This window comes from Drosophila subpulchrella, unplaced genomic scaffold, assembly GCF_014743375.2.
Source record: "Drosophila subpulchrella strain 33 F10 #4 breed RU33 unplaced genomic scaffold, RU_Dsub_v1.1 Primary Assembly Seq31, whole genome shotgun sequence".
NCBI classification, from domain to species: Eukaryota; Metazoa; Arthropoda; class Insecta; order Diptera; family Drosophilidae; genus Drosophila; species Drosophila subpulchrella.
The window spans coordinates 71,619-215,797 of NW_023665567.1; positions in this window are offsets into that span (position 1 = coordinate 71,619).

Genomic DNA, 144,179 nt, shown 5'->3' on the forward strand with positions numbered 1-144,179 from the left:
CTTAGAGCACGCAGCCGTTTCCAGGAAATGGACCCCAAGACACGGCGCCAAGCCATTATTCAAGTAGGAGCATTCACAAATTGTTTATCTACAGCTCATAAGGTTGAAAACTGTGGATCACCAGCCACTTGTCGAGTCTGCCAGCAACGGCATCATTCACTGTTACACCAAGGACCGACTAGCAATCCAGTGGCCGGTGCAGTAACCATTGCAGGCTACGACAACCCTAGAGGATATACGCTACTCGCGACCGCCAAGGTATCATTACAAGGGCCAACGGGTCACCTACAAACATGTCGCGCTGTAATAGATGGTGGATCACTGGTGAATCTTATCTCAAAGAGAATGGCAGATCTGCTATCTCTTAAGGAAATGTCACCGAAATATCTGGAATCGGAGGAAAAATATCAACCGCAATAAGATCAAAACTAAAGCTCTCATCATGTACATCAGGGTTTGAAACACTATTAGAGGTATTTATTATGCCCACAGGCATTACAGACCAACCGTCAGTACCGATTGCAACCGATCTTAATATTCCCGAGGGACTGCCGTTAGCAGATCCTGACTTTCGGCAACCTGGACCTATTGACCTAACCTTAGGGGTTTAAGTATTTGCTCGTGTAATAACCGGTGAAATTCTTGAACTAGGACCTAATAGACCGTTGGCCCAAGGCACAAGGCTTGGGTATGTAATCACAGGTTTTCTCGATAAAGAAACTTCATCTGATACGGAAGTCAACCCTATTCTGGTAGAAGACAGAGGAGATTTTGCAGAACCGAACGCTGCTTATGAGCCAACGAAAGATAAAAATCCGATGAATAATAATCAATTTGATGTAGAAGAAGGCAAACGGCAAAATGAGATTTCACTCGATGAAGAAGGGATTCATTTAACGAACGTATCAATGATGGATCATACAATAAAAGATACTGAAGATAGATGTCTCCAATCAAGAACTAGCGACACAGACTCGTCCGATCGAAAATCAACCGATACATATAATGGTTCATTGCAGTTGACTGAACTTTATACTGCAAGAGAAAAACCAATTAATATAGAACCGACTTCTCAGCAATTTAGAACCTACAAGAAGTCGGACTTTTGTTCATCATTTCTAAACTTAACCAAGAAATATCTTAGATTTGTTGCAGAAGGTCCACAAACCATAGACGTGCCAAATGGTCAAGTTTTACGAGGGCACAATTTCAGTCCCCACGGTAATGGCAATTGTATCGCAAAGGGGAGTGTTAAGCAGCATCAAGAAGATGTGAAGGACCTGAATCACAATCAGGAACCGCTGCAGTTGAAGGAAAGATCCTCCTTGGTCAATGATTTGTTAGGTGCTTTTTATACAATTCGGCCAAGGGCTGACCGACATCACTCCTTTAATTGAGGGTACCCCTCAATGGGGGGGAGAATGTTCATACTCAAAGGTACTCAACATGACCACACCCAACAAATCAAGCAGTAGCCAAGTTGGGAACAGTACCAGGCGCTCAGTAGCACTCACTGCAGATGAGAATTGCTGATCAGCATATTATATGTCTCACTAACTTACCGTCTCAGCGGTACTCTGACCAGCCAATGCAGTCAGCACATTTTGTAGTGTCAGCCGAGCCAACTACGCAAACTGCGATCATAATCGACCATACCTACCTTCTTTAGAATATAGCTTATTTCACTAATCATTACACTAAGCTGCCGTGTTCCAAGTAGTATATGAGCATGTAGCAAATGAAGAATAAATCAGTTATTAACACACCTCATAACTCCGCGGTTCTACTTCCTACCTCTAGGAATAGGGCTCGTAATACACTATCTCAACCAGCAGCTAACCACGTTAGCTCAACCTCAGCGAGGTTCAGCATCGCCTGTGGTCCGGCATCGCAGTAACCATCGTTAACATTGCCGCGACGCGATCGTCCTGCCAGCAAAGCGTCCCCGTGCCAGCGACAGGTGCTCATTACCCCCTTGTCCCGCGGTGTGACCCAGAAGTGTCTACTTCGGTTAAGCACAAACATTTATTTTATTTATTTATTTATGGTATTTATTCTCTGTATGGCCATACGTAAAAATTGCATAAAAATTGTTATTAAATAAAAATTTTTAACCTATCTTTTTGAACTTTTTGTTCTCTGTTTTTAATATTTGAAATTCTTATATTATCATTATCTCCTATACCAATTACTGTATATGGTCCCGTACATTTGTATTCTAATTTGTGACCTGTTTCATTCTTTAATAAAACTTGATCTCCAATTTTTAGTTCAAAATCTAAACAGTTTTTATCATAATGACATTTTTGTATTATTTTATTTGATTCTAATATTAATCTGGCTCTTTTGAAAGTTTGTACTAATCTTAACTTTGTTTCTTTTGCGTAATCATCTTTATTATAAATAGGTTCTTCTCTCTCTACGCTATTAAAATGTTTTGGTAAATTCGAAGTCCTACCAAGTACTAACTCATATGGACAATAATCATGTGCCATAGAGGGTGTCGTGTTGAAACAATAAACAAAATATTTTAGCCATATATCCCAATCCGTCTTATCAGTTGAGATGTATGTACATATAAATTCATTAAAGGTTCTGTGGCTTCGTTCCACAGTTCCGACAGTCTGATGATGGTGTGCTTGATATTTAAGTTCTTGCATAGGTGTTCGATTAAAGAATTTTTGTGTTCTGTCCCCATGTCCGTAATGAACGTCTTCATTGGACCGTACTTTAGAACAAATTCTTCAAATATAGCCTTTGCTACTGTTTTTGCATTTTTATTAGGTACTGGTGTGGCAACAAGGTATTTTGACAGATCACATATTAAGGTGACTGCATATTCATTTCCTTGAACTGATTTCGGCAGTGGACCGACCGTATCCACAATTGCCTTATCGAATACCATTTCGGGTGTTTCTGTCAGTGTTAAAGGAGTTTTAGTATGTCTTGTCGTTTTTGATATTTGGCATTTTGGACATTTACGTATGTACTGGGTTATGTCTTTACTCATTCCTTTCCAATAGTGGTGTCTTTTGACCTTGGCCAAGGTTTTTGTTATACCTGAATGTCCTCCTTGAATAGGATCGTCATGTAATGTAGACAATATTGCTTCTTTTTCATTATTAGTTGTTATTAGGGTCACCGGGTTGAGTAGCGTTACTCTTAATGATTTTAATATTTTGTTGCCCATTTTTTAAAATTTATCTATTGAAATATTTTCAAACATATTTGCCACTTTGAGTTGAGTAATTTTTTGTTTACCAGCCTGCAGTTCAAGCCTTTGGAAAAACTGACCTAAGTCAAGACTTCCATTACCGTAATTTTCTTTCCATGTTTGAAAAAACATAGATTATTATTCACATGCAAGGTCACTACTTTACGTACTTCGTCGTTGTTAATGACTTCATATACGTTGGGCTTAGAAGCTTTTTCTTGAGATTGCCTAGGCAATTCTACTATATCTTTTCCTGCGCAGGAATTTTGTCTACTTTTTTGTCTTGTAGTGACTTGTCATATATTTGCCGTAATATTTTGAAGATCTTTAATTGTTATTCTAGAAAGGGCGTCTGCCACAAAGTTATCTTTTCCCTTTAGATACTCGACTGTGAAGCCGCATGCGTGTGAATTTTGAACTAGGATTGGCCATTGAAAATAAGTATGTTAGTGGTCTGTTATCGGTTTTAACTGTAAAATGTTTGCCATAAATATGAATGAATTGCCAATGAATTGCTGCTAGTTCCTGTTCTGTAGTGCTTTTATTGCTTTCAGCTTTTGTAAATGAACGTGATGCATATGCTATCGGGAGTTGGAGTCCGTTATGGTTTTGAGTTAATACCGCTCCACATGCTTGTTTACTTGCATCCGTTAATATACAAAATTCTTTAAAGAAATCAGGATATTGTAATAAAGTTGGTTCTATAAGTTTATCTTTTAAATATTTGAATGATTTTTGGCATTCAGAAGACCATTCAAATGGAACATTCTTTTTACATAATCTAGTTATGTCCCGTGATTAGTCGGCGAAGTTTTTAATGATACGTCTATAATAATTGCAAAATGCTATAAATCGTCTAGCGCTATCTGCATCATGTGGGACTGTATAGTTTCTTATGACATTATATTTCTTGTCGTCTGGTAAGATTCCTTTGTCTGTGCATTTATGACCAAGGAAGGTCATTTCATGCATAAAAAATGAACATTTTTGTGGGTGTAATTTTAAGTTGTATTTTCTGCATATTTCAAAGATGTCTTTTAGGTTTTTAAGCATATGTCTTTCGGAACATCCAATGACTATTAAATCATCCATATAGAGGAATGCTTGAGAAGCTTCAAGTCCAGAAAATGCAACAGTCATCATTCTCTGAAATGAATTTGGGGCTATTTTTAAACCGAAAGGTAAGCGCGTAAAACGATATGGGCCATTGCTCGTTGAAAACGACGTTATGTTTCTTGAATTTTCTTCTAGTTCAATTTGATGGAAACCTGACATTAAATCAAGACATGAGAAATACTTTGCTCTACCTAGTTGGTCCAAGATGTCATCAATTCTTGGGAGTGAAAATTTATCAGACAGAAGTTTTTGTTGATTTGACGATAGTCAACTACTATATAATCGGAAATTGGTTCACATTTTAAATTTGTTATACTAATCAATTGATCAGTACTGGTTGTATTGAGTAATCGGATAAATGTATTATGTTTTGATGTGATAGTATTGGCAACGTAAATGCCAGGTTGAATCTCCTGATTTGGTATTAATATAGTATCAGTATCGAACATTATTTTAATTTTTCGTACTACTTGAGATCTGGGTGGTAGGAGAATTTTATTATTACCAGAAATTTATGTTATTGGAATATAAATATGAATGTCTATATTATTTGGTCTTATTATAAACCAATCCTCTGTACGGTTAAGATCTATTTGGCAGTTTAATTCTTTTATAAAATCTATTCCTATTATTCCATCACATGGAATGGCAAAATCTTGATTTACTATATGAAAATTATATGGATTTATATATTTGTCTGTTTGGAGTTCTACTGGTGCAAGTCCTTTGGATTTTATGATTCCCTCGCCTATTCCTTGAATATTTATTGTATTTTTTATTTGTATTTTGCTAAAGGTATCTGCATCTGTTTCTGAATTAATAAATGGTACGAAGATATTGAGATTAAGGTTAATAGTATATACCGTTGGCATTTTTTATTTATCAGTGAGTTTCCCAAAACAGGCTGGGTAAAGCGGACATTATTGTTGTGTTGGGAGCTGCCGTAATTGCTGGTATTTTGGTTATTGTTGTTTTGCCTATAATCTCCACGACCTCTATTATATTTATTGGTCTGGTTATTATAGTTTCGATTAAAACCATTATTTTGGTAGTTACCACTAACATTTCCTCTACCTCTACCACGGTAGTTACTTCTGAAGTTGTTACCTCTATAGGCCTGTCCTTTTCTGGCAAATAGTATTGCGTTGGCATTACCCGTCATTTCAGTACTACACTGTATATACTTGGTGACAGCCTCATTCATTGATGAGAAGTTGCCTTCCTCAAGGATTGTTTTGAGTCGGCCATGCTCACAATTTTTGACCATTGTGCTTATAGCCTCCTTGGTGCTGAATTTGTCTGCATGTTCAGCGGGTAATCCTTCATCATAATATGAAGCTTCTTATAGCTTACGTAAGTTGTCAACTTCAGTTGTGAATTTATCAGCTGTTTTTCCTTTTTGAGTAGTTTTAACCATTTTTGCTTTGACTACATCGGATGTTTCGCCGATAATTGTGTCTTGTAATTTTTTTATAATTCCGTTTATAGTGGATTCGTTTTGAACTTTGTACAAGGTTGAGCCCACTATTTTTGATTTTATGAATTCAACTGCTATTTCTTTAAATGTGCCTTTGGTTAGGTTTACTAATTTCAAGGCTGTTATGAATCTTTGAAGGTTGATTTTTTGTCCGTTGAATTCAGGGATAGCATTTGCTATATCCTTAATATATGCCCGTTGGGCAACAGTTTCGTCCGTCATTGTTGTTATTTGGTGTTGTTTGATTTCGCAATCGGAATCAGTTGTTTCCTGATCTGATAATTCAGATTGAAAAAGTACATCTGGAATTGTGAGATTATTTAAATCTTTCTCTTCTACTTCTGGGCTGTCAAATTCAGCTTCTTGTACTGAGTCGACTTCTGGTGGATCTGATGATTCCAATTTGTCCCCAGTTTCTACTTTCAAAGGGGTGTTCAGAATGGTCGGTATTGAAATATTTAAGTTATACCTTCCTTTTATAGGTATTAGGTTTGATCGAAGTCTGGTCAGAAATTTTGATACTTCAGACCAACGATTTTTATCTAGTCGATCTCTTTGCTCATGTATTAGTATACGCGCATTGTTGAAGCGAGTTACTAATATTTCTGCATGTTTATTTATAGTGGCTTGTTCTATTGATCTATTTTAATTTATTTTGATCCTTTTATAATTCACTCCATTCCATTATAATATGGATATGAATTATTCTTGTACACCACTGAAATTCTAGTACTACGTTTAAAATTGTTCTCACATGGACACCCGGGATGGTGCTCAATACCATCGCTTTTTGTTAATTAGAGCAATGTATTAATGGTGAGCTTTATAGATTATATGTCGACATATATAAATTTTCTAACTCATAGATAGTAATTGGGGTCGTTGAGACCAGTGTGATTATTCTTTCACTAAAATTTTGATCCCTTATATAGGTATTGAAAACTGCCTCTGCATTCATTCTGTTTGTTTTGTTTATCTACCTATAATTGTGGCCATAATAGAAGAAATTGTAATTTTTTTTTTTTTAAAGTAAGTTAGACTAACCATGCTAGCACAATCGTGGAATCGGTCCAACAATGGAGTTTTGAGGTCAGCCTCGGCGTATTAGAAAGGATGGATTCGGCCATCTCAGACAAAAGGAGAGCCCCACATAACTCCAGCCTAGGAAGGGACACCGTTTTGACTGGCGCCACACGCGTCTTGGCCGTGAGCAAGTGCACCATTGTCTTATGGCCCATATCTACGCGCACATAGATCGCAGCTCCGTATACCTCTTGCGAAGCGTCACAGAATCCGTGATGCTCTACGCTCTGGCCTGGTATTCTGACCTGGTCTAGGACCGAATAGCTCTGGAGAAAGCTGTTACATCTTTGGCACAGCTCAGTTGGAAGTTTATCGCCCCAACCTAGATCCTGAAGCCAAATCTCTTTCATAAAGGTTTTGGCACACACAAAAAATGGAACGAGCCAGCCTGCTGGATCAAACTACTTGGCAATTTGGGAAAGGACTTGGCGTTTCGTGGAGGAGATTTCCGGTGCTAAATCTGGTGGGACGAAGACGGACGTCGCCTTCCATCGTACGCCGAGAGTTTTGGCTGTGCTCTCAGAGTCGATCTCGAGGAAGTCTGTTGTCATATTTCTATGTGGTTGGAGGTCAATTTTCTCAATGGAAAGCCCGCGGAATCTAGAGAACTTTTTAGCTCGCGAACAATGAGCTTAGCGACCTCGGCGGAGTCAGCTCCCGAAAGGATATCGTCTACATACATATGATTTCGAATGACGTGCCTCGCTCTTGGATGGTTGAGCTGCACGTCAGTTGCCAGCTGTTGCAATTGACTCCGAAAGTTACCGTCTGTAATTCGAAATCTCGAATGTGCCCCTCGCTGTTGCGGAATAAGATGCGCTGGAACGGGGAATGCTTCGGATCTACCCACATCTGTCGATACATTTTCTCGATATCGGCACTGTAGACGTATCGGAAATATCGCCACTTCAGGATCTGGATAGTTAGATCGGACTGTAAGACTGGGCCAGCATGAAGGATATTATTTAAACTGACCGCATTCTCTGAAAAGCTGGAGGCATTCAAACTACACGCAGCTTGGTGGTTGTACTTTCTGGCTTGAGCACGGCATGATGCGGAAGGTAATAACGGCAGAATTATGGGTAGGACGGACTTCTCTAATGTGATGGAGGGCGAGATACTCTTGAATCACGGAGTCATATTTGGTTTTCAGCTGACTGTCCCTCTTACGGCGTTGCTCGGTTCTAAGGAACTGCGACATCGCGGAGGATCTGGAACTTGATCAATTAATTGGCTACGTTCAAGATAAAGACGAAGTCTGTGAAATATCAGACGACGAAACTAAGTCATCAGATTGTCAAATCCAAGAGGATGAGAAGAGTGAAAAGTCAGTCGGGAAAGATGATCAACCCCATTTTAAAATTGGAAATGATGATATGGATCTTGGCAGCCCGAAGACCCCTGACAATGAAGAGCGACCTCACAAGTGCCCCGTCTGTGCGAAAACCTTTGCACGCTATTGTAGTTTTCAAAATCATCTCAGGGGACATGCGGAGGACGCTGACTCTGCATCAAATCATAGTACTGACACTCCAAGTGACAACAGTAGACGACCACGTAAGACGCATCAGCCGCAGGGATTTATTAAAAATTACACTTCTTCCAAGTCGGATGACCTATCTTACCGTCCAAACCAATCAGGTCTAGAGGCATACAGGCGGGTTCGGACGGATGAGCGCCCATATAAGTGTAATCTTTACCAGAAGTCTTTTGTGCGTTGAGCTGGTGTTATCGTCTCTCGTAGAAGAAGAAGATTTTGTCACTTTTACTGGCAGATCCTCCACCTCCCAAAATTTGGTGACAAGCTTATCCAGGGACGTGGGAGATTCGCGTGGATAAAGCGGAAATCTGATTTTCTCTTGGAGCAGGAACGGGTCCTGTTAGGATCCACCCGAAAATGGTTTCTTGACCGAGGAGAGAGCCACAAATGTTCGGCCGGGTGCAGCTTAGAAGAATGGTTGGCAGTACGTCGGCCCCGACCATTATATCTATCTGCGCGCTCTCGTAAAACTTTGGATCCGGTAATAGCAGTTCGGGCCTGGTCGGAGAACGGATGGTAAACTGGCAGAGCTTTTTGGATTCAGCGGATACTACTGTCTGGTTTAAGCCTCATACTTGGGCTCGGATTACTTGGTGAGGCAACTTAATTGAGCAACAGGCGCTTAGAAATTAAGGTTGCCTCTGATCCTGAATCTATCAAGGTACGAGCTTTAAAATTCGTCCCCAGGTGACATATGTTATGTCAATTATGGCGGTGCCCAGCAAGACGGATCTATACCCCGTCGCGAAGTAATTTTGGACTGCAGAGTCAGTGGACCCGGTAGCGGTGGTAACTGGTGTATTTGTTCTTGATCTGGGTCTCGGGAAGGAATTCGGAGGCGATGGGGAGGATTTGCCTCTGTGTAGTAAGGTGGGATGGCGGCCGCGGCACGTAAAGCAACTATGACGGCTTTCACAATCACGCAGCTGATGCCCTCGTGCGAAGCAGTTTAGACACAGCTGCTCTCTCTTTATGTATGCCGACCGCTCGTCGACCGTCATCTGGAGAAATCGTGCACATGTGCGGACAGGATGGTTTTCTTTCTTACAAAGGTCACATCCTTTGGGCTTGGGTGCTACCCTTGTCTCGTAAGAATTTATTCTTCGGGCGCTGCACTGGGGGCGGATGTTTTTGGCAGAGATTGACTCGACCCTGACGGCCGTACGTCGTCTATGGCTTCTAAGGTCCGGTGACGCTCCGTTAGGAATGCGTTCAGCTCCTGCCACGTCGGAATCTCGGCCTTGTTGTGCAGGGACTGTTCCAACAAGGAAAGCTTGAGCTTAGGAAGCTTGGAGGAGCACATGTACACTAAGAGGCAATTCCAATTTTCGGTTTGAATTCCGGACATTTCCAAAGCCGTGAGGCAACCCTGGATGGTGCGTTAAAGTTCACAGATAGCTGACCCAGATTCCTGATTAACGGACTCCACATTGAAAAGTAAAATTGGCTTTTTACTAACAGTCGCTTGTTTTCGAAACGCTCAGTTAGGTTAGCCCAAGCTGAGCGAAAGCCATCGTTAGTAAGAGGGGAGCTCGAAAGTATAGTATATGCATCGTCACTTGTTTTTGCGTTCAGGTGAAATAGTTTTTCGACTGGCGTCAGCCTTGGATTGTTTTTATAAATGGCCGTAAACAGATCCCTAAAGGTCGGCCACCGCAGATAATCTCCGGTGAAAACCTCGGTATCGCACGGGGCAGCCGTCAGCCAGAGGAAATGTAGGTCTGGGTAGGAACAGCTTGCACTTGGGAAGGTTGGGATATCATATCCGCGATGTGAGCCCTCGTAAACGAAATAGCAGAAGCCGTATTTAGCTTTGAGAATTGGCAAACTATCAGCTGCACTGTCTGCGGCTTCTGCTATGCACCCGGTGCATTCGTCGTACTATGCCTTGATGCGATCCCATAACGCGCGTATTTCTTCGCGGCGAATGTTAAGCATGGAAAGAGTGGAAGGGACCGGCGAAGGAGTCCTGGCGGCGGCAACGTCCTGGGCCTGTAGACGGACCCCGGAAAGCGGTGATTGCTTTCGACATTGCTGGACAAATCAATGGACATACGCGAGGACCCGCAATGCTCTATTTAATTTGGAAAAGCGATCCAGGAAATCTTCTGTCGGCATAGACGCCTTATGGGCTTTGAAGGCACGCTTTTCGATCTCGGTCACCGGCAGGTCGATTTCCTGGCTAGGCCAAAGATCGCGTGGCCGTTGCAACCAAGTGGGTCCATGACACCAAAGCGGGTTATCCACAAGCTCTTGAAGGGGAACTAATCGACTAGCCAAATCAGCTGGATTGTGTTCTGATAGAACGTGGGAGCAATTGGCTGTCTATGTGGACTCGGTGATTTTCGTCACCCTGTTGGCAACAAACGTTGTCCAATGACACGCTGGTTTGACTAACCATGCTAGCACAATCGTGGAATCGGTCCAACAATGGAGTCTTGAGGTCAGCCTCGGCGTATTAGAAGGATGGCTTCGGCCATCTCAGACAAAAGGAGAGCCCCACATAACTCCAGCCTTGGAACGCCGTTTTGACTGGCGCCACACGCGTCTTGGCCGTGAGCAAGTGCACCATCGTCTTATGGCCCATATCTACGCGCACATAGATCGCAGCTCCGTATACCTTTTGCGAAGCGTCACAGAATCCGTGATGCTCTACGCTGGCCTGGTATTCTGCCCTAGTCTAAGACCGAATAGCTCTGGAGAAAGCTGTTCCATATTTGGCACAGCTCAGTTGGAAGTTTATCGTCCCAACCGAGACCCTGAAGCCAAATCTCTTGCATTAAGATTTTGGCACACACAAAAAATGGAACGAGCCAGCCTGCTGGATCAAACAGCTTGGCAATTTGGGAAAGAACTTGGCGTTTCGTGGGGGAGATTTCCGTTGCTAAATCTGGTGGGACGAAGAAGATTTCATCGGACGTCGCCTTCCATCGTACGCCGAGAGTTTTGGCTGTGCTCTCAGTGTCGATCTCGGGGAAGTCTGTTGTCTGTTTTGTTTTAACCTATTTAGTTTTTATAAAATAAAGTTAAATGTAAGAAATATTGTTTTGGTTTTTTGTTTTTTTTAATAAGAAAAGAAAAAACATAAACAATTAAATAGTTACCAATAAGCTAACTACTTAATTTTCTATGTTTTTTTTAGGAATAATTATTTTTCCTTAATATTAGTTATTATTTGTGTTTTTTTTGTAAGACATACAGACAGACAGCCAGCCAGCCAGACAGACAGACCGACCGACAGACGTTCAGACAGACAGACATTCAGACAGACAGACAGACAGACATTCAGACAGACAGACAGACAGTCAGACAGACAGACAGATAGACATTCAGACATTCTGACAAACATACATTCATACAGACAGACATTCAGACAGACAGACATTGAGACAGACAGACAGACAGACAGACAGTCAGACAGACAGACAGACATTCAGACAGACAGACAGACAGACATTCAGACAGACAGTCAGACATTCAGACAGACAGACAGACATTCAGACAGACAGACAGATATTCAGACAGACAGACAGACAGACAGACAGACATTCAGACAGACAGACAGACAGACAGACAGACAGCAGACATTCAGACAGACAGACAGACATTCAGACAGACAGACATTCAGACAGACAGACATTCAGACATTCAGACAGACAGACAGACAGACAGACAGACAGACAGACAGACAGACAGACAGACAGACAGACAGACAGACAGACAGACAGACAGACATACAGACATACAGACATACAGACATACAGACATACAGACATACAGACATACAGACATACAGACATACAGACATACAGACATACAGACATACAGACATACAGACATACAGACATACAGACATACAGACATACAGACATACAGACATACAGACATACAGACATACAGACATACAGACATACAGACATACAGACATACAGACATACAGACATACAGACATACAGACATACAGACATACAGACATACAGACATACAGACATACAGACATACAGACATACAGACATACAGACATACAGACATACAGACATACAGACATACAGACATACAGACATACAGACATACAGACATACAGACATACAGACATACAGACATACAGACATACAGACATACAGACATACAGACATACAGACATACAGACATACAGACATACAGACATACAGACATACAGACATACAGACATACAGACATACAGACATACAGACATACAGACATACAGACATACAGACATACAGACATACAGACATACAGACATACAGACATACAGACATACAGACATACAGACATACAGACATACAGACATACAGACATACAGACATACAGACATACAGACATACAGACATACAGACATACAGACATACAGACATACAGACATACAGACATACAGACATACAGACATACAGACATACAGACATACAGACATACAGACATACAGACATATAGACATACAGACATACAGACATACAGACATACAGACATACAGACATACAGACATACAGACATACAGACATACAGACATACAGACATACAGACATACAGACATACAGACATACAGACATACAGACATACAGACATACAGACATACAGACATACAGACATACAGACATACAGACATACAGACATACAGACATACAGACAGACATTCATACAGACATTCAGACAGACAGACATTCAGACAGACAGACATTCAGACAGACAGACATTCAGACAGCCAGACATTCAGACAGACAGTCACAGACATTCAGACAGACAGACAGACAGACAGACACACAGACAGCCACACACAATTTTTTTTTTAAATTTTTTTTTTGTTAATAAATAATTAATTAAATTTTAATTACTAAATTTTTTTTTGTTTGTTTTTGTTTTTTTTTTAAATATATATTATTAATATTATATTTAAGTATATACATATGTACACTACCTACTCTGCCTCCCTTATGCTAACTAATATACCACTGTGGTAGCTATACGTGGTCTCAAATGTGCGCGCAGTGGCCCTATTATCGAAAATATTTGAAAACGCCCAATCAATATGCGTATTGCAATTGGTTGTGGACGAATCCAAATCTAGTAATCAGCTAAAACCTTTTGCATCTGCTAAAAAATCGAAAATTCTCCTACAGCAGCCAGAGATGGAGTGAAGGCACAAATTAAAATCTCCTAACACTAAACAATTACTATTTAAAAACGTGTGCCGCTGAAAAAAATCCTTAAATTCTGTTTCAAACTTTATCAACGGATACGTCGGACTTTTATATATAACAATAATCCCTAAAGAACGGTACTTAAAGGTGGCAAACTCGAACACTGGAGAGGCTAAATTTGAAGAATTAGCAAAAAAGCGACCACTTGAACAAAGACTAACATTCTCCAAAAGTTCGTTTCGAATGAATACGAGAATGCCTCTTTTTGGCCGAGCTCCGCTAGCTACTGACTGGCAATATAGTCGCACTGCTGGGGTAAAGCCAGGAATATCATATGCTTCATTTGAGTATGTGGAAGCCTCAACGAAGCACAAAAGTGAAGACTAAAGCATTAGCTGATCGGAACATACATCGCTAATGTGGCAGTGCAAGCTTTCCGTATTATGGAAAAAGACATGAAGGTTCGGACTGTTGAGTAAGCAATCGAAATGGGTATTCAGCTCTTCTTCTGAAGCTGAGTCCTGAGCGGATCTTGGAGGGACGAAAGGTCCAATAATATAAAGACCTGCTGCACTTGTGGCTCTGCTACAGGCTACATACAGTGCAGCTCTCTGCATTCCTGGACTAGTGTGAACCACCACTTTGCTGTATGTAGCGCCTTGACTTTTGTGAATAGTAATGGCTTCTGCAGGTACCACTGGAAACTGCTTTCGGTCAATGGTAGTGGCCTGACTAGAATTAATCTGAAAGCTCTTGATAATCTTAACAACTGGGGTCCATGAAGGCTCTTGACGGTGACTGCACTTTGATCGTGCACTAACTCCTATGCTTTCATCTAAAAATTGTATCCAAAGAATATTCGGAGTGTTGGACGTACTGAAGCCTATCTCCCTAAGAACACCTGTGGCTCCATTAACGAGACCATCTGATGTATCTACATTGACCGTCATCATATATTTAGCAGTGGTTTTTAAAATCAGTGAGGTACACAAACCTTGTGTTTCAGATGTTTTTAATACCCTAGCTTGTTCCAGACATCTGTTCCTCTGCTCTGAGCTAAGTTGTGCAGACTTAACTGAGTCTATAGCTTCCGAGTTAAACTGATCAGTGGGAATCGAGCTGAGCTTCTCCCTATTGTACCGATCTGTGTCCTGATTGCTTGAGAAAAGGTGAATTGCGTCATTTGGTACTTGACTTAAACTTAAACTTATATCATCAGACGACATTTGGCCGGACGCCATGTTATTGAGTGCAATTGCAAACGGCTGGTCATCTCGCTGTCGCATTATCTCTGTGAGTTCGAAAAACTTAAAAGGGCTCCACAGGTAAGATCCAAATATAGCACTGTATGGATCATGCGACGGCGGCTGAAAAATCCAACGATCACATACTGGCCACAATTGTTTAAGATCGCCGAACACGATGACCAAAATTCCTCCAAATGGGAAAACATTGTTGCGCCGACCATAGAAATTTCGTCTATTATAAGTACTTTGAGATCAATAAATCTAGAACGCAGGGTATTTAACAAATCAGGGCTTAAGCTCCTAAATGCAGACCCAGCCTGATTTACAGGGAGAGAGAACATGGAATGAAGAGTGGAGCCTCCGATTCCAAAAGCAGCTTTGCCTGTGGGAGCGCACAATAATATTTTAACCGAAGTTGGGTCGCATTCTGCTCTACCATTATACTCCTTGGAAAGGGACTGAAACAGCGTAGAAATAATTCTACTCTTTCCGACACCTGCTCCGCCTCCTACAAACTCATAAAAACTAGCATTTCTTCTTGCATTATGCAAAACATGCGTTAAAAAGGTTTTTTGCTTCAAATTGAGGGATCTAACTAAAGTTGCTAAGTTTTCAGCGGAAATAATTGGCGGGAGCTTTATTATCCGGATATTGCTATCCGGATCAATTTCTTGAACATTATTGTTTAAGTTTAAAACATTTATTTGAGAAGATATTTCCGGAAAAGCTAGGGCCCTAAACTCCTCATTAACTGCGGCCTCCTCATCTATATTTTCCTCATTATTCTCCTCTACTTCCATGGCCCTTCTAAGCGCGTCTTCCAAACTTTCAATAGAATTAAATCTATCAAAATTGGCTTTAATAGCCTCTTCATTCCTTTTTCTCCACGGAGAAAAAAGCATCACTAATGCTCTAAAATAATTCTGTCTATCTATATTAATATTGAAGGGGCTATACCTAATAATACTCGGCCTATTCCTTTCTCTAATAAAACCACTACCGTCGCGAAGCGTGAAATAAACTTCTTCTAAAATATCATTTTCTTCTTCAGCTTCGTTGTCACTATTTCTCCCTTGACGAGTTCTTCCCCGACTTTTTAAACACTCATAGTTTGCAGCAAAATCGGCTAAACAAAGGCCTTCATGAGAATCTGGTCTTTGTTCGTATCTGTCCAACAATATAAGGCCTCCTGAGCAGAGATATCAGTGCCCGAAACAAATTTGTGACCAAGATACTGTAGCTTTTGCCGAATGCTTGAATTGCCTCTTCGAATGTCATTAGCTGCTTCTCGCATTAACTTCGAAATACCCCTTTGGGATTTGTTAATATAATTAATTATGTAGCTACAGCAAGCAAAAGCGTCCAAAATTAACTGGATATCCATATTTGCCCTTTGCATAGAAAGAATGTGTTTATTATAAGCATTAACTTGAATTTCTGCAAATGTTCTCTTCAGAAAAATCTGTGGTTTTTTCAAACTAGAACTAATAGCACATATGTAGTCCTCGTAACTGAGGCTCACCTGATCATGAGAAAGAAAATTTTCAAATGTGCTTAGATGGCTAATCAAATCATCTGATTGATCGCGAAGCAAAAAGCTACGAATTTTTTTAAAGTTTTCGTGGTGAAGAGAAAAGTTTTGAGTTTCTTCAGGAAGTGGCTTCAATATTTCCGTTTGGGGCATTGGAGGATATGGAATACCGAATCGACAAACAGATTGTCCGCGCACCTTTTTAAGACACGAATGCCCGTGCTTATGCTTTTGGTATTCAACATACGGAGCCAAATCTGTGTTTGTAACATCCACAGTTACAAACTGATCAATGAAGGCTATTACATATATTTCATTGTTGAAATCCACTTCCGGGGCATCTTTCAGCCAAAACATACCGTGAATAGGAGGTGAACCTCTCTGTTGAAACTCAACTCGCCAATAATAGGTAGTAACAAAATTACTTCCAAAGATACCACCAGGTTTCTTTATTAACTTAAGAACTTCCCTATATCTAAAATCAAAATATCTAGCACACGTCACTGGGTCAGTCCTAATCAGGCGGGCCTTTTCCCTAAATTGTAAATTTAAAGCTTCTTCTTCATTTATTTCAACCCTATCTACATTGCGCTTGAGCAGTACTATCAGCTCTGGCCACCTAGTTTCAGCGGCCGACAGAGTTATAAAGAAAGTTGGCAAACCAAACTGCCGAATCATAGCCATGACTTTCTTCTTTTCTTCTTCCCAGTGAGCAGGAGACGTGCGAATATCTTTAAGAATTCGATATCCATCATCATGGCTAATTAAGTTGCCCATAAAATCTTCATCAAGTACGTTAGCAGCTGTTACAGCGCTGGAGGCGCTGCGCTTACGTAAGCAAGTTGAAATATTGTTTCGAATTTTAATTAATTCCAACTTCATATAATTGAAGAATAATTTGTCAGTTCTACAACCTCTTCTATCTACGTTCCTAAGCTCAGACCTAACTACGGTTGTATAACTCTCTGAAGATGGTCTCTTGACGCCAGCATATATGCTTGGGAACGCTAATTCTTCAGAGTCAGCATCGAGAATCACGTCGAGAGGTCTTTGGCCCTCACCTGGAGCCATTGTAATTCTCGGAATTCCTACGTTGTGTGTCTGATTATTCCCAAGCATCGTTTCTTGTCCTCCAGGATTTAGCTCTTCGGCTTCCGCATTCTCATCGGAATTAGTCGCCTCCGAATTTACATCCTCCTGCTGGATGGCTAATTGCTCCTCTACTAATGCTAAGTCAGCTTGAGATGCTATGAAGGGAAAAGTTTCGGATGTAAAATCAGAGATCCACTGCTCGTTTACTGACACATTATGCTTTCTGTAAAGCTCGGTATTCACTAAGTATCTAATAGCGTCAGCAATTTTAGAAGGCCTAATGGTCTCTGCCATGAAATCATGTCCATATTCCATTCTTCGCTTGAGGTGGAGCTGTATAACCTCAGCTTCATTAAAAGCTCGTGGGAGGGACGTCACAATATTGCTTACTGGAATTGGAACATTTACAACAACTCCTTTTATAGCACTCTGACGCTCATGACCTATCGACTTAATAATCATAAATGGAAGGCGAGGTGAAATCAGTCGTTCCTCCAAGGGAGTAAGCCCCCTTAAGCAATGAGGAATTTCTGGGAAATCTAGGCCCTTGGAAATGGCACCTTTGGGCTTTCTGCCGGCTTTTATATTGCTGTGACAGGTTGCACAGAACTTAAAAGATTCACCAGTGAAAGCAAGCTGGCTTGCATTTTGGTAAATCTCTTCCCTGAACTCGCAATGTTCTTCTAAATAGGCTCTAAAAAGCTTATTTATTTGCTTTGGGAACCACAATCCTTTACAACAAAGGCAAATCAGATCGGGACCAAGCTTCACTTTTCTTTTAAAAGTGGTTATAATAACTTCCAATTCAGTAGGTCTTCTACTGGGCCTATGCTCCTGAGATATAATAAGCCGTATCTCCTGTCTTCGGATTGAGTTCCGAAGGTTTTCTGCTTCCCTGTTTCCACTAGGGCTTCTATACTGACTAACTCTTTGACTTATACTTTGAATTGCATCGATGGCTGCTTGTCGAGCAGCTATACGTGCACTTCGTCGAGCCAGTGTATTCCTCGCCTGCTCGACGACCCTGCGCTCCCTAACACTTCTAGCTGTAGCTCTCCTAGCCCTATCCTGCGCTCTTTCCAACAAGCGATCCTCTGTTGATCTAACCTGTGCTCGTTGCAGGGTATTTGCTTCTTGCTCACCCGCACGATACGTAGGATCCAAGCGCCTAATTGAACGATGCCGAGTATCGGCTGCTTGCTCATCTGCACGGAAAGCAGGATTCGAGCGCCTTTCCGAGTGGTCAGCAGTATTTTGAACCTGCTCTGTAGCTCGGACTTGGCTATTTCGCCGCCTTTCCCTACGGTTCGCTGTGTCTTGATCCTGCTCTATATATCTAAGCTCGCTAATCTGTCGCCTTTCTGAACGACGCTGAGTATCGGCAGCTTGTTCGACTGCACGAGCGGTAAGATTAGGGCGTCTTGACCTACGAGACGCTGTATTAACGCCCTGCTCTGCATCCCTGACTAAAATATTTTCCCTTCGCCTACGATGAGCTCCTACATTTTCTATCCTCTCCGTCTCTGCATACTCAATGTTTTCCCTATTTGCCCTATTTCTTAATAATTGATTCCTAGCCCGTTGAGATGGAGTATGTCTATTTAAACGAGGCATTTTTATACAATTTTTTAAATTTCCCCAATGGAAAATATATCTTTAAAATATAAATAATAAATATAATTTTTTAAAAAGGATTATTTAAGCAAAATTAATAGAACTATTTTATGAGTATATAGAAATATTGAAAATATAAAATAATAGTAATCAAAGAAAAAGTCTTTAAAAAGACCTAGTCTTCAAATATTATTATAATGTCTACTTTAACTACCTAACAAATATTATTAAAATATTAAAACACTTAATTAAGTGATTAAATAAATACCTTAATTATACCCGTTACTCGTAGAGTAAAAGGGTATACTAGATTCGTCGGAAAGTATGTAACAGGCAGAAGGAAGCGTTTCCGACCCCATAATATATATATATTCTTGATCAGGATCACTAGCCGAGTCGATCTAGCCATGTCCGTCTGTCCGTCTGTCCGTCTGTCTGTCCGGATGAACGCTGAGATCTCGGAAACTATGAGAGCTAGGCTATTGAGATTTGGCGTGCAGAATCCTGAGCTTCTTACGCAGCGCAAGTTTGTTTCAGTAGAGTGCCACGCCCACTCAAACGCCCACAAACCGCCCAAAACTGTGGCTCCTACAGTTTTGATGCTAGAATAAAAATTTTAACTGAAATGTATTGTTCTCATCAATACCTATCGATTGATTAAAAATATTTGCCACGCCCACTTTTACGCACACAAACCGCCCACAAACTTCAAGAAATCGTAAATATGAACGTGGATATCTCGGAAACTATCAAGGATAGAGAATTGGGATCTCAGATTAAGATTTCGTAGCCTTGTGCGCAGCGCAAGTTTGTTACGCAAATATGCCATGCAAACTCTAACGCCCACAAACCGCCCAAGCCTGTGGCGCCCACAACTTTCATGCTAGATACAAAATTTTAACTGAACTGTATTGGTCTCGTCAATACCTATCGATTGACCCAAAAAAAAATTTGCCACGCCCACTCTAACGCCCATAACGCTTAAATCTGTCTACCGCCGATAGGTGGCGCATTTCAATCTCGCTTTGCTGCTTGCATTTCCCTTTGGTCCCTTTAGCTGAGTAACGGGTATCTATTAGTCGAAATACTCGACTATAGCGTTCTTCCTTGTTTATAAATAGAATTATAAGTGTTAGTCTTTAAAAAGACTGAAACTTATAGGACTATTAGATAATTAATACGTAAATTTATAAAAATATAAAAAGAGACTTTAAAAAGGCAATTTTTTTATATTTCTATAAGTAAGAAAAAAGTGCGAAGCGATTAGAAAAATTAATTTAATTTAATCGGAAAAAATTTTAAATGTGGAAATATAAATATTTATAATTGTCAATGAAACTACTTTAAATGAAAAATGAACAAATGAATAAAATTTAAAATTGGAAATTTACCAGAAAAAAATTTACAATATGAAAATAGAAATGTTTGTTATTGTTAATAAGATTACTTTAAAAAGGGTACTTAGCAAAGTGCGCAGCAACCAGTCATCAGCAAATCGCGGCAGCGACGTCGGCAAAAGCAGCAACAACTCGCGTGCGCGCAAAAACACAAATTTACGTTAACTTTTTAACAAAGTAAAAACACAAATTTACCTTAACTTCTTAGCAAAGGAAAATTAATTTATTGAGTTTACGTTAAATTGCTTGCAAAGGTTAATTTACGTTAGGAATATCGCTTTTAAATTGGAAGACACTTGAAAAATTCGCAAAAATCGCATTCGGTTAGTCGTAGACTAAAGAGATAACAGAAGATTTACAGCGCTGTAAAGTTTTTGCCCGCCAATTTTACATGCACGGATTTTCGGTCCTTTTCCCCGAAATATACTTCTCTTTTGGCGCATAAAAATGCACAAAGAGAGAAAATGCGCTTAAACATTTTAATTTGTCTATTTCATCATCAGTTTTCCTACTATCTGGAAGGACTCTTTTATCATTCCACTTCACAAAAAGGGTGCGAAGGCCGATGCCCAGAATTATAGAGGTATTTCCAAGTTGTCGGCAATTCCTAAAGCATTTGAACGTATTATTACTTCTCATTTGCAACATTTATGTTCCTCGCTAATATCACAGTGTCAGCATGGTTTTGTTAAGCGAAGATCGACCACCACCAACCTTCTTGAATTGTCATCTATTGTAATAAATGGATTTAAGAAAAAAATGCAGACTGACGTTATATATACAGATTTTAGTAAGACCTTTGACTCTGTCAACCACTCTCTTCTATTATTCAAATTAAATCAGTTTGGGTTTCCATGTAAGCTATTAACTTGGATTTCAAGTTATTTGAATGGTAGGACTCAGAGGGTTATATTCAAGAACGCTGTTTCAAAATTGATCTACGTGACATCTTGAGTGCCTCAGGGTAGTCATTTGGGTCCTTTGCTGTTTACTTTGTTTATTAACGATCTTCCCTCTACCATAAAACATTCTCGTGTACTAATGTATGCTGATGATGTTAAGCTTTGTTTATCATATAACGATATAGCGTCGGGTTTCAACTTACAGTCAGATATTGATTGTTTTCAGGGATGGTGTGAGTATAACCTTTTAAATTTGAACTGCCTTAAATGCAACGTTATGACTTTTTATAGGGGTACTCCTACTTTTGTTATTTACTCTCTTCAAAATACGTCACTCGACCGTATATATTCCGTTAATGACTTAGGCGTTCTTCTGGACCCAAAACTTAAATTTGACTGTCACATAATGTCCACTGTCAACAAGGCCATGAGTGTTCTTGGGTTTATAAAGCGTTGGTGAAAAGAATTTGATGACCCTTATACAACCAAATTATAATTTACATCCCTTGTCCGTCCTATTTTGGAATATTGTTCTTCGGTTTGGAGTCCACAATATCAAGTGCACATTGACCGTATTGAGTCGGTACAAAAAAAATTTCTTCTTTTTGCCCTTCGTAGTTTGAACTGGGATCAAAACGTTAGGCTACCTTCCTATCAGAGTAGATTACTATTGCTTAATTTACCTACACTTGTAAATCGTAGAACAATGCTTGGTACTATTTTTATGCAAAATCTTATTAGAGGTGATATTGATTCTGTAGAACTTGTAAACCGCCTAACTTTCAATGTCCCTGCTAGACTAACACGAAACTATTATCCCCTAAATTTGCCACGATGTACATCAAATTTTTGTCTGCACGAGCCCTTTCGCGTTCTATGTAATAATTATAACAATCTTTACCATTTAATTTGCACATCAACTTCTATCCCGGTATTAAAAACTAATATTTTAACTCATTTGCTTCATTCTTAGTTGCTTCTTTTATTTTCATTTGTGTCCCTTCTCTATTTGTTTTTTGTATCTTCCTCGCGAACTCGCATTTTTGCCCAAATTGATAGAAGGTCCCCGCGCGTAACAAGCACGTGCTTGGTTTCGTTGGGTCACTTGTTTGTACTGCTCGTAGTGCATCAACGACCATCATATACTCTTGAATCACGAAGTCATATTTGGCTTTCAGCTGACTGTCCCTCTTACGGCGTTGCTCGGTTCTAAGGAACTGCGACAATGCGGAGGATCTGGAGTGACCAAGGGCGGTTTTTACGTTTTCAGGATCACGAAACGGTAGACTTACGACATACCTTCCGTTATTGTTTCTCGTAGTCGTCCGGAAAAAATTTTCCTCACAAGCGAAATCAGAAGATTTTATCTCTTTTACTGGCAGATTTTCCACCTCCCAAAATTTGGTGAGAAGCTTATCCAGGGACGTGTTAACCGTGTGGGAGATTCGCGTGGAAAAAGCGGAAATCTGATTTTCCCATGGAGCAGGAACGGGTCCTGTTAGGATCCACCCGAAAATGGTTTCTTGACCGAGGAGAGAGCCACAAATGTTCGGCCGGGTGCCGCTTAGAAGAATGGATGGCAGTACGTCGGCCCCGACCATTATATCTATCTGCGCGCTCTCGTAAAACTTTGGATCCGGTAATAGCAGTTCGGGCCTGGTCGGAGAACGGATGGTAAACTGGCAGAGCTTTTTGGATTCAGCGGATACTACTGTCTGGTTTAAGCCTCATACTTGGGCTCGGATTACTTGGTGAGGCAACTTAATTGAGCAACAGGCGCTCAGAAATTAAGGTTGCCTCTGATCCTGAATCTATCAAGGTACGAGCTTTAAAATTCGTTCCCAGGTGACATATGTTATGTCAATTATGGCGGTGCCCAGCAAGACGGATCTATACCCCGTCGCGAAGTAATTTTGGACTGCAGAGTCCATGGTCCCGGTAGCGGTGGTAACTGGTGTATTTGTTCTTGATCTGGGTCTCGGGAAGGAATTCGGAGGCGATGAGGAGGAGTTGCCTCTGTATAGTAAGGTGTGATGGCGGCCGCGGCACGTAAAGCAACTATGAGTGCTTTCACAATCACGATGCCCTCGAGCGAAGCAGTTTAGAAACAGCTGCTCTCTCTTTATGTATGCCGACCGCTCGTCGACCGTCATCTGGAGAAATCGTGCACATGTGCGGACAGGATGGTTTTCTTTCTTACAAAGGTCACATCCTTTGGGCTTGGGTGCTACCCTTGTCTCCTAAGAATTTATTCTTCGAGGCGCTGCACTGGGGGCGGATGTTTTTGGCAGAGATTGACTCGACCCTGACGGCCGTACGTCGTCTATGGCTTCTAAGGTCCAGTGACGCTCCGTAAGGAATGCGTTCAGCTCCTGCCACGTCGGAATCTCGGCCTTGTTGTGCAGGGACTGTTCCAACAAGGATAGCGTGAGCTTATGAAGTTTGGAGGATCACATGTACACTAAGAGGCAATCCCAATTTTCGGTTTGAATTCCGGCGTTTCTAAAGCCGTGAGGCAACCCTAGATGGTGCGTTGAAGTTCACAGATAGCTGACCCAGATTCCTTATTAACGGACTGCACATTGAAAAGTATTTTTAATTGGCTATTTACTAACAGTCGCTTGTTTTCGAAACGCTCAATTAGGTTAGCCAAAGCTGAGCGAAAGCCATCGTTAGTAAGGGGGGAGTTCAAAACTATAGTGTGTGCATCGCCACTTGTTTTTGCGTTCAGGTGAAATAGTTTTTCGACTGGCGTCAGCCTTGGATTGTTTATATAAATGGCCGTAAACAGATCCCTAAAGGTCGGCCACCGCAGATAATCTCCGGTGAAAACCTCGGTATCGCACGGGGGCAGCCGTCAGCCAGAGAAAATGTAGGTCTGGGTAGGAACAGCTTGAACTTGGGGAGGTGGGGCTATCATATCCGCAATGTGAACCCCACAACTCTCGTAAACGAAATAGCATAGCCGTATTCAGCTTTGAGAATTGGCAAACTATCGGCTGCACTGTCTCCGGCTTCTGCTATGCACCCGGTGCATTCGTCGTACTCTGCCTTGATGCGATTCCATAACGCGCGTATTTCTTCGCGGCGAATGTTAAGCATGGTATTTTTTTTCTGGTATTATTTTTGCCTTCGAAATAATTTGAGGGAAAAAAATACCAAATATGTGTTGTGAGGAGTTGAATAACTCCCCACAAATCTAAGCAGCAGCAGCAGCAGATGGCCGGCCGCTTACCAGGTACGCGGCGATTTCGCGTAGTAACGGCGCGGCGAGGAGAGGATGGAGGACAAGAGAGTTTGGAGACCAAGGATGGAGAACCAGAGAGTTTGTAGACCAAGGATGGAGAACGAGAGAGTTTGGACACCAAGGATGGAGATCCAGAGAGCTTGGAGACCAAGGAGCGGATAAGGAGAGAGTGGAGACTTGCCGGGCAGAGCAAGAGTGGGGATAACGGGACTCCACCGTACTTCGGACTCTCCCGTGAGCTTTGGACCGTGAGAAGAAGTGCCACATCTCGGCAGTGGAGCGACACACTGGCGTGCCACAAGCAACTCGGGAATCAGCGGGACGGCAGCAGTGGGCAGAACATCGGTTGGAAGCGGTACGTGAAGGACAAGTGGGTCAATCAGGAGTCACGCCGTGGGAGCCTACGAGGAGCAAGATTGCTACGTCGAGACGTTCGGGGTTGGGATATAAGGAATCTCCGAATTGAGACGCAGGTAGCTGGTCGGTAGCGGTCGGTTTAACCCTATCAACAAAGTCCTGGCGTTACGCTTGGAGAATAACGAGTATAACAAGCCAGAAGGGAGCGCGGTCGATCGGTACAGTCTCGAGTGGAGTTGTCCAGAAGAGCCCTACAGTTCCGACCCGTGTAGTCCCGGATCGGCGTACGTTCGAACCCCGAGTACCAAAAGCCACGCTACGTCTAGCCGCGCAGCTAGCACCGCCAGGAGCAGTGCGCAAGATAGCGTCAGCAGCAAGCCAGCCACCACATCACGACAGCCACGCAACACAGAGCGAGTCACGCGGAAACGTTCCGGACAATAAGCAGAAGGGTGAGGCTCGGGTGGTACGTTCGTTTACACTAGGCGTAGAAGCGAAGTAAAGCGCGAGGCAGCTCCATGGCGTTCCGCCTTGACTGTCTGCGCGGGCTGAGCAGAAACCCCAGTGGGACCATCCGGGACAGAGCAAGGGACAGACGGCGGTGTGTCGAAAGGAGTGATCCTGGAGAGCGCAGCTTCTGTTCACTCTAGTCTGAGAACGGTGACGCTTCCCTAAGCCCGTACGGCTGATCTCCCTCGCGAGTCCGAGTCGTCACGAGCCGTCACCGAGTCGACTCGTCAGGGACGAGCAGCGAGCGAGTATCTTCAGGGAGACGCAAGTATCTTCAGGGAGCTATAGGACGGGAGCACCGAGTCAACAAGGCGAGAGGTCGGCGAGACAACCAGGACCGTCGGAAGTACCGAAGGCCACAACGGACGAGTTAAGGCCAACTAAGCTACCAAGACAGTTGTAATAATATACCCGCAATAAACCCACTACGAACCCGTGAATTCTGTGCTTTCACACTGAGCTACTGGGCGGTCACGTTTATATAAATTTGGTGGGAAGAACACACAATGTACTGAGCTAGCCGCACGAATCTCGTAGCGAGCAGACCACAAAAATCAGTCCGTTACATCTGGCGCCCAACGTGATTGACTAGCGAAGGAATAGGCACGGATCCGGAAAAGGTAGCAGCCATCGCCGAACTAGAACCACCATCGACAGTATCATGGTTCCGCCGGTTTGTACCTGACTTCGCAAAAATAGTCAAACCTCTCAACGATCTGCTACGCAAGGGCAATAAGTGGGTGTGGACACAGGAACATCAGACGTCGTTGAGGTGAGGTGAAGGCAAGACTTGTCGCAGACCCCGTACTGGCGTGCCCGGATTTCGACAAACCATTCATCTTGCAAACTGACGCGAGCGACTACGGCATCAGGGCAATCTTGACCCAGGAAACTGAACGAGGCGAAAAGGTAATCTCTTACTCAAGCCGAACGCTCAACGGCGCTGAGGAGAATTACTCAACAACCGAGAAGGAGTGCTTGGCAATCGTCTGGGCAATCCGAAAGCTCAAGCCGTATCTGGAAGGTTACCACTTTAAAGTAGTAACCGACCACATGGCACTGAAGTGGCTCAACAGCATAGAGAGCCCTTCAGGGAGGATCGCCAGATGGGCCCTGGAGTTGCAGCAGTACGACTTCGAAATAGCGTACAGGAAAGGGCAACTCAACGTGGTGGCAGACGCTTTGTCAAGGCAGCCACTGCCGGAAACGCTTCGAGGGATCAAGGAGACGTCGGCGGCGGAAGCTTCTGCAGAATGCAGCTGGATTCTGGAAATGCGCGAAAAGATAAGGACCCAGCCGCAAAAGTATCCAGACTACGTGATGGAGGGTAACACCCTGTACAGGAATATACCTCATAGAGCGGGCAGCGAAGATGTTGCAACATGGAAAATGTGCGTCCCGAAAGCTCTACGGGAAACGGTGCTGAAGGAGAACCACGACTCACCGGCGGCTGTCCATGTAGGAAGCCGAAACACAATAGCACGTCTGGCAGCCCGGTATTACTGGACAGGAATGCACAGAAACGCCTGAGCCCACGTGCGAGGATGCGAGACATGCATGAGATTCAAGCCGAATCAGATGCAAGTGACTGGGAAAATGCTGACGCAGGTGCCAGAAGAACCATGGGCTACGGACTTCGTCGGACCCCTGCCGCGTTCGAAGCACGGCAACCAAATGCTGCTGGTATTGATAGACCGGTGGACTGAGTCCACTTGGTGCCGCTGCGAAGCGCGACGGCCGAATCCCTAAAGAAGGCTTTTAGAGAACGCATAATCGCGAGGTATGGGGTCCCGAAAATAGTCATAACGGACAACGGAGTATAGTTTGCCAGCAAAATTTTCAAGAGTTTCCAGGCCGAAATGGGATCCAAGCAACAGTTCACAGCTCCATACACCCCACAGGAGAAACCGACTGAGAGAGCAAATAAGACGGTGATGACAATGATAGCGCAGTGCGCAGGGCAGAACCAAAGAAACTGGGACAAAAAATGGCCGAATATCATGCTGGCAGTAAACACGAGCGTTTCAGAATCCACAGGTTACACACCGTCGTTCATTACCCAAGGCAGAGAACCAAGACCACCGAGCGCCCTATACGACAGAGAGACCGTAGTAAGGCGGAATGTGGAGAAAGCATCCCAGGATCAGGCTAGGCATTATAACCTAAGGAGGAGGCTATGGACGCCAACGGTGGGTGAGGGGTTCGCAGCAAAATTGGCCCCCAGATACAACGGACCTTACCAAGTCATGGGTTTTGCGTCACTAGTAATCTGCAAAATACGACACATAAACACAAAGAAAGAACGGACCATCCAACGGACGCAAAACAACAAGGATAACTTCAAGGATTCTCAAAGGACACTACGAGAAGAGTCCATGGATAACTCCAAGGATTCGCAAAGGATACTACGAAAAGAGTCCAAGGATATCTCCAAGGATTCTCAAAGGATACTACGAAAAGAGTCCAAGGATATCTCCAAGGATTCTCAAAGGATACTACAAAAAAAAGTCCAAGGATATCTCCAAGGATTGTAAGAGGATACTACGAAAAGATTTCAGGGATATCTCCAAGGATTCTCAGAGGATACTACGAAAAGAGTCCAGGGATATCTCCAAGGATTCTCAAAGGATGCAACGGAAAGAGCCCGCTGGACCCCAGGACCCGCGGCAGACCGGAGCCATGGACACCACCGACACCGAGCACTGGACCGACGACACCGGCATCAGCAGCAACAGACGGCCCGACGGCAGCACCGGAGCCATGGACACCACCGACACCGAGCGCCGGACCGACGACAGCGGCATTAGCAGCAATAGACGGCCCGACGGCAGCACCGGAACAGGATGAGCCGCTGGAAAGGGGGCCCTGGGTATGGCCCGAGCCCGCGTCCGAAATCACCGAGGTGGTGGCCAGGCCAAAGTTGGTGAGGATGATGTCGGCGCCGGAGAGTCAGCGATGGCGAGAGATCGCGGAGCACGAGTAGCCCGAAGGGATCGCGGAGGCACCGGCGGTGAACGAGATCCGCATCCTGGGCGGCAGGCGCAGCGTGCGCGTATGAAGAGAGGGGCACGCTTTCCGAGTCCGGTTGGGGCTCGCGGGCACGAGAGTGTTTAAGGAGCAGCAAAATAAAGTTTACATGTAAAAGTTTGAAACCGGGATAGGGCGGGGAACACGGCTGAAACAGGGGCCAGAAGAAAGAGGCATACATGACAGGTCCGGCAGCCTGAAATTCAAATTGGGTAAATGCAGGAAGCAGCCAAACAAATACCAAAATACTCACCTGCTGCGAAGCAAATGCGAAGTCTTCTCCGCACCCACTCTCGAGTGTTGCAAGCGTGGAGCCAGGCTCGGCCGGCTGAGGACGACTGAAGGGCGAGAGAGGACGAATGGAGAGAGAAAGGATGAAATAGAAAGGAGTGAAGAAATGCGAAAACTTACCTAGAAAGTTGCAAAATCACCTTTTGCCAGAGAAGGGGGCGCCTCGATAGGCGATGATTGGCACTGGACAATAGTGCCCATCGATTGCAACGCAAACTGAAAATATCGGCAAAAGGTGGAAATATCGCAACGAGCAGGTGGCAACGCCGCACCGTCGGTATCGATAGTCGAAGAAACATCGATCACGCACGGCGGAGGAACTATGGAAAGGAGTAGGACGCAGCAATGAGCAGCGAGCTGGGGATCGATAGCCCGTGAGTATCGATGTCCCAGTGGAAACATGGGAAATATCGGCGCGGGAGATTTCAAGTTGCTACAAGGAGGATGACCAGCGCTGTAGAGACATAATGGAGTTAAGAGCGTCGAGGAAGCGTCGGGGGAGCAACGAGGAAGCGCCGCGGGAATCGGAGGGAGCATCAGAAGGACTCGAAGGCTAAGATGTGCAAGGAAACGACGGAGAGTAGGAACGAGTTTTAAATGTTTCCCGAAGAAAGGGGGGAATGTGAGGAGTTGATAACTCCCCACAAATCTAAGCAGCAGCAGCAACAGATGGCCGTCCCCTTACCAGATACGCGGCGAATTCGCGTAGTAACGGCGCGGCTAGGACCAGTTGGAGAAGAAGAGAGTTTGGAGACCAAGCATGGAGAACAAGAAATTTGGAGATCAAGGATGGAGAGCAAAAGAGTTTGGAGACCAAGGATGGAGATCAAGACAGTTTAGAGACCAAGGATGGAGAACGAGAGAGCTTGGAGACCAAGGAGCGGATAAGGAGAGAGTGGAGAATCAAGCTACAGCTAAGCTTGTGGGGCAGTGTGGACTGACGACCGACGAACTTTATGAAGTAATATTATTTTCCAGGCACTTTTAATAATTATTCTCGTTATGTTGGAGAGGAGAGAGGCTTACCAAGATCCCGCGACCCGAATACGACGTAGCTTACGCCGGCAAATGGTGCCAGAATATCGGACGCCTCTCCCTCGGCCCAAGTCCTTGTCAGGACTCGGGCACTAATATGCCCACGTAACAGAATCAACCAGGAGTCACGGACTTTGGACCCGGAGTGAAGAGATCCAGCGGGCCGTGCGCAAAAGGGAAATAACGGTTCCCGGAGGCCCTATATAAGGCCGCAGAGCGCTCTCAGCTGGATCAGTCGATCACGAGGAGTCAAACCGTCAAGATCAATCAGATACCAAAGTGAACAGTCAATCAACCAGATAATCTACGAGGGAGCAACAGCAAGTCGAGTCGTCGGAAAAGCAGCACCGTGGGTGCCTACGAGGAGCAAGATTTCTACGTCGAGACGTTCGGGATTGGGATACCAGGAATCTCCGCATTGAGGCGCAGGTATCAGAGGTCCAGAGGGCATCATACGGCTAGGTCAAGGCGGTCGGTTTAACCCTATCAACAAAGTCCTGGCGTTACGCTTGGAGAATAACGAGTATAACAAGCCAGAAGGGAGAGCGGTCGATCGGTACGGTCTCGAGTGGAGTTGTCCAGAAGAGCCCTACGGTTCCGACCCGTGTAGTCCCGGATCGGCGTACGTTCGAACCCCGAGTACCAAAAGCCACGCTACGTCTAGCCGCGAAGCTAGCACCGCCAGGAGCAGTGCGCAAGATAGCGTCAGCAGCAAGCCAGCCACCACATCACGACAGCCACGCAACACAGAGCGAGCCACGCGGAAACGTTCCGGACAATAAGCAGAAGGGTGAGGCTCGGGTGGTACGTTTGTTTACACTAGGCGTAGAAGCGAACTAAAGCGCGAGGCAGCTTCATGGCGTTCCGCCTTGACTGTCCGCGCGGGCTTAGCAGAAACCCCAGTGGGACCATCCGGGACAGAGCAAGGTACAGACGGCGGTGTGTCGAAAGGAGTGATCCTGGAGAGCGCAGCTTCTGTTCACCCTAGTCTGAGAACGGTGACGCTTCCCTAAGCCCGTACGGCTGATCTCCCTCGCGAGTCCGAGTCGTCACGAGCCGTCACCGAGTCGACTCGTCAGGGACGAGCAGCGAGCGAGTATCTTCAGGGAGACGCAAGGATCTTCAGGGAGCTACAGGACGGGAGCACCGAGTCAACAAGGCGAGAGGTCGGCGAGACAACCAGGATCGTCGGAAGTACCGAAGGCCACAAGTGACAAGTCAAGGCCAACCAAGCTACCAAGACAGTTGTAATAATATACCCGCAATAAACCCACTACGAACCCGTAAATTCTGTGCTTTCTCACTGAGCTACTGGGCGGTCACGTTTATTTAAATTTGGTGGGACGAACACACAATCTACTGAGCAGACCACAAAAATCAGTTCGTTACAGTGTTAATATGTATTATAGTCCCCGGTGGAGTAATAGTATTATTTCACCTTTATTTAAACTTCTGATGGAATAAAAAAATACCATAATATGCCAATAAGTTGTTGGCCGGAGGATGCTATTTGTTGATTATTTAGTACTAGTGTATTCTTTTATTTTTATTTAATATTCCGAGGGAAAAATACTAAAATATATCAACAAAATTGGTGGTCGGAGAATGCTACCATGCGGTATTATTTTCCATGGATAAAATAATTTTTACGGAGTAAGTACCAAATACCTAAAAAGTACTAAATAGTTTGGTGGTTGTTAAATAAAACTTTAATTAGTGGGAACGGGATGGTGGGAATTAAAATTATATGTGAATGGATGTAGGTAGGTGTGTATGTAGATATGGATATACATGTAGATATGGATATGTATGTAGTTATGGATATGTTAGTTATCCAGCTCATGATCCCAGCCTCCTTACCTGATTTATAAACAAACTCTTTATATACAATTCTTAGCTGAGAACGCCTTCCAGCTCAAGTGCCCAGCCGCCTTACCCAAGTCGTAAACAATTTCCTGTAAACAATTCTTAGCTGGGAACCCATTACTCTGTTTTCCCACAGAATCCCAATTAGCTCCCCCACTTCAGTTGAAGTTCATTATTAAGATTCATTTGCGCCGCGGTCCTTCTAACATAAACTAAGCTGGGTCCAGATAATGTAAACATAAGCATCCGGTCAACACCCTGCGAGCCTAAAAACTGCAGCGTAATCCGTTTAGTAATCGAGCAAAGAATTTGATCATCCAATTTCCCGACTCTCTTGTGTCGAACTCTTGTCCAACTCTTAATGAGTTCCCCAATTCTCTTATCAGATCATCGACCCTTGGCCAGACAGTTTTTGCATCCGAGAAGATCGGTTCAATCAAATAATAATTGTGAACAGTAATATAAAAGTCGATATTAAGGGAAAGTTGTAACTTAGTGAATAAAAAATAAAAATATATTTGTTTAAATTATTCACCAGTGAAATAATTAATTTGTATTTAGATGTATATATATGTATGTATGTATATGTAATGTTTGCTGGGCTTATATTAATTATTTAATTAATACCGGCGGGTATGTGTTGTGGTGGACGTCTTCGAATTCTTTGTATGTGGACTGTATTTGAAAAAACAAAAAATATGTGCAAGTATTTTAGCGGCTGCGGATATACAGTTAGAAAATCTTGGAAAGGTTTGGTGGCCTGAATTGGAAGAGCACTGGTAATTAAATAATTCTCACTGTATGCTTGGCATATATTTGCACATTTTTTTTTTTTTTAGCTTGGAATTTCTTTTTCTCTATTTTATATAAGTGTATGTATGTATGGATGTACGGCCAAATGCAATTAAAAAAGGAGTCGGAAAAATGGGCAATATGGCCGAACGTAGCAAAAGGAAAATCGAAGAAAAAATGGCGAAGTAATTTATTAATTGCCGTTGTCGGATACGACCGCGGCTTATTCTTGAACTGACAGAATCGAACTACTTAAGCCTAAGCAGAGATCCGCGCTCCAATGCGCTGGGGTGACTCCAAGGAGGGGAGCTGGTAACAGAGCGAGAGACCGGTGCACTAGGAGAGCGGTGCAATTAGATAGCGGTGCCGGACTCGTCCTTTTTAAATCAATCAAATTGATATTTATATTTGTCAACAAACTAGCAGCTTGACAAAAGACCATGCCACATGCATTGCGGGTAAACTCTAAATACTACGGCCACTCTACAAAGAAAACTATGTTTCGGCTAGTGAAACTGTTACCGATCGGAGTATTTGGATTAAGTACGTGCGCTGAAAAAGCAAGACTTGCTACAACTCCGCTTCAGCGGAATATTAATAAGTCAATTTTTTCAAGTCAATATTTTTTTGAGGAATTTAGGTGATATTTGTAATTAACGTTGTGAAATTTTTTTTTGGAAAGCAGATCATTTTTCTTCAGCTATGGTAAGGAAGTACAGTGGTCGGCATAAGTATTTTGACAAAACAAAAGTTAAATATACTCATAATTTGAACTTACTTCGTGTAAACTATAGGCATCAATGGAAAGGTAATTTCAATGCCGTTTGAATGATACAATACATTTCTTTACCCATTCAGTATTTATTGAAAAGGACGAATTTGTGTAAATCAACTTTTAAATTTTTTTTAAAAACTTTTTTCCTCGACTTGAAAACTTAAATTTTTTGATGCAAAAAGTTTCTTCAAACAAAAATAATAGTAACTGCAAAAAGAATTTTTCAAAAATCATTTTTCTTATATTTTTTATAAATTTTTGAAAATGCTTAAAAACAGGCATTTGAGCCATATTTTTCTCTTTTTCATACAAATTTTTTCCGACATTGTCACCTTCAAAAAATCATAAAAAATATAAGGAAAATGATTTTTGAAAAATTCTTTTTGCAGTTACTATTATTTTTGTTTGAAGAAACTTTTTGCATCAAAAAGTTTAAGTTTTCAAGTCGAGGAAAAAAGTTTTTAAAAAAAATTTAAAAGTTGATTTACACAAATTCGTCCTTTTCAATAAATACTGAATGGGTAAAGAAATGTATTGTATCATTCAAACGGCATTGAAATTACCTTTCCATTGATGCCTATAGTTTACACGAAGTAAGTTCAAATTATGAGTATATTTAACTTTTGTTTTGTCAAAATACATATGCCGACCAGTGTATGTTGAATTTGAATAACAAATGCGAATTCGATTCGACAAAAAAAATGCACACGAGGTGGAGAGAATTCTCGATGGCAAAAATGTGTCTTAGACCGTACACGTTAAAAACAGTCTTTTCGAACTCTGGGGCTATATTTTTTTCTAAGAGAATGGTGAATCTTGCCAGTACTCTTAGGGACACCGACGGCTTAATTTTGTTGGCTTTTAAAACCAACATCCCCAAAGCCAATCCATTAAACAGATTAGTGATAATGTGTTTATTTTGTATATGAAATTGAATTTTTACTCTTAGTATCAAAATATCTTATTATTTGAAATATTTATTGACTAGATTTCGCTCTCCAAACTAATTTTAAGGATACATTTGATAGAAAGATTTGCAATCAAACCAACAACAGCTATAAATCATTTTGGAATCTCCAGTCAACTGGTTCGAAAAATATCTATATTGCATTTTTTAAAACAGGCGACAGCATTTTCTTAAGTATAAAGAGAACTGAAATATAGTAATTCATAACATTTTTTATAGGCAAGAACAAATTATACGTAATTTAATGCACGACTTGTACAAAATACAATGCGATTTGATTTCATGTTGTAAAAGAAATAATTAAATGACCATAAGCACCCTGGTAGTCCAAAGGGTCACAACTCAACTAATTTGATCTTAAACTCCCGTTAATGCCGATAAATTTGAATGAATTCAATAAATAACCCACTGTAATGCTGGCTCTTTGCTAAATTCATGAGACTTTGAAAAATTTTAGAATCGACAAACACATGTATATAGTATTCATTTTTTACCTTAGCTTCAGAAAATTCGTAGTCTGGCTGAAACGAAGCAATCAAAGATGCAATTAAATAAAACAATGTCTGTCTGGAAATTGAACCACAAATAGTAATGCCTTAATCTCCAGACTTTCTGTTTCGCCGAAAGTTAGGCGAAAAGTCTAAGCTGGTGAAAACGACCATGAGTATCTTTTGTAAATCGATCATACAGTACTTTTCATCTGCAACTATTGTGCTTAAATATGAATTAGTTTTAAATAAATGTTAATTACACCAGTTTACAAAAAAAAATTGATGAAATACGCACTTTAGGAAACTTTTGTTTTCCGGTAAGATACATCTCCCTGATTAAGAAAAGGGCATTTAAAATTTTTTCTATGGTACCAATTTTTTTTAAAGTGTAAAAAACGTTTTTCGCACTTTTTTATTTTCTAACTCCAGTTGTGATAAACCGAATCTTACGTTCCTCAACACTGAAAATTTAAAATAATGTTTAACGGCCGCTGCTTTCGAACACTGAACTTGGGTATATACGTTTAAAAATCTGTAAAAAATCGATTTACCAACGGATTGTCGTGATCAATGGCTTATATTCTCCGTTAAAGTTCAGCTTTAAGAAAACAACATAAAACTAATTTCGGTTTTTAGGCGTGTATTTTTAAAGAAGCAATTTATGCCAGCGTTTTTGCATTTTTTTCATCTTTTTCAACTTTGACGAAGTGTAGCTTCTAAACTAATGAATGGAACTCAATGATGTGTATAAGAAAGTTAAAGGGCATTCCATTACCTGTAAAATGAGTCTTTAATGACCGAATTCGGTTTATCACAACTGGAGTTAGAAAATAAAAAATTGCGAAAAACGTTTTTTACACTTTAAAAAAAATTGGTACCATAGAAAAAATTTTAAATGCCCTTTTCTTAATCAGGGAAATGTATCTTACCGGAAAACAAAGGTTTCCTAAAGTGCGTATTTCATCAATTTTTTTTTGTAAACTGGTGTTATTTGTAGAGACCACACCATGAATAACTTTCTACGTGATCAAAGATCGTGATACCACTTGTTTGTATAGAAAGCGCATAGCTTAGGCGTAATAACGTGAACTCTCCCGTAACTTTATGATTTTATAGTCAAATTTTAGTAACAGGAATATACTCTGGTTGAACGACAGCAATTAGTTCATTTGAAATTTCCAACCAGTTAATATTTACGTAAATGTGCCTTATTACATTCGGTTGAGCGTCAATGAATTGAATTATTTTCATTTCAAATATATAACAATAATGGTTGGGTTTTGAAAAGTACAAATGTCACGAATTTCAATTTTCAGGCGAGATGTTAGACTGAAAAGGGTGCCGCACGCAATTAATAACAAAAGTTATTATTATTATTATTAGCATCCTGGAAAAAGAATCCCTAATTTTAACAATAGCCCCATACGACCAGAGGTCTCAAAGGGTCATGTTAGCCGGGTCATAAATTGGGGTTTCTAGAAAATTATAAAAGTTTATTTAACATCTAAATTTAATAAGATTTAAGCCCTGAAATAACCATTAAAAACATATTAAATAAAAATATAAATATATAAAAGAATAATATATGAATTAATACAAACTAAAGAAACTCGGGCAATGCATATAAAACAAGGGAGAACGCTATAGTCGAGTAGCTCGACTATCAGATACCCGTTACTCAGCTTAAGGTACCAACGGGAAATGGAGATATGCAAGCAGCAAAGCGAGATTTAAATGATCCACCTACCGGAGGTAGACATATTTAAGCGTTATTGGCGTTAGAGTGGGCGTGTCAAATTTTTTTTTTGATCAATCGATAGGTATTGACCAGATTAATACATTTCAGTTAAAATTTTGTATCTAGCATAAAAATTGTGGGCGCCACAGATTTGTGCGGTTTGTGGGCGTTATAGTGGGCGTGGCATATTCGCGTAACAAAATTGCGCTGCGTACAAAGCTACGGAATCTAAATCTGAGATCCCGATTCTCTATCTTTGATAGTTTCCGAGATATCCACGTTCATACTTACGATTTTTTGAACTTTGCGGGCAGTTTGTGGGCGTTAAAGTGGGCGTGGCAAACTTTTTTCAATCGATAGGTATTGATAAGAACAATGCATTTCAGTTAAAATTTTTATTCTAGCATCAAAACTGTAGAAGCCACAGTTTTGGGCGGTTTGTGGGCGTTAGAGTGGGCGTGGCACTCTGCTGAAACAAACTTGCGCTGCGAAGGAATCTCAGGAGTCTGCATGCCTCATCCCAGTATTGTAGCTCTTATAGTTTCCGAGATCTCAGCGTTCATACGGGCAGACGGACAGACGGACATGGCTAGATCGACTCGGCTGGTGATCCTGATCAAGAATATATATACTTTATGGGGTCGGAAACGCTTCCTTCTGCCTGTTACATACTATCCGACGAATCTAGTATACCCTTTTACTCTACGAGTAAGGGGTATAAACATAAAATTTAACTCCAGTACTTTAAAATTTCAAAATATAATTTTCACAGGCAACAATGCAAACGAAACCACTTGTATTTATATTTAATTGAATTGCAATTGCAAACGAACAAGCCAACGAGTCTTTTGCATATGAGAGGTTTCTTTTTTTTTCTTGATTTATATTCACCATTTAAACTTTAATTTAGGCATCGGATATTCTTAAAGCATTTATTCTCGATTTTCTTTCCTTTTTATATTTTTCTTTATTTTATGCAATACAGACCAAATTATAGTTTCATCGTTAATTGTGAATTTTTCACTCACCAACATTATCGCAGATTGATCGTTGAAAGCGCTTTCTCGGACGAATCGTAGCTGAAATTTGAATTTTAAAAAGGGCAAAGAAAATCACTAATCTTTTGTAGATTAAAACCTTAACCTTTTTTCTCTCTTTCCTTTTGTTTCTTAAAGAGGTGGTTAGGGTTATGGGACAACATACAAACAGCATTCTTGCCATTTGCTTATTCCATTTTTATACCCGTTACTCGTAGAGTAAAAGGGTATACTAGATTCGTCGGAAAGTATGTAACAGGCAGAAGGAAGCGTTTCCGACCCCATAAAGTATATATATTCTTGATCAGGATCACTAGCCGAGTCGATCTAGCCATGTCCGTCTGTCCGTCTGTCCGTCTGTCCGTCTGTCCGTCTGTCCGTCTGTCCATCTGTCCGTCTGTCCGTCTGTCTGTCCGGATGAACGCTGAGATCTTGGAAACTATGAGAGCTAGGCTATTGAGATTTGGCGTGCAGATTCCTGAGCTTCTTACGCAGCGCAAGTTTGTTTCAGTAGAGTGCCACGCCCACTTTTACGCCCACAAACCGCCCAAAACTGTTGCTCCTACAGTTTTGATGCTAGAATAAAAATTTTAACTGAAATGTATTGTTCTCATCAATACCTATCGATTGACTTAAAAAAAAGTTTGCCACGCCCACTTTATCGCCCACAAACCGCCCCCAAACTTCAAAAAATCGTAAATATGAACGTGGATATCTCGGAAACTATCAAAGATATAGAATCAGGATTTCAGATTTAGATTCCGAACCTTTGTACGCAGCGCAATTTTGATACGCGAGTATGCCACGCCCACTCTAACGCCCACAAACCGCCCAAGCCTGTGGCGCCCACAATTTTCATGCTAGATACAAAATTTTAACTGAACTGTATCGGTCTCGTCAATACCTATCGATTGACTAAAAAAAAATTTTCCACGCCCACCCTAACGCCCATAACGCTTAAATCTGTCTACCGCCGGTAGGTGGCGCATTTCAGTCTTGCTTTGCTGCTTGCTTATTTCCATTTCCCTTTGGTCCCTTTAGCTGAGTAACGGGTATCTGATAGTCGAGGCACTCGACTATAGCGTTCTTTCTTGTTTTTTCTCTTTTTGGCATTGGCTTTGGCCCACAAAACTAACAAAATCACTTATTCACTAATAAAAAATATCTATCTAATCTAAAATTAAACTCTCCTTTCACCGAACCGCATTTCTCTAAGCGACTAGTCGCCTTTTCTTCTTCACATTCGCTTCACGGCTGCAGTTCCACTGGGCCTTTAATTTTTACGAATTTTCCCGGGAAATCACTCGATCAGCGCATGACCGTCGCCGATCCCACTCCACAAACTCGATCCACGCCTTGGACACTTTTCCGGCGGAAAACTCGCATTTTCTCTTAACTTGTCGGTAGCAAATCGATAGGGAACAAAAACTAGGTGCTCAAGCCCAAATATTCGACGGTTGCCCCTTAAGTGGAACCCAAGCCCACCTATTGAGCTTCCACTTGTATGTTTGTTCTATGCCAATGAAAATCTCAAAAAATATATTTTCGCTGCTACAGCTGGTCTGCGCCTTAGGCATCAGATTCCACCATATCCGTTCTCCACAATTATAGGCCGAATAATTTCGCTTTCCGTGATGGTAATGCAGGTATAAGCGCCAAGCCTAGCAAAAACAAGAAAGGGAGTTAACTTCGTCAAGCCGAAGCTTGTATACCCTTGCAGCTATAATTATTAAATTTAAAAACACAAAAAATGATATTCCCAATAGTATAAGATAATATGTCAAAAAACACCGAAGCTATAATATGTTTCATATTATTTTCCTACCAATATTCCGATCGTTCCTATGGCAGCTATATGTCTGATTTTGATAAAATTAAATTCGAAATTCAGAACTAATTAAAAAATGTTTTGCACTTTCTGACTGAAATCATTATACCCTCTGCAAAGGTAAAAAAAATGATATTTTGGCCAGACTTTCTCCCAAGAACCTCTGCACTTCCTTACCTCTATGGAATTAGCGCTGGCGAAAGATAATTCGCTTCTTTGTTCTTTCCTTTGAACTTCTGTTCGTGGTCACGAATCTGAACTTCACTTATTGCACCCAAGCGTGGTGTAACTAAGAGTTATAAGTCTTAAGTCGCGCACAACCGATCCTCAGGATATGTAAAAATGGAAGGAACGCTATGGACGCTTGACTCTTGGCGCTAACCCCTGTGGAGACCAAGGAGAGGAGAGACAATGCCCCATAATGAGGTTGACATTTCACCCTGTTACTCTCCTCCAACTCTTTCTGTGCCCCTTCCTAGTTCTAACATTGACTCTTAGATGGCGCACCTTTACCAAATATCTTTTTCCTGCAGATACAAGCGTTACAAAGCCCCCTCAAAGAATATGGCTTGGGGTTTGACACCCTAAGACAGATCACACCAAGAGCTTGTGGCTGCTTCGCTTACTATCTCATGTCTTTCGCATGGAACCTTCCCAGGACATGGCCCTGCGAGTCCTCTAACTCATAGCATGAGTTTCTAACTCTTTTGCGAACTCTAGCTTCCACGTACGCTGGACCTAATTTTGCACAGTATACTGCCGAAAAATTACTAAGTTTGAAATTCCTGACCTTCTTTATAGGATACTTCTCTCGATCGCAAATTATACTGCCCCTCGTTTTTCTCATTCTGTTTCTTTAACATCTCACGAGCCTGACTCGGACTATCTCAAAGGAGTCCTCTTTTCAAAACACCAATGACCTATCCTCTAGAATTCCTAAAGCTCTTAACAGTTTGTACAAGGATCCTGAGGAGATGAAGTTTTGGCCAAATACCATATAGTACGGACTAGTACCAAGCGCGGAATGGACTGCTGTACGGAGAGCGCAGCAAATACTGCTGAGCTGTTCGTCCCAATTTTTCTGATCAGGTCTGACATAAGTCCTAATCGCCGCAATGACCGATCGGTTAGCCCTCTCCGATGCGTTTGACTGGGGCGAATAGGCAGCGGTCAAAGTGTGGGTAATGGAATATTCCCTCAGCAATTTCTGAAAAATCTCAGCACTGAACTGCGATCCGTTGTCGGACACAATCGTTTCTGGTACGCCAAAAGTATGAAACAGATATTGCTGCAGATACTTAATTACCACCTCTGCCGTGAACTTCTTAACCGCCTTTAAAAACCCAAGCTTGTAGTAATGGTCCAGCACTATGAATATTCCAATATTACCGCTTCGAGACCGAGGATATGGACCGAGAAAGTCTATATAAAGACGCTGGAAAAATCGCTGAGATACAAGCGCTTCGCCCATTGGTGATCGTTGTGTTCTATTTGGAGCTTTGGTGGACTTGCAAATCTCACAAGATTGCGTATACGACTTTACGTCGTTAACCAACCCCGGCCAATAATAATATCGGCGAACCCTTTCCAAACTCTCATGAATGCCACCGTGAGAAGCAAGAGGGTCATCATGATTATTTTTCAGAACCTCGGCAACTAGCTCATCTGAAATCCACAACTTCCAACTGAAAATATCATGCAGCTGATCTCCTGTTGCATGATCGGATCTCCGATAAACGAGTCCATCTACAAGTTTTAAGTCCGGAAACTGATCCTGCGTAGTCTTGAATTTTTCTACCAGTTCTAGATACTTGGCCGACTTGAACTCTGGTGCTTGAAGGTCTACTAGTAGTCCATGTCTCGCCTCTACTGCAGCTACTTCTGCTTCATTGACTCTAGACAAAGCGTCTGGTACAACATTCATTTTCCCACTTCGATGTTCAATTTTGAAATGAAACCCTTGCAATTTTAAGGCCCATCGAGCTAAGCGAGAGTGGAGATCCGTCTGACTCATGAGCCGTTTGAGTGAAGCGTGGTCAGTAATCACCGTAAATGCATACCCATCTACGTAAGGCCGAGAACGCTTAATGCAAACAATGGCCACGAGACACTCCTGTTCAGTAACCGAATAATTTCTTTGGTCTTTGTTAAATTTTTGATAAAAACGCAATAGGATACTCGTCACCCTGCTCTGTTTTTTGCACCAATACCCCACCAACTCCAGATTTACTTGCATCGCATTGCACGTTGTAACGAACTGATTTTGTATGTCTGCTCGCTACGAGATTCGTGCGGCTAGCTCAGAAGATTGTGTGTTCGTCCCACCAAATTTATATGACGTGACTGCCCCGTAGATCAGTGAGAAAACAATGGGTTCAAATGGCAACAATGGGATTTATTCTCGTGGTATTGGTACAGCGGGTGTGTAGCTATGCTGGCTTCTGTATCTCCTCGTTCTGGTTCCGCCGGCTGCTGGTGCTCCTCCTTCTGGCTTGTCGACGCGTTGACTCGGCTTCCGCTTGGCTCCTGGGTCTCGGGACGCTCGTAGTGGCCGCCTCTGCTCACTCGCCGACGCGCTGCCTCGGGGTCGCTTGTTGCGCCTTAGACTCGCAGAGACCTCGGCCTTGTGGGCTTAGGGAAGCGTCACCGTTCTCAGACTAGGGTGAACAAGCCTTGCTCTCCAGGCCGACGCCTTTCGAGGCAATACCTGTCCCTTGCTCTGTCCCGGACGGTCCCGCTAGGTTCTTGCTCAGATCGCGCTGACAGTCCAGGCTGTCGCCAGGAGGCTGCCTAGCAGTTCACTTCGCTTTACGCCTAGCGCAGACGAACGTTCCACCCGGCTTCACCCTAATGCTTATCGTCCGTGACGCGCCTGCGCTCCCCAATGAGCTCCGCGCGGCGGTGGTAACGTGGCTGCCGGAAATGTCTGCTGGCGTCGCTGCCGATGTCTTCTGCGTTGTCTCCTGACCAGTAGCTTGTCGTTCTGGCACTCGGGGAGTTGCGTGGTTGCTGTTCAGGAACTTCGCCGGTAATCGCAGGGCTCTCTAGGCGCTCGCCTCTTGAAACCGCAAATCGATCTACCGCTCGTCCGTCACGCCAGGTCCTGCTTGGTCGGGCAAGGTACGCTGGGTCTCAGACAACTTTCCTCCCCAAACTGACGGTTCCTCGTCGTAGGACTCTTCCGCTTGTCTCTGACAGACCCGCCGGGCGACTCGCCAGGGTGTGGTCGTGACAAAGTTGGAAAACGAACGCCTTGACTTAGCCGTGTGATGCCTTCCGGAACTCAGCCACTTGTGTCTCAATTCGGAGATTCCTGATGTCCCAATCCCGAACGTCTCGACGTGGCGATCTCGCTCCCTGTGTGCTTCCCACGGCGCTGCTTCCGACGACTCGCTTGGTTGTAGCTCCCTCGTAGATTACTTGCTTGACTGGTTGGTCACTTGGTACTTTTGGCTGATCTTGAAGGTTTGACTCCTCGTGATCGACTGATCCAGCTGCCAGCGCTCTGCGGCCTTATATAGGGCTTCCGGGAACCGTTATTCCCCTTTTGCGCACGGCACGCTGGATCTCTCCACTCCGGGTCCGAAGTTCGAGCTTCCTGGTTGACCCACTTGTCGTTCACGTACCGCTTCCAATCGATGCTCTGCCCACAGCTGCCGTCCCGCTGATTCTCGTGATGCTTGTGGCACGCCTGTGTGCCACTCCACTGCCGAGATGTGGCACTTCTTCTTCCGGTCCAAAGTTCACGGGAGAGTCCAAAGTCCGGTGCAGTTCCGGTATCCGCTTTTGCACACGGCACTCTTGCTCTGCCCGCCAAGTCTCCATTCTCTCATTCTCCACTCCTTGGTCTCCAATCTCTCACGTTCTCTATCCAAGTCTCCAAACTCTCCTGTTCTCCATCCAAGTCTCCAAACTCTCTTGTTCTCCAAACTCTCTTCGCCGCGCCGTTACTACGCGAATTCGCCGCGTATCTGGTAAGCGGCCGGCCCTCTGCTATTGCTTCTATTTGTGGGGAGTTATTCAACTCCTCACAACGTAAAAAGGTTTACGCGCTGCGTAACACTGGAGCGGGACATAGAATATCTTTTAGCAGGACAAGCGCTTTTTAGCCCTCAGGAGTCATTTCGAATTTTTTTCTTGGCTTCAACAAATCTGTAAGTGGTGAAGATATTGACGCAAAATTACTAATGATCTTGCGATACCACCCCACCATACCGAGAAAACTGCGAAGAGATCTTAAATTTTTAGGAAGTGGAAAGTCTGTCATGGCCGAAATTTTGTTTGGAATAGTACGAGTAACCTCTTCACCTACGATATGCCCAAGATATTTTACCGATCGAATGCAGAATTTACTTTTCTCCACATTAAGAGTGAGCCCAGCTATTTTTATTTGTTTGGCCTCCGCACTCAGAACTTTCATGTGGGTATCAAATGTATCTGAGACGACCAAAAGATCGTCTAGATAGACAAAAACTTCATTCCTAAGATCAGGCGGGATAACTTTATCCATCAACCGAGTCATCGTTTGTGACGCGTTGGTCAATCCGAATGGCATCACCCTATATTGGTACAATGACTCTCCCTGAATCGTAAAAGCTGTTTTATACCGAGAACTTGACTCCAAAGGGATCTGCCAATATGCATCTTTCAGATCGAGACTGGAAATATACATTGCCTTTGGAAGGCGGGATAAAATCCCATCGATTTGGGGCAAAGATTAAGCATCCATTTTAATAACCGCGTTAACTTTACGGCTGTCCAAACATAGACGTACTTTTCCGGGCTTTTGTACCAGGGCAACTGAGACTCCTCAATCACCCCCATTTCCAACATTCGGTCGATTTCTTTATGAAGAAGTTTTTCGACCGCAGGTGACACCGGAAAATGACGTTGCTTGATCGGCTTAGCATCGCCAACGTCGATTTCGTGAGAAATAAGAGTGGATTTTCCCAACCCCGAAAAGGCAAACGAAGGAAATGTCCCAATAACTTTACTGAGACTGCGTTGCTGACCTTCAGTCTGGTTATGTGAACCCGAAGATGGCAGCAAATTAAAGACTGCCCAAAACGTAATACCTAAATATAGATCCTGATTCAATGGTGGTATAATGTGGATCTCGAGATCCTTGGTCACTTCCGACAACTTCTTGCTTTCGGCCATCTTCCGTGGTACCAATTGTTGCATCTCTTTTAAAGGGAACCTTACTTCGAATCAGTCGTTCTGCCAACTTACCAATATTCACGTTAATGGCAGCACCCGTGTCTAACAGTCCAACCACTACCCTATCTAGGAGCATGACTTCGGCATACGGACGATTATCATTATTTTTGAATCTAATAGTATTTAAAGTTTTCGCATTATTCCAATAAGACCTTATCCTATTAGTGCTTCTAGATGCCACTTTTCTTTCAAGTTTGGCCTTAGATCTACGACTTGTTGAGCCACCAGATTTGGCCAACATTCCTTGATCGGATCAGATGGAGATGATCTAGCTGGTTCTTCGAATGTTTGAATAGGACAAAAAGCTTTCCCTGCGTCGACATATTTCCCTCCATCGTTCTACCGTTCAAACTGGGATGTTCAGAATTTCGTGTCTTATCTCCGACCTTAAATTCCTTCTACCACTTCCGTTTCGGCTAGGGGCATATCCAGGTTGTCCATTAATTTCTCTATTGCATCATAGAATGTATCAAGCCCTTCTCTTTCCCGCTGCTTCCTATCCCGAATAGCTTCTCGAATATCTAAGTCCGTCCGAGCCTCTCTGAATTGCCTTCTAAGTGCAGTACAAAGATAATCCCATCGCATGGTCATGGGTATTCTTGTGGTACCTCCAGTAGAACTCTCTCACTTTTTCTTTAAACAGAAGGCTAGTATTGATGGTCCATCCATTTTGACCATTGGAATTCGACCTAGAGAATCTCTTCCAAGCACTAATGAAAATTGGCTTCAATCAACCTAGTCATTCTTTCTGATAATTCTGTCCACAAATCATTCTGCATGGACTTTACCGCGTCTAAAATTGTACTCTGGATCAACTCTTTCTGAGCCATTCCTAAAGCTGCTGCCCCTGAGGAGCCACTGGGCGTAGCATCTATAACCTGCCCTTTAAGTGACCTAGTTTTTCAAAGCACACTGTGTTACAAGTAGGACACGTTGTTTTATTTTTAGAATTGCCTGCAATACATGCCTGATGGAATATATGCCCACATCTAGTTTTGAAAATTTTTCCTGCGTCTAAGGTGGATTCACACAAAGGGCACTTTTTTGCTGCGTTTCCGACTGCATCTGCCATGGCGCTTGCTCAAAAGATTTATTGTAAATGCGAAATTAAAGAAAACAAAATTCAAATCTACCACAACAAAACCTAAATAAACTTTAACTAAAATGCTAACGATTATATCTAACAATCAAACAAAAATAATCTTACTATTAAATCTTAGAGATATTAGTAAGTTTCCAATCGGATATATTATGCAACTCAATTGAACGGAAAGGTCAATGAACTCACTGTTGGATCAGATGTTCCACCAAATCGAACCAGCTGATTTGTTCGACTGATCTAAAATTAGATCCAAAATATAAAGGGAATAAATATTTCAGTACGAAGAGTATCCAGCAAAACAAAAAGATCGGAAACGACAAATATATCATAAAATAATTGACCCTGAGCATAACTAATCCCACCCGAGACAAAACCTGAATGCAAAGAAGAAAAGATAATAGAAGAGAGAGCAGAGATAACAATGCACGTGAGTGGCGCCTGACAACTAACTAATGATTGTGCAAACACAACAACAACAACTGCGGCTTGCCGACAGCGGTTAAGCGATTGCGGCTAACCACTTTAGCCTATCATCCAAGCTGCGAGCACTGCAATGAAAACATTTAAATTTCCCTTTTATTTTCGTGGTCAGCAAAGATTTCAACATAAAAATAATTGGTGTAATTTCAAAGCGATATATTTTTAAGAAAAATAATGTTCATTTTTTTATGTTTAAGTTTAATTAATAGTCTGCGGTTTAGAATCATCCGTGGTCAGGCAATACATTAAAAATAAACATTATTGCCTGCAGTTCCTATGCACTTGATACAAAAAAACTTATGGACTCCGTGTGGATAGAGGGTAATAGTATTTTTCTTCCCCGCAAAGGTTTAGATCAAACCGTGGTCTGACGACCATACTTCCCAATATTTTAGTCTCTCCGATTCCTATTCGACTGATCAAACTTCGAACGAGGTTTGAAGGTGGCTTGAGATCCAAAACGAGATCAACCAAAAAATTGATTGATTTTTCCCAAAGTAAGATCTGTATTGCTAATTCTGGCTAAAATGAGTAATTGTGATAGTGAGCTACGTTACCTAACGTGGCCTTGAAGTTGGGCGCCATTTTATACCAATAATGGTTGGGTTTTGAAAAGCGTAAATGTCACGAATTTCAATTTTCAGGCGAGATGTTAGATTAAGAAGGGTGCCGCACTTACGTGGCATGTTTTTGCCACGCCCCCCAAGGTGCCTATACCCATCATATTCATAATCTTCGTGCAAGCGACAAGCTGAATTCGGTGTGAGGATCACCGCTCATCCTAGCCATATAGAAATGGAAAGGAATTAGAAAGGGATAGGAAGAAAGTTCCTTTGCTTCGGATCATGCCGCCGAACGTCCACGACCTCAGATTTTTCGAGGCTTGATTTGCCCTCCCAACCTATGGCTATTAGCATCCTGGAAAAAGAATCCCCAATTTTAACAATAGCCCCATACGACCAGAGGTCTCAAGGGGTCATGTTAGCCCGGGTCAAAAATTGGGGTTTCTAGAACATTATAAAAGTTTATTTAACATCTAAATTTAATAAGATTTAAGCCCTGACATAACCATTAAAAACATATTAAATAAAAATATAAATATATAAAACAATAATATAGGAATACAATTAAATAAATTAATATAAATTAAACAAATACGGGCAATGCATATACAAACATAAAATTTAACTCCAGTACTTTACAATTTCAAAATTTAACTTTCAGAGGCAACAATGCAAACAAAACCACTTGTATTTATATTTTAGTGAATTGCAATTGCAAACGAACAAGCAAACGAGTCTTTTACATATGAGTGGTTTCTTTTTTTTCTTGATTTATATTCACCATTTAAACTTTAATTTAGGCATCGGATATTCTTAAAGCATTTTTTCTCGATTTTCTTTCCTTTTTATATTTTACTTTATTTTATGCAATACAGACATCACCAAATTATAGTTTCATCGTTAATTGTGGATTTTTCACTCACCAACATTATCGCAGATCCATCGTTGAAAGCGCTTTCTCGGACGAATCGTAGCTAAATTTTACTTTTAAAAGGGGACAAAGAAAATCACAAATCTTTTGTAGATTAAAACCTTAACCTTTTTTTCTCTCTTTCCTTTTGTTTCTTAAAGAGGTGGTTAGGTGTATGGGACAACACACAAACAGCCTTCTTGCCATTTGCTTATTCCATTTTTTTTCTCTTTTTGGAATTGGCTTTGGCCCACAAAACCAAAAAAATCACTTATTCACTAATAAGAACAAGGAAAAACGCTATAGTCGAGTACATCGACTATCAGATACCCGTTACTCAGCTAAAGGGACCAAAATGAAATGGAGATATGCAAGCAGCAAAGCGAGATTTAAATACGCCACCTACCGGAGGTAGACATATTTAAGCGTTATTGGCGTTAGTGTGGACGTGTCAAATTTTTTTTTTGATCAATCGATAGGTATTGACGAGACCAATACATTTCAGTTAAAATTTTTTATCTAGCATACCAATTGTGGGCGCCACAGGTTTGTGCGATTTGTGGGCGTTAGAGTGGGCGTGGCATATTCGCGTAACAAACTTGCGCTGCGTACAAGGCTTCGAAATCTAAATCTGAGATTCTAATTCTCTATCTTTGATATTTTCCGAGATATCCACGTTCTTACTTACGATCTTTTGAAGTTTGTGGGCGGTTTGTGGGCTTTAAAGTGGGCGTGGCAAACTTTTTTTGAGTCAATCGATAGATATTGATGAAAACAATACATTTCAGTTAAAATTTTTATTCTAGCATCAAAAGTTTAGGAGCCATAGCTTTGGGCGGTTTGTGGGCGTTAGAGTAGGTGTGGCTCTCTGCTGAATCAAACTTGCGCTGCGCAGGAATCTCAGGAATCTGCATGCCTAATCCCAGTATTGTAGCTCTTATAGTTTCCGAGATCTCAGCGTTCATACGGACAGACGGATAGACGGACAGACGGACATGGCTAGATCGATTCGGCTAGTGATCCTGATCAAGAATATATATTTACTTTATGGGGTCGGAAACGCTTCCTTCTGCCTGTTACATACTTTCCGACGAATCTAGTATACCCTTTTACTCTACGAGTAACGGGTATAAAAAGTTGTTCTAATTAAAACATGGACTCCATGACATCCTGTAGCTATATAAAATGTTGATCCATAATATATTCGTATATTTATATTCATATTAGCGTAACAAGTTGCGCTGCGTACAAGGCTACGGAATCTAGATCTGAGATCCCAATTCTCTATCTTTGATAGTTTCCGAGATATCCAAGTTCATATTTACGATTTTTTGAAGTTTGTGGGCGGTTTGTGGGAGTTAAAGTGGGCGTGGCAAACTTTTATTTTGGGTCAATCGATAGGTATTGATTAGAACAATACATTTCAATTAAAATTTGTATTCTATCATCAAAACTGTAGGAGCCACAGTTTTGGGCGGTTTGTGGGCGTTAGAAAGGGCGTGGCACTCTGTTGAAACAAACTTACGCTGCGCAGGAATCTCAGGAATCTGCATACCTAATCCCAGTATTGTAGCTCTTATAGTTTCCGAGATCTTAGCGTTCATACGGACAGACGGTCAGACGGGCAGACGGACAGACGGACAGACGGACATGGCTAGATCGACTCGGCTAGTGATCCTGATCAAGAATATATATACTTTATTGGGTCGGAAACTCTTCCTTCTGCCTGTTACATACTTTTCGACGAATATAGTACACCCCTTTAACGGGTATAAAAATCTATCTTATTTAAAATTAAACTCTCCTTTCACCGAACCGGATTTCTCTAAGCGACTAGTCGCCTTTTCTTCTTCACATTCGCATCACGGCTGCAGTTCCACGGGGCCTTTAAGTTTGTCGAATTTTCCCGGGAAATCACTCGATCAGCGCATGACCGTCGCCGATCCAACTCCACAAATTTGATCCACTTTTCCGGCGGAAAACTCGCTTTTCTCTTAACTTTTCGGTAGAAAATCGTTAGGCAACAAAAAGATTGGACGGCTTTAGAGCGCAGTCGCGAGACAACTAGGCGCTCAAATGCAAAAGTTTGACGGTTGAGCTTTGCCTTGTATGTTTGTTCTATGCCAATGAAAATCTCAAAAAATATATTTTCCGATCGCTGTTCCTGCCCGTCTGCGCCGTAGGCATCAGACTCCACCAAGTCCGTTCTCCACAATTATACGCCGAATGATTTCGCTTCCGGTGATGGTAATGCAGGTATAAGCGCCAAGCCTAGCAAAAAAATGATATTTTGGCCAGAGTTTCTCCCTAGAACCTCTGCACTTCCATACCTCTACGGACTTAGCGCTGGCGAAAGATAATTCGCTTCTTCGTTCTTTCCTTTGAACTGCTGTTCGTGGTCACGAATCTGAACTTCACTTATTTCACCCAAGCGTAACTAAGTGTACCAAGTGTAACTAAGAATTATAAGTCATAAGTGGCTGCTTCGCTTACTGTCTCATGTCTTTCGCATGGAACCTTCCCAGGTCATGGTCCTGAAGGTCCTCTAACTCATAGCATGAGTTTCCAACTCTTTTGCGAACTCTTGTTTTGCACAGTATAAAACGAAAAATTACTTTGCTTGAAACTCTTATAAAACACTTCCTGCCCTTCTTTATAGGCTACTCCTTTCGATCGCAAATTATACTGCCGCTCGTTTTTCTCATTCTGTTTCTTTAACACCTCACGAGCCTTATTCCGGACTATCTCAAAGGAGTCCTATTTTGAAAACACCAATGACCTGTCCTCTAGAATTCCTAAAGCTCTTAACAGTTTGTACGAGGATCCTGAGGAGACGAAGTTTTGGCCAAATGCCATGTAATACGGACTAGTACCAAGCGCGGAATGGACTGCTGTACGGAGAGCGCAGCAAATACTGCTGAGCTGTTCGTCCCGATTTTTCTGATCGGGTCTGATATAAGCCCTAATCGCCGCAATGACCGATCGGTTAACCCTCTCCGATGCGTTTGACTGGGGCGAATAAGCAGCGGTCAAAATGTAGGAAATGGAATATTCCCTCAGCAATTTCTGAAAAATCTCAGCACTGAACTGCGATCCGTTGTCTGTCACAATCGTTTCTGGTAAGCCGAAAGTATGAAACAGATCTTTCTGCAGATACTTAATTACCACCTCTGCCGTGAACTTCTTAATCGCCTTTAAAAATACAAGCTTGGAGTAATGGTCCAGCACTATGAATATTTCAATATTACCGCTTCGAGATCGAGGATATGGACCGAAAACGTCTATATAAAGACGTTGAAAAAATCGCTGAGATACAAACGTCTCGCCCATTGGTGGTCGTTCTGATCCTTTTGGCGCTTTGGCGGATCTTCAAATCTCACAAGATTGCGTACAAGATTACGTCGTTAACCATCATGATTATTTTTCAAAGCCTCGGCAACTAGCTCAACTGAAATCCATAACTTCCAACAGAAAATATCCAAAAAATAGCCCATCTCCTGTTGCATGATCGGATCGCCGATAAATGAGTCCATCTACAAATTTTAAGTCCGGCAACTGATCCTGCGTAGTCTTGAATTTTTCTACCAGTTCTAGATACTTGGCCGACTTGAACTCTGGTGCTTGAAGGTCTACTAATAGTCCATGTCTCGCCTCTACTGCAGCTACTTCTGCCTCATTGACTCTAGACAAAGCGTCTGGTACAAAGTTCATTTTCCCACTTCGATGTTCAATTTTGAAATGGAACCCTTGCAATTTTAAGGCCCATCGAGCTAAGCGAGAGTGGAGATCCGTCTGACTCATGAGCCATTTAAGGGAAGCGTGGTCAGTAATCACCGTAAATGCATGCCCTTCTACGTAAGGCCGAGAACGCTTAATGCAAACAATGGCCACGAGACACTCCTGTTCAGTAACCGAATAATTTCTTTGGGCTTTGTTTAATTTTTTTGATACAAACGCAATAGGATACTCGTCACCCTGCTCTGTTTCTTGCACCAATACCCCACCAACTCCAGAGTTACTTGCTTCGCATTGCACGTAAAAAGGTTTAGTTAAATCCGCGCTGCGTAACACTGGAGCGGGACATAGAATATCTTTTAGCAGGACAAGCGCTTTTTAGCTCTCAGGAGTCATTTCGAATTTTTTTCTTGGCTTCAACAAATCTGTAAGTGGTGAAGATATTGACGCAAAATTACTAATGATCTTGCGATACCACCCCACCATACCGAGAAAACTGCGAAGAGATCTTAATTTTTTAGGAAGTGGAAAGTCTGTCATGGCCGAAATTTTGTTTGGAATAGTACGAGTAACCTCTTCACCTACGATATGCCCAAGATATTTTACCGATCGAATGCAGAATTTACTTTTCTCCACATTAAGAGTGAGCCCAGCTATTTTTATTTGTTTGGCCTCCGCACTCAGAACTTTCATGTGGGTATCAAATGTATCTGAGACGACCAAAAGATCGTCTAGATAGACAAAAACTTCATTCCTAAGATCAGGCGGGATAACTTTATCCATCAACCGAGTCATCGTTTGTGACGCGTTGGTCAATCCGAATGGCATCACCCTATATTGGTACAATGACTCTCCCTGAATCGTAAAAGCTGTTTTATACCGAGAACTTGACTCCAAAGGGATCTGCCAATATGCATCTTTCAGATCGAGACTGGAAATATACATTGCCTTTGGAAGGCGGGATAAAATCCCATCGATTTGGGGCAAAGATTAAGCATCCATTTTAATAACCGCGTTAACTTTACGGCTGTCCAAACATAGACGTACTTTTCCGGGCTTTTGTACCAGGGCAACTGAGACTCCTCTTTATCAAGAAGTTTTTCGACCGCAGGTGACACCGAAAAATGACGTTGCTTGATCGGCTTAGCATCGCCAACGTCGATTTCGTAAGAAATAAGAGTGGATTTTCCCAACCCCGAAAAGGCAAACGAAAGAAATGTCCCAATAACTTTACGGAGACTGCGTTGCTGACCTTCAGTCAGGTTATGTGAACCCGAAGATGGCAGCAAATTAAAGACTGCCCAAAACGTAATACCTAAATATAGATCCTGATTCAATGGTGGTATAATATGAAACTCGAGATCCTTGGTCACTTCCGACAACTTCTTGCTTTCGGCCATCTGCCGTGGAGCAATTGTTGCAACTCTTTTAAAGGGAACCTTACTTCGAATCAGTTGTTCTGCCAACTTACCACTATTCACGTTAATGGCAGCAACCGTGTCTAACAGAGCAACCACTACCCTATCTAGGAGCATGACTTCGGCATAAGGACTATTATCATTATTTTTGAATCTAATAGTATTTATAGTTTATAAAGGCATAAGGACTATTATCATTATTTTTGAATCTAATAGTATTTATAGTTTCCGCATTATTCCAATAAGACCTTATCCTATTAGTGCTTCTAGATGCCACTTTTCTTTCAAGTTTGGCCTTAGACCTACGACTTGTTGAGCCACCAGATTTGGCCAACATTCCTTGATCGGATCAGATGGAGATGATCTAGCTGGTTCTTCGAATGTTTGAATAGGACGTGCTAGTTCAGCTCCCCGTTTGTCGACTTGTCCTTCTGAACACCTGACTGCTGTCGACCGCTGAAAGTGTTTGCTTTCCCGATTTTTTGACACTGAGGACAAGTAGGTTAGTAATTATTCGGAGAGCCACATCGAAAACAATAGACCTTTCGCTTCATCCGACATTGCTTGTGTCGATGGCCTTCCTTGCGACAATTCAAGCATATGAGTGCCACTGCACTCACTTCGCCATTTATTTCAGCCTCGGAAAACTCCTCCGCATCCATCATATCCTCAACCAACTCGGAGACTTGCTTGTGGAATGGCAATACCTTCAGATATTCCTGGGATTTTCGGACGTCTTCTAAAAAGCATTCCCTGCGTCGACATATTTCCCTCAATCGTTCTACCGTTCAAACTGGGATGTTCAGAATTTCGTGTCTTATCTCCGACCTTAAATTCCTTTTTAAAATTTCTACCACTTCCGATTCGGTTAGGGGCATATCCAGGTTGTCCACTAATTCCTCTTTTGCATCATAGAATGTATTGTAGTATGCATGTATCATTGTAGCGAGTACCCACTGTACCCACACCAACATTGTGTTACAGTGTACCTAACCAAATACAAAAGTGCCGGCCGCTAAACTCTTGCGGCCAGCCAAAATATGATTGCGCCTCAGAGCCAAACTTATGGGAAGTGCTAGTGTCAGCATATTCCCATGGCCTGAGTGCAGACACATACAAGGCATGCATATACAACTTCTCTCGCGCTCTTGGTGCTACCAGCACAAATACAATTGTGAGCATATACTTCGACATATACATGACGGCCGCTGCCAATGCTTGCAGGCAGCGCAGCCGCAAATAGCTAGCTGTAAGCCATTCTCGATTTGACAATTCCTGAATAAAGGTCTGCCCATGGCAATTATAACAAATGGCAATTTTTAATGAAAAGTAATGGCAATTATAACAGTATCAAGCCCTTCTCTTTCCCGCTGCTTCCTATCCCGAATAGCTTCTCGAATATCTAAGTGCCGCCTAAACCCATAGGCCAAGGACGACTAAAGAGGATAAAAAAGTGTGGGAGGCATGGCAATTCCTCCTACACCTACGATGGAAAAGTAATAATGCTCCTGTCGAGCAAAGGGATGCACCGAGTCTAAAAGAAGCTCTAGAGGTATATTCAAACGATGGACCACGCCCCCTCACAATAGCTGAGTACAGGGCACGCCAGGAAAAGAAGAACAAACCCAAAAAGATGAGGAGCGGCAAGAGAAATAAACTCTTGCGCCAACGGAGGTTGGCTAAGGATTTAATAAAGACGGCAGCGACACCTGAAGAAGCAAAATTACACAAGTCCGAGCTAACTAAGATTGAAAACAAACTTCGTACTGGTGCGAAGTAACGTAACAAGGCTGCATTAATTGGCAATGCCTAAGTTACCTTTAATATTAAAATCTTAAACTCAAGCCGATGCGTGAAAACGCTGCTTGAAAACTACTAACCCCTTGCTAGGCTTTATACTAAAATCATATGTCAGATATTTTAATAATATAGAGCGACAAATTGTAAGTCTGCCATGTGAAAGAAAATTACTATCCAAAATATTTTCTTTACTTTCCAAATCTTTCTTTATGAACAATAGTATATGTAAATCAAAAGATTCTCCATATATACTTGGCATAAAATACAGAATTTTGGAAAACATTCCCAAAATGGGTTTTGTAGACACAAAAGTTGTCGATTCAACCGCGAACGTCGTTATTAAGGTAGAATCTAAAAATATGTATTTAGAAACGATAATAATACTATTAATAATAATTGTAACTATAATGTCAGCAAGTGTTTTTCTAAAAATCTATAAATTACACAATGGGTGTTTGAAAAAGAGATACCAGAGTCGAGCAAGCGAACTGGATAAAATTTAAAAAAAGAGATACAAAAAAAAACTTGCGGTTTATATTTCCAAGAATTATTGAAAGTAAAAGAAAAAAACAAAAAATTACTTTAAAAAAAAAAAAAAAATTACAATTTCTTCTATTATGGCCATAATTATAGGTAGATAAACAAAACAAACAGAATGATTGCAGAGGCAGTTTTCAATACCTATATAAGGGATCAACATTTTAGTGAAAGAATAATCACACTGGTCTCAACGACCCCAACTACTATCTATGAGTTAGAAAATTTATATATGTCAACATATAATCTAGAAAGCTCACCATTAATACATTGCTCTAATTAACAAAAAGCGATGGTATTGAGCACCATCCCGGGAGTCCATGTGAGAACAATTTTAAGCGTAGTACTATAATTTCAGTGGTGTACAAGAATAATTCATATCCATATTATAATGGAATGGAGTGAATTATAAAAGGATCAAAATAAATTAAAATAGATCAATAGAACAAGCCACTATAAATAAACATGCAGAAATATTAGTAACTCGCTTCAACAATGCGCGTATACAAATACATGAGCAAAGAGATCGACTAGATAAAAATCGTTGGTCTGAAGTATCAAAATTTCTGACCAGACTTCGATCAAACCTAATAACTAGAAAAGAAAGGTATAACTTAAATATTTCAATGCCGACCATCCTGAACACCCCTTTGAAAGTAGAAACCGGGGACAGATTGGAATCATCAGATCCACCAGAAGTCGACTCAGTACAGGTAGAAGAAGCTGAATTTGACAGCCCAGAAGTAGAAGAGAAAGATTTAAATAATCTCACAATTCCAGCTGTACTTTTTATACCCGTTACTCGTAGAGTAAAAGGGTATACTAGATTCGTCGGAAAGTATGTAACAGGCAGAAGGAAGCGTTTCCGACCCCATAAAGTATATATATTCTTGATCAGGATCACTAGCCGAGTCGATCTAGCCATGTCCGTCTGTCCGTCTGTCCGTCTGTCCGTCTGTCCGGATGAACGCTGAGATCTTGGAAACTATGAGAGCTAGGCTATTGAGATTTGGCGAGCAGATTCCTGAGCTTCTTACGCAGCGCAAGTTTGTTTCAGTAGAGTGCCACGCCCTCTCTAACGCCCACAAACCGCCCAAAACTGTGGCTTCTACAGTTTTGATGCTAGAGTAAAAATTTAAACTGAAATAAATTGTTCTCATCAATACCTATCGATTGACCCAAAAAAAAGTTTGCCACGCCCACTTTAACGCCCACAAACCGCCTACAAACTTCAAAAAATCGTAAATATGAACGCGGATATCTCGGAAACTATCAAAGATAGAGTATTGGGATTTCAGATTTAGATTCCGTAGCCTTGTACGCAGCGCAAGTTTGTTATGCGAATATGCCACGCCCACTCTAACGCCCACAAACCGCCCAAGCCTGTGGCGCCCACAATTTTTATGCTAGATTAAAAATTTTAACTGAAATGTATTGGTCTCGTCAATGCCTATCGATTGATCCAAAAAAAAAATTTGCCACGCCTACCCTAACGCCCACAATGCTTAAATCTGTCTTCCGCCGGTAGGTGGCGCATTTAAATCTCGCTTTGCTGCTTGCATATCTCCATTTCCCTTTGGTCCCTTTAGCTGAGTAACGGGTATCTGATAGTCGAGGTACTCGACTATAGCGTTCTTCCTTGTTCAATCTGAATTATCAGATCAGGAAACAACTGATTCCGATTGCGAAATCAAACAACACCAAATAACAACAATGACGGACGAAACTGTTGCCCAACGGGCATATATTAAGGATATAGCAAATGCTATCCCTGAATTCAACGGAAAAAAAATCAACCTTCAAAGATTCATAACAGCCTTGAAATTAGTAAACCTAACCAAAGGCACATTTAAAGAAATAGCAGTTGAAGTCATAAAATCAAAAATAGTGGGCTCAACCTTGTACAAAGTTCAAAACGAATCCACTATAAACGGTGTTCACGCTTGCCTCTTTATTTTAGTTGAAATTGTATGCTAAAAGATTACCCTCTATTGTAAAGCATTATGATCCACAATGATAACGGTAAATCATAAGCTTTATTGTTATGCACAGCCCAACCAAATGTATAACCAAAAGCAGAATACAGTCTCACACAGTACTTCGTAAAGTAAATATCATTGACTCCGTCGTTTTAATTTTTGGATCAAGCTCCGCCATCTGCAGAGGCGGTGCAATAATAACAACCACTGGCGTTTGCACGAGGGCAAATTTCACCTTTGGCTGCCTCCCATTAGGCAGCGGATTAAACATTGGCGACCGTGACAGGACAGCTGTCCTAAACCTTAACAACTCGGCTGTGAGGGATCACAAGGGATTCAGTAGCAGCTACAATTCAAGCGGATCAGTTGGAAAGTTATCTCAACTTGGACTTTACGGCATCACACCATTACGTCACCAGTACACCTGAGACACTGACTGTAGCACGTAAGCTTTTAAATCGGCAGATTTAACCCAGTTTACTTGTGAATTGATCATTCGGACGCAAGTAATACAAATAAAAGAAAAGGAAAGTCTGGGTTTATCTATATATATAGGTGTAATTTATTTAACCTATGTCGTAAAAGCTTCTCAGAACACGCAGGCTTGCTGTATCCCAGTTTTACATCATAAGGTTTCGCAGTTACTCTAAAACTGTTGTAGGGTTTCAAAACTTGTCAAAGCTTCTCAAACGCATTTTCTTTACAGTTTGGCTGATCGTTCATCTCTTTGCAAACATGACCAAACCATCTGTAGAAGAACAGCTAGCTGCACTTAGGCGCAAAAGAACTCTGCTGCAACGAAACATGCAACGAACTTCGAATCTGCATCGAATGCTGCATCGGCAGAGTGTCACTTGGCCCTTTTGGAATCGCACTTTAAGCAATTGTGTCAAGTTCAACAGCAAATTGAAGAAATAGACTTCGAAGAAGATTCTCGCAATCAGTTTGAGGCAGATTTTATAGCAACAATATCTACGCTTTTAAAACGTGCAAATGTTAGTAAGCACAATAACATTGAGGACTCCGTCTTGATAAATTCCACATGCTTAGGGGCCAGTTCCCATAATCGATTACCTTCTCTAAAACTACCAAAATTTGATGGAAAATATGGGGAGTACAACCGTTTTATTGCAGCCTTCAATCATATGTTTCATGATGATTTCTTACTTTCTGATATTGACAAGTTTACGTATCTACTCGGATGTCTTTCTGGTCCTGCATTGAGTGTAGTGGCTGCATTTCAAGTATCAGAAGAAAATTACAAAAAGGCATTGGAGCGCCTTAAGGAACGGTACGATAAAAAAGTGTTGATCTTACTCGAACATGTATCTAGCCATTTTGCCATTTCTCAAATGAGAAAATCTGATTCTTCATCCCTTCGAGAAATATTAGACACAGTGGCAGCTTTGCGTGGTTCACTACTCTCTCTTGGCACCGAACAAAATGCATTTGAAGCCATTTTAATTCAGCTCGTTTTGCAAAAGGTTGATTCAGATTCAAAACATGCTTATGATCGAGGTCAGTTTCTAGAATGCAGCGCAAAGCCAGGCCAGGAGTTCAAGCAGTATGATAAGCGTTCAGAAAAACTAAATCACCCCCACAAAAAGGCATTCCTAACGGCTAGAGGGAGTTGTATAAAATGCGATTCTACAGATCACAATCTAGGATCGTGCCCTTCGTTCGTTGCACTTCCACATGAGAATCGACATGCTTGGGTCAAACAGGCAGCGCTATGTTTAAACTGTCTTCATAAGGGCCACATCGCAGCTGACTGTCCTTCAAAATTTCGCTGTCGGACTTGTCGCGGGTTGCACCATTCTTCGTTACATCGCAGGAGTGAGACACAAGAAACTTCTCAATTAAATGTAGAACAGACAAACGAGCAACCTCGTTGCTCCACACAGGTAGTCGCATGTCTTTCTCGTAAATCAAATCGAGCTCTTATCCCAACCGCTATAGTTCTTATCCAGGATAAGTACGGAATGTTCCACCCGGCAAGGGCCTTGCTTGATACTTTGGCCACCAAATTACAACTTCAGCGAAAGCGTCAACATTTTGAAGTTTCTGGTATAGGAGATGTTAGAGCAAAACTTCAGTTCTCAGTCCCGACGACCATACGCTCACGTTTGTCTGCTGACGAATGGTCATTGCAATTTGCTGTTACCAAGACAATAGCATTGACTCAACCCGCCACTCGAATAGAATCATCAAAGTGGTCAATCCCTGACGGAATAGATTTGGCTGACCCATTGCTTTTTAAACCACAAAAAATTGACATTTTACTAAGCACCCAGGAATTCTTCGAATTGCTCACTGGCGGAAAATTATCAATGGGGCCTGGGCTGCCATGCCTACTTAACACTACACTCGGATGGATTATTGGTGGACAAGTTGTTGACAATCCGCAATCTTTTCTCGAGAATGGGCGAGTTCAAGTTCGGCTTCCCTTTTCGAAATCTACCCAACAATTGGGAAGTTCAGTGGATATTGCCAAGCAACGATTTTGGCAAATAGAGCGTCGTTTACAACGTTTACCCGATCAAAAAAAATGTATTCTGATTTTATGCAAGAATATATTGATCTGGGGCACATGCAACCTGTAGATAGTTTTGACCCAAACCAACCTCACTATGTAATCCCGCATCACGCTGTACTGCATCCAGACAGCTCAACAACAAAGTTGCGTGTAGTTTTTGACGCATCTGCGAAGTCGTCGACAGGAGTATCATTAAATAACATTTTAATGGTTGGACCGACAGTTCAGCAAGACCTTATCTTAACCCTGCTTTCATTTAGGTTGTATAGGCATGCTGTAACAGCTGATATAACAAAAATGTATCGGCAATTCATTGTAGATCCCCATGACCGCAAGTTTCAGTTGATTTGGTGGAGGCACAAAATTTCTGACCCGTTGAAATTATATCAGTTGAATACTGTCACGTATGGGCTTGCTTGTGCACCGTTTCTCGCCATCAGAAGTTTGAATTTCATAGCAGAGAAATATAGGAAAGAATTTTCGATAGGATCTGAAATTATATCTAAAGAGATGTATGTCGATGACCTCCTTACAGGAGCTGACTGCATTGAGGATTTAAAATTGAAGATTGATCAAGTTACTGGAATCTTATCTTGTACCGGATCAGAGTTAGCCAAATGGAATTTTAACAAGTTGGATGATAATATAAAAAAACATCCATTCAAGTTAGACAGCAAAGATATCACAAAAACCTTAGGAATGTCGTGGAGGCCCCAGGTGGACGAATTTTGCTTTCGGCTCGATTTGCCAAAAACTAACGCTATGACGAAAAGGAACAGTCTCTCAATTATTGCAAGCGTATATGACATACTTGGCTTGTTAGGAACAGTGGTTATAAGATGCAAAATTTTTGTGCAGGAGCTGTGGATGAGTCATTTGGATTGGGACGAAATACTGCCTCAACAATTAATAGATCGTTGGCAATCTATTTATCCTGACTTGCACAATTTAAACCAAATCGCCATACCCCGATATGTAGGACTTTCCCCGAAACATGACTGCGAATACAGGGATTCGCAGATGCTTCACAGCGTATATATCTGCGCTCAATTCAAAATGGATCAGTAGAATCGCATTTACTCATAGCAAAGTCAAAGGTTGCCCCAATTAAAGTTCTTTCTCTTCCTCGATTAGAACTCTGTGCTGCATCAATTCTTTGTGATACGTGGAACAAAATAAAATATAAGTTCAGCAACATACAAAAGGTTGTTTTCTGGACAGACTCCAAAATCGTATTACATTGGCTCACTATGCACTCTTCCCAATTAAATTGCTTTGTAGCCAATCGGATCTCAGGAATTCAAACTCAATCATCGAACATTTCTTGGCGTCATGTGCCAGGAAAAGAAAACCCGGCTGACATCATATCTCGTGGATGCAAGGTCAGCGAACTTCAAAATACAAGTTGGTTTACGGGGCCAACCTTTCTTAAGTTGGAAGAACATCTTTGGCCGCAGTCGTTGGACAAAATCGAAACCATAGATGCGGATTTGGAAATAAGAAAAATGTCATTATTCAAATGCACCGAATCTAAAGAAAACATCCTTGATCAAATTCTCAATCGAATCTCTTCGTATCATCGTGTTCTTCGAGTCACAGCTTACGTTTTGCGGGCGTTTAACAAGATCCCTGCAAGCAAAAACCTCTGCGTGCCGCAAGCGGTTGAAATGCCAGCAACTGAGTTACAGCACTCGTTCCTGTTTATTGTAGGACTTATTCAGCATCAAACGTATTGGAAGGAAATAGATTGTTTACAGAAGGGTAAAGTCGTCAGCGCAGATCTTCAAAGGCTGACACCATTTCTGTCGGAATCAGCTATAGGAACTCGCACGGTGACACTGATTCGTGTTGGCGGGCGTCTAGAAAATGCGCAAGTCTCGGTTGAAGCCAAGTACCCACTTTTACTGCCAAAAGATCACAAATTCACATATAAACTCGTCGAATTTCTTCACCAAACTAACATGCACGCCCAAGGCCCAAGGCTCTAATCGGAATCCTGCGTCTCCAAGTATGGATCGTTAATTCTCGTCGACTAGTTAGCAAAGTGGTGCGCAACTGTGTCCACTGCTATCATTACAAGCCTCATTTGCTGGACCAGACCATGGGGTCACTTCCTGCGGACCGGTTGTCACTCACAAATCCCTTTGCTGTATCTGGAGTCGACCTGTGTGGTCCATTTCTGACGTCCTATCGCATTCGCGGAAGGGCTCTATACAAAACATATATGGCCGTCTTCGTTTGCTTTGCCACCAAAGCAGTACATGTAGAACTTGTATCTGATCTGTCAACTAATACCTTTATTCTCTGTTTAAAGCGCTTCATCGGGCGGAGGAGTTGCCAAATCGGATATTCTGCGACAACGCAACTAACTTCGTTGGAACCCGCACTCAATTAGAGGAATTTAAAATGCAACTCTTCAGCCAGCAAGCGTTGAAGGACCTACAAATGTTCACCTCATCCAATGGCGTAGAATTTAGCTTCATTCCACCCCGCGCACCACATTTTGGCGGCTTGTGGGAGGCGGCGGTAAAGTCCATGAAGCTTTTATTGGTAAAAAACACTGGTCACTCACATCTGACGTACGAGGAACTCCAAACTGTCGCAGTTGATGCTGAAGCGGTTGTCAACTCACGACCCCTCGCGCCTCTTTCAGAAGATCCAAACGATGGAGAAGCCCTCACTCCATCGCATTTTTTGGTCGGAACGTCTTTAAAGGCACTTCCAGAGCCAAGTTTAGAGGAATGCAACCTATCGCACTTGACACGTTGGCAACGGGTCACCCACATCAAGCAACAATTCTGGGAGCTTTGGCGACGAGATTACCTGCACACCTTGCAGGCCCGCAGCAAGTGGCTTTCTCCAAAGGCGAACATAGTCCCGGGGCAGCTGGTCATGATCCATGAAGACAACGCTTCACCTCAGCAATGGCCCTTGGGACGTATTACCAATACTTGCTCTGGAGCGGACGGAAGAGTCCGAGTCGTCAATATTAAGACAGCAAAAGGAGTCATTCGTCGTCCAATTCGTAAAGTTGCGCCCCTGCCTATCTCACCTGTATCTTGAAAGAACGACCGTCCTTCCAACGGGCGGAGTATGTTCACGCTTGCCTCTTTATTTTAGTTGAAATTGTATGCTAAAAGATTACCCTCTATTGTAAAACATTATGATCCACAATGAAAACGGTAAATCATAAGCTTTCTTGTTATGCACAGCCCAACCAAATGTATAACCAAAAGCAGAATACAGTATCACACAGTACTTCGTGAAGTAAATATCATTGACTCCGTCGTTTTAATTTTTGGATCAAGCTCCGCCATCTGCAAAGGGGCAGAGGCGGTGCAATAACAACAACCACTGGCGTTTGCACGAGGGAAAATTTCACCTTTGGCTGCCTCCCATTAGGCAGCGGATTAAACAAACGGAATTATAAAAAAACAAGGAAGAACGCTATAGTCGAGTACCTCGACTATCAGATACCCGTTACTTAGCTAAAGGGACCAAAGGAAAATGGAGATATGCAAGCAGCAAATGCGCCACCTACCGGCGGTAGACATATTTAAGCGTTGTGGGCGTTAGAGTGGGCGTGGCAAAGTTTTTTTAAATCAATCGATAGGTATTGACGAGACCAATACATTTCAGTTAAAATTTTGTATCTAGCATGAAAATTGTGGGCGCCACAGATTTGGGCAGATTGTGGGCGTTAGAGTGGGCGTGGCATATTCGCGTAACAAACTTGCGCTGCGCTCAAGCCTACGGAATCTAAATCTGAAATCCCGTTTCTCTATCTTAGATATTTTCCGAGATATCCGCGTTCATATTTACGATTTTTTGAAGTTTGTGGGCGGTTTGTGGGCGTTAAAGTGGGCATGGCAAACATTTTTTAGGTCATTCGGTAGGTATTGATGAGAACAATACATTTCAGTTAAAATTTTTGTTCTAGCATCAAAACTGTAGGCGCCACAGTTTTGGGCGGTTTGTGGGCGTTAGAATGGGCGTGGCACTCTTCTGAGACAAACTTGCGCTGCGCAGGAATCTCAGGGATCTGCATGCCTAATCCCAGTACTGTAGCTCTTATAGTTTCCGAGATCTCAGCGTTCATACGGACAGACGGACAGACGGACAGACGGACAGATGGACATGGCTAGATCGACTCGCCTAGTGATCCTGATCAAGAATATATATACTTTATGGGGTCGGAAACGGTTCCTTCTGCCTGTTACATACTTTCCGACGAATCTAGTATACCCTTTTACTCTACGAGTAACGGGTATAATTACAATTATCGGCGAAACATCCGATGTAGTCAAAGAAAAAAATACTCAAAAAGGAAAAACAGCTGAAAAATTCACAACTGAAGTTGACTTACGAAAGCTATTAGAAGCTTCGTATATTGATGAAGGATTACCCGCTGAACATGCAGACAAATTCAGCACCAAGGAGGCTATAAGCACAATGGTCAAAAATTGTGAGCATGGCCGACTCAAAACAATCCTTGAGGAAGGCAACTTCTCATCAATGAATGAGGCTGTCACCAAGTATATACAGTGTAGTACTGAAATGACGGGTAATGCCAACGCAATACTATTTGCCAGAAAGGACAGGCCTATAGAGGTAACAACTTTAGAAGTAACTACCGTGGTAGAGGTAGAGGAAATGTTCGTGGTAACTACCAAAATAATGGGTATTACCAATATAACGGCTACAACAGAAATGGTGGTTACATCCAAAATAATGGTTGAATTCGAAACTATAATAACCAGACCAATAACTATAATAGAGGTCGTGAAAATTATAGACAAAACAACAATAACCAAAATACCAGCAATTACGGCAACTCACAACACAACAATAATGTCCGCTTTACCCAGCCAGTTTCAGGAAACTCCCAGACCCCTTTAGATACTATAAATTAAAAATACCAACGGTATATACCATTAACCTTAATCTCAATATCTTCGTACCATTTATTAATTCAGAAACAGATGCAGATTCCTTTAGCAATATACAAATAAAAAATACAATAAATATTCAAGGAATAGGCGAGGGAATCATAAAATCCAAAGGACTTGCACCAGTAGAACTCCAAACAGACAAATATATAATTCCATATAATTTTCATATAGTAAATCAAGATTTTGCGATTCCATGTGAAGGAATAATAGGAATAGATTTTATAAAAGAATTAAACTGGCAAATAGATCTTAACCCTACAGAGGATTCGTTTATAATCAAACAAAAACACCTCTTAACGAGGTAAAAAGTAGTGGCGAACGCGCCTTTAACAAAAATTTCTGATATTAACAATTGTGACGAAAAATGATATTACATTTGATAAAATAAATAAAGTATATTAAATTTATGATTTCGGCCCGCAACAGTAGCGTGCCGAATACATAAATTTAGTAACGTTTATTTATTTTATCAAATGTAATATCATATTTCGTCACAATTGTTGATATCAGATTTTTGTTAAAGGGGACATCGGACAACAAATGAGGTGTCGTTCGACGCGTATTCTCAGTAAGAATAAAACTAGCTAAACAGCCGGGGGTTTTTATCCCCACCGTATCCAGCAGCTCCAATTTTCTAAATTTGTACTTTTACACTTTCACCGCTTTTCCTCCCAAACAAATCTATATTTCGAAAGTCTTGGTATGCCCTTAGTTTTTGCGATACCTTTCGATTGGTGTATCACTCGTTACGATCGGACCATAATGGCAGATTTTCAATTCTGCGGCTATATATAGTAGTTGTCTTCGCACGCTGTCTTGCGCGCTTCGCCACTACGTGTACTGCCGTCCACAGTGATAAGACCAAATAATATAGACATTCATATTTATATTCCAATAACATATACTTCTGGTAATAATACAATTCTGCTACCAGCCAGATCTCAAGTATTACGAAAAATCAAAATAATGTTCGATACTAATACTATATTAATACCAAATCAGGAGATTCAACCTGGTACTTACGTTGCCAATACTATCACTTCAAAACATAATACATTTATCCGGTTACTCAATACAACCAGTACTGACTAGTACTGATTAGTATAACAAACTAAAAATGTGAACCAATTTCCGATTATAATGTAATTCAAAACACTTCAAGTAATAGAGAGCAAAACATCATAGAAGAACAGAAGAAAAATTTTCCAATTCAATTTAAACAACAACTAACAACAAACAACAACTCTTGAAACCGAATCAATAACAACAAACAATTTTTACAAGCAGAAATTGAGATTAAAGGACGATGAACCGATCTATATAAAAAATTATCGAAGCCCGCACAGTCAAGTTGAGGAAATTCAAAAACAAGTAGGAAAATTAATTAAGGACAATATAGTCGAGCCATCTGTATCAGAATACAACAGCCATAACAGTCATAAATGCACAGACAAAGGAATCTTACCAGACGACAAGAAATATAATGTCATAAGAAACTATACAGTCCCACATGATGCAGATAGCGCTAGACGATTTATAGCATTTTGCAATTATTATAGACGTATCATTAAAAACTTCGCCGACTAATCACGGGACATAACTAGATTATGTAAAAAGAATGTTCCATTTGAATGGTCTTCTGAATGCCAAAAATCATTCAAATATTTAAAAGATAAACTTATAGAACCAACTTTATTACAATATCCTGATTTCTTTAAAGAATTTTGTATATTAACGGATGCAAGTAAACAAGCATGTGGAGCGGTATTAACTCAAAACCATAACGGACTCCAACTCCCGATAGCATATGCATCACGTTCATTTACAAAAGCTGAAAGCAATAAAGCACTACAGAACAGGAACTAGCAGCAATTCATTGGCAATTCATTCATATTTATGGCAAACATTTTACAGTTAAAACCGATAACAGACCACTAACATACTTATTTTCAATGGCCAATCCTAGTTCAAAATTCACACGCATGCGGCTTCACAGTCGAGTATCTAAAGGGAAAAGATATCTTTGTGGCAGACGCCCTTTCTAGAATAACAATTAAAGATCTTCAAAATATTACGGCAAATATATTACAAGTCACTACAAGACAAAAAAGTAGACAAAATTCCTGCGCAGGAAAAGATATAGTAGAATTGCCTAGGCAATCTCAAGAAAAAGCTTCTAAGCCCAACGTATATGAAGTCATTAACAATGACGAAGAACGTAAAGTAGTGACCTTGCATGTGAATAATAATCTATGTTTTTTCAAACATGGAAAGAAAATTACGGTAATGGAAGTCTTGACTTAGGTCAGTTTTTCCAAAGGCTTGAACTGCAGGCTGGTAAACAAAAAATTACTCAACTCAAAGTGGCAAATATGTTTGAAAATATTTCAATAGATAAATTTTAAAAAATGGGCAACAAAATATTAAAATCATTAAGAGTAACGCTACTCAACCCGGTGACCCTAATAACAACTTATAATGAAAAAGAAGCAATATTGTCTACATTACATGACGATCCTATTCAAGGAGGACATTCAGGTATAACAAAAACCGTGGCCAAGGTCAAAAGACACCACTATTGGAAAGGAATGAGTAGAGACATAACCCAGTACATACGTAAATGTCCAAAATGCCAAATGTCAAAAACGACAAGACTTACTAAAACTCCTTTAACACTTACAGAAACACCAGAAATGGTATTCGATAAGGTAATTGTGGATACGATCGGTCCACTGCCGAAATCAGTTCAAGGAAATGAATATGCAGTCACCTTAATATGTGATCTGTCAAAATACCTTGTTGCCATACCAGTACCTAAAAAAAATTCAAAAACAGTAGCAAAGGCTATATTCGAAGAATTTGTTCTAAAGTACGGTCCAATGAAGACGTTCATTACGGACATGGGGACAGAATACAAAAATTCTTTAATCGAACACCTATTCAAGAACTTAAATATCAAACATTTAACATCGACAGCACACCATCATCAGACTGTCGGAACTGTGGAACGAAGCCACAGAACCTTTAATGAATTTATACGTACATACATCTCAACTGATAAGACGGATTGGGATATATGGCTAAAATATTTTGTTTATTGTTTCAACACGACACCATCTATGGCACATGATTATTGTCCATATGAGTTAGTACTTAGTAGGACTTCGAATTTACCAAAACATTTTAATAGCGTAGAGAGAGAAGAACCTAATTATAATATAGATGATTACGCAAAAGAAACAAAGTTAAGATTAGTACAAGCTTTCAAAAGAGCCAGATTAATATTAGAATAAAATAAAATAAAACAAAAATGTCATTATGATAAAAACTGTTTAGATTTTGAATTTAAAATTGGAGATAAAGTTTTATTAAAGAATAAAACAGGTCACAAATTAGAATACAAATATACGGGACCATACACAGTAATTGGTATAGGAGATAATAATAATATAAGAATTTCAAATTTTAAAAACAAGGAACAAAAAGTTCATAAAGATTGGTTAAAAATTGTTATTCCATAATAACTTTTATACAATTTTTACGTATGGCCATACATAGAATAAATACCATAAATAAATAAAAAAAAAATAAATAAACAAAAAAAATTAATAAAAAAATATATATATAAAAAAAAACATAATATCAATATTTTCTGATTAAAACAACATTTTTGAATAACATGCTTTCCAACTATCTTTTATTTCTTTTACGATACAAAATAATTTCTATAACTTTTAAATTTTCAAATATATAAGTACTAGAAAATAATTTTAAAAACTAAAAAAAATTTCATTTTTATTATTTTTTAAAATTAAAAAAAATAATAAAAATCCAAACATATTCTTTAGAAAATAACTTCATTACATTACGTTATTTTTCAAGAGGAGGGAGATGTAGTATGCATGTATCATTGTAGCGAGTAACTTAACCAAATACAAAAGTGCCGGCCGCTAAACTCTTGCGGCCAGCCAAAACATGAATGCGCCTCAGAGCCAAACTTATGGGAAGTGCTAGTGTCAGCATATTCCCATGGCCTGAGTGCAGACACATACAAGGCATGCATATACAACTTATCTCGCGCTCTTGGTGCTACCAGCACAAATACAATTGTGAGCATATACTTCGACATATACATGACGGCCGCTGCCAATGCTTGCAGGCAGCGCAGCCGCAAATAGCTAGCTGTAAGTAATTCTCGATTTGACAATTCCTGAGTAAAGATCTGCCCATGGCAATTATAACAAATGGCAATTTTTAATGAAAAGTAATGGCAATTATAACAGTATCAAGCCCTTCTCTTTCCCGCTGCTTCCTATCCCGAATAGCTTCTCGAATATCTAAGTCCGTCCGAGCCTCTCTGAATTGCCTTCTAAGTCCAGTACAAAGATCATCCCATCGCAATTCATGGGTATTCTTGTGGTGGATTGATCTTTTATTGGATTGTCGAGACCAATACATTTCAGTTAAAATTTTGTATCTAGCATGAAAATTGTGGGCGCCACAGGTTTGGTCGGTTTGTGGGCGTTAGAGTGGGCGTGGCATATTCGCGTAACAAACTTGAGGTGCGTACAAGGCTACGGAATCAAAATCTGACATCCCAATTCTCTATCTTTAATAGTTTCCGAGATATCCGCGTTCAAATTTACAATTTTTTGAAGTTTGTGGGCTGTTTGAGGGAGTTAAAGTGGGCGTGGCAAACTTTTTTTTGGGTCAATCGATAGGTATTGATGAGAACAATACATTTCAGTAAAAATTGTTATTCTAGCATCAAAACTGTAGAAGCCACAGTTTTGGGCGGCTTGTGGGCGGTAGAGTGGGCGTGGCACTCTCCTGATACAAACTTGCGCTGCGCAGGAATCTCAGGAATCTGCATGCCTAATCCCAGTATTGTAGCTCTTATAGTTTCTGAGATCTCAGCGTTCATACGGACAGACGGACATGGCTAGATCGACTTTGCTAGTGATCCTGATCAAGAATATATATACTTTATGGAACGCTTCCTTCTGCCTGTTACATACTTTCCGACGAATATAGTAACGGGTATAATAATTGCTGCAATTCCAAAGCGATATATTTTTGAGAAAAATAATGTTCATTTTAAGATTTAAGCTGACATAACCATTAAAAACATATTTAATAAAAATATAAATATATAAAAGAATAATACAATTAGAATAATAAATTACAATGCATATAAAAACATAAAATTTAACTCCAGTACTTTACAATTTCAAAATTTAACTTTCAGAGGGAACAATACAGACAAAACCACTTGTATTTATATATTAGTGAATTGCAATTGCAAACGTAGAAGCAAACGAACAAGCAAACGAACTTCAATGAAAGTGAGGTTCGATCGAGTCTTTTACATATGAGATGTTTCTTTTTTTTCTTGATTTATATTCACCATTTAAACATTAATTTAGGCATCGGATATTCTTAAAGCATTTAATCTCGATTTTCTTTCCTTTTTATATTTTACTTTATTTTATGCAATACAGACATCACCAAATTATAGTTTCATCGTTAAGTGTGGATTTTTCACTCACCAACATTATCGCAGATCCATCGTTGAAAGCGCTTTCTCGGAGGAATCGTAGCGGAAATTTATATTTTATAAAGGGCAACGAAAATCACTAATCTTTTGAAAATTAAAACCTTAACCTTTTTTTCTCTTTCCTTTTGTTTCTTAAAGAGGTGGTTAGGTGTACGGAACAACAAGAAAACTCACTTGTCATTAGCTTATTCCATTTTTTTCCCCCTTTTTCGAATTGGCTTTGGCCCACAAAACTAACAATATCACTTATTCACTATTAAGAACAAGGAAGAACGCTATAGTCGAGTGCCTCGACTATCAGATACCCGTTACTCAGCTAAAGGGACCAAAGGGAAATGGAGATAAGCAAGCAGCAAAGCGAGATTGAAATGCGCCACCTACCGGCGGTAGACAGATTTAAGCGTTATGGGCGTTAGGGTGGGCGTGCCAAGGTATTGACGAGACCAAAACAGTTCAGTTAAAATTTTTATTCTAGCATCAAAACTGTAGGAGCCACAGTTTTGGGCGGTTTGTGGGCGTTATAGTGGCCGTGGCATATTCGCGTAACAAACTTGCGCTGCGCACAAGGCTACGGAATCTAAATCTGAGATCCCAATTTTCTATCTTTGATAGTTTCCGAGATATCCACGTTCATATTTAAGATTTTTTGAAGTTTGTGGGCGGTTTGTGGGCGTAAAAGTGGGCGTGGCAAACTTTTTTTTGGGTCAATCGATCTCAGCGTTCATCCGGACAGACGGACAGACGGACATGGCTAGATCGACTCGGCTAGTGATCCTGATCAAGAATATATACACTTTATGGGGTCGGAAACGCTTTCTTCTGCCTGTTACATACTTTCCGACGAATCTAGTATACCCTTTTACTCTACGAGTAACGGGTATAAAAATTGGACATATCGCCCGACTATAGCCTATAGCTACCATACAAAATATCGAACCAAATTTCAAACGCGTTGCTATTTTCAGTTTCATACTTTTTTATTTAAGTAATATTACATTTAAGTAATATTTTAAGAGGAAGAGGAGTGGTTTATTATCCGCCCACCAATATTAATTCGTTAGTTTGGATTATTAAGTGTAAATTACACGATAAAAACATAACAATAATAATAAACGAAAATACAGATTATAGCAAAAGAAAACAAAATTTTAAAAAATAAATGATAACTGGATATATTTAATTTAGGTCATCGAGTAGTTCAAATACTGATGCTGATAAAACTGACTTTTTTGAATGTGGGAGCTTTCTTTGGCCAGTAACATAAGGATCTGAGCTCAGAAGTAATCTGTGCATCAAATCTGTGTTTGTGTTAATCCGAGAAGTCTTTTTGGTGTGCTGTCTTCTAAACATTTTGATGTCCTTATTTTTTGACTGTGCATTTTCTTCTGATAATTCTCCAATCGGCACAAGTGCATAACTTATGACATCTGGAGCATGAACTAAAATTTTGTGTACGGATGGTGGAAGATAGTACCATGGATATAAGCTAATCAGCTTTCTGGCAGTATCAAGTGCATATTATCCAAATTTTGCCGCATTGATCTTGTAGCCTGATGCCAAGCACTGCAGCAATATTGAACACCGGACTATAAAATCTTCATTAACACCCGTTATTTCTGCTGCTAATTTCGGCTTTTTAAAAAACGCTCTGGCCGTATTGCCATTATTTGACGTGCCACTTCTTCCACTCCTAGGTGTATCCACAATAATTCCCATTCGTATGCGAAAATCATTCTGCATTTGGGTTTTCCTTGTCGAAAGTACTTGTTTTCCTTCTGGAGTACTAACTTTCCAGCTCTTCAGGTCGAGTCTGTACGATACATGCAAAAAGTATCCAAAAAAAACGAATATAGGAGTATAATGGAGACAACCCAAACTCAAAGCGTGATTCATTAACCTTATTTTTCAAACAATTTTCCAAATCGTTCATCTCTGTCGGCATCGCCTCACATATGTAGCACTTAGAAGATGACGTGTGACTTAGGGCACTACAAATTTTCCCATCAACCATGGTCAACTGCAAGCTGTGTTTAATTTCAATTTCTTTACCGGACACATTACATGGCGTGGCATTCAACACTTCAATCTTAGCTTTGAAATACTTTTCTTCGTCTTCAGCTAATTGAGCCGTAGACGAAGGTCGCGGATTCTTCCAAATTATTTTTTCATCTTTTGGATCATTTTCCATGGTTTTAAGTTGTAATGGCACATATGATGTCACAAAAAGACTGGAATCTCTTAAATCCTTATTGCAGACTTTCTGTTTGTATTCTGAACGTCCAGTGCTGCCGTCAAATCCCTATATTCCAATTAAAATAATGTTATCAGAGCAATCACTTCCAACGCTTTCAAGAACATCATGCTGAAGTTTTACAATCCTCCTCGCAGTATGGTCAACCAAGCTCTGTAACTCGACTTCAGCTTTTGATTCACTTACAGTTATTTTGTCTGGATAGGTTAATTTCTTAGCCTTTAACAGTTGACCGTAGCTTGGAAAAAGTTCAAAGGAGGTCTTTGAGTTCACATAGCTTCAAATAAGAAAATATTGATGCTTGCTCAAGTTTGCCTCCATGATAAGCGACAGGACTTCATCGATGTTAGCTTTGCTACACATTGCATTTGATTGAAAGTTGCACGACCGTAAGTCACAAGCTGCAGATTCATTAGTTATTGAAAGCTCAGCAATTCTTCGTCTCTTAGTTCTTTTTGATGACTCACTAAAGTCTACTTTCGGACGTCCACGCTTAGCATTTTCGATCATTTCTTGAGGCTTACTTGGAGTGCGTTTCATTAAAATAGTTTCCTTTTCGTTAAGCCAATTAGATTGGAATTCAAGAATTTAAGCCTTTTTGAGTTTATATTGTGTCCAAAACGAAGCAATTTTTTTGCAAATTTAACCAATACATTTTGTTAACACGCTCATCTCGGACACGTAGCCAATGTTTTCAATATTGCGGTTCACATGTTCGATGGCCTTCCGTAATTTTTCTGCATTAGTGTCGATTAACGTACACCAATAATTGAATATGTACAAGCGAGAAAAGACACAATGAGAAGAGTAACCTACCAAAATTAAATAAATAAAGAAATAACGTTATAAAAATTAAAAATTAAACCTAAAAAAAACCTAAAACACTAAGGACGAACACAAAGACACAGCACAACTACAATGCAAAACAGCTGCTTTGACCTTGAAGAAAAAAAGAGACGGTGTTAGTTTATGGTTGATTATGCACACATCTGCAAGTATCTGCAGCTAGCTTAACTTTTTAAACCCGTTACTCGTAGAGTAAGAGGGTATACTAGATTCGTCGGAAAGTATGTAACAGGCAGAAGGAAGCGTTTCCGACCCCATAAAGTATATATATTCTTGATCAGGATCACTAGCCGAGTCGATCTAGACATGTCCGTCTGTCCGTCTGTCTGGATGAACGCTGAGATCTTGGAAACTATGAGAGCCTGGCTATTGAGATTTGGCGTGCAGATTCCTGAGCTTCTTACGCAGCGCAAGTTTGCTTCAGTAGAGTGCCACGCCCACTCTTACGCCCACAAACCGCCCAAAGCTGTGGCTACAGTTTTGATGCTAGAATAAAAATTTTAACTGAAATGTATTGTTCCTATCAATGCCTATCGATTGACCCAAAAAAAAGTTTGCCACGCCCACTTTAACCCCCACAAGCCGCCCACAAGCTTCAAGAAATCGTAAATATGAACGTGGATATCTCGGAAACTATCAAAGATAGAAAATTGGGATCTCAGATTTAGATTCCGTTGCCTTGTGCGCAGCGCAAGTTTGTTACGCGAATATGCCACGGCCACTATAACGCCCACAAACCGCCCAAAACTGTGGTTCCTACAGTTTTGATGCTAGAATAAAAATTTTAACTGAACTGTTTTGGTCTCGTCAATACCTATCAATTGACCCAAAAAAAAATTTGGCACGCCCACCCTAACGCCCATAACGCTTAAATCTGTCTACCGCCGGTAGGTGGCGCATTTCAATCTCGCTTTGCTGCTTGCTTATCTCCATTTCCCTTTGGTCCCTTTAGCTGAGTAACGGGTATCTGATAGTCGAGGCACTCGACTATAGCGTTCTTCCTTGTTATACCCGTTACTCGTAGAGTAAAAGGGTATACTAGATTCGTCGGAAAGTATGTAACAGGCAGAAGGAAGCGTTTCCGACCCCATAAAGTATATATATTCTTGATCAGGATCACTAGCCGAGTCGATCTAGCCATGTCCGTCTGTCCGTCTGTCCGTCTGTCCGTCTGTCCGTCTGTCCGTCTGTCCGTCTGTCCGTCTGTCCGGATGAACGCTGAGATCTTGGAAACTATGAGAGCTAGGCTATTGAGATTTGGCGAGCAGATTCCTGAGCTTCTTACGCAGCGCAAGTTTGTTTCAGTAGAGTGCCACGCCCACTCTAACGCCCACAAACCGCCCAAAACTGTGGCTTCTACAGTTTTGATGCTAGAGTAAAAATTTAAACTGAAATTAATTGTTCTCATCAATACCTATCGATTGACCCAAAAAAAAGTTTGCCACGCCCACTTTAACGCCCACAAACCGCCCACAAACTTCAAAAAACCGTAAATATGAACGCGGATATCTCGGAAACTATCAAAGATAGAGTATTGGGATTTCAGATTTAGATTCCGTAGCTTTGTACGCAGCGCAGGTTTGTTATGCGAATATGCCACGCCCACTCTAACGCCCACAAACCGCCCAAGCCTGTGGCGCCCACAATTTTTATGCTAGATAACAAATTTTAACTGAAATGTATTGGTCTCGTCAATACCTATCGATTGATCCAAAAAAAAATTTGCCACGCCTACCCTAACGCCCACAATGTTTAAATCTGTCTTCCGCCGGTAGGTGGCGCACTTAAATCTCGCTTTGCTGCTTGCATATCTCCATTTCCCTTTGGTCCCTTTAGCTGAGTAACGGGTATCTGATAGTCGAGGTACTCGACTATAGCGTTCTTCCTTGTTTTATACCTTAAGATATTGACAAATACACTGAATAAACAAGGAAGAACGCTATAGATACCCGTTACTCAGCTTAAGGGACCAAAGGGAAATGGAGATATGCAAGCAGCAAAGCGAGATTGAAATGCGCCACCTATCGGCGGTAGACAGATTTAAGCGTTATGGGCGTTAGAGTGGGCGTGGCAAATTTTTTTTTGGGTCAATCGATAGGTATTGACGAGACCAATACAGTTCAGTTAAAATTTTGTATCTAGCATAAAAATTGTGGGCGCCACAGGCTTGGGCGGTTTGTGGGCGTTAGAGTGGGCGTGGCATATTTTCGTAACAAACTTGCGCTGCGCACAAGGCTACGGAATCTAAATCTGAGATCCCAGTTCTCTATCCTTGATAGTTTCCGAGATATCCACGTTCATACTTACGATTTTTTGAAGTTTGTGGGCGGTTTGTGGGCATAAAAGTGGGCGTGGCAAACTTTTTTTTAAGTTAATCGATAGGTATTGATGAGAACAATACATTTCAGTTAAAATTTTTATTCTAGCATCAAAACTGTAGGAGCCACAGTTTCGGGCGGTTTGTGGGCGTTAGAGTGGGCGTGGCACTCTACTGAAACAAACTTGCGCTGCGTAAGAAGCTCAGGAATCTGCACGCCAAATCTCAATAGCCTAGCTCTCATAGTTTCCGAGATCTCAGCGTTCATCCGGACAGACAGACGGACAGACGGACAGACGGACATGGCTAGATCGACTCGGCTAGTGATCCTGATCAAGAATATATATACTTTATGGGGTCGGAAACGCTTCCTTCTGCCTGTTACATACTTTCCGACGAATCTAGTATACCCTTTTACTCTACGAGTAACGGGTATAAAAATCTATCTTATTTAAAATTAAACTCTCCTTTCACCGAACCGCATTTCTCTAAGCGACTAGTCGCCCTTTCTTCTTCACATTCGCTTCACGGCTGCAGTTCCACGGGGCCTTTAAGTTTGGCGAATTTTTCCGGGAAGTCACTCGATCAGCGCATGACCGTCGTCGATCCCACTCCACAAATTCGTTCCACGCCTTGGACACTTTTCCGGCGGAAAACTCGCTTTTTCTCTTAACTTTTCGGTAGCAAATCGTTAGGCAACAAAAAGATTGGACGGCTTTAGAGCGCAGTCGCGAGACAACTAGGCGCTCAAACGCAAATGTTCGACGGTTGCCCCTTAAGTGGAACTTAAGCCCACCTATTGAGCTTTCACTTGTATGTTTGTTCTATGCCAATGAAAATCTCAAAAAATATATTTTCCGATCGCTGTTCCTGCCCGTCTGCGCCGTAGGCATCAGACTCCACCAAGTCCGTTCTCCACAATTATACGCCGAATGATTTCGCTTCCGGTGATGGTAATGCAGGTATAAGCGCCAGGCCTAGCAAAAAAATTATATTTTGGCCAGAGTTTCTCCCTAGAACCTCTGCACTTCTTTACCTCTACGGACTTAGCGCTGGCGAAAGATAATTCGCTTCTTTGTTCTTTCCTTTGAACTGCTGTTCGTGGTCACGAATCTGAACTTCACTTATTTCACCCGAGCGTGGTGTAACTAAGAATTATAAGTCTTAAGTCGCGCACAACCGATCCTTAGGAGATGTGAAAATGGAAAGAACGCTATGGACGCTTAACTCTTGGCGCTAACCCCTGTGGAGACCAAGGAGAGGTGAGACAATGCCCCATAATGAGGTTGACATTTCATCCTCCAACTCTTTCTGTGCCCCTTCCTGGTTCTAACATTGACTCCTAGATGGCGCACCTTTACCAAATATCTTTTTCCTGCAGATACAAGCGTTACAAAGCCCCCCTCCAAGAATCTGGCTTGGGGTTTGACACCCTAAGACAGATCACACCAAGAGCTTGTGGCTGCTTCGCTTACTATCTCATGTCTTTCGCATGGAACCTTCCCAGGACATGGCCCTGCGAGTCCTCTAACTCATAGCATGAGTTTCTAACTCTTTTGCGAACTCTAGCTTTCACGTACGCTGGACCTAATTTTGCACAGTATACTGCCGAAAAATTACTATGTTTGAAATTCTCTCGATCGCAAATTATACCGCCCCTCGTTTTTCTCATTCTGTTTATTTAACACCTCACGAGCCTGATTCCGGACTATCTCAAAGGAGTCCTCTTTTGAAAACACCAATGACCTATCCTCTAGAATTCCTAAAGCTCTTAACAGTTTGTACGAGGATCCTGAGGAGACGAAGTTTTGGGCAAATACCATATAATACGGACTAGTACCAAGCGCGGAATGGACTGCTGTACGGAGAGCGCAGCAAATACTCCCAATTTTTCTTAGCAGATCTGACATAAGCCCTAATCGCCGCAATGACCGATCGGTTAACCCTCTCCGATGCGTTTGACTGGGGCGATTGGGCAGCGGTCAAAGTGTGGGGAATGGAATACTCCCTCAGCAATTTCTGAAAAATCTCAGCACTGAACTGCGATCCGTTGTCGGACACAATCGTTTCTGGTACGCCAAAAGTATGAAACAAATCTTGCTGCAGATACTTAATTACCACCTCTGCCGTGAACTTCTTAACCGCCTTTAAAAAAACAAACTTGGAGTAATGGTCCAGCACTATGAATATTTCAATATTACCGCTTCGAGACCGAGGATATAGACCGAGAAAGTCTATATAAAGACGCTGGAAAAATCGCTGAGATGTTCTATTTGGAGCTTTGGTGGACTTGCAAATCTCATAAGATTGCGTATACGACTTTACGTCGTTAACCAACCCCGGCCAATAATAATATCGGCGAACCCTTTCCAAAGTCTCATGAATGCCACCGTGAGAAGCAAGAGGGTCATCATGATTATTTTTCAGAACCTCGGCAACTAGCTCATCTGAAATCCATAACTTCCAACTGAAAATATCATGCAGCTGATCTCCTGTTGCATGATCGCATCTCCGATAAACGAGTCCATCTACAAATTTTAAGTCCGGCAACTGATCCAGCGTAGTCTTGAATTTTTCTACCAGTTCTAGATACTTGACCGACTTGAACTCTGGTGCTTAAAGGTCTACTAATAGTCCATGTCTCGCCTCTACTGCAGCTACTTCTGCTTCATTGACTCTAGACAAAGCGTCTGGTACAACATTCATTTTCCCACTTCGATGTTCAATTTTGAAATGGAACCCTTGCAATTTTAAAGCCCATCGAGCTAAGCGAGAGTGGAGATCCGTCTGACTCATGAGCCATTTGAGTGAAGCGTGGTCAGTAATCACAGTAAATTCATGCCCTTCTACGTAAGGCCGAGAACGCTTAATGCAAACAATGGCCACGAGAAACTCCTGTTCAGTAACCGAATAATTTCTTTGGTCTTTGTTTAATTTTTTGATACAAACGCAATAGGATACTCGTCACCCTGCTCTGTTTTTTGCACCAATACCCCACCAACTCCAGATTTACTTGCATCGCATTGCACGTAAAAAGGTTTAGTTAAATCCGCGCTGCGTAACGCTGCGTAATGAACTTGCGATACCACCCCACCATACCGAGAAAACTGCGAAGAGATCTTAAATTTTTAGGAAGTGAATAGTCTGCCATGGCCTAGATTTTTTCTGGATCAGTACGAATAACCTCTTCACCTACGATATGCCCAAGATATTTTAACGATCGCATGCAGAATTTACTTTTCTCCACATTAAGAGTGAGCCCAGCTATTTTTATTTGTTTGGCCTCCCCACTCAGAACTTTCATGTGGGTTTCAAATGTATCTGAGACAACCAAAAGATCGTCTAGATAGACAAGAACTTCATTCGTGAGATCAGGCGGGATAACTTTATCCATCAACCGAGTCATCGTTTGTGAGGCGTTGGTCAATCCGAATGGCATCACCCTATATTGGTACAATGGCTCTCCCGGAATCGTAAAAGCTGTTTTATCCCGAGAACTTGGCTCCAAAGGTATCTGCCAATATGCATCTTTCAGATCGAGACTGGAAATACACATTGCCTTTGGAAGGCGGGATAAAATCCCATCGATTTGGGGCAAAGATTAAGCATCCATTTTAATAACCGCGTTAACTTTACGGCTGTCCAAACATAGACGTATATTTCCGGGCTTTTGTACCAGGGCAACTGAGACTCCTCAATCACCCCCATTTCCAACATTCGGTCGATTTCTTTATGAAGAAGTTTTTCGACCGCAGGTGACACCGGAAAATGACGTTGCTTGATCGGCTTAGCATCGCCAACGTCGATTTCGTGAGAAATAAGAGTGGATTTTCCCAACCCCGAAAAGGCAAACGAAGGAAATGTCCCAATAACTTTACTGAGACTGCGTTGCTGACCTTCAGTCTGGTTATGTGAACCCGAAGATGGCAGCAAATTAAAGACTGCCCAAAACGTAATACCTAAATATAGATCCTGATTCAATGGTGGTATAATGTGGATCTCGAGATCCTTGGTCACTTCCGACAACTTCTTGCTTTCGGCCATCTTCCGTGGTACCAATTGTTGCATCTCTTTTAAAGGGAACCTTACTTCGAATCAGTCGTTCTGCCAACTTACCAATATTCACGTTAATGGCAGCACCCGTGTCTAACAGTCCAACCACTACCCTATCTAGGAGCATGACTTCGGCATACGGACGATTATCATTATTTTTGAATCTAATAGTATTTAAAGTTTTCGCATTATTCCAATAAGACCTTATCCTATTAGTGCTTCTAGATGCCACTTTTCTTTCAAGTTTGGCCTTAGATCTACGACTTGTTGAGCCACCAGATTTGGCCAACATTCCTTGATCGGATCAGATGGAGATGATCTAGCTGGTTCTTCGAATGTTTGAATAGGACAAAAAGCTTTCCCTGCGTCGACATATTTCCCTCCATCGTTCTACCGTTCAAACTGGGATGTTCAGAATTTCGTGTCTTATCTCCGACCTTAAATTCCTTCTACCACTTCCGTTTCGGCTAGGGGCATATCCAGGTTGTCCATTAATTTCTCTATTGCATCATAGAATGTATCAAGCCCTTCTCTTTCCCGCTGCTTCCTATCCCGAATAGCTTCTCGAATATCTAAGTCCGTCCGAGCCTCTCTGAATTGCCTTCTAAGAGCAGTACAAAGATAATCCCATCGGATAATCCCAGGATCGAAAAATTTCCTTCCAGCGTTTGTTTCGTGAGAGCCTCCGCTCAGTAAATTAAATTGTCGACACTGAGACCTTCCGGATTTCCACTAAACCGCAATTTCCAACTATTTAAGATATGGTCTACTTTTTCGGGCCTCTGGCTTAGGTCTGAGTGACTACTCCTGGGTGTTTCGCGACCGGGACCTGGTGGTCCATCCATTTTGACCATTGGAATTCGACCTAGAGAATCTCTTCCAAGCACTAATTCAAATTGGCTTCAATCAACCTACACCCAAAAAAAATCTTCGAGTGTAAATTTGATAAGTGTGGGTGAAAATGACACTACACCTAGGATACATTTTTTGGGATCATTTTGATCCTAAATGAGTGTCAAAAGTATACTACATTGTATGAAAAATCTATTTTGATCCTAATTAGTGTCATTTTCACCAAATCCAAGGTCTCGTCGATACCAATAATTGTATTTCTATTTTCGAAATTCGAACTGCGCCTATCGCAAGCGTAGTTATCGATAAATCATTGAGAGGTCGACATTGTGTAAAAGACGACAAATATTTCGGTGCGCGGCTCTAGTGTTTATTGAATCAGGTAAGTACATTCCTAACAATATAATATATATACTAAATATATAAAAAAAAACGTATGCAAAGTGCCCAAAAGAAACAAATAATTAGATCGATATTTACATATGCACATTACATTATAAACAATACAGATTTAATAGGATTTTTAGGCTACTAATCTTATATGAATTAATGTAATAATGGTGTAATGCAATTCTCCGAAACAGCACATGTATTTACATTTGTATGTATATTTAAAACGGAGTTCTAGGAATTTTTGAATGCCATTTGTTTTTTTTTTAAGTTCATTATGGAGGACAACGTTGCTATGCAGAAGCTGATCAAATTTGTTAAGGAAACCAATTTGGACGAAGGATGTCTAACAAAACTAACTGGTTCGTTTGCTGTTACACAATTAATTCAACAATATTTATTTAATTATATTTTTTTAATATTATTTATTTTATTATTTAGAATTAAATAAAATCGATGTATTTACTGGCCCACCTATCCACGTACACGTGGTCGACGGCAGCAAATTTATTAGATTAAAAATATTATAAAATAAACATATAACTTCAATTAAAATACCAAATTTTTATTAAAAAACAAGGAAGAACGCTATAGTCGAGTACCTCGACTATCAGATACCCGTTACTCAGCTAAAGGGACTAAAGGAAAATGGAGATATGCAAGCAGCAAATGCGCCACCTACCGGCGGTAGACAGATTTAAGCGTTGTGGGCGTTAGAGTGGGCGTGGCAAAGTTTTTTTTAAATCAATCGATAGGTATTGACGAGACCAATACATTTCAGTTAAAATTTTGTATCTAGCATGAAAATTGTGGGCGCCACAGATTTGGGCAGTTTGTGGGCGTTAGAGTGGGCGTGGCATATTCGCGTAACTAACTTCCGCTGCGCTCAAGCCTACGGAATCTAAATCTGAAATCCCGTTTCTCTATCTTAGATATTTTCCGAGATATCCGCGTTCATATTTACGATTTTTTGAAGTTTGTGGGCGGTTTGTGGGCGTTAAAGTGGGCGTGGGAAACATTTTTTAGGTCATTCGGTAGGTATTGATGAGAACAATACATTTCAGATAAAATTTGTGTTCAAGCATCAAAACTGTAGGCGCCACAGTTTTGGTCGGTTTGTGGGCGTTAGAATGGGCGTGACACTCTTCCGAAACAAACATGCGCTGCGCAGGAATCTCAGGAATCTGCATGCCTAATCCCAGTACTGTAGCTCTTATAGTTTCCGAGATCTCAGCGTTCATACGGACAGACGGACAGACGGACATGGCTAGATCGACTCGGCTAGTGATCCTGATCAAGAATATATATACTTTATGAGGTCGGAAACGGTTCCTTCTGCCTGTTACATACTTTCCGACGAATCTAGTATACCCTTTTACTCTACGAGTAACGCGTATAAAAATGCAGAAGAAATGATTGGTCTTTTTTTTGGTGTGAAATCAACAATTTATTCGTGTCATATTGATACTAAAATCGTATCAAGCTGACCCTAAAAATTGCCCTTTTATTCCCCGAATTAGTATCAAATTACTGCGAAATATTGTCAATGTGACCACATATTCTTACTAAAAAATGCCATTGCGTAGTGTCCTTTTGACAACAAAAAGTGTCAAATTGATATTTTCGAAAATATCAAAATGACACCAAAATAGTGTCAATTAGATGTTCTTCGTATCAGAGATTTTTTGACACTCAATAGTATCACATTGACAACTAAATAATGGCATATTGATGACCATTTTTTTTTGGGTGTAGTCATTCTTTCTGATAATTCTGTCCACAAATCATTCTGCATGGACTTTACCGCGCCTTAAATTGTACTCTGGATCAACTCTTTCTGAGCCATTCCTAAAGCTGCTGCCCCTGAGAAGCCACTGGGCGTAGCATCTATAACCTGCCCTTTAAGTGACCTAGTTTTTCAAAGCACACTGTGTTACAAGTAGGACACGTTGTTTTATTTTTAGAATTGCCTGCAATACATGCCTGATGGAATATATGCCCACATCTAGTTTTGAAAATTTTTCCTGCGTCTAAGGTGGATTCACACAAAGGGCACTTTTTTGCTGCGTTTCCGACTGCATCTGCCATGGCGCTTGCTCAAAAGATTTATTGTAAATGCGAAATTAAAGAAAACAAAATTCAAATCTACCACAACAAAACCTAAATAAACTTTAACTAAAATGCTAACGATTATATCTAACAATCAAACAAAAATAATCTTACTATTAAATCTTAGAGTTATAAGTAAGTTTCCAATCGGATATATTATGCAACTCAATTGAATGGAAAGGTCAATGAACTCACTGTTGGATCAGATGTTCCATGATGTTTGATCGAACCACCAACTCGAACCAGCTGATTTGTTCGACTGATCTAAAATTAGATCCAAAATATAAAGGGAATAAATATTTCAGTACGAAGAGTATCCAGCAAAACAAAAAGATCGGAAACGACAAATATATCATAAAATAATTGAGCATAACTTATCCCACCCGAGACAAAACATGAATGCAAAGAAGAAAAGATAATAGAAGAGAGAGCAGAGATAACAATGCACGTGAGTGGCGCCTGACAACTAACTAATGATTGTGCAAACACAACAACAACAACTGCGGCTTGCCGACAGCGGTTAAGCGATTGCGGCTAACCACTTTAGCCTATCATCCAAGCTGCGAGCACTGCAATGAAAACATTTAAATTTCCCTTTTATTTTCGTAGTCAGCAAAGATTTCAACATAAAAATAATTGGTGTAATTTCAAAGCGATATATTTTTAAGAAAAATAATGTTCATTTTTTTATGTTTAAGTTTAATTAATAGTCTGCGGTTTAGAATCATCCGTGGTCAGGCAATACATTAAAAATAAACACTATTGCCTGCAGTTCCTATGCACTTGATACAAAAAAACTTATGGACTCCGTGTGGATAGAGGGTAATAGTATTTTTCTTCCCCGCAAAGGTTTAGATCAAACCGTGGTCTGACGACCATACTTCCCAATATTTTAGTCTCTCCGATTCCTATTCGACTGATCAAACTTCGAACGAGGTTTGAAGGTGGCTTGAGATCCAAAACGAGATCAACCAAAAAATTGATTGATTTTTCCCAAAGTAAGATCTGTATTGCTAATTCTGGCTAAAATGAGTAATTGTGATAGTGAGCTACGTTACCTAACGTGGCCTTGAAGTTGGGCGCCATTTTATACCAATAATGGTTGGGTTTTGAAAAGCGTAAATGTCACGAATTTCAATTTTCAGGCGAGATGTTAGATTAAGAAGGGTTCCGCACTTACGTGGCATGTTCTTGCCACGCCCCCCAAGGTGCCTATACCCATTATCTTCATAAAAAACTCGCGTGCAAAGGACAAGCTGAATTCGGTGTGAGGATCACCACTCATCCTAGCCATGTAGAACTGGAAAGGGATTAGAAAGGGATAGGAAGAAAGTTCCTTTGCTTCGGATCATGCCTCCGAACGTCCACGACCTCAGATTTTTCGAGGCTTGATTTGCCCTCCCAACTTATGGCTATTAGCATCCTCGAAAAAGAGTCCCTAATTTAAGCAATAGCCCCAAACGTCCAGAGGTCTCAAAGGGTCATGTTAGCCCGGGTCAAAATAAAAACATATTTAATAAAAATATAAATATAGAAAAGAATAATACAATTGGAATAATAAATTACAATGCACATAAAAACATAAAATTTAACTCCAGTACTTTACAATTTCAAAATTTAACATTCAGAGGGAACAATGCAAGCAAAACCACTTGTATTTATATTTTAGTGAATTGCAATTGCAAACGAAGAAGCAAACGAACAAGCAAACGAACGAGTAAACGAACTTCAGTGAAAGTGAGGTTCGATTGAGTCTTTTACATATGAGATGTTTCTTTTTTTTCTTGATTTATATTCACCATTTAATCTTTAAATTAGGCATCGGATATTCTTTAAGCATTTTTTCTCGATTTTCTTTCCTTTTATATTTTACTTTATTTTATGAAATACAGACATCACCAAATTATAGTTTCATCGTTAATTGTGGATTTTTCACTCACCAACATTATCGCAGATCCATCGTCGAAAGCGCTTTCTCGGAGGAATCGTAGAAATTTATATTTTAAAAAGGGCAAAGAAAATCACTAATCTTTTGAAAATTAAAACCCTTACCTTTTTTTCTCTTTGCTTTTGTTTCTTAAAGAGGTGGTTAGGTGTATGGAACAACAAGAAAACTCACTTCAAACCGCCTTCTTGCCATTAGCTTATTCCATTTTTTTTCCCTTTTTCGAATTGGCTTTGGCCCACCAAGCTAACAAAATCACTTATTCACTAATAAAACAACTCGCTTTTTCTTTTAACTTTTCGGTAGCAAATCGTTAGGCAACAAAAAGATTGGACGGCTTTAGAGCGCAGTCTTGAGACAACTAGGCGCTCAAACGCAAATGTTCGACGGTTGCCCCTTAAGTGGAACTTAAGCCCACCTATTGAGCTTTGACTTGTATGTTTGTTCTATGCCAACGAAAATCTCAAAAAATATATTTTCCGATCGCTCTTCCTGCCCGTCTGCGCCGTAGGCATCAGATTCCACCAAGTCCGTTCTCCACAATTATACGCCGAATGATTTCGTTTCCGGTGATGGTAATGCAGGTATAAGCGCCAAGCCTAGCAAAAAAATGATATTTTGGTACATATATATATTTGGACTTTTTTACCTCTATGGACTTAGCGCTGGCGAAATATAATTCGCTTCTTTGTTCTTTCCTTTGAACTGCTGTTCGTGGTCACAAATCTGAACTTCACTTATTTCACCCGAGAGTGGTGTAATTAAGAATTATAAGTCTTAAGTAGCGCACAACCGATCCTGAGGAGATGTGAAAATAGAAAGAACGCTATGGACGCTTAACTCTTGGCGCTAACCCCTGTGGAGACCAAGGAGAGGTGAGACAATGCCCCATAATGGGGTTGACATTTCACCCTGTTACTCTCCTCCAACTCTTTCAATTCCCCTTCCTAGTTCAAACATTGACTCCTAGATGGCGCACCTTTACCAAATATTTTTTCCCTGCAGTTTTGTTTAGTTTTGTTCTTGGATCCAACCTATCAGATCTCTCAAAAGTGAGTTCAACCGCGATAGTTGGATTTGTCGGCATACAGTAATTATTTTTATTCATTTCAGACTTGGTGTCAGTCAATGACCACTGAATGCGTCCTTTTATCCTTGAGCTACCAGAACGATTTAAACGACCGCGGTCCAAAGAATGAGACATTTTGCTCGTGCAAAAGCGGTGTGGAACCAAAATATTAAAAATGGAAGGAAAACCTCAAAAATGCCAGTGCACTGCAGTGGTTAGTGCAGATGAGAAAGGACGCCTAATCCAAACTTTTGCCTATTATTGTGGGACTTCACCGACAGGAAGCAATACCACAACAGGGCAAATCCGCAGAATAGTTGATCTGCTGGACGAGATCCACTGGGATTCACTCGATCCCATCATGAATTTCCTGCCGGACGTGAACTCACAAAGAATGTAGGTTCTGGCGCTAAAAAATGGTTACAGTCAAAAACTGTATGCGAGAAATGTGTTGGCGTCGATGTCGGCTCACAATAGACTCTATTCAATTTTCACTACGCTTGCCTGGAATCTCACCGTTCATCAATTTGTTAATAGCAATGATACAATCATGTCGCTAAAAACATTCCACATGCTAGCGCTCAAATTGTATTTAGATTTGCGTTGCTTTGCAATTTTTTCGGAGCAGCTGACATTGTACGTTCTCTCCCTTCGGATGAGTTTTGATTATGCCGATCAGCTGTTCGCTTCAGGTATTCTCCACATGAAGACAAATCGGCTTCAAATCGCTGTTGCAATCACCAGTTATTGCCAGGATACTGGGATCCGGGTCTCACTTCCTCAACGCCCGAGAAGTCGTATTGGAAATCGGAGATGAACAACATGCGTCGGGAAGATGCTGCCAAGGTGGATAATATGATGACGATGCTTGAAACTAATAACTTAAATATATAAGAACATGTCGAATATTCCAATTATTTTTATTTAAGTTTCTTTATGTACCAGCAGACTCATCTTTTTTTTATAGATCAAAATGATATTTATATTTGTCAACAAACTCAGCAGCTTGAAAAGAGACCATGACACATGCATTGCGTCGGGAAGATGCTGCCAAGGTGGAGAATATGATGACGATGTTTGAAACTAATATCTTAAATATATAAAAACATGTCGAATACTCCAATTATTTTTATTTTAGTTTCTTTATGTACCAGCAGACTTGTCTTTTTTTTATCGATCAAAGTGATATTTCTATTTGTCAACAAACTCAGCAGCTTGACAAGAGACCATGACACATGCATTGCAGGTGAACTCTAAAAACAACGGTCACACCACAAAGAAAACTATGTTTCGACTAGTGAAACTGTTACCGATCTGAGTATTTGGATTAAGTACGAGCGCTAAAAAAGCAAGACTTGCTACAACTCCGCAGCAGCGGAAAGTAAATAAGTCAAGATTTTTTTTGAAGAATTTAGGCGATATTTGTAATTGATTTTGTGAAATTTTTTTTTGGAAAGCAGATCTTTTTCGTCAGCTGCGAATTCGATTCGACAAAAAAAAATGCACACCAGGGGGAGAGAATTCTTGAAGGCAAATTGTGTCTTAGACCGTACACGTCAAAAACAGTCTTTTCGAACTCTGGGGCTATAATTTTTTCTAAGAGAATGGCGAATCTTGCCAGTGCTCTTTGTGACACCGACGGCTTAATTTTGTTGGCTTTCAAAACCAACATCCCCAAAACCCTCTCTGCAAAAATAAAGTTGAATGTAATAATTTATTGCAGAGCTCGCAAGTAACTGTCGACCGTTTCTCGTTGTCTGCAAATAAATGTATTTTCCGGACTCTACGAAAAGACTCAGAGAGCAACCGACTTAAGGAGTAACTCCCCACAAATCTAAGCAGCAGCAGCAACAGATGGCCGGCCGCTTACCAGATACGCGGCGAATTCGCGTAGTAACGGTGTGGCGAGGAGCGGTTGGAGAAGATGAGAGTTTGGAGACCAAGGATGGAGAACAAGAGATTTGGAGACCAAGGATGGAGAACAAGAGAGTTTGGAGACAAAGGATGGAGATCAAGAGAGTTTGGAGACCAAGGAGCGGATAATGAGAGAGTGGAGACTTGGCTGGCAGAGCAAGAGTGCCATGTGGGGATAACGGAACCCCACCGGACTTTGGACTCTGCCGTGAACTTTGGACCGGGAGAAGAAGTACCACATCTCGGCAATGGAGCGGCACACAGGCGTGCCACAAGCATCACGGGAACCAGCGGGACGGCAGTAGTGAGCAGAACATCGGTTGAAAGCTGTGCGTAAGGGACAAGTGGGTCAGACAGGACCCGGAGTGGAGAGATTCAGCGGGCCGTGAGCAAAAGGGAAATAACAGTTCCCGGAGGCCCTAATTAAGGCCGCAGAGCGCTGGCAGCTGGATCAGTCTATCACGAGGAGTCAAGCCACCAAGATCAGTTAAAATAAAAAAGTAAACAGTCAGTCAACCAAGTAATCTACGAGGGAGCCACACCAAGGCGAGGAATCTCCGAATTGAGTCCGGCTGAGGTCGGGAAGGCATCACACTGCTAAGTCAAAGCGTTTGTTTTCCAACTTTGTCACGACCACACCCTGGCGAATCGCCCGGTGGGTCTTTCAGAGTTAAGCGTAAGAGGCCTACGACGAAGAATCGTGAGTTCGGGGAGGAAAGTTGTCTAAGTCCCAGCGTACCTTGCCCGACCAAGCAGGACCTGGCGTGAAGGACGGGCGGTGGATCGATTTGCGGTTTCAAGAGGCGATGGCCTGGAGAGCCCTGCGATTACCGGCGAAGTTCCCGAGCAGCAACTGCCCAAAACCCTGAGTGCCAGAAACGCCAGGCTACTAGTCAGGAAAGGCGAGCGAATGACCCGTTGTGGCATTCAAGAGGCATTGTCTTGGAGAAGCTCACCGGCAAGACAGGAAACAGCGCAGAGGACATCGGCAGCGACGCCAGCAGACATCACCGGCAGCCACGTTACCATCGCCGCGCGGAGCTCATTGGGGAGCGCAGGAGCGTCGCGGACGTCAAGCATTAGGGTGAAGCCGGGTGGAACGTTCGTCTGCGCTAGGCGTGATGCAAAGTGAGCTGCTAGGCAGCTTCCTGGCGATAGCCTTGACTGTCAGCGCGATCTGAGCAAGAACCTAGCGGGACCGTCCGGCACAGAGCAAGGGACAGGTATTGCCTCGAAAGGCGTTGGCCTGGAGAGCAAGGCTTGTTCACCCTAGTCTGAGAATGGTGGCGCTTCCCTAAGCCCACAAGGACGACCTCTCTGCGAGTCCAATGCTCGACAAGCGAGGCAGCGCGTCGGCAAGCGAGCAGAGGCGACCACTATGAACACCCCGAGACACAGGAGCCAGCGGACGTCGAGTCAACGGGTCGAGAAGCCGAGACGAGGAGCATCAGCAGCCGGCGGAACCAGAGCAACGATACCGAGGCCAGCCCAGCCACATACCAGCTGTACTAATAACACGAGGATAAATCCCACAGTTACCATTCGAACCCTGTGTTTTCTTACTGATCTACGGGGCAGTCATGTTACAAAAGCGAAAGCAACACAATAAAAATGGGAAAGAAGTGGATTTACCGCCCTAAGAAGGAGGACTTCGCCCATGTCGCACAGAAGCTAAATGTCGCCCTCGAGGGCAGGCTAGACGACATGAGGAAGGCACTGTCGGAATACTACTCAGAAACGGAGAACGACCCACAACTCGTCGACATCTGGGCCGAGCTGGAAGCAACATACAACGACAGACCCGGCCCAAGCATCACGTTAACAAACGCTGAAGGGGACAACCTAATGGGAAGCCTGAGCATTGACAGCATGCAAAAAGAGGCCCACAGGAGAGAGTCAAGCCAAGATAGAAAAACAGCAGCGCTGACCCCGAGACCAAGCCAGTCGGACTATGCAAAGGTCGCTAAACAGGTCCGCGAATGGTCATTCAGGTTCGACGGGGCGGAAAAACCATTTGAATTCCTGGAACAGGTAGAATGGTCCGTCAACACGTGCGGCTTGGATTTAGATATGATACCCCGAGCGATGCCGGAATTGCTTAAGGGAAGGGCTTTGAAATGGTTCATCGCCAACAACAACCAATGGAGAACCTGGGCGGAGTTCATAGAAAGCTTCCACACCTATTTTCTGCCGAGAGATTTCTTCACCAGATTGGCAGAACAGACCGGCAACGGAAGCAGGGCTTCAGCGAGTCGTTTAAGGACTACATGATCGACATGCAGACGATGGTGAGGCCACTTAGCTATTCTACGAAAGAGACATTAGCGTACAAAGTGTCGGACCTGGATACGCTAATGATCCTAGCTGATGAGTACGAAGAACTTGAAAGAGAACGGGAAGTTTTCGCACAGGAAAACAAGTTCTCGAAGACCAAGTCGGCATCACCAACACAGGTCACATGCAGAAGATGCGAGGAGACAGACAACCAGGAGACACGGGAAAATGACCAATGGTCACCACCACACAAAGCCAGACGACAGCAGGCAACAGACGCACCACGCGGAGGCCAATGGACACCACCCCCACAGCAACAGGGACAGCCAAACCATACCTTTTGGAGGCCGCCAAGCAACACACAGAGGCCACAATATGCCACCCATATCACAGACCCGCAGGAGGCCTGTCGGAAATGTGGTGGGAACGGACACTGGGCTAGAGGGTGTCGAAACCAACGGCTGTTATTCTGCTGGATATGCGGCAAGGTGGTTGTCAGGAGCGTCGATTGCTGCCAACGATCGGGAAATGGCCAGCAATCTCTCGCAGAGAGGCGAGCGGGGATCGCACAATGCTACCTCTCCAAACTAACGGGCAAGCTAATCGAGGAGGAGCAGCAGTTGCTCGCAGCTGTGATGATTGGTGGGAACAGCTACAAAGCCACAATCGACACCGGAGCAACGGCAAGCTTCGTTAGCGAAGAAATGGCGTACAATATTGCTGCTTTAGGAAGGATTACAAGGACGAGACGGCAAGTTAGGTTGGCAGACGGAAGATGAGGCGGAATTAATGCGCAGCTCGAGGTGGAGGTCAAATTCGGCAACAAACAAGTGACCATGAGCCTGTGGATTTTACCCGGAGAAGTGGATCCGTTGGTGTTGGGATGGAACTTCCTAAAACAAACCGGAACCGAGATAAGGTGTGCTGGACACGAGATAATAATACCAGCCAGGAACCGACACAATGGATGGCTTGAGAAGAAGCTATCGGTAGCAGTCGTTCAACAAGTAAACGAGTTGGACGATACTGGAAGCAAAGCTGGCAGACTTCAGCACAATGACGGGAACATTGAATATGGCAGAACACCAGATCAAAATGAAGGATGACAAGCCAATCAAGCAGAGATTCTACCCCAAGAACCCAAAAATCCAAGGGGAAATCAACGCTAAGGTGGACGAGCTTCTCCAAATGGAGCTCATAGAGCATTTAAAGAGCCCATACAGCTCCCCCACCGTGATGGTGAAAAAGAAGACAGGCAAGTGGAGACTGTATGTCGACTTCAGACAGATCAACGCGAAGTCAGTGAAGGATGCCTACCCAATGCCCCGCATAAACTACATCCTGGATTAACTAAGGGATGCGCGGGACATCAGCAGCTTGGACCTGAAGGATGGATACTGACAGATCCCACTAGAAGAGAATAGCAGGCAATACACGGCATTCACGGTACCAGGAAAAGGTCTATTTTAGTGGAGGGTAATGCCGTTCGAACTTCACTTGGCGTCGGCAGCGTTTCAGCGAGTTTTGGACCAATTAATTGGCGCCGAGATGTCACCTCACGGATTCGCTTACCAGGAAGACATAATAGTGATCGGTCGCACGCTGGAAGAACACAAGAGAAACCTTAGAGAAGTGTTCCGGCGGCAGGGAATAGGAACAGATCCAGAAAAGTAACCGCCATCGCTGAACTGGAACCGCCATCGACCGTCAAAGAGCTCCGGCGATACCTAGGAGTAGCGTCGTGGTACCGCCGGCTTATACCACATTTTTTCCAGAATCGTCAAACCCCTGAATGACCTGCTGCACCAGAGCACCAGATGGCTTTTAAGGAAGTAAAGGCAAGACTCGTGGCAGATCCGGTGCTAGCATGCCCGGACTTCAGTAGAACTTTCATCCAGCAAAGAGACGCCAGCGACTACGGCATCGGAGCAGTATTGACCCAGGACACCAAAAAGGGCGAAGGATTAATCTCCTATTCGAGCCGAACACTGAACGGCGCGGAAAAAAACTATTCAACAACGGAGAAGGAGTGCTTGGCGATCGTCTGGGCGATCCGAAAGCTCAGGCCATATCTGGAAGGGTACCACTTTAAAGTAGTAATCGACCACATGGCCCTGAAGCGGCTCAACAACATCGAAAGCCCTTCAGGAAGGATCGCCAGATGGGCCCTGAAGTTACAACAGTACGACTTTGAGACAGCGTACAAAAAGGGTCAGCTAAACGTGGTGGCCGACGCTTTATCAAGACAACCACTACCAGAGACGCTGCGAGGATTAAAAGAGGCATCGGCGACAATAGCTCCAGGAGGGTGCAGCTGGATCAAGGACATGGACGAAAAGATAAGGATGGTGAAACACTGTACGGAAACATACCACACCGAGCAGGCAGTGAAGACGTCGCATCATGGAAGATGTGCGACCCAAAGTCGCTACGGGAAACAGTGTTGAGGGAAAACCACGGTTGGCCGCCCGATACTACTGGCCAGGCATGCATAGAGACGCCCGAGCCCACGTAAGAAAATGCGAGACTTGTATGCGGTTTAAGCCCAATCAAATGCAGGCGGCCGGGAAGATGTTGACCCAAGTGCCGGAGGAACCATGGGCCACTGTATGTGCAGACTAAGTTGGACCCCTACCAAGATCTAAGCACGGCAACCAAATGCTGCTAGTCATGATAGACAGATTTTCGAAATGGACGGAACTGGTGCCCCTGCGCAGTGCGACAGCAGAGTCGCTCAAGAAGGTACGGGGTCCCGAAGGTGGTGATAACGGACAACGGAGTACAGTTTGCAAGCCGTATCTTTATAAGTTCCCTGGTTGAGATGGGTATCAGTCAACAATTCACCGCACCATACACACCACAAGAGAATCGGACCGAACGAGCAAACAGAAGACCATGATTGCGCAATTCGCAGGCCAGGTCCAGATAAACTGGGACCAGAAGTGGCCGGAGATTATGCTATACACCATACGCCATAACCCGGCGTTTCTTACCCAGGGCAGGGAACCGCGTCTACCCAGCACCCCTGAGGAAAACGCCAACAAACTGAGGGAGGTATTAGAGATCGTGCGGCGAAATATGGAAAAGGCATCCCAGGACCAAGCCAAATATATAATCTGAGAAGGAGGCAATGGTCACCAGCGGTGGGCGACATAGTGTGTGCCAAGGAACATCACCTTTCCAAAGCGGCTGAAGGATTCGCTGCGAAACTAGCCCCGAGGTACGATGGCCCTTACCAGGTTGTAGATTTCGTCTCTCCGGTGATCTGCAAAATACGCCACACTCATTCAAAGAAAGAAAGGACCGTTCACGTTGGCGAGCTCAAGCAACAACAAAACGAGCAGACGGCAGACACATTAGATGACTAAGAAGAGGTCACAAGGACATGGATAAGGATTTCACATTGATCAGGCCTAAGCGAGAGTCATCCACACGCTACCCAGATGGTTCAATCATAAGGATAGGTCACAAGCACGTGGATAAGGATGGATGGTGATCCCGACCGCAAGGCAACAGGATTCAGCGTCGGGCATTTGCCAGAGTCATCCGCGATTACGCCAGGTCGAAAGGACACTTACGAGGACGACACAAAGACACGAGTAACGATAAGGGATCCACCCGCAAGGCAACAGGTTTCAGCGTCGGGCGCGAGCCAGAGTCAACCGATTACGCCACGTAGAAGGGAGTATACGCGAAGGGAGACAAGCAACATAAGTCGCGCAGTCCAGACACACACCGTAGCATCCGGAGATTCTATACGGAATTCGCCGGGCGAGCTCGTCTAGTTGTTACCCGAGGAAAGGGGGAGGACGGTGCAGAATCAGATCTACACCGTATCCAGCTGGTCACAGAAAATAGAAACACGCATCGCACAAACAGTTAACAGGAAAAAAAACATGGGCAAACCCTATAATGAAAGAGAAGTAAATGCCTGTTCAACCAAAAGTGCAACTTACCACGGGCAGAAAAGCTCGGCTGCAAACGAAGGCCAAACGTTTTTCGAAGACACTGGAGCCATTGTACTTGGTGTTAAGGACAACGAACGGCATAGGCTGTAAGGAGCTGAGGAAATAAAATAGAAAAGACAAATCAGCCAGAAGCTGTGCGGGCGGGTCGTAAGTTGCAAAATCACAACGAGCCAGCGAAGGGGGCGCCTCGATAGGCGATCGATTAGCACTGGACGATAGTGCGATCGATGGGCACACGCAAACTGGAAGTATCGGCAAAAGGTGGAAATATCGCAACGAGCAGATGGCAACGCCTCACCGTCGGTATCGATAGTCGATGAAACATCGATCACGCACGGATAGTGTGAGCAGACGGAGGAACCATGGAAAGGAGTAGGACGCAACAATGAGCAGCGAGCTGGGGATCGATAGCCCATGAGTATCGATGTCCCAGTGGAATCATGAGGAGGATGACCAGCACTGTAGAAACTCAATGGAGTTAAGAGCGTCGAGGGAGCATCGGGGGAGCAACGAGGGAGCGCCTCGGGAATCGGAAGGAGCATCGCAAGGACTCGAAGGCTAAGGGGTGCAGGGAAACTCCGGAGAGAAGGAACGAGTTTTAAATGTTTCCCGAAGTAAGGGGGAAATGTGAGGAGTTGATAACTCACCACAAATCTAAGCAGCAGCAGCAACAGATGGCCGTCCGCTTACCAGATACGCGGCGAATTCGCGTAGTAACGGCGCGGCGAGGAGCGGTTGGAGAAGAAGAGAGTTTGGAGACCAAGGATGGAGAACAAGAGAGCTTGGAGACCAAGGATAGATATCAAGAGAATTTGGAGACCAAGGAGCGGATAATGAGAGAGTGGAGACTTGGCGGGCAGAGCAAGAGTGCCATGTGGGGTTAACGGAACTCCAACGCACTTTGGACTCTGCCGTGAACTATGGACCGGGAGAAGAAGTGCCACATCTTGGCAGTGGAGCGGCACACAGGCGTGCCACAAGCATCACGGGAACCAGCGGGACGGCAGTAGTGGGCAGAACATCGGTTGCGTAAAGGACAAATGGGTCAAACAGGAGTCACGGACTTTGGACCCGGAGTGGAGAGATTCAGCCGGCCGTGAGCAAAATGGAAATAACGGTTCCCGGAGTCCCTATATAAGGCCGCAGAGCGCTGGCAACTGGAACAGTCTATCACGAGGAGTCAAACCATCAAGATCAGTTAAAATACCAAAGTGAACAGTCAGTCAACCAAGTAATCTACGAGGGAGTAATCGTTCGGGATTGGGACATCAGGAATCTTCGAATTGAGACACAAGTGGCTGAGGTCCGGAAGGCATCACGCGGCTAAGTCAAGGCGTTTGTTTTCCAACTTTGTCACGACCACACCCTAGCGAATCGCCCGGCGGGTCTGTCAGAGTCAAGCGAAAGAGGCCTACGACGAAAAACCGTGAGCTCGGGGAGGAAAGTTGTCTAAGTCCCAGCCTACCTTGCCCGACCAAGCAGGACCTGGCGTGAAGGACGAGCGGTAGATCGATTTGCGGTTTCAAGAGTCGTTGGCGTTCAAGAGGCCCTGCGATTACCGGCGAAGTTCCCGAAAAGCAACCGCCCAAGTCCCCGAATGCCAGAAAGCCAAGCTACTAGTCTGAGAACGGTGACGCTTCCCTAAGCCTAAGCCTAAGGAGATACCGAGGCCAGCCCAGCCACATAACCGCTGTACTAATAACACGAGGATAAATCCCACTGTTACAAGTCGAACCCTGTGTTTTCTCACTGATCTACGAGACAGTCACTTCATATAAATTTCTTCTGAGCTAGCCGCACGAATCTCGTAGCGAGCAGACCAACAAAATCAGTTCGCTACAGGTTCTTGAATAAGCTCGCTCGCTCTGACGAAACCGTTTTTTTTTCTATTCTGTTTTGTTCTGGTTGTTCCAAGACCGTTTTGCCGTGTTCAGTGAAGCAAAAGGTCTTTTGCGTATCTATTGGTATTCATTCACACGCATAGGCAAGCAAATCGTCAAGCGTCTGTTTTGCAGACGAAATATATTAATTGCGATCGTGAATTGAAATATTTGAAAATAAATCTAAATTTTTCTATTAAACAAATTATATTATTTCTTTTTCACAGCAACGTAAGTAAATGTGAAGACCTTTTGCGTTGAGTTTTTCGGTCAATCGGTATTTTGCTGACTCTCATTGTGCAAGCGTTTCTCGTTCCGCTCTTTACGCACTGCTCATTGAAAGAGCGACATACAAAGAGCTCAACGAAAAGCGCTTAACAGAAAACATAAATTATGACAGCAAGAGACTGAGTCTGAGTCTGAACTTTTTCGGTTGTGCTCGCAACGAGAGCGCAAGAAGAAAAACGGTCAACAGTTATTTGCGAGCTATGATTTATTGACATGTTAGTTAAATGAAAAATTTTTTGAATTATTTATGATTGATCAAATGCCAATGTTAAGTTCCAGTCATTTATGGAAGTTATCAATGATTAATCAATAAAAATTAAGTTTATACTTCTCTTACAGTTATCCAGTAAATAATTTAGTGATAATGTGTTTATTTTGTATACGAAATTAAATTTTTACTCTTAATATCAAACTATCTTATATTAAATATTTATTAACTAGAATTCGCTATCCAAACTAATTTTAAGGATACATTAAATTTGCAATCCATCCAATAACAGCTATAAATCATTATGAAATCTCCCGTCAACTGTTTTGAAAAAGATCTATATTGAATTTTTGAAACAGGCGGCAGCATTTTCTTAAGTAGAAATAGGGGGTTAATAATGGGTAGAAATTTTATCTAAAATACTAAAAATATACTGAAAAGTTGGGTTTAAACCCATGGTAATGACAGTGAAAGAAAAGAAACAAATTTAAATTTTAAATGCAAAAGGAAAAAAATTGGCTTCTATAAAACAAAATCATTGAATAACAATTTCAATGGAAGAAAAACCCTCAAGAAAGCGAGCCAGGGAGGTTAATAAAGTCCTAGATTATATGTTGGAGCAATACAACAATTTAAAAGTAATATTTCTTTTGTACGTCAATTTCCTGCAACGATGTTTTAAAATAGAGGGCGTTCACAATTCTCGATTCTAGATTGTGTGATCGTCCCACAAAATTTATATAAACGTGACCGCCCAGGAGCTCAGTGAAAGTGGGCTTATTGCGGGTATATTATTACAAATGTCTTGGTAGCTTGGTTGGCCTTGACTCGTCACTTTTGGCCTTTGGTACTTCCGACGGTCCTGGTTGTCTCGACGATCTCTCGCCTTGTTGACTCCTGTAGCTCCCTGAAGATCCTTTCGGCTCCCTGAAGATGCTCGCTCGCTGCTCGTCCCTGACGCGTTGACTAGGTGACTGCTTGTAACGATTTGGACTCGCGAGGGGGATCAGCCGTACGGGCTTAGGGAAGCGTCACCGTTCTCAGACTAGGGTGAACAGAAGCTGCGCTCTCCAGGATCACTCCTTTCGACACACCGCCGCCTGTTCCTTGCTCTGTCCCTGATGGTCCCACTGGGGTTTCTGCTCAGCCCCCGCGGACAGTCAAAGCGGAACGCCAGGTAGCTGCCTCGCGCTTTACTTCGCTTCTACGCCTAGTGTAAACGAACGTTCCACCCTATCCTCACCATTCTGCTTATTGTCCGGGACGTTTCCGCGTGGCTCGCTCTGTGTTGCATGGCTGTCGTGATGTGGTGGCTGGCTTGCTGCTGACGCTATCTGGCGCACTGCTTCTGGAGGTGCTGGCTGCGCGGCTCGTGGCTTTTGGTACTCGGGATTCGAACGTACGCCGATCTGGGACTGCACGGGTCGGAACCGTAGGGCTGTTTTGGACAACTCCACTCGAGACCGTACCGATCGACGGCTTTCCCTTCTGGCTTGTTGTACTTGGGATTCGGACACGCCGCTCCGGGACCTCGCAAGTCGAAACCATAGGGCTCCCTTTTGGCTTGTTATACTCGTTATTCTCCAGGCGTAACGCCAGGACTTTGTTGATAGGGTTAAACCGACCTTGACCTAGCCTTGACCTAGCCGTGTGATGCCCTCTGGACCTCAGCTACCTGCGTCTCAATTCGGAGATTCCTGGTATCCCAATCCCAAAAGTTTCGGCGTAGCAATCTTGCTCCTCGTAGACTCCTACGGCGCTGTTTTTCCGACGACTCGACTTGCTGTTGCTCCCTTGTAGATTACCTGGTTGATTGACTGTTCACTTTGGTATCTGATTGATCTTGACGGTCTGACTCCTCGTGATCGACTGATCCAGCTGCCAGCGCTCTGCGGCCTTATACAGGGCCTCCGGGAACCGTTCTTTCCCCTTTTGCGCACGGCCCGCTGAAAATCTCCACTCCGGGTCCAAAGTACGTGACTCCTGGTTAACCCACTTGTCCTTCACGTACCGCTTCCAAACGATGTTCGGCCCACTGCTGCCGTCCCACTGATTCCCGTGATGCTTGTGGCACGCCAGTGTGCCGCTCCACTGCCGTGATGTGGTCCAAAGTTCACGGCAGAGTCCAAAGTCCGGTGGAGTTCCGTTATCCCCACATGGTACTCTTGCTCTGCCCGCCAAGTCTCCACTCTCTCATTATCCGCTCCTTGGTCTCCAAACTCTCTTGATCTCCATCCTTGGTCTCCAAACTCTCTTGTTCTCCATCCTTGGTCTCCAAATCTCTTGTTCTCCATGCTTGGTCTCCAAACTCTCTTCTTCTCCAACCGCCTGGCCGCGCCGTTACTACGCGAAATCGCCGCGTATCTGGTAAGCGGACGGCCATCTGTTGCTGCTGCTGCTTAGATTTGTGGAGAGTTATCAACTCCTCACATTCCCCCTTTACTTCGGGAAACATTTAAAACTCGTTCCTACTCTCCGGAGTTTCCTTGCACATCTGAGCCTTCGAGACCTTGTGATGCTCCCTCCGATTCCCGCGGCGCTCCCCCGTTGCTCCCACGATGCTCCCTCGACGCTCTTTACTCCATTGAGTCTCTACAGCGCTGGTCATCCTTCTCGTAGCAACTTGAAATCTATCGAGGCGCCCCCTTCCCTGGCAAAAAGCGATTTTGCAACTTTCTAGGTAAGTTTTCGCATTTCTTCACTCCTTTCTATTTCATCCTTTCTCTCTCCATTCGTCCTCTCTTGCCCTTCAGTCGTCCTCAGCCGGCCGAGCCTGGCTCCACGCTGGCAACACTCGAGAGTGGGTGCGGAGAGGACTTCGCATTTGCTTCGCAGCAGGTCAGTATTTTGGTATTTGTTTGGCTGCTTCCTACATTAACCTAATTTGAATTTCAGGATGCCGGAGCTGCCATGTATGCCCCTTTCTTCTGGCCCCTGTTTCAGCCGCGTTTCCCGTCCTATGCCGGTTTCAAACTTTGTTTCGTTTTCTTTTCTTTTCAAAATTTATTTGGCTGCTCCTCAAACACTCTCGTGCCCGCGAGCCCCAACCGGACTCGGAACGCGAGCCCCTCTCTCCATACGCGCACGATGCGCCTGCCGCTCAGGATGCGGGCCTCTTTCACCGCCGGTGCCTCCGCGATCCCTTCGGGCCACTCGTGCTCCGCGATCTCTCGCCATCGCTGACTCTCCGGCGCCGACATCATCCTCACCAACTTTGGCCTGGCCACCACCTCGGTGATTTCGGGCGCGGAGTGCTGCCGTTTTAGCGGCGGACGGCCACTGTACACGGGCTCGGGCCACACCCAAGGCCCCCTTTCCAGCGGCTCGTCCTGTTCCGGTGCTGCCGTCGTCGGTCCGGTGCTCGGTGGTGTCCATGGCTCCGGTGCTGCCGTTGGGCCGTCTGTTGCTGCTGATGCCGGTGTCGTCGGTCCGGTGCTCGGTGTCGGTGGTGTCCATGGCTCCGGTCTGCCGCGGGTCCTGGGGTCCAGCGGGCTCTTTCCGTTGCATCCTTTGAGAATCCTTGGAGATATCCCTGGACTCTTTTCGTAGTATCCTCTGAGAATCCTTGGAGATATCCTTGGACTTTTTTTTGTAGTATCCTTTTAGTATCCTTGGAGATATCCTTGGACTTTCAATGTTGTTTTGCGTCTGTTGTGTGTTGTGTCCGCTTGTTGTAGCCGCTCGTTTGTGTTTTCCGTTTGTTGCTGTGGATTCTGAAACGCTCGTGTTTACTGCCAGCATGATCTCCGGCCATTTTTCGTCCCAGTTTCTTTGGTTCTGCCCTGCGAACTGCGCTATCATTGTCATCACCGTCTTATTTGCTCTCTCAGTCGGTTTCTCCTGTAGGGTGTATGGAGCTGTGAACTGTTGCTTGGTTCCCATTTCGGCCAGGAAACTCTTGAAAATTTTGCTGGCAAACTGTACTCCGTTGCCCGTTATGACTATTTTCGGGACCCCATACCTCGCGGTTATGCGTTCTCAAAAAGCTTTTTTTTAGGGATTCGGCGGTCGCGCTACGCAGCGGCACCAACTCAGTCCACTTTGAGAACAGGTCTATCAATACCAGCAGCATTTGGTTGCCGTGCTTCGAACGCGGCAGGGATCCGACGAAGTCCGCACATACCGTAGCCCATGGTTCCTCTGGCACCTGCGTCAGCATTTTCCCAGTCATTTGCATCTGATTCGGTTTGAATCTCATGCATGTCTCGCATCCTCGCACGTGGGCTCGGGCGTCTCTGTGTATTCCTGGCCAGTAATACCGGGCTTCCTACATGGCTAGCCGCCGGTGAGTCGTGGTTCTCCTTCAGCACCGTTTCCCGTAGAGCTTTCGGGACGCACATCTTCCATGTTGCGACATCCTCGCTGCCCGCTCTATGAGGTATATTCCTGTACAGGGTGTTACCCTCCAGCACGTAGTCCGGATACTTTTGCGGCTGCATCCTTATCTAGTCGCGTATTTCCAAAATCCAGCTGAATGCTGCAGAAGCTTTCGCCGCCGACGTCTCCTTGATCCCTCGAAGCGTTTCCGGTAGTGGCTGTCTTGACAAAGCGTCTGCCACCACGTTGAGTTGTCCTTTCCTGTACGCTATTCCGAAGTCGTACTGCTGCAACTCTAGGGCCCATCTGGCGATCTTCCCTGAAGGGCTTTCTATGCTGTTGAGCCACTTCAGCGCCATGTGGTCAGTTACTACCTTAAAGTGGTAACCTTCCAGATACGGCTTGAGCTTTCGGATCGCCCAGATGATTGCCAAGCACTCCTTCCCGGTCGTTGAGTAATTCTCCTCAGCGCCGTTGAGCGTTCGGCTTGAGTAAGAGATTACCTTTTCGCCTCGTTCAGTTTCCGTAGTCGCTCGCGTCAGTTTGCAAGATGAATGGTTTGTCGAAATCCGGGCAAGCCAGTACGGGGTCTGCGACAAGTCTTGCCTTCACCTCACCTCAACGACGTCTGATGTTCCTGTGTCCACACCCACTTATTGCCCTTGCGTAGCAGATCGTTGAGAGGTTTGACTATTTTTGCGAAGTCAGGTACAAACCGGCGGTACCATGATGCTACGCCCAGGTACTGTCGGAGCTCTCTTACTGTCGATGGTGGTTCTAGTTCGGCGATGGCTGCTACCTTTTCCGGATCCGTGCCTATTCCTTCGCTAATCACTCGATGACGAAGATACAACCGCCCTTTCTTGAAAAATTGGCACTTCTCCGGGCTTAACCTCAGATGTGCCTCCTTTAGCCGTCGGAACACTTCCCTCAGGTTAGCCTTGTGTTCTTCCAGCGAGCGCCCGATCACTATGATGTCATCTTGGTAGGTAAATGCGTGCGGCGACATTTCGGGACCGATCACCCGGTCCGAATGAAGTCCAAATGTCATTAACCATCACGATGGGAGAGCTGTATGGGCTTGTTGAGTGTTCTATGTATCCCATTTGGAGAAGCTCGTCCACCTTCGCATTGATCTCCCCTTGAACTTTCGGATTCTTGGGGTAGTATCGCTGCTTTATTGGTTTGTCGTCTTTCATCGTGATCTGATGCTCTGCCATGTTCGATGTTCCCTTCATGCTGCTGAAACTCGATAGCTCTGCCTCCAGGAATTTTGTCGTGTCGTCATCTTCGCTTGCCCGTTGTACGACTGCCACCTATAGCTTCTCCTTGAGACATCCCTTGTGTCGATTCCTGGCCGGTATTATCACTTCGTGTCCAGCGCACTTAATCTCGGTACCGACTGGTAAAAGTTCCATCCCAACACAAATAAATCCACTACCCATTGTAGTATCAGCAGGCTCATGCTCAGTCGCTTGTTCCCGAAGGCGATTTCCACCTCCAGCTGATCATCAATTCCGCCACATCTTCTGTCTGCCAACCTAACTTCCCGTCGTATCCTCGTAATCTTCCCGAGGGCAGCCATGTTGTCCGCCAGTTCTTTGCTTATAAAGCTTGCTGTTGCCCCGGTGTCGATTGTAGCCTTGTATGTGCCCCCACCAATCGTCACCGCTGCGGACAACTGCTACTCCTCATCGATCAGGTTTTCCGTTAGTTTGGAGAGGTAGCATCTTGCGACCCCCGCCCGCCTCTCTGCGGCTGAGATCGCTGGGCATTTCCCGCCTGCTGGCAGCATTCGACGCTCCTGGCGCCTACTCTCCCGCACACCCAGCAGAATAACAGGCGTTGGTGCCGACATCCCCGTGCCCCGTATCCATGACTTGGTGGCCTCGTTTCCCCGTGGTCGTTTCCCCGTTTTTCCTGGGTTCCTGTCTCTTCGCATCTTCTGCATGTTACCTGCGGTGGTGATGCCGACTTGGTCTTCGAGAATTTGTTTTCTTGTGCGAACGCTTCCCGCTCCTTTTCGAGTTCTTCATACTCATCTGCTAATATCATCAGCGACAGGTCCGACACTTTGTACGCCCTTAAGAAGATCCTTAAACTTGGGGTGCAGTTTTCTTTGATGATCCTTGCGGTATCTTTGGCGGAATAATTGAATGGCCTCATCATCGTCTGCATATCGATCATGTAGTCTTTGAACGACTCGCTGAAGCCCTGCTTCCGTTGCCTGACCTGATCACCAGGCTGAATAAGTCTCTCGGCAGAAAGTATGTGTGGAAACTATCTGTGAACTCCGCCCAGGTTTTCCATTGTTTGTTGTTGGCGATAAGCCACTTCAAAGCCTTTCCCTTAAGCAATTCCGGCATCGCTCGGGGAATTCAAGCCGTATGTGTTTGCGGACCATTCTACCTGCTCCAGGAACTCGAACGGTTTTTCCGCCCCGTCGAACCTGAACGACCATTCGCGGACCTGTTTGGCGATCCTTGCATAGTCTGACTGACTGGGTCTCGAGATCAGCGCTGTTGTTTTCCTGTCTTGGCTTGACTCTTTCCTGTTTGCCTCTTTTTGTAAGTTGTCAACGCACAGGCTTGCCACTAGGTTGTCCCCTTCGGCGTTCGTTAACGTGATGCTCGGGCCTGCTTTGTCGTGGTATGTAGCCTCCAACTCTGCCCAGATGTTGACCAGTTGTGGGTCATTATCCGTTTCTGAGTAATACTCGAATAATGCCTTTCTCATGTCTTCTAATCTGCCGATCAGGGTGACATTAAGCCTCTGTGCGACATTGGCGAAGTCCCCCTTTTTAAGCCGGTAGATCCACGTCTTTCCCATTCTGTTTAAGTAGCATTCACTGCTTGGACAATCACGATGGGCGCCAGATGTAACGAACTGATTCTTGTGGTCAGCTCGCTACGAGATTCGTGCGGCTAGCTCAGTAGATTGTGTGTTCGTCCCACCAAATTTATATAAACGTGACCGCCCAGTAGCTCAGTGAGAAAGCACAGAATTCACGGGTTCGTATGGGGGTTAATGGGGGTATATTATTACAAATGTCTTGGTAGCTTGGTTGGCCTTGACTCGTCACTTGTGGCCTTTGGTACTTCCGACGGTCCTGGTTGTCTCGACGATCTCTCGCCTTGTTGACTCAGTGCTCCAGTCCTGTAGCTCCATGAAGGTCCTTTCGGCTCCCTGAAGATGCTCGCTCGCTGCTCGTCCCTGTCCCTGTCACGCCGCCTGTTCCCTGCTCTGTCCCTGATGGTCCCACTGGGGTTTCTGCTCAGCCCGCGCGGACAGTCAAGGCGGAACGCCAGGAAGCTGCCTCGCGCTTTACTTCGCTTCTACGCCTAGTGTAAACGAACGTTCCACCCTATCCTCACCATTCTGCTTATTGTCTGGGACGTTTCCGCGTGGCTCGCTCTGTGTTGCATGGCTGTCGTGATGTGGTGGCTGGCTTGCTGCTGACGCTATCTTGCGCACTGCTTCTGGAGGTGCTGGCTGCGCGGCTCGACGTAGCGTGGCTTTTGGTACTCGGGATTCGAACGTACGCCGATCTGGGACTGCACGGGTCGGAACCGTAGGGCTCTCCTGGACAACTCCACTCGAGACCGTACCGATCGACGGCTTTCCCTTCTGGCTTGTTGTACTTGGGACTCGGACACGCCGCTCCGGGACCTCGCAAGTCGAAACCATAGGGCTCCCGTTTGGCTGGTTATACTCGCTATTCTCCAGGCGTAACGCCAGGACTTTGTTGATAGGGTTAAGGGCCTCCGGGAACCGTTCTTTCCCCTTTTGCGCACGGCCCGCTGAATCTCTCCACTCCGGGTCCAAAGTACGTTACTCCTGGTTAACCCACTTGTCCTTCACCTACCGCTTCCAAACGATGTTCGGCCCACTGCTGCCGTCCCACTGTTTCCTGTGATGCTTGTGGCACGCCAGTGTGCCGCTCCACTGCCGAGATGTGGTCCAAAGTTCACGGCAGAGTCCAAAGTCCGGTGGAGTTCCGTTATCCCCACATGGTACTCTTGCCCTGCCCGCCAAGTCTCCACTCTCTCATTATCCGCTCCTTGGTCTCCAAACTCTCTTGATCTCCATCCTTGGTCTCCAAACTTTCTTGTTCTCCATCCTTGGTCTCCAAATCTCTTGTTCTCCATGCTTGGTCTCCAAACTCTCTTCTTCTCCAACCGCCTGGCCGCGCCGTTACTACGCGAAATCGCCGCGTATCTGGTAAGCGGACGGCCATCTGTTGCTGCTGCTGCTTAGATTTGTGGGGAGTTATCAACTCCTCACATTCCCCCCTTACTCCGGAACATTTAAGACTCGTTCCTACTCTCCGGAGTTTCCTTGCACATCTGAGCCTTCGAGACCTTGTGATGCTCCCTCCGATTCCCGCGGCGCTCCCCCGTTGCTCCCACGATGCTCCCTCGACGCTCTTTACTCCATTGAGTCTCTACAGCGCTGGTCATCCTCCTCGTAGCAACTTGAAATCTATCGAGGCGCCCCCTTCCCTGGCAAAAAGTGATTTTGCAACTTTCTAGGTAAGTTTTCGCATTTCTTCACTCCTTTCTATTTCATCCTTTCTCTCTCTACTACTTCTGCTTCATTGACTCTAGACAAAGCGTCTGGTACAACATTCATTCTCCCACTTCGATGTTCAGTTTTGAAATGAAACCCTTGCAATTTTAAAGCCCATCGAGCTAAGCGAGAGTGGAGATCCGTCTGCCTCATGAGCCATTTGAGTGAAGCGTGGTCAGTAATCACCGCAAATGCATACCCTTCTACGTAAGGCCGAGAACGCTTAATGCAAACAATGGCCACGAGACACTCCTGTTCAGTAACCGAATAATTTCTTTGGTCTTTGTTTAATTTTTTGATACAAACGCAATAGGATACTCGTCACCCTGCTCTGTTTTTTGCACCAATACCCCACCAACTCCAGATTTACTTGCAACGCATTGCACGTATAAAGGTTTAGTTAAATCCGCGCTGCGTAACACTGGAGCGGGACATAGAATATCTTTTAGCAGGACAAGCGCTTTCTAGCCCTCAGGAGTCATTTCGAATTTTTTTCTTGGCTTCAACAAATCTGTAAGTGGTGAAGATATTGAGAAAACTGCGAAGAGATCTTAAATTTTTAGGAAGTGGAAAGTCTGCCATGGCCGAGATTTTTTCTGGATCAGTACGTATAACCTCTTCACCTACGATATGCCCAAGATATTTTACCGATCGCATGCAGAATTTACTTTTCTCCACATTAAGACTGAGCCCAGCTATTTTTATTTCTTTGGCCTCCGCACTCAGAACTTTCATGTGGGTATCAAATGTATCTGAGACAAACAAAAGATCGTCTTGATAGACAAAAACTTCATTCCTGCGATCAGACGGGATAACTTTATCCATCAACCGAGTCATCGTTTGTGACGCGTTGGTCAATCCGAATGGCATCACCCTATATTGGTACAATGGCTCTCCCGGAATCGTAAATGCTGTTTTATCCCGAGAACTTGGCTCCAAAAGTATCTGCCAATAGGCATCTTTCCGATCAAGACTGGAAATATACAATGCCTTTGGAAGGCGGGATAAAATCCCATCGATTTGGGGCAAAGATTAAGCATCCATTTTAATAACCTCGTTAACTTTACGGCTGTCCAAACATAGACGTACTTTTCCGGGCTTTTGTACCAGGGCAACTGAGACTCCTCAATCACCCCCATTTCCAACATTCGGTCGATTTCTTTATCAAGAAGTTTTTCGACCGCAGGTGACACCGGAAAATGACGTTGCTTGATCGGCTTAGCATCGCCAACGTCGATTTCGTGAGAAATAAGAGTGGGTTTTCCCAACCCCGAAAAGGCAAACGAAGGAAATGTCCCAATAACTTTACTGAGACTGCATTGCTGACCTTCAGTCAGGTTATGTTAATCCGAAGATGGCAGCAAATTAAAGACTGCCCAAAACGTAATACCTAAATATAGATCCTGATTCAATGGTGGTATAATATGGATCTCGAGATCCTTGGTCACTTCCGACAACTTCTTGCTTTCGGCCATCTGCCGTGGTAGCAATTGTTGCAACTCTTTTAAAGGGAACCTTACTTCGAATCAGTCGTTCTGCCAACTTACCAATATTCACGTTAATGGCAGCACCCGTGTCTAACCCGTGTCTATCTAGGAGCATGACTTCGGCATACGGACGATTATCATAATTTTTGCATCTAATAGTACTTATAGTTTTCGCATTATTCCAATAAGACCTTATCCTATTAGTGCTTCTAGATGCCACTTTTCTTTCAAGTTTGGCCTTAGATCTACGACTTTTTGAGCCACCAGATTTGGCCAACATTCCTTGATCGGATCAGATGGAGATGATCTAGCTGGTTCTTCGAATGTTTGAATAGGACAAAAAGCTTTCCCTGCGTCGACATATTTCCCTCCATCGTTCTACCGTTCAAACTGGGATGTTCAGAATTTCGTGGCTTATCTCCGACCTTAAATTCCTTCTACCACTTCCGTTTCGGCTAGGGGCATATCCAGGTTGTCCATTAATTCCTCTATTGCATCATAGAATGTATCAAGCCCTTCTCTTTCCCGCTGCTTCCTATCCCGAATAGCTTCTCGAATATCTAAGTCCGTCCGAGCCTCTCTGAATTGCCTTCTAAGTGCAGCACAAAGATAATCCCATCGCATGGTCATGGGTATTCTTGTGGTACCTCCAGTAGAACTCACTCACTTTTTCTTCAAACAGAAGGCTAGTATTGTTGCTCAGGATCGAAAAATTTCCTTCCAGCGTTTGTTTCGTGAGAGCCTCCGCTCGGTAAATTAAATTGTCGACACTGAGACCTTCCGGATTTCCACTAAACCGCAATTTCCAACTATTTAAGATATAGTCTACTTTGTCGGGCCTCTGGCTTAGGTCTGAGTGACTACTCCTGGGTGTTTCGCGACCGGAACCTGATGGTCTATCCATTTTGACCATTGGAATTCGACCTAGAGAATCTCTTCCAAGCACTAATTCAAATTGGCTTCAATCAACCTACTCATTCTTTCTGATAATTCTGTCCACAAATCATTCTGCATGGACTTTACCGCGTCTAAAATTGTACTCTGGATCAACTCTTTCTGAGCCATTCCTAAAGCTGCTGCCCCTGAGGAGCCACTGGGCGTAGCATCTATAACCTGCCCTTTAAGTGACCTAGTTTTTCAAAGCACACTGTGTTACAAGTAGGACACGTTGTTTTATTTTTAGAATTGCCTGCAATACATGCCTGATGGAATATATGCCCACATCTAGTTTTGAAAATTTTTCCTGCGTCTAAGGTGGATTCACACAAAGGGCACTTTTTTGCTGCGTTTCCGACTGCATCTGCCATGGCGCTTGCTCAAAAGATTTATTGTAAATGCGAAATTAAAGAAAACAAAATTCAAATCTACCACAACAAAACCTAAATAAGCTTTAACTAAAATGCTAACGATTATATCTAACAATCAAACAAAAATAATCTTACTATTAAATCTTAGAGATATAAGTAAGTTTCCAATCGGATATATTATGCAACTCAATTGAACGGAAAGGTCAATGAACTCACTGTTGGATCAGATGTTCCATGATGTTTGATCGAACCACCAAATCGAACCAGCTGATTTGTTCGACTGATCTAAAATTAGATCCAAAATATAAAGGGAATAAATATTTCAGTACGAAGAGTATCCAGCAAAACAAAAAGATCGGAAACGACAAATATATCATAAAATAATTGAGCATAACTTATCCCACCCGAGACAAAACATGAATGCAAAGAAGAAAAGATAATAGAAGAGAGAGCAGAGATAACAATGCACGTGAGTGGCGCCTGACAACTAACTAATGATTGTGCAAACACAACAACAACAACTGCGGCTTGCCGACAGCGGTTAAGCGATTGCGGCTAACCACTTTAGCCTATCATCAAAGCTGCGAGTACTGCAATGAAAACATTTAAATTTCCCTTTTATTTTCGTGGTCAGCAAAGATTTCAACATAAAAATAATTGGTGTAATTTCAAAGCGATATATTTTTAAGAAAAATAATGTTAATTTTTTTATGTTTAAGTTTAATTAATAGTCTGCGGTTTAGAATCATCCGTGGTCAGGCAATACATTAAAAATAAACATTATTGCCTGCAGTTCCTATGCACTTGATACAAAAAAACTTATGGACTCGGTGTGGATAGAGGGTAATAGTATTTTTCTTCCCCGCAAAGGTTTAGATCAAACCGTGGTCTGACGACCATACTTCCCAATATTTTAGTCTCTCCGATTCCTATTCGACTGATCAAACTTCGAACGAGGTTTGAAGGTGGCTTGAGATCCAAAACGAGATCAACCAAAAAATTGATTGATTTTTCCCAAAGTAAGATCTGTATTGCTAATTCTGGCTAAAATGAGTAATTGTGATAGTGAGCTACGTTACCTAACGTGGCCTTGAAGTTGGGCGCCATTTTATACCAATAATGGTTGGGTTTTGAAAAGAGTAAATGTCACGAATTTCAATTTTCAGGCGAGATGTTAGATTAAGAAGGGTGCCGCACTTACGTGGCATGTTTTTGCCACGCCCCCCAAGGTGCCTATACCCATCATATTCATAATCTTCGTGCAAGCGACAAGCTGAATTCGGTGTGAGGATCACCGCTCATCCTAGCCATATAGAAATGGAAAGGAATTAGAAAGGGATAGGAAGAAAGTTCCTTTGCTTCGGATCATGCCTCCGAACGTCCACGACCTCAGATATTTCGAGGCTTGATTTGCCCTCCCAACCTATGGCTATTAGCATCCTGGAAAAAGAATCCCCAATTTTAACAATAGCCCCATACGACCAGAGGTCTCAAAGGGTCATGTTAGCCCGGGTCAAAAATTGGGGTTTCTAGATCATTATAAAAGTTTATTTAACATCTAAATTTAATAAGATTTAAGCCCTGACATAACCATTAAAAACATATTAAATAAAAATATAAATATATATAACAATAATATAGGAATACAATTAAATAAATTAATATAAATTAAACAAATACGGGCAATGCATATACAAACATAAAATTTAACTCCAGTACTTTACAATTTCAAAATTTAACTTTCAGAGGCAACAATGCAAACAAAACCACTTGTATTTATATTTTAGTGAATTGCAATTGCAAACGAACAAGCTAACGAGTCTTTTACATATGAGTGGTTTCTTTTTTTTCTTGATTTATATTCACCATTTAAACTTTAATTTAGGCATCGGATATTCTTAAAGCATTTTTTCTCGATTTTCTTTCCTTTTTATATTTTACTTTATTTTATGCAATACAGACATCACCAAATTATAGTTTCATCGTTAATTGTGGATTTTTCACTCACCAACATTATCGCAGATCCATCGTTGAAAGCGCTTTCTCGGACGAATCGTGGCTAAATTTTAATTTTAAAAGGGGACAAAGAAAATCACAAATCTTTTGTAGATTAAAACCTTAACCTTTTTTTCTCTCTTTCCTTTTGTTTCTTAAAGAGGTGGTTAGGTGTATGGGACAACACACAAACAGCCTTCTTGCCATTTGCTTATTCCATTTTTTTTCTCTTTTTGGAATTGGCTTTGGCCCACAAAACCAACAAAATCACTTATTCACTAATAAAAACAAGGAAAAACGCTTTAGTCGAGTACATCGACTATCAGATACCCGTTACTCAGCTAAAGGGACCAAAGGGAAATGGAGATATGCAAGCAGCAAAGCGAGATTTAAATACGCCACCTACCGGAGGTAGACATATTTAAGCGTTATTGGCGTTAGAGTGGGCGTGTCAAATTTTTTTTTTGATCAATCGATAGGTATTGACGAGACCAGTACATTTCAGTTAAAATTTTTTATCTAGCATACCAATTGTGGGCGCCACAGGTTTGTGCGATTTGTGGGCGTTAGAGTGGGCGTGGCATGTTCGCGTAACAAACTTGCGCTGCGTACAAGGCTTCGGAATCTAAATCTGAGATTCTAATTCTCTATCTTTGATATTTTCCGAGTTTGTGGGCGGTTTGTGGGCTTTAAAGTGGGCGTGGCAAACTTTTTTTGAGTCAATAAGTATTGATGAAAACAATACATTTCAGTTAAAATTTTTATTCTAGCATCAAAAGTTTAGGAGCCATACCTTTGGGCGGTTTGTGGGCGTTAGAGTAGGCGTGGCTCTCTGCTGAAACAAGCTTGCGCTGCGCAGAAATCTCAGGAATCTGCATGCCTAATCCCAGTATTGTAGCTCTTATAGTTTCCGATATCTCAGCGTTCATACGGACAGACGGACATGGCTAGATCGATTCGGCTAGTGATCCTGATCAAGAATATATATACTTTATGGGGTCGGAAACGCTTCCTTCTGCCTGTTACATACTTTCCGACGAATCTAGTATACCCTTTTACTCTACGAGTAACGGGTATAAAAAGTTGTTCTAATTAAAACATGGACTCCATGACATCCTGTAGCTATATAAAATGTTGATCCATAATATATTCGTATATTTATATTCATATTAGCGTAACAAGTTGCGTTGCGTACAAGGCTACGGAATCTAGATCTGAGATCCCAATTCTCTATCTTTAATAGTTTCCGAGATATCCACGTTCATATTTACGATTTTTTGAAGTTTGTGGGCGGTTTGTGGGATTTAAAGTGGGCGTGGCAAACTTTTATTTTGGGTCAATCGATAGGTATTGATTAGAACAATACATTTCAGTTAAAATTTGTATTCTAGCATCAAAACTGTAGGAGCCACAGTTTTGGGCGGTTTGTGGGCGTTAGAAAGGGCGTGGCACTCTGTTGAAACAAACTTACGCTGCGCAGGAATCTCAGGAATCTGCATACCCAATCCCAGTATTGTAGCTCTTATAGTTTCCGAGATCTCAGCGTTCATACGGACAGACGGACAGACGGACAGACGGACATGGCCATGGCATCGACTCGGCTAGTGATCCTGATCAAGAATATATATACTTTATTGGGGCGGAAACTCTTCCTTCTGCCTGTTACATACTTTTCGACGAATATAGTACACCCCTTTAACGGGTATAAAAATCTATCTTATTTAAAATTAAACTCTCCTTTCACCGAACCGCATTTCTCTAAGCGACTAGTCGCCTTTTCTTCTTCACATTCGCATCACGGCTGCAGTTCCACGGGGCCTTTAAGTTTGGCGAATTTTCCCGGGAAATCACTCGATCAGCGCATGACCGTCGCCGATCCGACTCCACAAATTTGATCCACTTTTCCGGCGGAAAACTCGCTTTTCTTTTAACTTTTCGGTAGGAAATCGTTAGGCAACAAAAAGATTGGACGGCTTTAGAGCGCAGTCGCGAGACAACTAGGCGCTCAAATGCAAAAGTTCGACGGTTGAGCTTTCACTTGTATGTTTGTTCTATGCCAATGAAAATCTCAAAAAATATATTTTCCGATCGCTGTTCCTGCCCGTCTGCGCCGTAGGCATCAGACTCCACCAAGTCCGTTCTCCACAATTATACGCCGAATGATTTCGCTTCCGGTGATGGTAATGCAGGTATAAGCGCCAAGCCTAGCAAAAAAATGATATTTTGGCCAGAGTTTCTCCCTAGAACCTCTGCACTTCCATACCTCTACGGACTTAGCGCTGGCGAAAGATAATTCGCTTCTTTGTTTTTTCCTTTGAACTGCTGTTCGTGGTCACGAATCTGAACTTCACTTATTTCACCCAAGCGTGGTGTAACTAAGAATTATAATTCATAAGTGGCTGCTTCGCTTACTGTCTCATGTCTTTCGCATGGAACCTTCCCAGGTCATGGCCCTGAAGGTCCTCTAACTCATAGCATGAGTTTCCAACTCTTTTGCGAGCTCTTATTTTGCACAGTATAAAACGAAAAATTACTTTGTTTGAAATTCTTATAAAACACTTCCTGTCCTTCTTTATAGGCTACTCCTTTCGATCGCAAATTATACTGCCGCTCGTTTTTCTCATTCTGTTTCTTTAACACCTCACGAGCCTTATTCCGGACTATCTCAAAGGAGTCCTATTTTGAAAACACCAATGACCTGTCCTCTAGAATTCCTAAAGCTCTTAACAGTTTGTACGAGGATCCTGAGGAGACGAAGTTTTGGCCAAATGCCATGTAATACGGACTAGTACCAAGCGCGGAATGGACTGCTGTACGGAGAGCGCAGCAAATACTGCTGAGCTGTTCGTCCCGATTTTTCTGATCGGGTCTGATATAAGCCCTAATCGCCGCAATGACCGATCGGTTAACCCTCTCCGATGCGTTTGACTGGGGCGAATAAGCAGCGGTCAAAATGTAGGAAATGGAATATTCCCTCAGCAATTTTTGAAAAATCTCAGCACTGAACTGCGATCCGTTGTCTGTCACAATCGTTTCTGGTAAGCCGAAAGTATGAAACAGATCTTTCTGCAGATACTTAATTACCACCTCTGCCGTGAACTTCTTAATCGCCTTTAAAAATACAAGCTTGGAGTAATGGTCCAGCACTATGAATATTTCAATATTACCGCTTCGAGACCGAGGATATGGACCGAGAAAGTCTATATAAAGACGCTGAAAAAATCGCTGAGATACAAGCGCCACGCCCATTGGTGGTCGTTCTGTTCCTTTTGGCGCTTTGGCGGATCTTCAAGTCTCACAAGATTGCGTACAAGATTACGTCGTTAACCATCATGATTATTTTTGAAAGCCTCGGCAACTAGCTCTACTGAAATCCATAACTTCCAACAGAAAATATCATGCAGCCCATCTCCTGTTGCATGATCGGGTCTCCGATAAATGAGTCCATCTACAAATTTTAAGTCCGGCAACTGATCCAGCGTAGTCTTGAATTTTTCTACCAGTTCTAGATACTTGGCCGACTTGAACTCTGGTGCTTGAAGGTCTACTAATAGTCTCATTGACTCTAGACAAAGCATCTGGTACAAAATTCATTTTCCCACTTCGATGTTCAATTTTGAAATGGAACCCTTGCAATTTTAAAGCCCATCGAGCTAAGCGAGAGTGGAGATCCGTCTGACTCATGAGCCATTTGAGTGAAGCGTGGTCAGTAATCACCGCAAATGCATGCCCTTCTACGTAAGGCCGAGAACGCTTAATGCAAACAATGGCCATGAGACACTCCTGTTCAGTAACCGAATAATTTCTTTGGGCTTTGTTTAATTTTTTTGTTTCTTGCACCAATACCCCACCAACTCCAGAGTTACTTGCATCGCATTGCACGTAAAAAGGTTTAGTTAAATCCGCGCTGCGTAACACTGGAGCGGGACATAGAATATCTTTTAGCAGGACAAGCGCTTTTTAGCCCTCAGGAGTCATTTCAAATTTTTTCCTTGGCTTCAACAAATCTGTAAGTGGTGAAGATATTGACGCAAAATTACTAATGATCTTGCGATACCACCCCACCATACCGAGAAAACTGCGAAGAGATCTTAAATTTTTAGGAAGTGGAAAGTCTGTCATGGCCGAAATTTTGTTTGGATTAGTACGAGTAACCTCTTCACCTACGATATGCCCAAGATATTTTACCGATCGAATGCAAAATTTACTTTTCTCCACATTTAGAGTGAGCCCAGCTATTTTTATTTGTTTGGCCACCGCACTCAGAACTTTCATGTGGGTTTCAAATGTATCTGAGACGACCAAAAGATCGTCTAGATAGACAAAAACTTCATTCCTGAGATCAGGCGGGATAACTTTATCCATCAACCGAGTCATCGTTTGTGACGCGTTGGTCAATCCGAATGGCGTCACCCTATATTGGTACAATGGCTCTCCCGGAATCGTAAAAGCTGTTTTATACCGAGAACTTGACTCCAAGGGGATCTGCCAATATGCATCTTTCAGATCGAGACTGGAAATATACATTGCCTTTGGAAGGCGGGATAAAATCCCATCGATTTGGGGCAAAGATTAAGCATCCATTTTAATAACCGCGTTAACTTTACGGCTGTACAAACATAGACGTACCTTTCCGGGCTTTTGTACCAGGGCAACTGAGACTCCTCTTTATCAAGAAGTTTTTCGACCGCAGGTGACACCGAAAAATGACGTTGCTTGATCGGCTTAGCATCGCCAACGTCGATTTCGTGAGAAATAAGAGTGGATTTCCCAACCCCGAAAAGGCAAACGAAGGAAATGTCCCAATAACTTTACTGAGACTGCGTTGCTGACCTTCAGTCAGGTTATGTGAACCCGAAGATGGCAGCAAATTAAAGACTGCCCAAAACGTAATACCTAAATATAGATCCTGATTCAATGGTGGTATAATATGAAACTCGAGATCCTTGGTCACTTCCGACAACTTCTTGCTTTCGGCCATCTGCCGTGGTAGCAATTTTTGCAACTCTTTTAAGGGGAACCTTACTTCGAATCAGTTGTTCTGCCAACTTACCACTATTCACGTTAATGGCAGCAACCGTGTCTAACAGTCCAACCACTACCCTATCTAGGAGCATGACTTCTGCATACGGACGATTATCATTATTTTTGAATCTAATAGTATTTATAGTTTCCGCATTATTCCAATAAGACCTTATCCTATTAGTGCTTCTAGATGCCACTTTTCTTTCAGGTTTGGCCTTAGATCTACGACTTGTTGAGCCACCAGATTTGGCCAACATTCCTTGATCGGATCAGATGGAGATGATCTAGCTGGTTCTTCGAATGTTTGAATAGGACGTGCTAGTTCAGCTCCCCGTTTGTCGACTTGTCCTTCTGAACACCTGACTGCTGTCGACCGCTGAAAGTGTTTGCTTTCCCGTTTTTTTGACACTGAGGACAAGTAGGTTAGTAATTATTCGGAGAGCCACATCGAAAACAATAGACCTTGCGCTTCATCCGACATTGCTTGTGTCGATGGCCTTCCTTGCGACAATTCAAGCATATGAGTGCCACTGCACTCACTTCGCCATTTATTTCAGCCTCGGAAAACTCCTTCGCATCCATCATATCCTCAACCAACTCGGAGACTTGCTTGCGGAATGGCAATACCTTCAGATATTCCTAGGATTTTCGGACGTCTTCTAAAAAGCATTCCCTGCGTCGACATATTTCCCTCAATCGTTCTACCGTTCAAACTGGGATGTTCAGAATTTCGTGTCTTATCTCCGACCTTAAATTCCTTTTTAAAATTTCTACCACTTCCGATTCGGTTAGGGGCATATCCAGGTTGTCCACTAATTCCTCTTTTGCATCATAGAATGTATTGTAGTATGCATGTATCATTGTAGCCAGTACCCACTGTACCCACACCAACATTGTGTTACAGTGTACTTAACCAAATACAAAAGTGCCGGCCGCTAAACTCTTGCGGCCAGCCAAAATATGATTGCGCCTCAGAGCCCAACTTATGGGAAGTGCTAGTGTCAGCATATTCCCATGGCCTGAGTGCAGACACATACAAGGCATGCATATACAACTTCTCTCGCGCTCTTGGTGCTACCAGCACAAATTCAATTGTGAGCATATACTTCGACATATACATGACGGCCGCTGCCAATGCTTGTAGGCAGCGCAGCCGCAAATAGCTAGCTGTAAGCCATTCTCTATTTGACAATTCCTGAATAAAGATCTGCCCATGGCAATTATAACAAATGAAAATATTTAATGAAAAGTAATGGCAATTATAACATGGCGACCGTGACAGCGATTTTGGACCCAAAAACAAAACAAAGTTGGAAGTGAAAGAAACGCGAGGAAAGCCAGAAGAGAGCCGACCAAGCAGTTATGATAGCTATGAAAATTTGACGCCACTTCCACTTGTGTGAAATAGTACGAGCGAAAATGCTTAAGTGAAATAACATGTGTCTATTGAGTCCAGTATGAAAGAATCGAAAATAATTCTATCTAATAAATGAGACGAGAACAAACAAAAGTGGAAACCAAAAAAAAAAAAATCCTAGAAAAATCAAATGCTGAGAAAAAGCTATTGATGAGATAATCTACGTTACTGCCTGTGCGAGGACCAGCACCGGTGCCGCCTAAACCCAAAGGCCAAGGACGACTAAAGAGGATAAAAAAGTGTGGGAGGCATGGCAATTCCTCCTACACCTACGATGGAAAAGTAATGAGCATAAACGACGACGTTGGACTGGACCAAGCTGCTCCTGTCGAGCAAAGGGATGCACCGAGTCTAAAAGAAGCTCTAGAGGTATATTCAAACGATGGACCACGCCCCCTCACAATAGCTGAGTACAGGGCACGCCAGGAAAAGAAGAACAAACCCAAAAAGATGAGGAGCGGCAAGAGAAATAAACTCTTGCGCCAACGGAGGTTGGCTAAGGATTTAATAAAGACGGCAGCGACACCTGAAGAAGCAAGATTACACAAGTGCGAGCTAACTAAGATTGAAAACAATCTTCGTACTGGTGCGAAGTAACGTAACAAGGCGGCATTAATTGCCAATACCTAAGTTACCTTTAATATTAAAATCTTACACTCAAGCCGATGCGTGAAAACGCTGCTTGAAAACTACTAACCCCTTGCTAGGCCTTATACTAAAATCATATGGCAGATATTTTAATTATACAGAGCAAAAATTGTAAGTCTGCCATGTGAAAAAAAATTACTATCCAAAATATTTTCTTTACTTTCCAAATCTTTCTTTATGAACAATAGTATATGTAAATCAAAAGATTCTCCATATATACTTGGCACAAAAAAATAGAATTTTTGAAAACATTCCCAAAATGGGTTTTGTAGACACAAAAGTTGTCGATTCAATCGCGAACGTCGTTATTAAGGTAGAATCTAAAAATATTGATTTAGAAACGATAATAATACTATTAATAATAATTGTAACTATAATGTCAGCAAGTGTTTTTCTAAAAATCTATAAATTACACAATAGGTGTTTGAAGAAGAGATACCAGAGTCGAGCAAACGAACTGGATAAAATCTAAAAAAAAGAGATACAAAAAAAAACTTGCGGTTTATAATTCCAAGAATTATTGAAAGTAAAAGAAAAAAAAAATTACTTAAAAAAAAAAATATATATATATATTACAATTTCTTCTATTATGGCCACAATTAAGGTAGATAAACAAAACAAACAGAATGAATGCAGAGGCAGTTTTCAATACCTATATGAGGGATCAACATTTTAGTGAAAGAATAATCACACTGGCCTCAACGACCCCAATTACTATCTATGAGTTAGAAAATTTATATATGTCAACATATAATCTAGAAAGCTCACCATTAATACATTGCTCTAATTAACAAAAAGCGATGGTATTGAGCACCATCCTTGGTGTCCATGTGAGAACAATTTTAAGCGTAGTACTAGAATTTCAGTGGTGAACAAGAATAATTTATATCCATATTATAATGGAATGGAGTGAATTATAAAAGGATCAAAATAAATTAAAATAGATCAATAGAACAAGCCACTATAAATAAACATGCAGAAATATTAGTAACTCGCTTCAACAGTGCGCGTATACTAATACATGAGCAAAGAGATCGACTAGATAAAAATCGTTGGTCTGAAGTATCTAAATTTCTGACCAGACTTCGATCAAACCTAATAACTATAAAAGAAAGGTATAACTTAAATATTTCAATACCTACCATTCTGAACACCCCTTTGAAAGTAGAAACTGGGGACAGATTGGAATCATCAGATCCACCAGAAGTCGACTCAGTACAGGTAGAAGAAGCTGAATTTGACAGCCCAGAAGTAGAAGAGAAAGATTTAAATAATCTCACAATTCCAGCTGTACTTTTCAATCTGAATTATCAGATCAGGAAACAACTGATTCCGATTGCGAAATCAAACAACACCAAATAACAACAATGACGGACGAAACTGTTGCCCAACGGGCATATATTAAGAATATAGCAAATGCTATCCCTGAATTCAACGGACAAAAAATCAACCTTCAAAGATTCATAACAGCCTTGAAATTAGTAAACCTAACAAAAGGCACATTTAAAGAAATAGCAGTTGAAGTCATAAAATCAAAAATAGTGGGCTCAACCTTGTACAAAGTTCAAAACGAATCCACTATAAACGGTGTTCACGCTTGCCTCTTTATTTTAGTTGAAATTGTATGCTAAAAGATTACCCTCTATTGTAAAGCATTATGATCCACAATGAAAACGGTAAATCATAAGCTTTCTTGTTATGCACAGCCCAACCAAATGTATAACCAAAAGCAGAATACAGTCTCACACAGTACTTCGTGAAGTAAATATCATTGACTCCGTCGTTTTAATTTTTGGATCAAGCTCCGCCATCTGCAGAGGCGGTGCAATAACAACAACCACTGGCGTTTGCACGAGGGCAAATTTCACCTTTGGCTGCCTCCCATTAGGCAGCGGATTAAACATTGGCGACCGTGACAGGACAGCTGTCCTAAACCTTAACAACTCGGCTGTGAGGGATCACAAGGGATTCAGTAGCAGCTACAATTCAAGCGGATCAGTTGGAAAGTTATCTCAACTTGGACTTTACGGCATCACACCATTACGTCACCAGTACACCTGAGACACTGACTGTAGCACGTAAGCTTTTAAATCGGCAGATTTAACCCAGTTTACTTGTGAATTGATCTTTCGGACGCAAGTAATACAAATAAAAGAAAAGGAAAGTCTGGGTTTATCTATATATATAGGTGTAATTTATTTAACCTATGTCGTAAAAGCTTCTCAGAACACGCAGGCTTGCTGTATCCCAGTTTTACATCATAAGGTTTCGCAGTTACTCTAAAACTGTTGTAGGGTTTCAAAACTTGTCAAAGCTTCTCAAACGCATTTTCTTTACAGTTTGGCTGATCGTTCATCTCTTTGCAAACATGACCAAACCATCTGTAGAAGAACAGCTAGCTGCACTTAGGCGCAAAAGAACTCTGCTGCAACGAAACATGCAACGAACTTCGAATCTGCATCGAATGCTGCATCGGCAGAGTGTCACTTGGCCCTTTTGGAATCGCACTTTAAGCAATTGTGTCAAGTTCAACAGCAAATTGAAGAAATAGACTTCGAAGAAGATTCTCGCGAGCAGTTTGAGGCAGATTTTATAGCAACAATATCTACGCTTTTAAAACGTGCAAATGTTAGCAAGCACAATAACCCTGAGGACTCCGTCTTGATAAATTCCACATGCTTAGGGGCCAGTTCCCATAATCGATTACCTTCTCTAAAACTACCAAAATTTGATGGAAAATATGGGGAGGACAACCGTTTTATTGCAGCCTTCAATCATATGGTTCATGATGATTTCTTACTTTCTGATATTGACAAGTTTACGTATCTACTCGGATGTCTTTCTGGTCCTGCATTGAGTGTAGTGGCTGCATTTCAAGTATCAGAAGAAAATTACAAAAAGGCATTGGAGCGCCTTAAGGAACGATACGATAAAAAAGTGTTGATCTTACTCGAACATGTATCTAGCCATTTTGCCATTTCTCAAATGAGAAAATCTGATCCTTCATCCCTTCGAGAAATTTTAGACACAGTGGCAGCTTTGCGTGGTTCAGTACTCTCTCTTGGCACCGAACAAAATGCATTTGAAGCCATTTTAATTCAGCTCGTTTTGCAAAAGGTTGATTCAGATTCAAAACATGCTTATGATCGAGGTCAGTTTCTAGAATGCAGCGCAAAGCCAGGCCAGGAGTTCAAGCAGTATGATAAGCGTTCAGAAAAACTAAATCACCCCCACAAAAAGGCATTCCTAACGGCTAGAGGGAGTTGTATAAAATGCGATTCTACAGATCACAATCTAGGATCGTGCCCTTCGTTCGTTGCACTTCCACATGAGAATCGACATGCTTGGGTCAAACAGGCAGCGCTATGTTTAAACTGTCTTCATAAGGGCCACATCGCAGCTGACTGTCCTTCAAAATTTCGCTGTCGGACTTGTCGCGGGTTGCACCATTCTTCGTTACATCGCAGGAGTGAGACACAAGAAACTTCTCAATTAAATGTAGAACAGACAAACGAGCAACCTCGTTGCTCCACACAGGTAGTCGCATGTCTTTCTCGTAAATCAAATCGAGCTCTTATCCCAACCGCTATAGTTCTTATCCAGGATAAGTACGGAATGTTCCACCCGGCAAGGGCCTTGCTTGATACTTTGGCCACCAAATTACAACTTCAGCGAAAGCGTCAACATTTTGAAGTTTCTGGTATAGGAGATGTTAGAGCAAAACTTCAGTTCTCAGTCTCGACGACCATACGCTCACGTTTGTCTGCTGACGAATGGTCATTGCAATTTGCTGTTACCAAGACAATAGCATTGACTCAACCCGCCACTCGAATAGAATCATCAACGTGGTCAATCCCATTGTTTTTTAAACCACAAAAATTTGACATTTTACTCAGCACCCAGGAATTCTTCGAATTGCTCACTGGCGGAAAATTATCACTGGGGCCTGGGCTGCCATGCCCACTTAACACTACACTCGGATGGATTATTGGTGGACAAGTTGTTGACAATCCGCAATCTAGGGCGAAGGCTAATGTTCTTATGTGCAAAATCTCGCAGTCCGAACAGCTGAATGAAAATCTAAAAAGGTTTTGGGAAATCGAATCATTTCCAGAATCATCTCAAAACCAGTACACAACTGAAGAGGAAGAATGTGATCGCCACTTCTGCAAAAACTCTGCTTTTCTCGAGAATGGGCGAGTTCAAGTTCGGCTTCTCTTTTCGAAATCTACCCAACAATTGGGAAGTTCAGTGGATATTGCCAAGCAACGATTTTGGCAAATAGAGCGTCGTTTACAACGTTTACCCGATCATAAAAAATGTATTCTGATTTCATGCAAGAATATATTGATCTGGGGCACATGCAACCTGTAGATAGTTTTGACCCAAACCAACCTCACTATGTAATCCCGCATCACGCTGTACTGCGTCCAGACAGCTCAACAACAAAGTTGCGTGTAGTTTGACGCATCTGCAAAGTCGTCGACAGGAGTATCATTAAATAACATTTTAATGGTTGGACCGACAGTTCAGCAAGACCTTATCTTAACCCTGCTTTCATTTAGGTTGTATAGGCATGCTGTAACAGCTGATATAACAAAAATGTATCGGCAATTCATTGTAGATCCCCATGACCGCAAGTTTCAGTTGATTTGGTGGAGGCACAACATTTCTGACCCGTTGAAATTATATTAGTTGAATACTGTCACATATGGGCTTGCTTGTGCACCGTTTCCCGCCATCAGAAGTTTGCATTTCATAGCAGAGAAATATAGGAAAGAATTTTCGATAGGATCTGAAATTATATCTAAAGAGATGTATGTCGATGACCTCCTTACAGGAGCTGACTGCATTGAGGATTTAAAATTGAAGATTGATCAAGTTACTGGAATCTTATCTTGTACCGGATCAGAGTTAGCCAAATGGAATTTTAACAAGTTGGATGATAATATAAAAAAACATCCATTCAAGTTAGACAGCAAAGATATCACAAAAACCTTAGGAATGTCGTGGAGGCCCCAGGTGGACGAATTTTGCTTTCGGCTCGATTTGCCAAAAACTAACGCTATGACGAAAAGGAACATTCTCTCAATTATTGCAAGCGTATATGACATACTTGGCTTGTTAGGAACAGTGGTTATAAGATGCAAAATTTTTGTGCAGGAGCTGTGGATGAGTCATTTGGATTGGGACGAAATACTGCCTCAACAATTAATAGATCGTTGGCAATCTATTTATCCTGACTTGCACAATTTAAACCAAATCGCCATACCCCGATATGTAGGACTTTCCCCGAAACATGACTGCGAATACAGGGATTCGCAGATGCTTCACAGCGTATATATCTGCGCTCAATTCAAAATGGATCAGTAGAATCGCATTTACTCATAGCTAAGTCAAAGGTTGCCCCAATTAAAGTCCTTTCTCTTCCTCGATTAGAACTCTGTGCTGCATCAATTCTTTGTGATACGTGGAACAAAATAAAATATAAGTTCAGCAACATACAAAAGGTTGTTTTCTGGACAGACTCCAAAATCGTATTACATTGGCTCACTATGCACTCTTCCCAATTAAATTGCTTTGTAGCCAATCGGATCTCAGGAATTCAAACTCAATCATCGAACATTTCTTGGCGTCATGTGCCAGGAAAAGAAAACCCGGCTGACATCATATCTCGTGGATGCAAGGTCAGCGAACTTCAAAATACAAGTTGGTTTACGGGGCCAACCTTTCTTAAGTTGGAAGAACATCTTTGGCCGCAGTCGTTGGACAAAATCGAAACCATAGATGCGGATTTGGAAATAAGAAAAATGTCATTATTCAAATGCACCGAATCTAAAGAAAACATCCTTGATCAAATTCTCAATCGAATCTCTTCGTATCATCGTGTTCTTCGAGTCACAGCTTACGTTTTGCGGGCGTTTAACAAGATCCCTGCAAGCAAAAACCTCTGCGTGCCGCAAGCGGTTGAAATGCCAGCAACTGAGTTACAGCACTCGTTCCTGTTTATTGTAGGACTTATTCAGCATCAAACGTATTGGAAGGAAATAGATTGTTTACAGAAGGGTAAAGTCGTCAGCGCAGATCTTCAAAGGCTGACACCATTTCTGTCGGAATCAGCTATAGGAACTCGCACGGTGACACTGATTCGTGTTGGCGGGCGTCTAGAAAATGCGCAAGTCTCGGTTGAAGCCAAGTACCCACTTTTACTGCCAAAAGATCACAAATTCACATATAAACTCGTCGAATTTATTCACCAAACTAACATGCACGCAGGGCCCAAGGCTCTAATCGGAATCCTGCGTCTCCAAGTATGGATCGTTAATTCTCGTCGACTAGTTAGCAAAGTGGTGCGCAACTGTGTCCACTGCTATCATTACAAGCCTCATTTGCCGGACCAGACCATGGGGTCACTTCCTGCGGACCGGTTGTCACTCACAAATCCCTTTGCTGTATCTGGAGTCGACCTGTGTGGTCTATTTCTGACGTCCTATCGCATTCGCGGAAGGGCTCTATACAAAACATATATGGCCGTCTTCGTTTGCTTTGCCACCAAAGCAGTACATGTAGAACTTGTATCTGATCTGTCAACTAATACCTTTATTCTCTGTTTAAAGCGCTTCATCGGGCGGAGAAGTTTGCCAAATCGGATATTCTGCGACAACGCAACTAACTTCGTTGGAACCCGCACTCAATTAGAGGAATTTAAAATGCAACTCTTCAGCCAGCAAGCGTTGAAGGACCTACAAATGTTCACCTCATCCAATGGCGTAGAATTTAGCTTCATTCCACCCCGCGCACCACATTTTGGCGGCTTGTGGGAGGCGGCGGTAAAGTCCATGAAGCTTTTATTGGTAAAAAACACTGGTCACTCACATCTGACGTACGAGGAACTCCAAACTGTCGCAGTTGATGCTGAAGCGGTTGTCAACTCACGACCCCTCGCGCCTCTTTCAGAAGATCCAAACGATGGAGAAGCCCTCACTCCATCGCATTTTTTGGTCGGAACGTCTTTAAAGGCACTTCCAGAGCCAAGTTTAGAGGAATGCAACCTATCGCACTTGACACGTTGGCAACGGGTCACCCACATCAAGCAACAATTCTGGGAGCTTTGGCGACGAGATTACCTGCACACCTTGCAGGCCCGCAGCAAGTGGCTTTCTCCAAAGGCGAACATAGTCCCGGGGCAGCTGGTCATGATCCATGAAGACAACGCTTCACCTCAGCAATGGCCCTTGGGACGTATTACCAATACTTGCTCTGGAGCGGACGGAAGAGTCCGAGTCGTCAATATTAAGACAGCAAAAGGAGTCATTCGTCGTCCAATTCGTAAAGTTGCGCCCCTGCCTATCTCACCTGTATCTTGAAAGAACGACCGTCCTTCCAACGGGCGGAGTATGTTCACGCTTGCCTCTTTATTTTAGTTGAAATTGTATGCTAAAAGATTACCCTCTATTGTAAAACATTATGATCCACAATGAAAACGGTAAATCATAAGCTTTCTTGTTATGCACAGCCCAACCAAATGTATAACCAAAAGCAGAATACAGTATCACACAGTACTTCGTGAAGTAAATATCATTGACTCCGTCGTTTTAATTTTTGGATCAAGCTCCGCCATCTGCAAAGGGGCAGAGGCGGTGCAATAACAACAACCACTGGCGTTTGCACGAGGGAAAATTTCACCTTTGGCTGCCTCCCATTAGGCAGCGGATTAAACAAACGGAATTATAAAAAAACAAGGAAGAACGCTATAGTCGAGTACCTCGACTATCAGATACCCGTTACTTAGCTAAAGGGACCAAAGGAAAATGGAGATATGCAAGCAGCAAATGCGCCACCTACCGGCGGTAGACATATTTAAGCGTTGTGGGCGTTAGAGTGGGCGTGGCAAAGTTTTTTTAAATCAATCGATAGGTATTGACGAGACCAATACATTTCAGTTAAAATTTTGTATCTAACAACAAACTTGCTGCAAACTAAATCTGAAATCCCGTTTCTCTATCTTAGATATTTTCCGAGATATCCGCGTTCATATTTACGATTTTTTGAAGTTTGTGGGCGGTTTGTGGGCGTTAAAGTGGGCGTGGCAAACATTTTTTAGGTCATTCGGTAGGTATTGATGAGAACAATACATTTCAGTTAAAATTTTTGTTCTAGCATCAAAACTGTAGGCGCCACAGTTTTGGGCGGTTTGTGGGCGCTAGAATGGGCGTGGCACTCTTCTGAGACAAACTTGCGCTGCGCAGGAATCTCAGGGATCTGCATGCCTAATCCCAGTACTGTAGCTCTTATAGTTTCCGAGATCTAAGCGTTCATACGGACAGACGGACAGACGGACAGACGGACATGGCTAGATCGACTCGCCTAGTGATCCTGATCAAGAATATATATACTTTATGGGGTCGGAAACGGTTCCTTCTGCCTGTTACATACTTTCCGACGAATCTAGTATACCCTTTTACTCTACGAGTAACGGGTATAATTACAAGAAACAATTATCGCCGAAACATCCGATGTAGTCAAAGAAAAAAATACTCAAAAAGGAAAAACAGCTGAAAAATTCACAACTGAAATTGACTTACGAAAGCTATTAGAAGCTTCGTATATTGATGAAGGATTACCCGCTAAACATGCAGACAAATTCAGCACCAAGGAGGCTATAAGCACAATGGTCAAAAATTGTGAGCATGGCCGACTCAAAACAATCCTTGAGGAAGGCAACTTCTCATCAATGAATGAGGCTGTCACCAAGTATATACAGTGTAGTACTGAAATGACGGGTAATGCCAACGCAATACTATTTGCCAGAAAGGACAGGCCTATAGAGGTAACAACTTTAGAAGTAACTACCGTGGTAGAGGTAGAGGAAATGTTCGTGGTAACTACCAAAATAATGGGTATTACCAATACAACGGCTACAACAGAAATGGTGGTTACATCCAAAATAATGGTTGAATTCGAAACTATAATAACCAGACCAATAACTATAATAGAGGTCGTGAAAATTATAGACAAAACAACAATAACCAAAATACCAGCAATTACGGCAACTCACAACACAACAATAATGTCCGCTTTACCCAGCCAGTTTCAGGAAACTCCCAGACCCCTTTAGATACTATAAATTAAAAATACCAACGGTATATACCATTAACCTTAATCTCAATATCTTCGTACCATTTATTAATTCAGAAACAGATGCAGATTCCTTTAGCAATATACAAATAAAAAATACAATAAATATTCAAGGAATAGGCGAGGGAATCATAAAATCCAAAGGACTTGCACCAGTAGAACTCCAAACAGACAAATATATAATTCCATATAATTTTCATATAGTAAATCAAGATTTTGCGATTCCATGTGATGGAATAATAGGAATAGATTTTATAAAAGAATTAAACTGGCAAATAGATCTTAACCCTACAGAGGATTGGTTTATAATCAAACAAAAACACCTCTTAACGAGGTAAAAAGTAGTGGCGAACGCGCCTTTAACAAAAATTTCTGATATTAACAATTGTGACGAAAAATGATATTACATTCGATAAAATAAACAAAGTATATTAAATTTATGATTTCGGCCCGCAACAGTAAATATTTATTTACCTACACGTAAATTTTCTTTTGTAGCGTGCCGAATACATAAATTTAATAACGTTTATTTATTTTATCGAATGTAATATCATATTTCGTCACAATTGTTGATATCAGATTTTTGTTAAAGGGGACATCGGACAACAAATGAGGTGTCATTCGACGCGTATTCTCAGTAAGAATAAAACTAGCTAAACAGCCGGGGGTTTTTATCCCCACCGTATCCAGCAGCTCCAATTTTCTAAATTTGTACTTTTACACTTTCACCGCTTTTCCTCCCAAACAAATCTATATTTCGAAAGTCTTGGTATGCCCTTAGTTTTTGCGATACCTTTCGATTGGTGTATCACTCGTTACGATCGGACCATAATGGCAGATTTTCAATTCTGCGGCTATATATAGTAGTTGTCTTCGCACGCTGTCTTGCGCGCTTCGCCACTACGTGTACTGCCGTCCACAGTGATAAGACCAAATAATATAGACATTCATATTTATATTCCAATAACATATACTTCTGGTAATAATACAATTCTGCTACCAGCCAGATCTCAAGTAGTACGAAAAATCAAAATAATGTCCGATACTAAAACTATAATAATACCAAATCAGGAGATTCAACCTGGTACTTACGTTGCCAATACTATCACATCAAAACATAATACATTTATCCGGTTACTCAATACAACCAGTACTGACCAATTGATTAGTATAACAAACTAAAAATGTGAACCAATTTCCGATTATAATGTAATTCAAGACACTTCAAGTAATAGAGAGCAAAACATCATAGAAGAACTGAAGAAAAATTTTCCAATTCAATTTAAACAACAACTAACGGAACTATGTGGAAAATATACTGACGTATTCGGTCTTGAAACCGAATCAATAACAACAAACAATTTTTACAAGCAGAAATTGAGATTGAAGGACGATGAACCGATCTATATAAAAAATTATCGAAGCCCGCACAGCCAAGTTGAGGAAATTCAAAAACAAGTAGGAAAATTAATTAAGGACAATATAGTCGAGCCATCTGTATCAGAATACAACAGCCATAACAGTCATTTTACAACATTTTACAGTTAAAACCGATAACAGACCACTAACATACTTATTTTCAATGGCCAATCCTAGTTCAAAATTCACACGCATGCGGCTTCACAGTCGAGTATCTAAAGGGAAAAGATATCTTTGTGGCAGACGCCCTTTCTAGAATAACAATTAAAGATCTTCAAAATATTACGGCAAATATATTACAAGTCACTACAAGACAAAAAAGTAGACAAAATTCCTGCGCAGGAAAAGATATAGTAGAATTGCCTAGGCAATCTCAAGAAAAAGCTTCTAAGCCCAACGTATATGAAGTCATTAACAATGACGAAGTACGTAAAGTAGTGACCTTGCATGTGAATAATAATCTATGTTTTTTCAAACATGGAAAGAAAATTACGGTAATGGAAGTCTTGACTTAGGTCAGTTTTTCCAAAGGCTTGAACTGTAGGCTGGTAAACAAAAAATTACTCAACTCAAAGTGGCAAATATGTTTGAAAATATTTCAATAGATAAATTTTAAAAAATGGGCAACAAAATATTAAAATCATTAAGAGTAACGCTACTCAACCCGGTGACCCTAATAACAACTAATAATGAAAAAGAAGCAATATTGTCTACATTACATGACGATCCTATTCAAGGAGGACATTCAGGTATAACAAAAACCTTGGCCAAGGTCAAAAGACACCACTATTGGAAAGGAATGAGTAGAGACATAACCCAGTACATACGTAAATGTCCAAAATGCCAAATGTCAAAAACGACAAGACTTACTAAAACTCCTTTAACACTTACAGAAACACCAGAAATGGTATTCGATAAGGTAATTGTGGATACGATCGGTCCACTGCCGAAATCAATTCAAGGAAATGAATATGCAGTCACCTTAATATGTGATCTGTCAAAATACCTTGTTGCCATACCAGTACCTAAAAAAATGCAAAAACAGTAGCAAAGGCTATATTCGAAGAATTTGTTCTAAAGTACGGTCCAATGAAGACGTTCATTACGGACATGGGGACAGAATACAAAAATTCTTTAATCGAACACCTATTCAAGAACTTAAATATCAAACATTTAACATCGACAGTACACCATCATCAGACTGTCGGAACTGTGGAACGAAGCCACAGAACCTTTAATGAATTTATACGTACATACATCTCAACTGATAAGACGGATTGGGATATATGGCTAAAATATTTTGTTTATTGTTTCAACACGACACCCTCTATGGCACATGATTATTGTCCATATGAGTTAGTACTTAGTAGGACTTCGAATTTACCAAAACATTTTAATAGCGTAGAGAGAGAAGAACCTAATTATAATATAGATGATTACGCAAAAGAAACAAAGTTAAGATTAGTACAAGCTTTCAAAAGAGCCAGATTAATATTAGAATCAAATAAAATAAAACAAAAATGTCATTATGATAAAAACTGTTTAGATTTTGAATTTAAAATTGGAGATCAAGTTTTATTAAAGAATAAAACAGGTCACAAATTAGAATACAAATATACGGGACCATACACAGTAATTGGTATAGGAGATAATAATAATATAAGAATTTCAAATTTTAAAAACAAGGAACAAAAAGTTCATAAAGATTGGTTAAAAATTGTTATTCCATAATAACTTTTATACAATTTTTACGTATGGCCATACATAGAATAAATACCATAAATAAATAAAAAAAAAATAAATAAACAAAAAAAAATGAATAAAAAAATATATATATAAAAAAAAACATAATATCAATATTTTCTGATTAAAACAACATTTTTGAATAACATGTTTTCAAACTATCTTTTATTTCTTTTACGATACAAAATAATTTCTATAACTTTTAAATTTTCAAATATATAAGTACTAGAAAATAATTTTAAAAAATAATAAAACTGAAATTTTTTTTAGTTTTTAAAATTATTTTCTAGTACTTATATATTTAATGAATAATATAATAAAAATGAAATTTTTTTTAGTTTTTAAAATTAAAAAAAATAATAAAAATCCAAACATATTCTTTAGAAAATAACTTCATTACATTACGTTATTTTTCAAAAGGAGGGAGATGTAGTATGCATGTATCATTGTAGCGAGTAACTTAACCAAATACAAAAGTGCCGGCCGCTAAACTCTTGCGGCCAGCCAAAATATGAATGCGCCTCAGAGCCAAACTTATGGGAAGTGCTAGTGTCAGCATATTCCCATGGCCTGAGTGCAGACACATACAAGGCATGCATATACAACTTATCTCGCGCTCTTGGTGCTACCAGCACAAATACAATTGTGAGCATATACTTCGACATATACATGACGGCCGCTGCCAATGCTTGCAGGCAGCGCAGCCGCAAATAGCTAGCTGTAAGTCATTCTCGATTTGACAATTCCTGAGTAAAGATCTGCCCATGGCAATTATAACAAATGGCAATTTTTAATGAAAAGTAATGGCAATTATAACAGTATCAAGCCCTTCTCTTTCCCGCTGCTTCCTATCCCGAATAGCTTCTCGAATATCTAAGTCCGTCCGAGCCTCTCTGAATTGCCTTCTAAGTGCAGTACAAAGATAATCCCATCGCAATTCATGGGTATTCTTGTGGTACCTCCAGTAGAACTCTCTCACTTTTTCTTCAAACAGAAGGCTAGTATTGTTGCTCAGGATCGAAAAATTTCCTTCCAGCGTTTGTTTCGTGAGAGCCTCCGCTCGGTAAATTAAATTGTCGACACTGAGACCTTCCGGATTTCCACTAAACAGCAATTTCCAACTATTTAAGATATGGTCTACTTTGTCGGGCCTCTGGCTTAGGTCTGAGTGACTACTCCTGGGTGTTTCGCGACCGGGACCTGGTGGTCCATCCATTTTGACCATTGGAATTCGACCTAGAGAATCTCTTCCAAGCACTAATTCAAATTGGCTTCAATCAACCTACACCCAAAAAAAAATCTTCGAGTGTAAATTTAATAAGTGTGGGTGAAAATGACACTACACCTAGGATACATTTTTTGGGATCAATTTGATCCTAAATGAGTGTCAAAAGTATACTACATTGTATGAAAAATCTTTTTTGATCCTAATTAGTGTCATTTTGACCAAATCCAAGGTCTCGTCGATATCAATAATTGTATTTCTATTTTCGAAATTCGAACTGCGCCTATCGCAAGCGTAGTTATCGATAAATCATTGTGAGGTCGACATTGTGTAAAAGACGACAAATATTTCGGTGCGCGGTTCTAGTGTTTATTGAATCAGGTAAGTACATTCCTAACAATATAATATATATACTAAATACATATTTTGAATGTGAGTGTGTATTTATATTTGTATGTATATTTAGAACGGAGTTCCCGAGATCGCACAAGAATGTAGATTGCGGTTTCATTCATACATATTTACGCAGGAATTTTTGAATGCCATTTATTTTTTTTTTAAGTTCATTATGGAGGACAACGTTGCTATGCAGAAGCTGATCAAATTTGTTAAGGAAACCAATTTGGACGAACGATGTCTAACAAAACTAACTGGTTCGTTTGCTGTTACACAATTAATTCAAAAATATTTATTTAATTATATTTTTTTAATATTATTTATTTTAATATTTAGAATTAAATAAAATCGATGTATTTACTGGCCCACCTATCCACGTACACCTGGTCGACGGCAGCAAATTTATTAGATTAAAAATATTATAAAATAAACATATAACTTCAATAAAAATAACAAATTTTTATTTAAAAAAAATGCAGAAGAAATTATTGGTCTTTTTTTGGTGTGAAATCAACAATTTATTCGTGTCATATTGATACTAAAATCGTATCAAGTTGACCCTAAAAAATGCCCTTTTATACCCCGAATGAGTATCAAATTACTGCGAAATATTGTCAATGTGACCACATATTCTTACTAAAAAATGCCAATGCGTAGTGTCCTTTTGACACCAAAAAGTTTCAAATTGATATTTTCGAAAATATCAAAATGACACCAAAATAGTGTCAATTAGATGTTCTTCGTATCAGAGATTGAAAAGCGTAAATGTCACGAATTTCAATTTTCAGGCGAGATGTTAGATTAAGAAGGGTTCCGCACTTACGTGGCATGTTCTTGCCACGCCCCCCAAGGTGCCTATACCCATTATCTTCATAAAAAACTCGCGTGCAAAGGACAAGCTGAATTCGGTGTGAGGATCACCACTCATCCTAGCCATGTAGAACTGGAAAGGGATTAGAAAGGGATAGGAAGAAAGATCCTTTGCTTCGGATCATGCCTCCGAACGTCCACGACCTCAGATTTTTCGAGGCTTGATTTGCCCTCCCAACTTATGGCTATTAGCATCCTGGAAAAAGAGTCCCTAATTTAAACAATAGCCCCATACGTCCAGAGGTCTCAAAGGGTCATGTTAGCCCGGGTCAAAAAATGGGGTTTCTAGAACATTATAAAAGTTTATTTAACATCTAAATTTAATAAGATTTAAACACTGACATAACCAATAAAAACATATTTAATAAAAATATAAAAATAGAAAAGAATAATACAATTAGAATAATAAATTACAATGCACATAAAAACATAAAATTTAACTCCAGTACTTTACAATTTCAAAATTTAACATTCAGAGGGAACAATGCAAGCAAAACCACTTGTATTTATATTTTAGTAAATTGCAATTGCAAACGAAGAAGCAAACGAACAAGCAAACGAACAAGCAAACGAACGAGTAAACGAACTTCAGTGAAAGTGAGGTTCGATCGAGTCTTTTACATATGAGATGTTTCTTTTTTTTCTTGATTTATATTCACCATTTAATCTTTAAATTAGGCATCGGATATTCTTTAAGCATTTAATCTCGATTTTCTTTCCTTTTATATTTTACTTTATTTTATGAAATACAGACATCACCAAATTATAGTTTCATCGTTAATTGTGGATTTTTCACTCACCAACATTATCGCAGATCCATCGTTGAAAGCGCTTTCTCGGAGGAATCGTAGCGAAAATTTATAGTTTAAAAAGGGCAAAGAAAATCACTAATCTTTTGAAAATTAAAACCCTTACATTTTTTTCTCTTTGCTTTTGTTTCTTAAAAAGGTGGTTAGGTGTATGGAACAACAAGAAAACTCACTTAAAACCGACTTCTTGCCATTAGCTTACTCCATTTTTTTCCCCTTTTTCGAATTGGCTTTGGTCCACAAAACTAACAAAATCACTTATTCACTAATAAAACAAGGAAGAACGCTATAGTCGAGTACCTCGACTATCAGATACCTGTTACTCAGCTAAAGGGACCAAAGGAAAATGGAGATATGGAAGCAGCAAAGCGAGATTGAAATGCGCCACCTACCGGCGGTAGACAGACTTAAGCGTTGTGGGCGTTAGAGTGGGCGTGGCAAAGTTTTTTTTGGATCTATCGATAGGTATTGACGAGACCAATACATTTCAGTTAAAATTTTGTATCTAGCATGAAAATTGTGGGCGCCACAGGCTTTCGCGGCTTGTGGGCGTTAGAGTGGGCGTGGCATATTCGCGTAACAAACTTGCGCTGCGCTCAAGCCTACGGAATTTAAATCTGAAATCCCATTTCTCTATCTTTGATAATTTCCGCGTTCATATTTACCATTTTTTGAAGTTTGTGGGCGGTTTGTGGGCGTTGAAGTGGGCGTGGCAAACTTTTTTCGGTCAATCGATAGGTATTGATGAGAGCAATACATTTCAGTTAAAATTTTTATTCTAGCATCAAAACTGAGGAGCCACAGTTTTGGGTGGTTTGTGGGCGTTAGAGTGGGCGTGGCACTCTACTGAAACAAACTTGCGCTGCGTAAAAAGCTCAGGAATCTGCACGCCAAATCTCAATAGCCTAGCTCATAGTTTCCGAGATCTCAGCGTTCATCCGGATAGACAGACAGACGGACAGACGGACAGACGGACATGGCTAGAACGACTCGGCTAGTGATCCTGATCAAGAATATATATACTTTTTGGGTTCGGAAACGCTTCCTTCTGCCTGTAACATACTTTCCGACGAATCTAGTATACCCTTTTACTCTACGAGTAACGGGTATAACTATCTAATTTAAAATTAAACTCTCCTTTCACCGAACCGCATTTCTCTAAGCGACTAGTCGCCCTTTCTTCTTCACATTCGCTTCACGGCTGCAGTTCCACAGGGCCCTTAAGTTTGGCGATTTTTCCCGGGAAATCACTCGATCAGCGAATGACCGTCGTCGATCCCACTCCACAAATTCGATCCACGCCTTGGACCCTTTTCCGGCGGAAAACTCGCTTTTTCTTTTAGCTTTTCGGTAGCAAATCGTTAGGCAACAAAAAGATTGGACGGCTTTAGAGCGCAGTCTTGAGACAACTAGGCGCTCAAACGCAAATGTTCGACGGTTGCCCCTTAAGTGGAACTTAAGCCCACCTATTGAGCTTTCACTTGTATGTTTGTTCTATGCCAACGAAAATCTCAAAAAATGTATTTTCCGATCGCTCTTCCTGCCCGTCTGCGCCGTAGGCATCAGATTCCACCAAGTCCGTTCTCCACAATTATACGCCGAATGATTTCGCTTCCGGTGATGGTAATGGAGGTATAAGCGCCAAGCCTAGCAAAAAAATGATATTTTGGTCAGAGTTTCTCCCTAGAACCTCTGCACTTCTTTACCTGTACGGACTTAGCGCTGGCGAAAGATAATTCGCTTCTTTGTTCTTTCCTTTGAACTGCTGTTCGTGGTCACAAATCTGAACTTCACTTATTTCACCCGAGCGTGGTGTAATTAAGAATTATAAGTCTTAAGTCGTGCACAACCGATCCTGAGGAGATGTGAAAATAGAAAGAACGCTATGGACGCTTAACTCTTGGCGCTAACCCCTGTGGAGACCAAGGAGAGGTGAGACAATGCCCCATAATGGGGTTGACATTTCACGCTGTTACTCTCCTCCAACTCTTTCAATGCCCCTTCCTAGTTCTAACATTGACTCCTAGATGGCGCACCTTTACCAAATATTTTTTCCCTGCAGTTTTGTTTAGTTTTGTTCTTGGATCCAACCTATCAGATCTCTCAAAAGTGAGTTCAACCGCGATAGTTGGATTTGTCGGCATACAGTAATTATTTTTATTCATTTCAGAATTTCAGTCGATGACCACTGAATGCGTCCCCTTATCCTTGAGCTACCAGAACGATTTACACGACCGCGGTCCAAAGAATGAGACATTTTGCTCGTGCAAAAGCGGTGTGGAACCAAAATATTAAAAATGGAAGGAAAACCTCAAAAATGCCAGTGCACTGCAGTGGTTAGTGCAGATGAAAAAGGACGCCTAATCCAAACTTTTGCCTATTATTGTGGGACTTCACCGACAGGAAGCAATACCACAACAGGGCAAATCCGCAGAATAGTTGATGTGCTGGACGAGATCCACTGGGATTCACTCGATCCCATCATGAATTTCCTGCCGGACGTGAACTCACAAAGAATGTAGGTTCTGGCGCTAAAAAATGGATACAGTCAAAGAACTGTATGCGAGAAATGTGTTGGCGTCGATGTCGGCTCACAATAGACTCTATTCAATTTTCACTACGCTTGCCTGGAATCTCACCCTTCATCAATTTGTTAATAGCAATGATACAATCATGTCGCTAAAAACATTCCACATGCTAGCGCTCAAATTGTATTTAGATTTGCGTTGCTTTGCATTTTTTTCGGAGCAGCTGACATTGTACATTCTCTCCCTTCGGATGAGTTTTGATTATGCCGATCAGCTGTTCGCTTCAGGTATTCTCCACATGAAGACAAATCGGCTTCAAATCGCTGTTGCAATCACCAGTTATTGCCAGGATACTGGGCTCCGGGTCTCACTTCCTCAACGCCCGAGTAGTCGTCTTGGAAATCGGAGATGAACAACATGCGTCGGGAAGATGCTGCCAAGGTGGAAATATGATGACGATGCTTGAAACTAATAACTTTATGTACCAGCAGACTCGTCTTTTTTTTATAGATCAAAGTGATATTTCTATTTGTCAACAAACTCAGCAGCTTGAAAAGAGACCATGACACATGCATTGCGTCGGGAAGATGCTGCCAAGGTGGAGAATATGATGACGATGTTTGAAACTAATAACTTAAATATATAAAAACATGTCGAATACTCCAATTATTTTTATTTTAGTTTCTTTATGTACCAGCAGACTCGTCTTTTTTTTTATCGATCAAAGTGATATTTCTATTTGTCAACAAACTCAGCAGCTTGACAAGAGACCATGACACATGCATTGCAGGTGAACTCTAAAAACAACGGTCACACCACAAAGAAAACTATGTTTCGACTAGTGAAACTGTTACCGATCTGAGTATTTGGATTAAGTACGAGCGCTAAAAAAGCAAGACTTGCTACAACTCCGCTTCAGCGGAAAGTAAATAAGTCAAGATTTTTTTTGAGGAATTTAGGTGATATTTGTAATTGATTTTGTGAAATTTTTTTTTGGAAAGCAGATCTTATTCGTAAGCTGCGAATTCGATTCGACAAAAAAAATGCACACGAGGGGGAGAGAATTCTTGAAGGCAAATTGTGTCTTAGACCGTACACATCAAAAACAGTCTTTTCGAACTCTGGGGCTATAATTTTTTCTAAGAGAATGGCGAATCTTGCCAGTGCTCTTTGTGACACCGACGGCTTAATTTTGTTGGCTTTCAAAACCAACATCCCCAAAACCCTCTCTGCAAAAATAAAGTTGAATGTAATAATTTATTGCAGAGCTCGCAAGTAACTGTCGACCGTTTCTCGTTGTCTGCAAATAAATGTATTTTCCGGACTCTACGAAAAGACTCAGAGAGCAACCGACTTAAGGAGTAACTCCCCACAAATCTAAGCAGCAGCAGCAACAGATGGCCGGCCGCTTACCAGATACGCGGCGAATTCGCGTAGTAACGGTGTGGCGAGGAGCGGTTGGAGAAGAAGAAAGTTTGGAGACCAAGGATGGAGAACAAGAGATTTGGAGACCAAGGATGGAGAACAAGAGAGTTTGGAGACAAAGGATGGAGATCAAGAGAGTTTGGAGACCAAGGAGCGGATAATCAGAGAGTGGAGACTTGGCTGGCAGAGCAAGAGTGCCATGTGGGGATAACGGAACCCCACCGGACTTTGGACTCTGCCGTGAACTTTGGACCGGGAGAAGAAGTACCACATCTCGGCAATGGAGCGGCACACAGGCGTGCCACAAGCATCACGGGAACCAGCGGGACGGCAGTAGTGAGCAGAACATCGGTTGAAAGCTGTGCGTAAGGGACAAGTGGGTCAAACAGGAATCACGGACTTTGGACCCGGAGTGGAGAGATTCAGCGGGCCGTGAGCAAAAGCGAAATAACAGTTCCCGGAGGCCCTAATTAAGGCCGCAGAGCGCTGGCAGCTGGATCAGTCTATCACGAGGAGTCAAGCCACCAAGATCAGTTAAAATAAAAAAGTAAACAGTCAGTCAACCAAGTAATCTACAAGGGAGCCACACCAAGGCGAGTCGTCGGAAGCAGCGCCGTGGGAAGCATACAAGGAGCAAGATCGCCACGTCGAGACGTTCGGGACTGGGACATCAGGAATCTCCGAATTGAGTCCGGCTGAGGTCCGGAAGGCATCACACGGCTAAGTCAAGGCGTTTGTTTTCCAACTTTGTCACGACCACACCCTGGCGAATCGCCCGGCGGGTCTTTCAGAGTTAAGCGTAAGAGGCCTACGACGAAGAATCGTGAGTTCGGGGAGGAAAGTTGTCTAAGTCCCAGCGTACCTTGCCCGACCAAGCAGGACCTGGCGTGAAGGACGGGCGGTGGATCGATTTGCGGTTTCAAGAGGCGATGGCCTGGAGAGCCCTGCGATTACCGGCGAAGTTCCCGAGCAGCAACTGCCCAAAACCCTGAGTGCCAGAAACGCCAGGCTACTAGTCAGGAAAGGCGAGCGAATGACCCGTTGTGGCATTCAAGAGGCATTGTCTTGGAGAAGCTCACCGGCAAGACAGGAAACAGCGCAGAGGACATCGGCAGCGACGCCAGCAGACATCACCGGCAGCCACGTTACCATCGCCGCGCGGAGCTCATTGGGGAGCGCAGGAGCGTCGCGGACGTCAAGCATTAGGGTGAAGCCGGGTGGAACGTTCGTCTGCGCTAGGCGTGATGCAAAGTGAGCTGCTAGGCAGCTTCCTGGCGATAGCCTTGACTGTCAGCGCGATCTGAGCAAGAACCTAGCGGGACCGTCCGGCACAGAGCAAGGGACAGGTATTGCCTCGAAAGGCGTTGGCCTGGAGAGCAAGGCTTGTTCACCCTAGTCTGAGAATGGTGGCGCTTCCCTAAGGCGCTTCCCACAAGGACGAACTCTCTGCGAGTCCAAGGCTCGACAAGCGACCCCGAGGCAGCGCGTCGGCAAGCGAGCAGAGGCGGCCACTATGAACATCCCGAGACACAGGAGCCAGCGGACGTCGAGTCAACGGGTCGACAAGCCGAGACGAGGAGCATCAGTAGCCGGCGGAACCAGAGCAAGGAGATACCGAGGCCAGCCCAGCCACATACCCGCTGTACTAATAACACGAGGATAAATCCCACATTTACCATTCGAACCCTGTGTTTTCTTACTGATCTACGGGGCAGTCATGTTACAAAAGCGAAAGCAACACAATGGGAACGCCAACAACAACCAATGGAGAACCTAGGCGGAGTTCATAGAAAGCTTCCACACCTATTTTCTGCCGAGAGATTTTTTCACCAGATTGGCAGAACAGACCGGCAACGGAAGCAGGGCTTCAGCGAGTCGTTTAAGGACTACAAGATCGACATGCAGACGATGGTGAGGCCACTTAGCTATTCTACAAAAGAGACATTAGCGTACAAAGTGTCGGACCTGGATACACTAATGATCCTAGCTGATGAGTACGAAGAACTTGAAAAAGAATGGGAAGTTTTCGCACAGGAAAACAAGTTCTCGAAGACCAAGTCGGCATCACCAACACAGGTCACATGCAGAAGATGCGAGGAGACAGACAACCAGGAGACACGGGGAAATGACCAATGGTCACCACCACACAAAGCCAGACGACAGCAGGCAACAGACGCACCACGCGGAGGCCAATGGACACCACCCCCACAGCAACAGAGACAGCCAAACCATACCTTTTGGAGGCCGCCAAGCAACACACAGAGGCCACAATATGCCACCCATATCACAGACCCGCAGGAGGCCTGTCGGAAATGTGGTGGGAACGGACACTGGGCTAGAGGGTGTCGAAACCAACGGCTGTTATTCTGCTGGATATGCGGCAAGGTGGTTGTCAGGAGCGTCGATTGCTGCCAACGATCGGGAAATGGCCAGCAATCTCTCGCAGAGAGGCGAGCGGGGATCGCACAATGCTACCTCTCCAAACTAACGGGCAAGCTAATCGAGGAGGAGCAGCAGTTGTTCGCAGCTGTGATGATTGGAGGGAACAGCTACAAAGCCACAATCGACACCGGAGCAACGGCAAGCTTCGTTAGCGAAGAAATGGCGGACAATATTGCTGCTCTAGGAAGGATTACAAGGACGAGACGGCAAGTTAGGTTGGCAGACGGAAGATGAGGCGGAATTAATGCGCAGCTCGAGGTGGAGGTCAAATTCGGCAACAAACAAGTGACCATGAGCCTGTGGATTTTACCCGGAGAAGTGGATCCGTTGGTGTTGGGATGGAACTTCCTAAAACAAACCGGAACCGAGATAAGGTGTGCTGGACACGAGATAATAATACCAGCCAGGAACCGACACAATGGATGGCTTGAGAAGAAGCTATCGGTAGCAGTCGTTCAACAAGTAAACGAGTTGGACGATACTGGAAGCAAAGCTGGCAGACTTCAGCACAATGACGGGAACATTGAATATGGCAGAACACCAGATCAAAGTGAAGGATGACAAGCCAATCAAGCAGAGATTCTACCCCAAGAACCCAAAAATCCAAGGGGAAATCAACGCTAAGGTGGAAGAGCTTCTCCAAATGGAGCTCATAGAGCATTTAAAGAGCCCATACAGCTCCCCCACCGTGATGGTGAAAAGAAGACAGGCAAGAGGAGACTGTGTGTCGACTTCAGACAGATCAACGCGAAGTCAGTGAAGGATGCCTACCCAATGCCCCGCATAAACTACATCCTGTATTAACTAAGGGAAGCGCGGAACATCAGCAGTTTGGACCTGAAGGATGGATACTGACAGATCCCACTGGAAGAGAATAGCAGGCAATACACGGCATTCACGGTACCAGGAAAAGGTCTATTTTAGTGGTGGGTAATGCCGTTCGGACTTCACTTGGCGTCGGCAGCGTTTCAGCGAGTTTTGGACCAATTAATTGGCGCCGAGATGTCACCTCACGGATTTGCTTACCAGGAAGACATAATAGTGATCGGTCGCACGCTGGAAGAGCACAAGAGAAACCTTAGAGAAGTGTTTCGGCGGCAGGGAATAAAAACAGATCCAGAAAAGTAACCGCCATCGCTGAACTGGAACCGCCATCGACCGTCAAAGAGCTCCGGCGATACCTAGGAGTAGCGTCGTGGTACCGCCGGTTTATACCACATTTTTCCAGAATCGTCAAACCCCTGAATGACCTGCTGCACCAGAGCACCAGATGGCTTTTAAGGAAGTAAAGGCAAGACTCGTGGCAGATCCGGTGCTAGCATGCCCGGACTTCAGTAGAACTTTCATCCCGCAAAGAGACGCCAGCGACTACGGCATCGGAGCAGTATTGACCCAGGACACCGAAAAGGGCGAAAGATTAATCTCCTATTCGAGCCGAACACTGAACGGCGCGGAAAAAAACTATTCAACAACGGAGAAGGAGTGCTTGGCGATCGTCTGGGCGATCCGAAAGCTCAGGCCATATCTGGAAGGGTACCACTTTAAGGTAGTAACCGACCACATGGCCCTGAAGCGGCTCAACAGCATCGAAATCCCTTCAGGAAGGATCGCCAGATGGGCCCTGAAGTTACAACAGTACGACTTTGAGATAGCGTACAAAAAGGGTCAGCTAAACGTGGTGGCCGACGCTTTATCAAGACAACCACTACCAGAGACGCTGCGAGAATTAAAAGAGGCATCGGCGACAATAGCTCCAGGAGGGTGCAGCTGGATCAAGGACATGGACGAAAAGATAAGGATGGTGAAACACTGTACGGAAACATACCACACCGAGCAGGCAGTGAAGACGTCGCATCATGGAAGATGTCCGTCCCAAAGTTGCTACGGGAAACAGTGTTGAGGGAAAACCACGGTTGGCCGCCCGATACTACTGGCCAGGCATGCATAGAGACGCCCGAGCCCACGTAAGAAAATGCGAGACATGTATGCGGTTTAAGCCCAATCAAATGCAGGCGGCCGGGAAGATGTTGACCCAAGTGCCGGAGGAACCATGGGCCACTGTATGTGCAGACTAAGTTGGACCCCTACCAAGATCTAAGCACGGCAACCAAATGCTGCTAGTCATGATAGACAGATTTTCGAAATGGACCGAACTGGTGCCCCTGCGCAGTGCGACAGCAGAGTCGCTCAAGAAGGCGTTTAGAGAGCGCATAATCGCAAGGTACGGGGTCCCGAAGGTGGTGATAACGAACAACGGAGTACAGTTTGCAAGCCGTATCTTTATAAGTTCCCTGGCTGAGATGGGTATCAGTCAACAATTCACAGCACCATACACACCACAAGAGAATCGGACCGAACGAGCAAACAGAAGACCATGATTGCGCAATTCGCAGGCCAGGTCCAGATAAACTGGGACGAGAAGTGGCCGGAGACTATGCTATACACCATACGCCATACACCGGCGCTTCTTACCCAGGGCAGGGAACCGCGTCTACCCAGCAGCCTATATGATAAGGAAACCCTAAACAATGGACGAGCTACGGAGACCCCTGAGGAAAACGCCAACAAACTGAGGGAGGTATTAGAGATCGTGCGGCGAAATATGGAAAAGGCATCCCAGGACCAAGCCAAATATATAATCTGAGAAGGAGGCAATGGTCACCAGCGGTGGGCGACATAGTGTGTGCCAAGGAACATCACCTTTCCAAAGCGGCTGAAGGATTCGCTGCGAAACTAGCCCCGAGGTACGATGGCCCTTACCAGGTTGTAGATTTCGTCTCTCCGGTGATCTGCAAAATACGCCACACACATTCAAAGAAAGAAAGGACCGTTCACGTTGGCGAGCTCAAGCAACAACAAAACGAGCAGACACATTAGATGACTAAGAAGAGGTCACAAGGACATGGATAAGGATTTCACATTGATCAGGCCTAAGCGAGAGTCATCCACACGCCACCCAGATGGTTCAATCATAAGGATAGGTCACAAGCACGTGGATAAGGATGGATGGTGATCCCGACCGCAAGGCAACAGGATTCAGCGTCGGGCATTTTCCAGAGTCATCCGCGATTACGCCAGGCCGAAAGGACACTTACGAGGACGACACAAAGACACGAGTAACGATAAGGGATCCACCCGCAAGGCAACAGGTTTCAGCGTCGGGCGCGAGCCAGAGTCAACCGATTACGCCACGAAGAAGGGAGTATACGCGAAGGGAGACAAGCAACATAAGTCGCGCAGTCCAGACACACACCGTAGCATCCGGAGATTCTATACGAAATTCGCCGGACGAGCTCGTCTAGTTGTTACCCGAGGAAAGGGGGAGGACGGTGCAGAATCAGATCTACACCGTATCCAGCTGGTCACAGAAAATAGAAACACGCATCGCACCAACAGTTAACAGGAAAAAAACATGGGCAAACCCTATAATGAATGAGAAAAAAATGCCTGTTCAACCAAAAGTGCAACTCACCACGGGCAGAAAAGCTCGGCTGCAAACGAAGGCCAAACGTTATTCGAAGCCGCTGGAGCCATTGTACTTGGTGTTAAGGACAACGAACGGCATAGGCTGTGAGGAGCTGAGGAAATAAAATAGAAAAGACAAAGCAGCCAGAAGCTGTGCGGGCGGGTCGTAAGTTGCAAAATCACCACGAGCCAGCGAAGGGGGCGCCTCGATAGGCGATCGATTAGCACTGGACGATAGTGCGATCGATGGGCGCACGCAAACGGAAGTATCGGCAAAAGGTGGAAATATCGCTACGAGCAGATGGCAACGCCTCACCGTCGGTATCGATAGTCGATGAAACATCGATCACGCACGGATAGTGTGAGCAGACGGAGGAACCATGGAAAGGAGTAGGACGCAACAATGAGCAGCGAGCTGGGGATCGATAGCCCATGAGTATCGATGTCCCAGTGGAATCATGGAAATTATCGGCGCGGGAGATTTCAAGTTGCTACGAGGAGGATGACCAGCACTGTAGAAACTCAATGGAGTTAAGAGCGTCGAGGGAGCATCGGGGGAGCAACGAGGGAGCGCCTCGGGCATCGGAAGGAGCATCACAAGGACTCGAAGGCTAAGGGGTGCAGGGAAACGCCGGAGAGTAGGAACGAGTTTTAAATGTTTCCCGAAGTAAGGGGGGAATGTGAGGAGTTGATAACTCACTACAAATCTAAGCAGCAGCAGCAACAGATGGCCGTCCGCTTACCAGATACGCGGCAAATTCGCGTAGTAACGGCGCGGCGAGGAGCTGTTGGAGAAGAAGAGAGTTTGGAGACCAAGGATGGAGAACAAGAGAGCTTGGAGACCAAGGATAGATATCAAGAGAATTTGGAGACCAAGGAGCGGATAATGAGAGAGTGGAGACTTGGCGGGCAGAGCAAGTGTGCCATGTGGGGTTAACGGAACTCCAACGCACTTTGGACTCTGCCGTGAACTTTGAACCGGGAGAAGAAGTGCCACATCTTGGCCGTGGAGCGGCACACAGGCGTGCCACAAGCATCACGGGAACCAGCGGGACGGCAGTAGTGGGCAGAACATCGGTTGCGTAAAGGACAAATGGGTCAAACAGGAGTCACGGACTTTGGACCCGGAGTGGAGAGATTCAGCCGGCCGTGAGCAAAATGGAAATAACGGTTCCCGGAGGCCCTATATAAAGCCGCAGAGCGCTGGCAACTGGAACAGTCTATCACGAGGAGTCAAACCACCAAGATCAGTTAAAATACCAAAGTGAACAGTCAGTCAACCAAGTAATCTACGAGGGAGTAATAGTTCGGGATTGGGACATCAGGAATCTTCGAATTGAGACACAAGTGGCTGAGGTCCGGAAGGCATCACGCGGCTAAGTCAAGGCGTTTGTTTTCCAACTTTGTCACGACCACACCCTGGCGAATCGCCCGGTGGGTCTGTCAGAGTCAAGCGAAAGAGGCCTACGAC